Raw genomic sequence first — 144179 nt, 5'->3', positions numbered from 1 at the left:
TTGGTTGGGATTCAGGTCATAGTCTCCACACTGCATATTGCCAACTCTGGGAACATTTCTGTTTGAGTGGCTGAAATGTGGGATAGGCTGCCACCTAGTGCGCTGACTATCATAAAGAGAGAAAAAACATCCAGTCCAGCACAAGACTCTAAAAAGATTATCATTCGTAATTGTAATGTGCACTTTGGCTTGTTTTGTTGTCATTCCCTTGTATTGCATAAACATTAATGCAATGAGTCATTATTTATGTCAAGATAAATAGACTATGCATATTAACTTGCCTATTGCTATTGCATCAGGAAATCCAATTATCTACTCATTTATTACCTATACATAATGCTCTTGAGAAGGTGTTGATGAGACATAATCGTGAACTGCTGCAGTCCTTCAGGATGGAGAAGGAGTTCCAGAATTTGGACAATGACATTGAAGAAACACCATATTTCCAACTCGGAGAATTTCATTGTCCTATCTGGGACACATGACAATAAACTCTCTTGACTTGACTTGGAATGATGGGCAGCTTAAAGGTGAACCAACAAGTGGTGGCTTTTACATGAGCCTGCTCCTTGGTAGCGGAGTTCATAAGTTTGGGAGGTAACATCAGAACAGACTGAGTAATTTCAATGCATTCTGTAGACAGCACACACTGTAGCAGTGTAGAAGTAGTGGAATAAATAAGTAATTAGGTATTGATTTATTATTGTCACGTGTATTGAGATACAGTGAAGAAAAATTGGTGTGCTATCCAGGTAAATCATCCAAACATGGTTACAATCAAACTCTACATAAGTACATCAGGTAGTGCAAAAGGAGAAAGGCAGGTGAGACTATAGATGGGACATGTTAGTCGGTGCGGGCAAGTTAGGTCGAAGGGCCTGTTTCTGCACAGTATGACTTTATGTCTAGAACTCTATGAGAAAGGAAACAGCTACAGAGAAAGTGCATTTTTTAAAAAAGTGCAAGGGCTGCAACAAATTAGATTGAATGATCGGAAATACATCCTTAGCTTGTGAGAGGTCCATTCAACAGTCTGATAACAGTAGGGAAAGCGTTGCTCTTGAATTTGGTTGGAAATGCTTTCAAACCTCTGTATCTTCTGCCCAATGAGAGAGGGGAGAAGAAGGAATGACCATGTTGTGAGTACTCCATGGTGATGTTGGCTGCTTTCCTGAGGCAGCATGATGTGCAGATACAATAATGGGAGGCATGCTGGTATGTAAGTAAGTAAGTAAGTAAACTTTATTTATATAGCGCATTTTAAGCCAATTTGCATTGACCCCAAAGCGCTTCACATAATTTAAATAATAATAAGTTCCATTGCAAACCATAGAAAAAGGTTTAAAAAAAAAAAAAAAGAATAAAAAATGGACACAACATATTACAGAGTTCAACACAAACATCCCCCACTCTATGTGTGATAGACAGAGCTGTATCCACAACTCCCTGCAGTTTCATGTGTTCTTGGGCAAAGCAGTTGACAAATCTAGCTGTGATGCATCCAAATAGAATGCACTCTATGGTACATCCATCAATGGTAGCTCCCTAGATATTGATGATGGAGATCTTGGTAATGGTAATTTCAGGAGTATGTGAGCTGCCGGAGGAGGTAGATGAGGTAGGTACTATTGCGACGTTTAAGAAACATTTAGACAGGTGCATGGATAGGACAGGTTAGAGGTATATGAGATAAATGCAGGCAGGTGGGACTGGGTGTAGATGGAACATGTTGGTCGGTGTGGAGAAGTTCGGCTGAAGGGCCTGTTTCCTCACTGAATGAGTCAATGTGGATAAACTCTCTTGGTGAAGATGCAACACTTAATCGCCACGCTGACCCATGCCTGAAGTTTATCTAGGTCTTGCTGCGTACAGGCATGGGGTACTTGATATTAACCATATAACCATATAACCATATAACAATTACAGCACGGAAACAGGCCGTCTCGGCCCTACAAGTCCGTGCCAAACAATTATTTTCCCTTAGACCCACCTGCCTGCACTCATACCATAACCCTCCATTCCCTTCTCATCCATATGCCTATCCAATTTATTTTTAAATGATACCAACGAACCTGCCTCCACCACTTCCACTGGAAGCTCATTCCACACCGCTACCACTCTCTGAGTAAAGAAGTTCCCCCTCATGTTACCCTTAAACTTCTGTCCCTTAATTCTGAAGTCATGTCCTCTTGTTTGAATCTTCCCTATTCTCAAAGGGAAAAGCTTGTCCACATCAACTCTGTCTATCCCTCTCATCATTTTAAAGACCTCTATCAAGTCCCCCCTTAACCTTCTGCGCTCCAGAGAATAAAGACCTAACTTATTCAACCTTTCTCTGTAACTTAGTTGTTGAAACCCAGGCAACATTCTAGTAAATCTCCTCTGTACTCTCTCTATTTTGTTGACATCCTTCCTATAATTGGGCGACCAAAATTGTACACCATACTCCAGATTTGGGGTCACCAATGCCTTGTACAATTTTAACATTACATCCCAGCTTCTATACTCAATGCTCTGATTTATAAAGGCTAGCATACCAAAAGCTTTCTTTACCACCCTGTCTATATGAGATTCCACCTTCAAGGAACTATGCACAGTTATTCCCAGATCCCTCTGTTCAACTGCATTCTTCAATTCCCTACCATTTACCATGTACGTCCTATTTTGATTTGTCCTGCCAAGGTGTAGCACCTCACATTTATCAGCATTAAACTCCATCTGCCATCTTTCAGCCCATTCTTCCAAATGGCCTAAATCACTCTGTAGACTTTGGAAATCCTCTTCATTATCCACAACACCCCCTATCTTGGTATCATCTGCATACTTACTAATCCAATTTACCACACCTTCATCCAGATCATTGATGTACATGACACACAACAAAGGACCCAACACAGATCCCTGAGGCACCCCACTAGTCACCTGCCTCCAAACAGCCATCCACCATTACCCTCTGGCATCTCCCATTCAGCCATATTATTGTGAATAAAATTCAATATTCTGCAACCATCTTCCTTTTGGGCACTGCATGCTTCCACCCTACTAGAATATTGAATCCCATTGACTTTGATCCAGCTAGGGCACCTTCATGTCAGTTTTGGTTAAATGGATTAGTGAAATCAAGGGCACTCAGTCTCATTTCACCTCTACAATTCTGCTCTACAACTCTACAACTACCACCACCCTCTGCTTCCTATCATGAAACCAATTCTCTATCTAGCTAGCTCGCTCTCCCTAGATCCTATGCAATGTAACCAAGCAACCTACCAAGCAAAATCCCTTGAAAGTCCGCACAGACTACGATTATGGCCCTACCCCCATCAACCTTCTTCAAAAAACTCAATTAAATTTGTGGACATGGCCTCCTACGCACAAACCCATGCTGAGTATTCTTAATCAACCCGTGTCTGTCCAATATCTTATCCCTCAGAATCCGCTTTCTTAACTTTCCTACACAGATGTTAAGCTTATAGTTCCCAGGCACCACATTAGCCACGCTTCACTTATATAGCACCTCATCCATGTCTAATGATGATTCATACATCTCAGCTGGGATCCCTGCAATTTCTTCTCTAGCTTCCCATAGATATATCTGATCATGCCCAGGAGATTTATCTACCTTCATATGTCCTAATACAGTACCTCCACGACTGTTATACGAACTGCCCACAAAACATACAAAATAACTTCCCCTCGTCTTCATGTATTTCCCAAGGCTAAAAACAGGAGAAGTATTCATTGAGGACCTTACTCACATCCTGTAGCTCCACACATTGAGGACCACTTTGGTTTTTGAGGTGCCCTACTCTCTCTCTAGTTATCCTGTTCACCTTAATATTCTGAAGATAGACACAAAATGCTGGAGTAACTGCGGGACAGGTAGCATCTCTGGAGAGAGGAAATGGGTGACGTATCGGGTCGAGACCCTTCGTCAGTCTGAAGTCTTCGGTTTAAACCAGCATCTGCAGTTACTTCCTGCACCTTAATATTCTTATGTTATCTTTGGTTTTTCCTGAACCTTAACAGCCAGAGCAACCTCAAGCTCCCTTATTGTCATGCTGATTTCCTTCTTAATTATGCTCCTCAATATCCTATACTCCTCCAGGAATACACTTGATTTCAGCTGCCTATGCCCGACCTTTGCCTCCTTATTTTACCTGACCTTAGCATCAATTTCCTTCATAATTCATGGTTTCTTACTCCTTACATGCCTTGCCCTTCGCTCAAACAGGAACATACCTTGAACTCTCACTATGACCCTTTTAAAACCAACCATTCCGGATGTCCCTTCGCCCGTAAACAACCTACACCAGCCAATCTTTGCAAGGTTAATAACATCAATATTAGCATTGTCCCAATTTAGAACATTAACCTGAGGATCTGCCCTGTCCGTATTCAGAACTATTTTGAAGCTAATGGAACTTGATGGGGCCAAAGGGTCTGCTTACATTTATTATACATCTCCAACTGGTGAACTTTATCCAGTACAATGTTCTATTTTACAAGGGATCATTGGTATCTTGCTTTTAATTTAATATAGAGACAATAATATTTTTGGCATGAACTTGGATGAAGCCAGCATGCATTGGGAACATTAGACATTTGAGTGGCATGGGCCCATGCAGAACTTATTCTTATGTTGTACAGTGACTCCTGCATAATTGGACAGGCTTCATGATTGGATACGTGGCTCCCTTTTACATTTCACAGTGGCTGCAGTCAATATGATGCTTTACCCCAGACATTTTTTAAACAGCTGTCAGCAAGAATACAATATTACACAGCCTGTTCCCATATGTGGCATTCACAGTCATTGATCTGTTGAAAAGAGGAATTGTCTTATATCCTTTATTCATTATTTGATCAAGGTGAATGTTGAACACTGCAATAAACAGAATAGTAAAGTAAATAATTCAATGGATTATATAATTTCACATCAACTTAAATTAAATCAGTTCTGAAGGACTGCTGAAAACAAATTCATGGGTTAGATTGGAAATGGAATATAATTTCATGAACAGAATTTTTCCACAAAAGTATGTAAACCTTATTGTGAATAAGAATTATTTTAAATTTGCAATGGATCAAATTGATTTTAAAATTCTGGTGATATATATCTTTATCTTATCACGGTGGAAATGTTATCTTATCTCTTTAAGCTTTACATTAATGTTAAATTTCTAGACAGCATAGGAAGGTCATGTCAATAATAATTACTGCGCTTGAGAAATTTCTCCAAGACATATCCTACCACCTAAATGGCTCAGGTTGGAAATACTGTGACATCCACAAGGTAATGTGTTATTGATTTGATTCATTGGCTTGTCACATGTAAACTCAATTGTTCCCAAGGCATAGGGCACTGTTGTATTCCCTGTACACACTTTGTGCAATTGCAGAAAGGGACATAGCAGGTAAGCTTAAAAGCAGGACTGATCATAGGGGTTGGAAAACAAAGAGGCTGCATGAGGTTGGGTGCTGAATATGGGCCATCAGTGTCTGGCCATGAATTGTGTCTGGGAGAAATAATGTATCAGTGCCTGGCAGGAATCCAGATCATGACCTGGAAAGTCTGTGTCAGAACAATTGATGGGAGTCAAAATAGAATGTTGATCAGTGTAATGGAGACCTAGAATTTGCTCAGCTTGTGAATCAAATCCAACAGATAAGTGATAGGCCATCTCATCAGTAAGAAAAGTAGAGTGGCCTTGTTGGTGTTCCAACGGCTTTGCATGGAAGACCAATGAGGAATATGCTATTTACAAAGTGAAACAAACAAAATATGATTTCAGTTTCCACTGCCTAATCCAATCTACAAAGGATATTTTGCAAACAGTACTGAACTGAATTAGGATATGTACTGAACTGTGCTCTTGGTCCATTGCAAATTCATCTTTGTCTTCTTTCGGACATCCACAGCAATGCATGGCCACACAGTGTTCTCAGACAAATGCCTACTGAGTTGTCTTTGTGACATGCACAATTAATCAAAATGTTCCATTGGTTTCAACAATTAATTTAGAAGGGAGAGGGTGGAATCAAAGATCACGCCAAGGTTGCGGGTCTGGGGAGATGGGGAGACAGTGGTGCCGTCGATGGTGAGAGTGGGGTTATTGATTTTGCTGAGTGTGGCTTTGGAGCCTATGAGGAGGAATTCTGTCTTATCGCTGTTGAGTTTGAGGAAATTATGTTGCATCCAGGTTTTTATAGCTGACAAACAGGAGTTGATATGGGAGAGGGGGGGGGGGGGGGGGGGGTTATGGGGGGATTTGGTGCCGAGGTAGATCTGGGTGTCATCAGCGTAACAGTGGAAGTCCAGGTTGAAGTGGCGGAGTATCTGACCAAGGGGGAGGATTTAGATGATGAAGAGGAGGGGGCCGAGTACGGAGCCTTGGGGAATGCCTTGAGTGACTGTGGCTGTAGCAGAGGTGTGGTTGTGGAGAGAGATGAAGTGGAATCTGTTGGAAAGGTAGGAACGGAGCTAGCTGAGTGCAGAGCCTTCAATGCCGAGGTCTTTGAGTCTGGTGAGCAGGATGTTATGGTTCACTGTATCGAAGGCTGCGCTCAGGTCGAGGAGGATGAGGATGTTGAGGGAACCAGTGCCAGCAGAGGTGAGGAGGTCGTTGACGACTTTGAGGAGAGCAGTTTCTGTGCTATGGAGGGGGCGAAAGCCAGATTGGAGGGGTTCAAGTAGGTTATACGCAAGGAGGTGGGAATGAAGTTGCGACGCAACGATACGCTCCAGGGTTTTTGAAAGAAAGGGGAGGTTTGAGATTGGGCGGTAGTTAATGAGAGAGGAGGGATCAAGACCAGATTTCTTTAAGATTGGTGTAACAGCAGCAGTTTTGAAAGCGGAGGGGACAATTCCTTGGGACAATGAGGAGTTGAAGAGATTAGTGAGGTAGGGGCAGAGAACGGGGAGGCAGGACTTCAGCAGGGGAGTGGGGAGAGGGTCGAGGGAGCAGGTAGTGGGTTTGGAAGAGCTGATGAGTTTGGAGATTTCAATAGGGGTGACCAGGTCAAACTGGGAGAGGAAGCAGTGTGGAGGAGGGGTAAGGAGGTCAGTGGAGATGTTGAAAGGAGGGGCCTTGGTAGATGGTGGAGTAGATGCTGGGGAGTCGGGTACAGGGGATAAAGATTGATAGATGGTGCTGATTTTATCAGCGAGAAAGTGGAGGAATGAGTTGCAGAGAACCGGAGTAGAGGTAGGGAGAGTGTTGGCTCGAGGCTTGAGGAGGTTGCCCACTGTGGAGAAGAGGGTTCTGTGGTTTAGGCAGGGATCGGTGAATATGGAGGAGAGGTAGGCAGATTTTGCAGCAATGAGGGCATCTTTGTAGTCAGTGAGGTGGAGTTTGTAAGCTTCAAGGTGGACTGTGAGAGATGATTTATTTGTGAGTCGTTCAAGTCGGCGACCAGTCTGTTTCAGTTTACGAAGTGCAGGTGTGTACCAGGGTGAAGATGTGTTGAAAGTTACGGTTCTTGTTTTGAGGGGGGCCATAGTGTTAAGGGAGGTAGACAATGTGGAGTTGAGATAGTTTGTGAGATCATCAGGCGAGATGGGGGTTGAGTCCAGGGGGAGAGTGGTGGAGAGCAGGTCAGAGAGATGGTGGGGATCAATGGATTTTAGATTACAGAAGGTGATTTCTCGGAGGAAGCGGGGGCGAGGTGTCGGAGAAGGGATAGTGAACCGTATAAGCTTATGATCAGAGAGGGGGAAGAGGCAAGGATGGATGTCGAGTACCGGTTGATTTGTGGAGCAGACCTGGTCAAGGATGTGACCTTTGTCATGGGTGGGAAAGGTAACGTGCTGAGTGAGAGAGAAGTTGTCAAGTAAAAAGGCGAATTCAGATGCGAGCTTGCAGGTGGGGGAGTCCATGTGAATATTTAAGTCACCAAGTAGTAGCAATGTTACAAAATTTTGAGATTTTAAAAATCAAGCCTGTAATTTATCCCATCAGATAAAGCATAAAAATAACTTTAATTTAACACCTAATTCACTTTCATATCTCAAGTATTTAAAAAGTTATGGCCATTTTCATACTGGGAAATGAGCATCTTGTTCCCTATTGATTTTCTATGGACATAACAAAAAAGCTGTGATCGTGAACAGTCAAAAGCCCATAACTTTCTTAAAAATTAAGAGAACTGAATGAAATTTTCAGTTATCATAGATTGAAGCATTCTGAAACAAATATAAAATAATCTTACTTGGATGACCTGAAATTAAAGCATATAATTAGTTAGTTACCTAATTGTAGCTAATTTCAGACTTCAATTACTAGATCTAAACATCTATCCATTTCTTAATAAATGATTAACATTTTTAAATAGCCTAAATGTCCAAATAATATTCACAAATAATTCACAATAAAACATGATTTTAAAATCTCATTTACATTAATTTATAGGCCAAATGGAAGGAATTTAGTGTTTAATTGCTGTAAATAAATGCCCATTTAAATCAGCTTTCCAGTGGGTCCCTGTGGAACGCGCTGGTTTAGAACGTTCACATTGCGGTAGATTTGTGCCCCCAAATGCCGAGAAAAATACTGCGGGATATAATGGGCCCAAAATGAGCTGCTCGCAATATTAAACTTTGTATAAAGGGATCTTTAGAAGCCCTTTTTAATGTAAAAATATACAGCATACCTTCAGTTGTTTGCTTTATGAGACCCTGCGGTTGCTGGCGGTCGCGGGTTTAGAGATTGATTTTTAAACTACTATAACTATTATTCAAGGCCTTTAAACCTAATAATAGCTTTTGCGACGGGGTCTTTCAGCGATTTTTCGTTAATAATTAACTAGGCTGAACATTTTCGATTGGAACAGCTTAGAGAAAATCGCGTTTTAAACCCGCCCCCTCTAAACGGCGCCAAAATCGCGCACACCCGCAGCGACAGATTTTCAGCGACGCTTCAGGTACGCTTTGCAACATACCTACAAGTAGCAGCAGACGTGGGGAGAGGGATGAGGCAAGTGTGAGGAGTTCAGTGAAGTCAGATAGGAAGGAGGGGTTTGGTTTAGGTGGCCGGTAAATGAGGATGACTGTCATGGAGGAAAGGGCTTTGAAGGCGAGGAATTCAAATGATGCTACTGGGGGGAGGGTGAGTTCAGTGATACGAAAATTCTGGTTGAAAATAACAGCGAGGCCACCTCCATGGCGGGAGGGGCGGGGTTTGGAAATGTAATTAAATCCAGGTGGGGATGTTTGATTGAGGGAGAAGAAGACATTGGGTTGTTGCCAGGTCTCAGTGAGCAGAAGGAAGTCCAGAGTGTTGTCAAGGATTAGTCCATGGAGGGCAAGGGCTTTGTTGTTGAGCGACCTGGTGTTGAGGAGGGCAAAGTTGGCATTATGAGAGGGTGGAGGGATGGGAGCAGGCTGGAGAGATATGAGGTTGTCCCGGTTGACAGTGCGTGCGGTCAGCTGGGGTGGGGGGTGACGCGAGTGAGGGGGGGCAGAGCGTGGTAGTGAGCAGACGGATGGAATGGAATGTCCGTGGTTGAAGCAAACACGCCTGCGCCGAGAGCCTCTGTGGATGAAGCGGGGTCGACGCAGAAGTCCAAGCTGTTTAACGACCTGGATGCAGGATGGGATGTGGATGTTGCAGAAACCAGTCATCTGCAGAGTTGAGTATTTGAGCATGATGGTGAGGGTGCAGAAAGGTGTCCAGCGGTGCAGGTGCAGGTGGAGAGAGTATCCAGCGGTGAGGGAGCAGAGAGGTTGTCCAGCAGAGCGGGTGCTGCGAGGTGTCGAGCAGTGAGGGAGCAAAGAGGTTGACCAGCAGTGCAGATGCAGCGAGGTGTCCAGCATTGAGGGAGCAGATAGGTTGTCCAGCAGAGCAGGTGTAGAGGTAGTCCAGTGATAACAGGTAACACAAGTTCACCAAGCAACCAGGAAGGCAAACAATATGCTATCCTTTATTGCAAGAGGATTTGAGTATAAGAGTAAAGACACTTTAATCCAATTATATAAGATTCTATTGGGACCACATCTGGAATATTGTGCAGATATCTGGTCTCTACCTGGAGTGACATTTGCCATTGAGGCTTAGTCAAACACATGGTTTGCTTTGCTTCATAGTTTCATAGCTGGCCCCGCATTTTTTGATGGGTCACTATAGATGGGTGGCACCCTTTGGCCTTGGTGATTTGGCTGTTTATTCGGCATGACAATTATTGGGGATCTTATTTCACTATTTATCCCTCATTTGCACATGTTCATTTGATGATGATGGTGGCCGATTAGGAAAAGGGGAGATGCAACGAGACCTGGGTGTCATGGTACACCAGTCATTGAAAGTAGGAATGCAGGTGCAGCAGGCAGTGAAGAAAACAAATGGTATGTTAGCATTCATAGCAAAAGGATTTGAGTATAAGAGCACGGAGGTTCTACTGCAGTTGTACAGGGTCTTGGTGAGACCACACCTGGAGTATTGCATACAGTTTTGGTCTCCTAATCTGAGGAAGTACATAGAGGGAGTACAGAGAAGGTTCACCAGACTGATTCCTGGGATGGCAGGACTTTCATATGAAGAAAGACTGGATAGACTCGGATTGTACACGCTAGAATTTAGGAGATTGAGGGGGAATCTTATAGAAACTTACAAAATTCTTAAGGGGTTGGACAGGTTAGTTGCAGGAACATTATTCCCGATGTTGGGGAAGTCCAGAACTAGGGGTCACAGTTTAAGGATAAGAGGGAAGTCTTTTAGGGCCGAGATGAGAAAATCATTTTTTACACAGAGAGTGGTGAATCTGTGGAATTCTCTACCACAGAAGGTAGTTGAGGCCAGTTCATTGGCTATATTTAAGAGGGAGCTAGATGTGCCCCTTGTGGCTAAAGGGGTCAGGGGGTATGGAGAGAAGGCAGGGATGGGATACTGAGTTGGATGATCAGCCATGATCATATTGAATGGCGGTGCAGGCTCGAAGGGCCAAATGGCCTACTCCTGCACCTATTTTCTATGTTTCTATGTTTCTATGATTGCAAGGATCAGGGATGGGGTAACAACACAGAAAAGCAATTCATTTCTTTAACATAAATCATAAATATGATGATAGTCAGGCTGGCCTCTGGCTGAAACCACTCATGAAGCAAGAAACCTAGAGATAAACAAATGTGTTGACACCGAGCCACAAACATTATTTGTTTTCACATGCCTTCTGGGGAACGCAAAATCTTCTGACAAACTCTCTCCCAGGGCTGAAATTAATAGATATTTTTGTTAGGTAAAAATATCCAGCCAAATGGAGGAAAGGTGACAAGAGGGGAAAGATACAAATAGGACAATACACTAAAAGAATGAAGGATGATCTTCAAGAGCTTATCCGTATTTATCCATGTAATAATTGGCTAACTCCGACTTCACAATGATGGCTTGACTTCAGATGGACATAAGTTAAATGCATATTTCATAGACTCACATACAAAGATAAGAAAAGCAGATGGGGAGGATTTTCCATGTCACGTGACTCTGTGGCGATCCAAATTATACATGGATTATATTGGAATAGATTGAACCATAAACTTTGTAACCCCCTGCTGGCCAACGGATGGAGTTACAACAGAAAATGTTACTGACATTGTGACAGGACATGATCGTAATCTGACAGGCAAAGCAGAAATTCAAGACATACTGTGGAGGAGTTGGTCTTGTAGCAGCTGTTAGATAATTATGTGCGTGGCTCCAGACACTGGGCAGGTGCTAGCAATGGGATATACAATTTTAGCAAGTGAGATGGGCTGTGAAAATTAAGTACGTGCAAACCTGCCTTTTCTGTTTGTTAGCCAAATCAGGCAGCATGGTCAAATATGCAGATTTTAATTGACTATACTAGCAACCATAAAGTATAATCCTCAAATTAAGGCAAAATACTGTTGTAGCTGTTTTCTCTATATCTATTCTTTTCTAAATGTTATTAATCTGAACATCTTGAGATGCTATATAAAACTAAAATCTTGCAGTTTCTACAAAATAGATAAGACAATAGACAATAGACAATAGACAAAAGGTGCAGGAGTAGGCCATTCGGCCCTTCGAGCCAGCACCGCCATTTAATGTGATCATGGCTGATCATCCCCAATCAGTAACCCATCCCTGCCTTCTCCCCATATCCCCTGACTCCGCTATATTTAAGAGCCCTATCTAGCTCTCTTTTGAAAGTATCCAGAGAACCGGCCTCCACTGCCCTCTGAGGCAGAGAATTCCACAGACTCACAACTCTCTGTGTGAAAAAGTGTTTCCTCGTCTCCATTCTAAATGGCTTACCCCTTATTCTTAAACTGTGGCCCCTTGTTCTGGAGGGGGGTTCAAAAGGATGCAGAAACTGCACAATCTGTGGACTTCGCAGTTGCTGGTGAAACCTTAGCCTTTCTTGAAACATTGTTAGATATAATTATGCTATATCTCTGGACAGATTGTTTTTGGATATGTTTCAGATCTATTATTCACATTCCTGTGTGTGGATTGTATGTAATCCTGTGAGTGTAGTGTGCTTTTTTAAACAATAATGTACAAATTGTATTGCACAACATGATTTGGTTCTGAACATAAAATACCACATTAACTGGTCCTGAAACTGCAATTTTGCACATGTATATCTCTAGTCTTCAGAAACATGAAATGAATCATATTTCATTAGTGAGATGCTGAAAACATATCAACAAGGCATTGTGCAATTATAAAGCGAACAAAGATTTATTTATAGATAATTGTATCATTCTTTGACAATCCTGTATCAGAACAAATAAATCATTCCATGCCATTCCCCCATTACTTTATTCAGTGTCTGTATTAGTGACAGAGATTCTTGATGGGGCATGAATTTAATCTGCTGTCAGGCAGAGGCCCTATTGCACCTGCCATTCCCAGGTGGTCGCCGATGCAAGTAAAAAGCATGCCCGCGTCTGCTTCACAGGATCTTCACAGGGGGCACATTGAAGATGCAGGTCTATTATCTCCTCATCACATCAGCAGATTCAGTTTTCATGCTTTCTGATCAGCCTTATTTTTTAATGTATCTCCTTAACTCTATCGTGTAGGAAAGAACTGCAGATGCTGTTTTAAATCGTAGGTAGACACAAAATGCTGGAGTGACTCGGCGGGACAGGCAGCATCTCTGGAGAGAAGGAATGGGTGACGTTTTGGGTCGAGATCCTTCTCGATTTTATCAGTTCCTCTGAATGTCCTTACCTCAGCGCATATTCTGAAATTTAAATCAGATGTGTGCTTTGGCCTCTGAATCTATCTGAGCAGGAAGTCAGCAGTGTTAGATCTAATTTTTTATGATTATTGGGTCAGATTATAGACCTTTGATCAAACTCTTGCTGCCCAAAACCCTAACAACCACACTCGGCCTCTACCACACATTAAAGGTGTGGTTTAACTTGGATAATGTATATGTAAGTATCGATGAATTCAATCTCCACTCAACATATTATTTCAATGCCTTCTGGGAATGTTATGATTGGTGGTTAATTACATTTCAGGAAAGCTCATTATCCAATTCCCCTTTGGACTCAAAGCTCAAACCTGTCACCTTAGATCCTTCTGAGGTAAATTCTGCTTAGTAGAGTTATAATATTGTTAACTTCTTATACTGTAAGTTATCTAGACAGTTTGCAATATGACAGAGGTTTACGTATGCAATGATCTGGGGTGCCTTGAGGATCAGTTAAATTTCAGATCAAACTTTCCTCCTAATCTTTCACCTTTTAGTTCATTTTCTTTGCAATACAGGAAGTATCATCCAGTCCTAATATCCAGCATTACCTTAATTGAAAATATCAGGTTAATTTCAGATTTCAACTAATTAAGTTGATTCATTTACTTATATTTTGCAGCAAAGATATAGCCATTTACCTTATCTTCGACTTGCACTGGTGAATGCTAAACATGGGTCTCTTCCAGCATGTATTTTATTTTCACTTCCACTTATATACGTATATGTTATTTACCCCAACTACAACTTTTGGGAAATTAATTTTTTTCTTAAAGTGTGCACAAAAATCTGAAAGAGAAACAGAAAATAATGCAAATGCTCTGCAGGCCAGGCGGCATCTGCAGTAAATGAAGTAGTCAATATTTTGGGTCACAGTGGTAGCAGGTTCTAGATTCCAAATATTCTTTTGGGTATAGAAGCTTCTGCAGAATCCCTAATTGTCTTTATTACTGTTTCTTTTGTAAAGATCTCTAGATTTTATCCCTTCCACTATGGGAATTCCACTTAATGTCTCCATGATTTGAAAAGAGTTACATCAAATGTGGGATGGCGTAGTAGTGCAGCTGGTGGAGCCTTGCAATGCCAGAGATCTGGATTTGATCCTCACCTCAGGTGCTGCATTTGTTTAGTTTGCACATTCTCCCGGTAACCATGTGGGCTTCCTCCAGGCGCTCCATTTCCTCCCACATCCCAATTTGGATCCACATCCATGCCGAATATCAGTCTTCACAATAACATTCTCCTGAGAAAGGATCATATAATCATAGTCACTGTAAAGCCCATTGTATGCGTTTGTAGGTCAATTCTGCTGTAATTGTTATATGTTATATGTTAATTCACCTCTGTAAAATTGCCTTGAATGTGAAGGGAACATGGGAATGGAAAAGGGAATTAAAATCATTAGCAAACGAGCGATCCAGCCGGCCTTGGTGTTCCAGCCTTATCTCCTTATCTTTTATGTGTCTGATTTGTAATTTCCCTGAAAACATCTTGTTTTGGCGATTTTAGAATTAAAAGTATTTTTTCACTGTATATAAATGGTATGTCAACATTAGAGACACAGGAACTGCAGATGCTGGAAATTTTGAGCAAAACTCAAAGTGCTGGAGAAGCTGTCCTTTCTCTCCACAAATGCCTGACTCTTTGAGTTCCACCAGCAGTTTATATTTCAATATTACTTTAATTACATATATATACTCCAGCCTTTAGTTAACATTCTACCTAAAACATCAGTTATAGAGTCATAGAGTCTTACAGCATCGAAACAGACCCTTCAACTTATCCACACCGGCTAATATGTCCCATCTACATTAGTCCCACCTGCCTGCATTTGGCCCATATCCCTTTAAATCTGTCCTATCCATGAACCTATCAAAATGTTTCTTAAATTAAGCTATAGTACCAGCCTAAACTACCTCCTCCGGCAGCTCAAATACCCTTGAAATTACTATCGCCAAGCTCTCCATCATCAATATCCAGGAAGTCAACATTGATTAAACCCTTATTGGACCAACACCTGGCTCAGCTAACTCCTCCGGCTGCTTGGTCCATATACCCAGCACCATATGTGTGAAAAAGTTACCCCTCAGGTTCCTAATACATTTTTCCCCCCTCACCTTAAAACAAAGGTTACTAGGCTACAGAGAATTCTACAATTGATTAGATGTTCAACCAGTTTGATGGCATCACAGAGACTGAGTGCTGGAGACCCCTCTCACAAGCAGGAGTCAGAAAAGAGGAAATTCTTGCAATAGATTGCTAAATACTTTGTGTGGAGCTTTTTACTACATCAGCAAAAATCACTGTCACTTCACGGCAGACACCAATCTTAACACTGAAATTGCAGCTAATCCATCTATTAAAATGAAAGGATGTTATCATATGAATAATTTGATCATTTAGCATTCATATTGAAGCCAAACGTAAATCAGCATCAGCAGTTCCTTCCTACACATTATTGTAACTATAATTAATTGAGCATTTCATACATATTTATGTCTGAAAATGATATATATATAGTAATCTAAACAGCTACATTTAATTTTAGTTTCAAATGGATAAAAAATATTGTAAATACGTAACCTTGACATCAGTAGCATCATACGAGAGCCTTTTGTGGTTTAAATGGACATTATGTGGTTGATAAAACACCCATTTCAAAATGGTAACAAAATCAAATAGCAGGCATGGCAGCTAGTTGTAAACCATAATTATCCCTGATTTCAGCATGAAAGGCAGTGGTGGGTGAGATAGAGGAGGTGGGATTTTGATTTTACAGAATAATGCTGGCCAATAGCTTTTCTAATGTTGATACAGTTTATATAATCTTGCTGAAAAAATGTCATTGGTTTCACTGTCAGGGACCTTGCAATGTCTATGAATTTGCTTGCACTGAGTCGAGGAATGCAGTCTGATGCACCGTTACCATGCAGGTTGCTATGCTCCTGGTTACACTATGAGATCTGCTATCACAGTAGCTGTAAGCCTCATTCCTTGCACTAAATTTAAAGAAGAACAGAACTTTTCTTAAATAAGATGCTTTGGGTTCTGGAAGAACAGTTCTTTGTGTATTAATTATTGACCGGATTAGTATGTACAGGACCAATAGCTAAAGATGCTACGTGACATCTATGGCTGTCAATAATTATGTTTACTTGAAGTCTCCTGTCTTGCAGCTTTGTAAATAGACCTGTAGATGGCGATCTTCATCATTAGTTGTGCAAAATTGCAATTGCTCTAATGAGTACATCAACAGAATATAAAGCTGCGATATTTTCTCAGCAGATTTGCCATAGCATGGTATATTGCCCTTTAAACATGACAATAAAATAACAGCACTTGGAATACATTCTTATAAATGAGGTGCTTGTTCCATCAGATGGTTTGGTGAACTAATGGGTGAGGAAGGGTTTGGACCAGGATTTTCAGCTCTTTGATGGAAAAAAAGGATTTAAAAATTAAATTGCATCTAAATGTCAGATTTCCTCATTAGGATCTATATATAATTCAACATATTTTGTTTTTCTCCCTATTGATGGATTTCTTGATGAATAATTTTGTGGATTAACGACTCAAAATAATGGATAATGGACAATGGATAAGTGTTGATGGATAAATATAACCATAGAAATTAATGTAAGACATTAACTATCTTGTTATAGGGAGCAAAATGCCAACGATAGATTGTGCATCAATATGTGGTGAATAACCTGAAATAAATCCTCAAGAATATTGTTCTCTTCATACCTTATGGTTGAACTTTACCTTATGGCTTATAGTTAGAGATGAGCATATGGCAACTGTACTGATTTTTGATGTGAAACATCCAAGCACCTACATTAATCATGTGCAGTATATCATCCTTTATGTCTGTTATGACACAAAATGAGTCTGATTTTTTTTTTAGGTATATATCATTTTTCAAATGTTGCTATTTTTTCTTTTTAGAAATTCACTAGAAATGTCGAAATTAATATCATCCAATATGGAAACACTTTAGGATTTTTTTGTGAAGTGGGTGCGAGGACTCTTCTTTACTACAAGGCAGTCTTGAGATTGAAAGAATGAAATATAAATTAGAGAAAGTTTGACCAATATTAAGATTAGACTTAAACAAAAACTAATAGTAGAAGGGAAACACTTTTGGAGTTAAGTATTTCTATTAACGTAAATAAACATTCAGAAAACTTTATAGAAGCAGAATTGAGCACAAATTGGTGTGAAATAAGTGTTAGAAGTGATAATTAAAAGTTTATTCAAAGAAGAGCCTTTCAAGGGATGGGATAGGAAGCTGGGACTGGTCCAGAGTATGGGGCCAATTAAGCTGAGCCTGGTGTGAATGAAAAAGATTTGAGTTAATTCTACCATAAATGGGTGTTGCTGGTAATGCCGGTAATTATTCCCCCCCAGCTCTAATTTTCCCTGACAAGGTGATGGCAAGGTATTACTGCATTCCTTCTGGTGAATGTACCCTCACACTGCTGTTAGATGAAGTAGAAAAAACACAACTAGTATGTGGAACCAGAATAATTTTGTTTAGTTTAGTTTACAGATACAGCGCGGAAACGGGCCCTTCGGCCCACCGAGTCCGCACCGAGCAGCGATCCCCGTGCATTAACACGATCCTACAAACACTAGGGACAATTTTACATTTATACCAAACCAATTAACCTTCAAACCTGCACATCTTTGGAGTGTGGGAGGAAACCGAAGGTCTCGGAGAAAACCCACGCTGTCACGGGGAGAACGTACAAACTCCATACAGACAGCACCCTTAGTCGGGATCGAACCTGGGTCGCCAGAACTGTAACGCAGCATCTCTACCGCCGCGCCACCGTGCATTGTAACAAATTGTGAGTGATTTGGGATAGAGAATTAGTAAAAGATGGAATGCAAACATAAATGTAGTTTAAGATTAAATAGACCCATGGAGAACCTTGAATATTTGGCTATGGAAGTAACAATGGTATAGATGAAAAAACTAAATATAGATGAAATGCTGGAGTAACTCAATGGATTAGGCAGCATCTAGGAGAACATGGATAGGTAACAGGTTTGGGTCGAAACTGAATCAGTCTGAATATGTACCCTATCCATTTTTACCACATATGCTAACTGACCCACTGAGTTACTTCAGAACTTTGTGTCTATTTATTTTGTAAAGCTGCATCTGCATTTCCTTGTGTCTCCAATGGTACAGGTGAGTTTTTTTATGGTATGTGTTTAGGTCCCGATTTATTATTATTACAAGTTCAAGTTCAAGTTCACATGTATTGTCACATGCACCATTTGGTACAGTGAAATTTGAGTTACCATACAGCCATACGAATAACATGTGACAAGGTCACATTATTGTACAGTAAAAAGATTTATTTTGCATGCTATCCAAGCAGATCAGATATATTCAACATAGATACAATTAGTTCAATCTCGTGCAATAGATAGTGCAAAGGGGAAGAATACAGTTGTCAGCGTTGTAGCACATCAGTTCCTCAGATAAAGACCAATGTCTTCAAAGAGGTAGAGGTGAGTCGAACATATGCTAGCTTATAGAAGGACCATTCAGAAGCCTGATAACAGAGGAGAAGAAGCTGTTCCTGAGTCTGGCAACGTGCACTTTCAAGTTTCTGTACCTTCTGCCAGACAGCAAAAGGTGAAGAAGGAATGACTAGGGTGGCACACGTCTTTGATTATATTGACTGCTTTTCCGAGGCAGAGTGAAGAGTAGATGGAGTTAACAATAGGAAGTCTAACCTGCGTGATGGACTGGGCTACATCTACAACTCTCTGCAATATATTGTGGTCTTTGAGTCATAGTTGTCTAAACCTACCCAATCTCCTTCTTCTAGCGTATGGCGAGCACAGCCTAAAGTTGTAGGACAACTTGTTCTATTTGATCTTATTTGATTGTGCACGCCGGGTTGATTGCATTCGTCGAAACAGGGCGGACCACGTGAAGGTTGTAATCTTCCACCCCACCTATCCTATCAATGTATCTGTTCAAATGTCATTTAAATATTGTGATAGTACCTGCCTCAACTGTCCCCTCTTGCAGCTTGTTCTATATACCTACCATACTTTGTGTAAAAAAGTTGCCCTTCAGGTTCCTATTAAATCATCCACCCCTCTCCTTAAACCTGTGTCTACTGGCTCTTGATTCCCTTACTCATAATCATAATAGTCATAATCATAATCATACTTTATTAGCCAAGTATGTTTTGTAACGTACGAGGAATTTGTTTCCTAGGTAAAAGGCTGTGCATTTACCCTACCTATACCTCACATGATCTTATACACCTTTATAAGATCACCCCACATCCTCCTGTGCTCCAAGGAATAAAGCCCAGCCTGCTCAACCTCTTCCTGTAGCTCAGGCCCTCGAGTGCTGGCAGCATCCTTCTAAATCTTCACTGCACTCTTTACAGCATAACAACATCTTCCCTATAACAGGGTGACCAAAACTGAACACAATAGTCCAAATGAGGCCTCACCAATGTCTTGTATAACTGTAACATAACTACCCAACTTCTATCCTCAGTACTCTGACTGATGAAGGTCAATGTACCGAAAGCCTTCTTGATCTATGATGCCACTTTCAAGGGAGTATGTACTTGCACTCCTAGATCTCTGGTCTACAACACTCTCCAGAGCCCTGCCATTCACTTTGTAGGTCCTGCCCTGGTTTGACTTCCCAAAATGCAACACCTCGCACTTATCTGTATTTAACTGCTTTAGCCATTCCTCAGCCCAACTGCCCAACTGATCAGAAGAATACTGTGCATGGTAAAGAAAAGCTATTTTCACCGGGTAGGATTCACTGTCAGAAATGGTCATCCGTCAACTTCAATATTTCCTATCCATGTACCTATCCAAATGTCTTTTAAATGTTGTTATTGTACCTGCTTCTACCACCTCTTGTAGCAGCTTGTTCCATATATCACCAATTTCTTTATAATATCCACTCATTCACTGAAACTTCAGAGAAGTTTTAGGACTCAAAGAGCTTCACATTTAATTACCACAAGACAAAGATTATATACCACGGACCCTTCTGCATAAATGTCCTCCTCCCCCGCCTCCCCCTCCCCCCTCCCCCACTTCCTACAGACACACCTCTGAACAACAATAAAGAGGCAAGATTATACCTTTGAAAATATAGATAATTTTGCACCTCAGTGAAGGCAGGTATTGTGATGAAAACTGATTAATGTTAGCTTCCCAGAGCAGCTATTGGCAGTGATCTCTGGCTTCATGTACAGTATACCTCAGAGAAACAGACTATCCACAACAGTACCTTGACACTAAGCGGAAATACCACAAATACTATCTCTAAAAATCCCTCAAATCCTTGGCAGAATTAGTTAGCCATTCACAGCACCATCTCCCATGCCAACATCCCCTGGACCAAGGCCCGATTACATTCAGTTAGTTCTGAAAGCAGAGTATGTCATCTAATGCCAGACTTTGGAAAAAGGCATTTTAAAAAATCTTATAGAAATGTATAAAATCATGCGAGGAATAGATCAGGTAATCGTACAGAGTCTCTTGCCCAGAGTAGGAAAATGGAGGACTAGAGGACATTGGTTTAAGTTGAAGGGGGAACGTTTTAAATGGAATCCGAGGGGTAACCTTTTCACACAAACGGTGGTGGGTGCATAAACGAGTTGCCAGAGGAGGTAGTTGAGGCGGGGACTATTGTAACATTTAAGAAACAATTAGACAGGTACATGGATAGGACAGATTTAGAGGGATGTGAGCCAAACGCAGGCAGGTTGGATTAGTGTAGATGGGACATGTTGGTCCATGTGGGAAATTTGGACTGAAGGGTCTGTTTCCATAGTGTATGACTCTATGACCATGACTCGAATCTGAACTCCATCACAGAAGAGTTAAGAGATTACCTGAGGAATGATACCTTCAAAAGCACCTTGAAAGTACAAAAACATTCCTTTTGGCTTCCTGACTGAGGACAACTTAAAATAGAGAAGGAGGATCTGGAATGGCATTCATAATTCACAATCCATTCATCTGGAGTACCTAGAGTTTCAGTGTAAATGAGAGAAGGAAGAGTTGACCCACTAAATTGATCACCCCACCCATCCTTCAAGCATCACCTGCCCCGATAATAGACAAGATCAAAGGTTGCATGTTGATCTCACAGAATCCACAGAACCCGATTGAAAACAATCAATCCTTGCCCCGAGAAACAAGTTGAGAATTACAATAATGAGAGAGATCTTTGGATAAGAATGGTGGAATGATTTGAATTTATATTATATTAAAATGTTTTGCTTTTTTACAGTGCCCCAAATCCTTTTGAAGTGTAGACGCTGTTGTATTGCAGGGAAAATGTGTGTCAATTTAAACATGACAAGAGCCCGCAACTGCAATAAGATGGATGACCAGTTGCAATGATCGAATTATACTTGAAAAAAATAATGATGATTAAAAGGCGAATTTTAGCTAAGGACATTCAAGACATCTCCCTTGTTCTCCTCCGTTAGAGTGGCATTAGTTTTTATTTAATCTCCACTTCAGAGCCAAAGTCAGAGTTTAACATGTTCTCAATACAGCAGCACCACCACAACAGCATGTTATCAGTACTGGGGTGACTTATGTGTTTAAGTTCCTGTGGTGGGATATGAAATCTGAACCTTCTTACTCAGAACCACATGTTCCAGCAGCTGAATTACAGTTGACACAAGAGGTTTGCGGGCTTGACTCTAAATCCTTGCCGGGTTCTGGAGCCAAGGTAGAAATTAATTGTGGTTTTACGTATCAAACATAGAATACAGAAAGCCGTGGCGATTTTATAATTCTTGTAAAAGTTGGTTCCATTGAAGACAAAGGAGCTAGAATTTGAAATTTAGAAGCTACTAGACCAAGTGCAGACCCGTTGGGTCTGTTTCCCCAACGGCGTTTGCGGGGGGGGGGGGGGGGGGGAGAAGAGGGGAGGGAGGGGAGAGGAGGAGGAGGAAACGGGATAGATTTTGGAGGGAAAGGAGAGCGGGGTAGGGGGTGAGAGATGGGGAGAGAGATGTGGGGGAGGGGGGATGGGGAAGATGGGGAGGAGGGAGGGAGGGGGAGAGGGGTGGGGGATGAGAGGGGAAAGAGTGGGGAGGGAGAGTGGAGGGGAAAGGGGAGAGAAGTGGGAGAGTGGGGAGGGAGGAGGAGAGGGGTAGGGGGAGTGATGGAAGAGGGACAGAGAGATAGGGGAAGGGGGTGGGGGGAGAGGGAAGGGGGTGGGGTAGAGAGGGAAGGGGGGTGGGGAGAGAGGGATGGGAGAGGGAGAGGGGTGAAGAGAGGGAGAGGGGGAGGAGAGAAGGGGGAGAGAAGTGGAAGAGTGGGGAGGGAGGGAGGGGTAGAGGGGTAGCGGGAGTGGTGGAAGAAAGACGGGGGAGTGGTGGAAGAGGGACAGAGGGGTAGGGGAAGGGGTGGGGGAGAGAGGGGAAGGGAGGGGAAGTGAGAGGGGTGGGGGAGGGAGAGACGTCGGGTAAGGGGATAGAAGTGGAAGAGTGGGGAGGGAGGGGTAGGGGGAGTGGTGAAAGAGGGACAGAGGGGTAGGGGTAAGGGGGTGGTGGTAGAGAGGGAAGGGGGGTGGGGGAGAGAGGGGTGGGTGGGAGAGGGAGAGGGGTGATGAGAGGGAAACATAGAACATTGAAATTAAGTGCAGGAGTAGGCCATTCGGCCCTTCTAGCCTGCACCACCATTCAATATGATCATGGCTGATCATCCAACTCAGTATCCTGTACCTGCCTTCTCTCCATACCCCCTGATCCCTTTAGCCACAAGGGCCACATCTAACTCCCTCTTAAATATAGCCAATGAACTGACCTCAACTACCTTCTGTGGCAGAGAATCCCAGAGATTCGCCACTCTCTGTGTGAAAAATGTTTTTCTCATCTCTGTCCTAAAGGATTTCCCCCTTATCCTTAAACTGTGACCCCTTGTTCTGGTCTTCCCCAACATCCGGAACAATCTTCCTGCATCTAGCCTGTCCAACCCCTTAAGAATGTTATACGTTTCTATAAGATACCCCCTCAATCTTCTAAAATCTAGCGAGTACAAGGCGAGTCTATCCAGTCTTTATTCATATGAAAGTCCTGACATCCCAGGAATCAGTCTGGTGAACCTTCTCTGTACTCCCTCTATGGCAACAATGTATTTGAGCATTGGGCATTGTGACATCACATGATGGAACGTTCACCAGGGGTTGGGGCTCCTGCAAAGGCATATGTAAATGTATCCATTCCGATTGGACATATGTGAACATTGGGCATTGTGACATCACACAATGGAACGTTCACCATGGGCTGGGGCTGGGGCTGGGGCTGCTTTATGGGTGAGAAGCCAGTTTATTTTTGAAATATTGGGGAGGAGAGGGGGGGGGGGGGGAGGGAAGGAAGGATTTGATTAAAAACGTGTACTTAAACACGACGAAATGTAATGAGGAGCGGATACTTAGAAAGAAAAGTGAAATCTCTACCGAAATGGAAAAGATGTCGGCGATTCTTCGTCTGGTTTGGGAGTTGCAGTGAATCAAAGGAAGAAATGCAGCCGGAAGCCGTCCATGTAAATGGATCCATTCCGATTGGACATCTGCGAGCATTGGGCATTGTGATTGGACATCTGCGAGCATTGGGCATTGTGACATCATACGATGGAAACAAATCAAAAGGCAGAAAGGCAGCCGGACGGACGGCAGGCGACAGGCACAGACCTTTATATATTAACTAGGCCAAGTGCAGACCCGTTGGGTCTGTTTCCCCAACGGCGTTTGCGGGGGGGGGGGGGGCTGGCGGGGGGGGGGGGGCTGCGGCATCAAACTCACATTAACCACCCCCCAAACACACAGGTGGGGGGGGGAGAAGAGGGGAGGGAGGGGAGAGGAGGCGGAGGAAACGGGACAGATTTGGGAGGGAAAGGAGAGCGGGGTAGGGGGTGAGAGAGGGGGATGGGGAGAGAGAAGTGGGGGAGGGGGGAATGGGGAGGTAGGGGAGGAGGGAGGGAGGGGGAGAGGGGTGGGAGGAGAGGGGAAAGAGTGGGGAGGGAGAGTGGAGGGGGAAGGGGGAGAGGTGGAAGAGTGGGGAGGGAGGAGGAGAGGGGTAGGGGGAGTGATGGAAGAGGGACAGAGGGGTAGGAGGAAGGGGGCGGGTGGAGAGAGGGAAGGGGGTGTGGTAGAGAGGAAAGGGGGGTGGGGGAGAGAGGGAAGGGGGTGGGGGAGGGATGAGGAGAGGGTGAGGGGTAGAGGAGTGGAGAGGGAGGGAGGGGTAGAGGGGTTGCGGGAGTGGTGGAAGAGGGACGGGGGAGTGGTGGAAGAGGAACAGAGGGGTAGGGGAAGGGGTGGGGGAGAGATGGGAAGGGAAGGGAAGAGAGAGGGGTGGGGGAGGAAGAGGGGTGGGGTAAGGGGAGAGAAGTGGAAGAGTGGGGAGGGAGGGGTAGGGGGAGTGGTGGAAGAGGGACAGAGCGGTATGGGGGAAGGGGGCGGGGGGAGAGAGGGAAGGGGGTGGGGTAGAGAGGGAAGGGGGGTGGGGTAGAGAGGGATGGGTGGGAGAGGGAGAGGGGTGGCAAGTGGGGAACATAGAAATTAAGTGCAGGAGTTGGCCATTCGGCCCTACGAGCCTGCACCACCATTCAATATGATCATGGCTGATCATCCAACTCAGTATCCTGTACCTGCCTTCTCTCCATACCCCCTGATCCCTTTAGCCACAAGGGCCAGATCTAACTCCCTCTTAAATATAGCCAATGAACTGGCCTCAACTACCTTCTGTGCCAGTGAATTCCAGAGATTCACCACTCTCTGTGTGAAAAATGTTTTTCTCATCTCGGTCCTAAAAGATTTACCCCTTATCCTTAAACTGTGACCCCTTGTTCTGGACTTCCCCAACATCTGGAACAATCTTCCTGCATCTAGCCTGTCCAACCCCTTAAGAATTTTGTAAGTCTATAAGATACCCTCTCAATCTTCTAAAATCTAGCGAGTACAAGCTGAGTCTATCCAGTCTTTATTCATATAAAAGTCCTGACATCCCAGGAATCAGTCTGGTGAGCCTTCTCTGTACTCCCACTATGGCAAGAATGTCTTTGAGCATTGGGCATTGTGACATCACACGATGGAACGTTCACCAGGGGCTGGGGCTGCTTCTATGGGTGAGAAGCCAGTATTTTTTGAAATATTGGGGGGGTGGCTGCGGCATCACACTCACATTAACCACCTTCCAAACACACAGGTGGGGGGAGGGGGGTGAGAAGAGGGGAGGGAGGGGAGAGGAGGAGGAGGAAACGGGACAGATTTTGGAGAGAAAGGAGAGCGGGGTAGGGGGTGAGAGAGGGGGATGGGGAGAGAGATATGGGGGAGGGGGGAATGGGGAGGGAGGGGAGGAGGAAGGGAGGGGGAGAAGGGTGGGGGGAGAGAGGGGAAAGAGTGGGGAAGGGGGGAGAGAAGTGGAAGAGTGGGGAGGAAGGAGGAGAGGGGTAGGGTCTGTGTGAAAAATGTTTTTCTCATCTCGGTCCTAAAAGATTTACCCCTTATCCTTAAACTGTGACCCCTTGTTCTGGTCTTCCCCAACATCTGGAACAATCTTCCTGCATCTAGCCTGTCCAAACCCTTAACAATTTTGTAAGTTTCTATAAGATACCCCCTCAATCTTCTAAAATCTAGCGAGTACAAGCCGAGTCTATCCAGTATTTCTTCATATGGGTGAGAAGCCAGTATTTTTTGAAATATTGTGGGGGGGGGGGGGGGCTGCGGACAGAGGGATAGGGGGAAGGGGTCAGGGGGAGAGAGGGAAGTGGGTGGAGGAGAGAGGGATGGGAGAGGGAGAGGGGGTGGAGGAGAGAGGGATGGGAGAGGGAGAGGGGTGAGGAGAGGGAGGGGTGAGGAGAGAAGGGGGAGAGAAGTGGAAGAGTGCGGAGGGAGGGAGAGAGGGGTAGAGGGGTAGCGGGAGTGCTGGAAGAGGGACGGGGGAGTGGTGGAAGAGGAACACAGGGGTAAGAGGAAGGGGTGGGGGAGAGAGGGAAAGGGAAAGGGAGGGGAAGAGAGAGGGGTGGGGGAGGGAGAGAGGTGGGGTAAGGGGAGAGAAGTGGTAGAGTGGGGAGGGAGGGGTAGGGGGAGTGGTGGAAGAGGAACAGAGGGGTAGGGGAAGGGGGCGGGGGGAGAGAGGGAAGGGGGTGGGGTAGAGAGGGAAGGGGGGTGGGGGAGAGAGGGATGGGTGGAAGAGGGGGAGGGTGAGGAGAGGGAAACATAGAAACATAGAAATTAAGTGCAGGAGTAGGCCATTCGGCCCTTTGAGCCTGCACCACCATTCAATATGATCAAAGCTGATCATCCAACTCAGTATCCTGTACCTGCCTTCTCGCCATATCCCCTGATCCCTTTAGCCACAAGGGCCACATCTAACTCCCTCTTAAGTTCCGATTGGACATGTGTGAACATTGGGCATTGTGACATCACACGATGGAACGTTCACCATTGGCTGGGGCTCCTGCAAAGGCATATGTAAATGAATCCATTCCGATTGGACATCTGTGAGCATCGGGCATTGTGACATCACACGATGGAACGTTCACCAGGGGCTGGGGCTGGGGCTGGTGCTGCTTCTATGGGTGAGAAGCCAGTTTATTTTTGAAATATTGGGGGGCGGAGGGGGGAAGGATTTGATTAAAAACGTGTACTTAAACACGACGAAATGTAATGAGGAGCGGATACTTAGAAAGAAAAGTGAAATCTTTACCGAAATGGAAAAGATGTCGGCGATTCTGCGTCTGGTTTCGGAGTTGCAGTGAATCAAAGGAAGAAATGGAGCCGGCAGCCGTCCATGTAAATGGATCCATTCCGATTGGACATCTGCGAGCATTGGGCACTGTGATTGGACATCTGCGAGCATTGGGCATTGTGACATCACACGATGGGAACGAATCAAAAGGAAGAAAGGCAGCCGGATGGACGGCAGGCGACAGGCACAGAATTTTATATATTAGATAGATAGATAGATGTAGAGTTCACACACATCACTGTTTTGAAATATATAAGATCCTGAGATGTATTCACAGTGTGGATGTGGAGTGAATGTTTCTCTTACAGGAGAATCCAGAAATAAGGGTCACTAGTTAAAATTAATGGTCTCCCATTGAAGACAGTGATGAAGTGTTTTTTTCCACATAGTGTTGTTAGTCTTTGAAATTCTTTCTCAAAGTGTGGTGGTAGCTGAGTCATATTTTTAAGGCAGAGGTAAAAAGATACTTGATTAGCAAAGGACTGAAACGTTACTGTGGATTTATCTTACAACCAAGTCTATGATGAATAAAAGGTAGTGCAAACCTGAAGGATGGGGTGCCTTACCAGTGTTCCTCATTCATAGGAATGTACACATATATTATATATAATGTAATGTATGTGTACATACATGTGGAATGTATGTACACATGCATTACATTATATGTCCAAACCTTTCATTAAACATTTAGCTAGGTGACCCAGAATTAATTTCTTCCCCAAAAATGAGAACAATTTCAAAGGAGGATAAATTTTCTATTTCAGTAGTGGAAGCATACATTCAGTTTAGTTCAGTTTAGTTTAGTTTAGTTTATTGTCACGTGTACCGATTGAAAAGCTTTTGTTGCACGCTAACCAGTCAGCTGACAGACAATACATGATTACAATTGAGCCATTTACAATGTATCGAGACATAATAAGGGAATAACGTTTAGTGCAAGGTAAAGCCAGTAAAGTCTGATCAAAGATAGTCAGAGGGTCACCAATGAGGTAGATAGTAGTTCAGGACTGCTTTCTAGTTATGGTAGGATGATTCAGTTGCCTGATAAATTTTGGCTTTATATAGGGGTAATCTGAATTGCTAACATTTTGATGTTTGCATTCAATGTATCAGTAGTGAGCAGTTTAGGGACACCAGACTGTATTGCCGTGGTTTGATCAACTCAAACTTGAAATGTTGGCAAGTTTTGTAAACTCAGTTGCTTTGCTAATTTTTTTGTTTACCATCCAATCTTTAGAAATGTCATATACAGTACAATTAACAACAAAACCATGACACTTTTGGAATAATGAGGCATCTCAAAGGGAGCATATACTATCCTGATTGTTGGGTAACTTGCACACACATAATCCAGCCTGATACGGAGAATGCTATGTTGTGAAAAGGCATCTTTTGACTGTGACATCAAAGCGAGGCCCCACCTGCCTTTCAAATGTCTGTAAATAATTGCTCAGCACTATTCAGAGCACAAAAGAGCAGGAGAGTTCTTTTATTGCTCCACCAATATTCATCCCTTAACTAACATCTAAAAGCAAATTAACAGATCATCCATCTTATTGTTGTGTGTGCTCTATGTGCATAAATGGGTTGATGTATCTGGACACAGAGGCCGTCTACACTACCTCATTTGTCTACAAGGCACTATTGAAGATCCTGAAAACACGTTTATTTTTTTCCTTTCTTTCTTACCTTTGAAGTTTACTGGAAAGTTCCCAGATTTTGCTTTGGAAGATGAAAAGGCATTGACAACTTGCTGAGTGAGCAACCACACCATCACCTTCACATCCCTGTAAAGCATCCCACAGACACACATTCAACATTTGCTCATCTGTTCTTGGTAACAAACATCCTTCTCTGCTGATTCACCATAGAAAGTTATTTCCCTGATTTTAAACACATGGACATTTTGGCCCCCCCAAATAACCCAATAAGTATGATGAGAGAAAATAAAATGCAAACCAACAATTTTTAAACAAAATCTCTGAAGATGTTTTGAGAATAGTGTCCTATGGAGACAGTTGTGTCAAATCCAGAAGCATGCAAATTAAAACAGAACAGGGCTCGAGCACTTCTCCCTTTCCTGTTAAGTTTTACAGATATTCTCAGGTAATATAAGTTACACATGTTCTTAGAGTTAGTTCTAACTCTGCCATCTGGTCATTGTCTGTGTGGAGCTGATCAACTGGCTATGAACAAAACCAACCCATTTTTAATTCCATAGGTTTCAATGAAGCAGAAACTGATGAGGTTTTATAACAAGCTGAAGAACCAGACATATGTTGAAAGAATACGTCCACTGGGCTTGTATTCACTGGAATTTAGAAAGATGAGGGGGGATCTTATAGAAACATACAAAATTCTTAAATTTTGGAAAAAGTTCCCGATGTTGGGGGAGTCTAGCACCAGGGGTCACTGCTTAAGAATAAGGGGTAGACCATTTCGGACTGAGGTGAGAAAAAATGTCTTCACCCAGAGATTTGTGAATCTGTGGAATTCTCTGCCACGGAAGGCAGTGGAGGCCAATTCACTGGATGTTTTCAAGAGAAAGTTAGATTTAGCTCTTTGGTTAAAGTAATCAAGGGATATGGGGAAAAAGCAGGAACTGGGTACTGATTTTAGATGATCATCCATGATCATATTGAATGGTAGTGCTGGCTCAAAGGGCTGAATGGACTACTCCTGCACCTATTTGTCTATGTTTCTATGTTTCTCTGCTTGGCTACTGACCAGGCAGCAACTTACAATTTTTGACAGAAACAAATCCACAAAATTACAATCTTTTAGCTTGAACCACATTTAAATGTGTGTGATTACATTAGAACGGAGACGAGGAAACACTTTATCTCACAGAGAGTTGTGAGTCTGTGGAATTATCTGCCTCAGAGGGCGGTGGAGGCAGGTTCTCTGGATACTTTCAAGAGAGAGCTAGATAGGGCTCTTGAAGATAGCGGAGTCAGGGGATATGGGAGAAGGCAGGAGCGGGTTACTGATTGGGGATGATCAGCCATGATCACATTGAATGGCAGTGCTGGCTCGAAGGGCCGAATGGCCTACTCCTGCACCTATTGTCTATTGTCTATTGTCTATTGCATTACTGCCGGTTCGATCAGCTAGACTCATATACTCATATACATAGACTCATCACACTCATATACTCTCATCACACTCTCACTTGCACTCTCATATACACACTCTCACACATTCACGCACTCAGTTACTCACAAATTCACTCTCACACTCTAACACACATGCACACACACACTCACTTACTCACTCACGCATTTACACATGGCTATGAACAAAACCAACCCAATTTTAATTCCATAGGTTCTAACGAAATAGAAACTGATCAGATTTTCTTCCAAATATTCATTGATATATCTAAGGGCAGGCTAAGCCATCAGCTGGTAATTGTATTAAAAACATTTGGAAATGGGAAAATCCTGGAAATCTGAAATGGAAATAGAAAATGAGAAAAATACCTTGATGAAACAGTAACCTTATTTCAATTAAACCATTGAATTATGTCTTTGGAGCTTTTTCCAATTTTTAAACCAAACTACTGGCTAATTACAATTATAATCAGTTTGTTATTGACTAATCAATAGCAATAAAGAAAGAGGACATTTTGTAAAGAAAGTTTTATAGCCATTTAAATTTCAGGCATATGACCTGAAATTTAGTTTTTCCCTTTACCAATCTATACACTGTAAAGTAAATTAAAGTAGCCTTTATTGTCATTCAGACCGAAAGGTCTGAACGAAATTTTGTTGCCTTGCAGTCATACATGTAATAAAAAACTGTAATGGCTCGATCATGTATTGTCTTTCTGCTGATTGGATAGTACACAACAAAAAGCTTTTCACTGTACCTCCGCACACATGACAATAAACTAAACTAAGCTAAACTAAACTAAACTAAACTAAACTAAACTAAACTAAACTAAACTAAACTAAACTAAACTGTGCTTTGGTTAGTCACTAAAGATTAGTAACCTATAGACAGGAAATTTGTGTGTGAGAGTGAGTGAGCGAGCAAGCGAGTGAGTGAGTGAGTGAGTGAGTGAGTGAGTGAGTGAGTGAGTGAGTGAGTGAGTGAGTGAGTGAGTGAGTGAGCGAGCGAGCGAGCGAATGAGTGAGTGAGTGAGTGAGTGAGTGAGTGAGTGAGTGAGTGAATGAGTGAGTGAGTGAGTGAGTGAGCGAGCGAGCGAGCGAGTGAGTGAATGAGTGAGTGAGTGAGTGAGTGAGTGAGTGAGTGAGTGAGTGTGAGTGAGTGAATGAGTGGGCGAGCGAGCGAGCGAGTGAGTGAGTGAGTGAGTGAGTGAGTGAGTGAGTGAGTGAGTGAGTGAGTGAGTGAGGGAGCGAGTGAGTGAGTGGGCGAGTGAATGAATGAGTGAGTGAGTGAGTGAGTGAGTGAGTGAGTATCAATGAAGGAAGTCCCCTTGGTTGTCATGGACGTGTTGGGCCAAAAGGTTTGTTTCTATGCTATATAATTCTATGGCTCTATGACTCTAAGGAGCTTATATTTATGTGACACTTTATCAGGATTCCTGGTAATGGTTTAAAATAGTTTATGTTCAATGAAGCACAGCCACTGTACATGGCCATTACATGTTGTAGTATCAGATCAAACGGCAATGTGTTAAATTGCCAAGTGATTTACCTGTGGTGGTGCTGATTGAAGGTAGAATGTTGATCAAGAGAGCACAGGGGTGGCTCCATGTTCTTTTTTAAAATAATTCCGTGGAATATCTATATGGATTCCACAACAGTTTTCATTTCATTGTGGAAAGTTTTTTTCCAACCATATGGTTTCAAAGAATAATTATATGGAGTATGTGTTCTGATATGTTAAGGCCTAACAAACTGTGTCCCAAAGGAATCCTTTAAACAGCATTGGTACGTGTCATCTGCCTCTTCGAACCTGATGACCTGTGCATAGCCCATAATGTTTTTTAATTTAATATTGACAGCCTAAGACAAGAACATAGGCTTCAAGTGAGCATGGTGATTCATAACATTGCTGCACAATTGGCATGCTACAGGCATGCTTTGAATGGCATGTAGGGAGGTATGCAATCCAATTTCATGTATTGCGTGAGATATATATTAATGTGCCAATTGTGAATCACAATTGAAATTGCGCACAAATGAGGGCCCATTATGATGTTAAAAAATGCACCATGGAACCAAATTTCTATTCTCTGGTGCCTAATTAGCATGAAAATATATATATCCGTTCTAACGTTTTACCTGCCAGTCTTGGCACTTGTCTTCATTTAACCTATTGAACTTACAAACTTGTCAAAGTAAAGTGAGTGAAATGTACTCCATAAAAAGCCTTTAATTATATAAGTAAGAACAGAGAAGCTCATGAAACAGAAGTGGGAGTCGGTCTTTGGCGCCTTCTGCCTTCTCCTCCACTCATAAAATCATGACTGATTTTTACCTCAGCCCTACTTTCCTGTACTGACACAATGCCCTTTGATTCCCTTAGTGTCCAGAACGCTTGATCTATGTCATCAATGTGCTTGGTGGCTGGAGAATGCCAGTGTTTTTTTATCCCAGTCATGAATGGTATTTTGACCTTCAGATTTAGATGCCCCAACTTGTTGGAAACTCACCCTGCATCTACCCTGTAAGATGTTTTTTTATGTTTAAATAAATTATAAACTTTGGAGGGTATATATCTGTCACCTTAAACCACCATCTTGTGCCAACACTGTTTCAGAAATCAATTTAACAAAGTTTTGTTGCATTCCAAAGACGTACAGGTTTGTAGGTTAATTGGCTTGGTATAAGTGTAAATTGTCCCTAATGTATGTAGGATGGCGTTAATGTGCGGGGATCGCTGGTCAGTGCGGACTTGGTGGGCCGAATGGTCTGTTTCCATGCTATATCTCTAAACTAAACTAAAAAACTAAACTAAACTTACCCCATTGCAAGTATATCCTTTCTGGATTAGTGAAACCAGACCATTCCATGTTATTCCAGAAGTAACCTCTATATATTTTCATTAAAATGTCCTTGCCTTTGTATTTAAATCCTTTCGATATAAGGGCCAACAAATCACCCGACTTTCTAAATTCTTTCCAAACCTGCATGTTGACTCACACTGATTAAAATATGAGTTGACCTTGATCCCTCTGGACATTAACACCTTCCATCCTGTCACCATTTAAAAAATACTTCCCTTTTATAATTTTTTCCACTCGTGGATAATATCACAGATTTCTACATTATATTCATCAGCCATGTTCTTGACCCTTCACTCAACTTATCTAAATCTCCTTGAAACCTCAGCATTTTACTTACAACCCACACTGCTGCCCAGCTTTGTATCATCAAGTGATTGAAAATCTCCCCTTAACTTCCCTAATCTTCTTGGATAATCCTGTTCAACCATAATTTTTTCACCTCCCTCCCCATTTATACAATCATTTCCTGAAAAGGTCTCCTTCAACTTAAAACATGAATTTCCTGCTCACACAAGCATGATTTTTTCATTCCAGGACAGGGCAATATTATGTAAAAGAACATTAAATATTTATTCTCAATTTGGCCAGAATTTACCTTCAACTGAAATGCAGTCAATAAGATAAAATATCCAACTGAAAGCAGTATTGAAAATTAAAAAGAATTCAAGTGCTCAGAAATGATAATACCATTCCCTTTCTTAGGGTTTTACTGCAAGCATTTGCTGCAAGTGTAGAATGTACCTGCTAAATTGCCTGAAAGTAAAGATTTGCATTAACTAAAATTAAAAATAATTCAAAACGAATAAGACCATTACTTTATAAGCTCAATATGATTTCACAAAACTTATCATGTATCATCCCTTATCATGTGTAGGAAAGATGAAGGGTCTCAACCTATTCCTTCTCTTCAGAGATGCTGCCTGTCCCGCTGAGATGCGCCAGCATTTTGTGTCTATCCCTTATCTATACACTAAATGTTTCAATGTTAATCATGTATTGTCATCCCGCTGACTGGTTAGCATGCAACAAAAGTTTTTCACTGTACCTCAGTACACGTGACAATAAACTAAACTGAAACTGAAAAAATAAATCCTTGACAGCCACTTATTTAGCAACTTACAACAATTGATGCGCATACACAAGATTTCCTGACCTGCTGCTTCACTAACAAGTTCCCACACACCTCTGCCTCCAGCATTGATGCTTTGAGAGATCATTGAAATCTATCAGCCGTGGATCCCAGGTTTGGTTATAAAAGTTGATTTAAATAAAAAATTCAATATATACAGCAGAACATAGAACAGTACAGCACAGGAACAGGCCCTTTGTCCCACAATGCCCATGTCCAATATGATGCCAAATTAAACTAATTGCCTCTACCTGCACATGATCCTTATCCCTCCATTCTTTGCATATTCATGTGCCTATACTACAGTCTCTTAAATGCCACTCCACCACCACACCTGATGGTGCATTATTATTCCACCTATTTTCCTTAAACATTGTCCCTTAAAGTAGGCCCTCTAGTCTTTGACATTTCCATCTTGGGAAAATGTTTCCGATTGTGTACTATTTCTATGCCTCTCATAATTCTATATACTTTTACAATAATTTTATATACTTTTATAATAAAGTTCAATCAAACATAGATAAAAACATAACAAATGAAACAATTCCTCAAAATTTTTTGCGCAGCGCCAAAATGTAATTATTGTAAAATTAATTAACCGTAAAAATTCCGATGAGTTTGATTCTTTTCTCACATCAGTAAGTTCTGACATAACTTTGCAAAACTTAAATTTTCTTTTTGTTATAATTGATATTTGCTGCATCCAAGGAATTTATAAGTACTTGGCTGACGTATCTGTTTGGCATCACCAGAAGAAATGTAGGAGTCCCACTGATTTTTAATGAAACCCACTACACTAAACTGCTTTCAAAGTCAGTAAATTGAGAAAGGCTTTTGATCTCTCACGATAGAAGGATCAAGTGAAAAGACCTATTCTTCAAGTGCTGTCATTTACTTGCTCAAAGTAAACATGGAACCTGGCACATGCTGTTGTTTTTACTGCTGTATCTGGTCTATGTACAATACAAGCAGTCTAATATGGTAACTACAGTATGATCTTAATTATCTATACTCATTACCCAGACACTTGGTTACCAGCAGATATTTCTGCAGGAGTTTAAGGGAGCAATAAAGGTGGAAGTCAGGTCAAGAGACCAGTGTGGGTTTGGGACAAAGGGTCAGCAAATCAGCAGGGTTCAGTAATTTGATGAAATGTGAAAGCCATATTGTCAATAGAAATCTGATCGTAAATCAAATTTACTTTAATCCCAAACTTTAATCTTCCCGGAATGTAAAAGTATGAGGCTTTGGAAAAAAGTACATTAAAAAATTGAGGTCATCCAAAATGCTGCTCATTTTGTCCTAACTTGTGGCTAATCCCATTCATCATCTTTCTATGCTTGCTGACATTGGCTCCTGGTAGAGCAAAGCTTTATTTTTTAAATGTTTGTCTCTGTCTTTAGTTCTGTCTCTGTTTTTAAATCTCTTCCCACTGTACAACCTACTGTATTGATGGTTTTGCAAAAATGGCTTCTTGTCAATTCCCCAGTTTAATTATTCTGGTATTTGTGTATTCAACTGCCAAGGCCCTAAATTCTGGAATTCTCTCTCTTAATGTCTTTCTACCTGTGCTCTTTCAATCCAATCTACATTATTTTCATGCATTTCTTTATGTCATACTTTGTTTGCTACTGCTCTAATGAAGCACAGCGAATCATTTTATATGTAGAAGATGTGATACATAGTATAATTTTTGTTGTAATTTATAATCTGTGGTCATATTATCTACAAAACAGTAGACTATTTAAACAAAATAAAATTACTGGATTATATTACCACAGAAACTTACAAAGAGACTGCAAATGATAGAATCTTCAGTAAAAAAAAAACTGTTGGAGGAACTCAATGGGTTGGGCAGCATGGAGGGAAATGGACAGATGACATTTTGGGTTGTACCCTTCTTTTGACTGATGGAATAGAGGGGAGTAGGGGTGTATATAGAGTGGATGTGAAGAGGATGTTTCCAGTAGTGGGAGAGTCTAGGCCCAGAGGGCTCAGCCTCAGAATGAAAGGGCATACTTTCCAGGACAAGGGGTCACAGCTTAAGGATAAGGGGGAAATCCTTTAAAACCGAGATGAGAATAACTTTTTTCACACAGAGAGTGGTGAATCTCTGGAACTCTCTGCCACAGAGGGTAATCGAGGCCAGTTCATTGACTATATTTAAGAGGGAGTTAGATGTGGCCCTTGTGGCTAAGGGGATCAGAGGGTATGGAGAGAAGGCAGGTACGGGATACTGAGTTGGATGATCAGCCATGATCATATTGAATGGCGGTGCAGGCTCGAAGGGCCGAATGGCCTACTCCTGCACCTAATTTCTATGTTTCTATGTTTCTATGTTCAGAATGCAGATGGGGAGGAATTTCTTTAGTCAGAGGGTGGTAAATCTGTGGAAGTCATTGTTGCAGACAGAGGTGGACCCTAAGTCATTGGGCATTTTTAAAGCAGAGATTAATAGATCCTTGATTAGTAAAGGTATCAAAGGTTATGGAAAGAATGGGGTTGAGAGGGAAAAATAGACCAGCCATGACCAAATGACGGAGCAGACTTGATTGTCCGATCAGCCTAATTCTGCTCCTAAGTCTTATGGTTTTATAGGTGGTACAAAGAAGTGAGAAAAAAAAGTGAAGTAAAAGCTGATAAGTGATAGATGGATCTAGGTAAGATGAGTCAGGTGCGGGGAGAGAAGGGTGGAGATAGTAACCAAGGCTGGATGTGTTAAGTGGAGAAGACAGAGGGTTACAAATGGTGGAATCTGATCAGAAAGGAAGGTGGGGAGTGAAATGTAGAATCATAGGGTGGGGTGATTGTTAGATAGGAACAGAAGATGCAGAAGAAAAATGGGGAATCCAGAGAAGGGAGGATTGGATTGGATTTTGCTATTGGATTCTTGATTTTCACATCAGCAGACCACAATCAATATGACTTGCCAACACCACTTTGATAACCATCAACACAGGAGCCTCGAGGCTATCTGTTCTACTCAATACCAATGACTGTATAGCCAATCGCAATGCCATCTTTAATTCATTGACGATACTACCATTGTTTTGTTAAATGATGGATAACAAAGTGTCAGACTACAAGAGGGAGACTGATAGCCTGAATCAATGGTGCTAGAACTACAACCTTGATCTCAACGTTGGCAAGACCAAGGAACTAATTGTTGACTTCAGAGAAAGATAGCTAGGGATCCATGAAGATAGACACAAAATTCTGGAGTAACTCAGTGGGACAGGCACTGGATAGAAAGAATGGGTGACATTTCGAGTTGAGACACTTCTTCAGACTCTACCTGAAATGTCACCATTCCTTCTAACCAGAGATGCTGCCTGTCCCTCTGAGTTACTTCAGCATTTTGTGTCTATCTTCAGTGTAAACCAACATCTGCAGTTCCTTCCTACACTCTAGGGATTCACAAACCTTGCTTCATCAATAGGATGGTAGTGACGAGAGTCAACCGCTTCAAATTCCTGAATATGCAAATCTCTGAAGATCTGGCCTGGGCCAGCATATTGATGCAATCACAAAAATTACCTCTCCTTGTAAGAAGATTGAGGAGTTTCAGTACATCACCATATAGCCTATTGAACCTCTACAGGTGCATGGTAGAAAGCATACTGACTCGTTGCATCTCAGACTGGCTTGGTAACTCAGGCACCCTGGTATGAAGGAGGCTGCAGAATGTGGTAGACATTACCTGGTCCATTCCAGGTATTGACCTCACAACTATTGAAAGGAACTACAGGAGCCATGTCTCAATGGGGCAACTCATGTCATCATGGTCTCACACCATCCTTGCATACTCCCAGCTCACTATCATGGTAAAGAAGGTACAGGAATTTGAAAACCATGACCTCCAGGTTCAAGAACCCATTCTTCCCCGCAACCACCAGGCTCTTGAATACTGCGCAACGTTAACCACTACCTCAGCAACAATGATCTATTATGGACTTTGACTTGGTTGCACTATGGGTTCCAGTTTTCCACAATATGCTTATCTCATATTATTGAATTTAAATTTATTGGAGCATTTGATAGTAAGATTAAACGAGAACTTACCACTTTGAAGTTTGATCTGTATTTTATGAGGAGTTACGATGAGGGATTACGTGAAGAACCCGTCCAGCGCGCATGCGCGACATACTTCAAAGCAGCGGTGTGGAATCACAGAAACAACACAATAATTGAAATAAACATAGTAAAGACAAGGAGAACTAAGTTACCATTGATCTCTATAATTGAGGGTGGGAGCGGAGGGCACGTAATCCCTCATCGTAACTCCTCATAAAATACAGATCAAACTTCAAACTGGTAAGTTCTCGTTTAATCTTACTATTTTACTTCGGAGTCACGTGAGTGACTACGTGAAGATTTTAAAGCTCTGTGATTTCAAACCGTGTAACAGTTCATACTTGATTCGCTGCCGAAGTCATTCGAGGGAGGAAGTATGTTATCGTAATCAACCATGAATCTGTTTGTAAAACAATAATGGTGTTATTAACAATAACAAGACCAAAAAGCTCCCCCGGGCTTAAATTATATATTTTTTGCAGATTCTAATACTTTTTCTGCAAACGATACAGGTTCTGCCAGCGGCTTGTTATAAAAGTTTGGAACGTATACTCCCTAGACCACCCCGCTGTAGCCAGGATGTGGTGCATAGGCACGTCCATCCTCTTAGTCACCGATGTGGATGCTGCCCTGGTGGAGTAAGATTTATATACGTTAGTATTTACTCCAGCAACTCCCAGTACCTGCTTGAGCCACTTGAGATAGTTTGGCTCGTCACCCGACCATGAGGTTTCTTGTGGCTGACCCATAAGGCTTTTTCTCTCCCTCGAGGATTTCTTATTGTTTCGATGTAGTTCAATAAGTGGGTCATGAGACATAACCGTGGTTCAGGTGGGTATGCCCGGAATTCCATGACTGGAACTGATGTTCCTGGTCTGCTCTGTTTGACCAGCCCCTGAATGGTAAATGTGACACGGTCTGGTGTTATAACCATATTGTCCAATCGTAGTAGATGGAGGAACTGGACTCTTTGTGCTGAGACAAGGCCATCAGCATGACCGTCTTCAGGGTAGACTGTTCCAGGGTGAGGGACCTGGCTGGTGACCATCCCCTAAGGTACGTCAGGACCACACTGACATCCCATATTTGGGTGTACCTAGGTCTGGGGGATTAGAGTTGAATATGCCTCTCCTGAATTTGATCACCAGTGGGTGGTACCCTATGGCCTGTTGTCCTGGTGCCTGAGTTAAGTAGGCTGACAGAGCACTTCTGTCTGTATTGATGGCGCAGTAGCTGAGTCCCTCATTGTGGTGAAGACCTGCCAGGAACTCCAGTACAGGTTTTGTTGTAGTTGAATATGTAGTTCCTGTATTTGAACAGTATCTTCTCACTTCTTGATGTTCGGCAAGTATTTTCCCTAGTGGATATGCAATGGGATGCTATCATCGTGTCGATAGTGCTGTTTGACAATCCAGGCCCAGCAGTGGTCTTCCCAATTCTGCAACCCAGTAGTTTAATTTATCGTGGCATGGGTGGCTTATGCCTGAAACTGGGTGAGTTGATAAACCTGGGCTACTGGGAAAATCATTAGGGTTTTGATGACCATGTCGAGGACCACTGGGAACCATGACTGTGGGTTTAGTCGGGTACTATCAATACAATACAATACAATACAATTCAATTTATTGTCATTTGGACCCCTTGAGGTCCAAACGAAATGTCGTTTCTGCAGCCATACATTACAAACAAATAGACCCAAGACACAACATAATTCAGAATACCAGAAGCAGAGTCCATCTGTATTTTGCGTAGTATCCGACTGATGAGGCCGTAGTACCTGACTGATGAGGTAGAAAAGGGGACAACATAGAGATTAGATTCTCCCCCCCCACCCCTCCCCCCCCCCCAGTTCAGCGGGCATGTATCCATTGCCGCTGCCTCAAGGTCCGGTTTCATGCGACATACATCGGTATGTGGTGATTCAATTGAAATACAAGAAAATCGATATCTGGTGTTCCATATTGCTTTGTAATTTCAGCAAATACTTTGGTTTAATATGTCTGTTTACAGTATTTAGCTCACCTGGTACGTAAGTTGCTGATGGTCAAATATGTTTGACGACATACGGTTACCAATTGTTAAATAAATTGTCACATGATATCGATTTTATTCTGCCCAAGTGGTTTGGTATATGCCACCACTGTGATGTTGTTAATTTATAAACGAACATGCAAAAATGGTGCACTACTGAACAATATGCTTATACCAATAGAACGTACTCAATATTTCCAACTAGGTTTTATGCCCAGTGTCTATAGTGATGATTACTCCAGATTAGGCCATTTGCCACCATGTTCTGGGTATGGGTTATTTAGTTTAAACACTAGCACCTTAGCTCTAATGGAAAGGTTCAAGTTAAGTAGCTGGTAATGCTGCTACTACCTCCCAATTACTCTAGCCACTTGTTGAATGGTTGGTTAAGATAAGTGGGTAGAGTTAATTGAATACCAGATAGTCAATAGTTGTGGATGGTGTCAACGTAGATTTATCTGGATTGTATGAGAGCCCAGGCTAAATACGTTTTAGTAGCTAATGCTGCTGATTTAGCTATTTCCATGGATTTGTCTGTCGTTAATGTCATAGAGACATGCCATGACGATATGTTCCTTAATAGTGTCAGGGCTGGTTTGAATATCTGGAAACAGTTTTGGCTCATATTAGCCATTGTCAATAATTTATACTGCCATAGTTACCCCATCCAGGTAAATTGTGGTATCTCCGAAAATCTTTATGAATTGGTACTGAATAGTATGCATCTTTTAATTCGATGTCTACCATAAAGTATCCTAGGAAATCCATGGTTAACAATTACAAGTTTCCATAAGTGTGTATACCTGGTGAAAATACTCAAGTGGTTAAGTGTGCGACATTCACCATCTTTGGGTTTTTTGGTACCAAAGGTTCATATTAGGCTTCTTTATGACCCCTTGTATATCTTCTCCAGTTAGCTAGTCCCTCATGTTCTTTTTTAGTGGGAGGGTAGACCCCTTTGGGGTGTATGCTGAACTGGTGGTAAGTTTCTTAATTCAATTTTTATCCTTGAATACTTTTGGTATATAACTACCAAGTGTGATAGTTCTTCATGTTTCCAACCCATGTGTGATTCCCCCCCCCCCCCCTTGTTAGTACAAACCCTTCACCTTTTATGTGATGGTAGGAACCATACTTATCTGTCTTCACTGTTGTTTAGTGGTGTGCTCATTTCTTCGGTTTCTGGTTCCTTGTCTGTAGGGATGGTGTTGTTGGGGGGGGGGTGGCGCATTTTCCATGGGGCCCGCTCTGGATCCTGGCCTGAAAGGCTTACGGGGGTTGGCATGCGGGCCCCGAGCTTTCACCAGTACCATTAAGTAGACGCCTACTGGTGGACGCGTGGAGGTACTGCTGTCTGGTTTTGTGTGGTACTCATTCCTGGCCCTGCCCTCTTGATGCCGAACATCTTGGACACTTCGTCCAGTTTTTTAGGCTTGGTTTGGTAACTTTGCCAGATAGCAGGATCTGTGGTTGTGAGGTCGGCGTTCTCACGGCGTGAATTTTTTTAGGTTGAGGGCAGGTTTTATGACTTTCCTCGAGAAGTTACTGTGTTGAACAGTAGGGTCAGGTGTTTTGCCATACTACCCTGCCCCTCTGGAATGAGCATGCAAAAATGATAGCCGACGACAGGGGTATCAAATGCAATTTAAGAAATTTGGGTTTTTAAAATGCCCTGCTCAATGTACCCCCCAATAATGGTGGGCACTTTGAGTAAATGCAATTTTGGGGAGGCGTGATGAAATCCAACGCCTCATGACTACCTGTCTTGAAGAGGTTTTTTGGAAAGAACAGGTAGTAAGCTGGCCGTCAGTTGAGACTGAAAAAGCCATCTCGCCAGTGGTGTAGCCACATAGCGGCCACACCCAGCAGCTCTTCCTGATCCTGTACCTCAAGCATACTCCCGATGTTGTTCAGCCAGTGACCCTTCTTCATGACCAGCCCAGCCCTGGTCGCCATCAATCCCTCGATAAGGGAGATGGCCAGTGCTGTAGTGCACTGGAGTGGGAGTGTTATGCTCCCTTGGCGAGCTTGCCCCTGCTCCCGAGGCAAGTCTCGCTGGAGTATTTTACTCCATGACCTTACTCTAGGCTTGGAGAACAGACACTTACTTGCTCTTGGTCGGTAGTTTGAAGTGCCGGTTTCATCTTCCGTTTTTTTAAATATAGAAAATAGTGCATATCTAGACCTGCAGCCAGAGGAGGTGTGGAATCGGATACAATCATCACATTTAAGGGATATTTAGACAGGCGTATAAAAAGGCAATGCGCAAAGGATATGGAGATAGTGTAGGCAAATGGGATGAGTTTAGATGGGTAAAATGGTCAGCAAGGAGGTGAAAAGGCCTGTTTTTATGCTGTATGCATTTATGATTCTACAATTTCTTAAAATCAGCTTGTGGAAGAAAACTGATAATCAAATACATTATATATGGATGTCATGAGTTTTCAGTGTTGTTTTTCTTCAACAGTTAATTTCTGAACATTTCTGTGGGAGAGTCTAAATCCAAGGAAATGGAACAAATTCACTCGCTAAACAGAGAAAGAAAAGCATCTGGAATAAATTACTTGCAATCCCATTCTTGTACATTTTCCCAAATATGGTCATTGGTTAACCTCCCCTAGTTCTTGCTGTTTGAACATTTATCTCTCAGTTTGGATTTGGAATACACTTAATGCACTGGCTTGTCTCACAGAACAAAAAAAAATAATTTATTTCCTGTGATGGAGAGTAGTCAGCTAAAATGTTAATTAATCTTTTCTTTACACAACACATGATATGATCTGTACTTTCAGCCATTTCTGATTTTATTTTGGTTTAGTTGCTCTCATTCAGAAGGCAGAGTCTGTTGCTAATCAGTCCTGACATGCTGACCGAATATTCACTCATTTATTTTCTTGGTTCACTTTCCAATCTCTTCAAATGTCTGACTCTCAGCACTCTAGAAGTGTCTGTCCCAGTTATTTTAGCAAAAAGATCCTCACATTACCAAAGATAGTCTGAAGAAGGGTCTCGACCGGAAACGTCACCCATTCCTTCTCTCCAGAGATGCTGCCTGTCCCGCTAAGTTACTCCAGCTTTTTATGTCTATTTTCGGTTTAAACCAGCATCTGCAGTTCCTTCTCTCACATTTCCGAGTTTGGGGGCAGCGTGGCTCTTCATCCTTCATTAATGTCAATTTAATGTCAATGTCAAAGAAGGAACATTTGCCAAATGGATCCTGATGACATTTTAACTGTACCTGAAGGGGTGCAGTGAGGGCCAATGACAAATATCTGCATTTGTTTGTGTTGAGATAGATTAACTATTTTGTTTTGTTGTACGCTCTATGTTCCGAAGTTAACGGTAAGGGAGTCTGTTCCAACTTTGGTTCTTATGGAGATTATATGTTATGGGTTTGGGGTGGGTGGGAGAGGAATTAAGGTAAATGTGGTATAAGATATCCAGTGGCAAACATGGCTATCACTCACCAGCTGTAAACTGAGCACCTTGTTGTTGTTAACTCACATATAGGAACAAAATAAATTGTGTGGCCCTTTGTACCAGGTCCATGATTCAAATTGATCATAGATAATTTATAGTACAGATTCGCACGATGGTTGCAGCATTGTGGGAGACTCTTCGGTCCGAATGAGTTCATACATGTAACATGTATGGTCCATGGTGGCAGCAAAAGGGAGCAGAACAGGCTGCTATGGAATGTCAATGACACCACATCAATCACAGAGAAGGAGTTCTTCAGAGGATTCCTTGATAAGTTTGCCTCTGTTCTTAACTGTTGGCACGTGGGCTATAGATAGGATTGACAATGTTGAAGAACCCATGTGGTTATTGCTTAATGTGCAGGAAGGAACTACAGATGCTGGTTTAAACCGATGATAGACACAAAAAGCTGGAGTAACTCAGCGGGTCAGGCAGCATCTCTGGAGAAACGGAATTTCGGGTGGAGACCCTTATTCAGATTGAGAGTCTGGGGAAAGGGAAACACTGGATATGGATGGTGATGTAGAGAGATATAGAACAAATGAATGAAAGATATGCAAAAAATAATGATGATAAAGGAAACAGGCCATGGCTTGTTGAACATTACGTGCAATTTCCACCCACCATCTACTCTTTTTTCTGCAGTTTGTATATCGGGCCAATAGATCTGTGGATTATGCAGTCAACCTGGGCCTGCACTTCATCCTACAGCACCTAGACCGCCAGGGGACCAATGCGAGGATCCTGTTTGTTGATTTTAACTCTGCATCCAACACCATTGTGCCAGAGCTACTATACTCCAAACTTTCCGAGTTGACTGTGCCTGAACCCCTCTGTCAGTGGATCACCAACTTCCTGACAGACAAGAAGCAGCATGTGAGGCTGGGAAAGCACATCTCGGACCCGCAAACGCTCAGCATAGGAGCACCGCAAGGCTGAGTACTCGCTCCTCTCCTCTACTCTCTCTACACCAACGACTGCACCTCCACAGACACCTCTGTCAAGCTTCTCAAGTTTGTGGACGACACAACCCTGATTGGACTGATCCAGGATGGGGAGGAATCTGCCTACAGACAGGAAGTGACACAGCTGCTGTCCTGGTGCCATCGCAACAACCTAGAGCTCAATGCTCTTAAGACAGTGGAATTGATTGTAGACTTTACGAGAGCTCCCCCTTCCCTAACCCCACTCACCATCAACAACACCACAGTCACATCTGTGGAGTATTTTAAGTTCCTGGGAACCATCATCTCCAAGGACCTTAAGTGGGGGGCTACCATCGACTCCACAGTAAAAAAGGCACAACATAGGATGTACTTCCTACAGCAGCTGAGGAAGCACAATCTGCCACAGGCAATGATGGTCCAATTCTACACGGCCATCGTAGAATCTGTTCTCAGCTTCTCCATCATGGTCTGGTTTGGCTCAGCCACCAAGCACGACACCTGGAGGCTGCAGCGAATCGTCTGATCAGCAGAGAAGGTTATTGGCTGCAACCTTCCCTCCATTGATGAACTGTAAACTGCAAGGGCCAGGAAGCGAGCGGGCAAGATCATCTCTGACCCGTCTCACCCTGGCCACAAACTCTTTGAATCACTTCCCTCTGGAAGGCGACTCTGGATTGTTAAAGCTGCCACAGCCAGACATAAAAACAGTTTTTATCCACAAGTAGTTGCTCTACTCAACAGCCAAAAATCTGTAGCCTCCCTTTGATCTGGTATTCTGTTGGTTCACATGCTTGATCAATGGTGTTTTATCATTATTGTTTTATTATTATTAATGTTTAGTGTTTTCTGAGTCATTCGTAACTGTCACTGTATGTCATGTTGTAACTTGTAAGCGGAGCACCAAGGCAATTTCCTTGTATGTGAATACTTGTCCAATAAACTTATTTACTTACTTACTTACTGCTCAATCTCTGTCGTAGGCATCTGTGGAAAAGTTTATTTTCCCTTGAGGAATGATGGATCTCGCAATCCTGGAACATGTTGGGTTTGTAGTTAATTTAGCTCTTGAATTTCCTGGTCATTCTCATCAAACTAGTTCTGGTTCTTTGTCGTACCAAAGCCAAAGAGTCTCCTCACTCTTGGTTTAATTACGATGAACTTTCAGAGCAGACCATATAAGGGCACTGTACCGCTACTGTGGGCTGGGAATAACAATTTACTGCTCAGGGGTTCTTCAGAACTTTGACATTGAGTTCCTTGTGCCAACATTTCTATTGTTGTGGTATTTCAGGATCAAGTATATAGATGCAGAAGAGCAAATCATGCAGAGATCAGCCTAATCCCATAATGTGCTTCGACACAAAATGCTGGAGTAACTCAACAGGACAGGCAGCATCTCTGGAGAGAAGGAATGGGTGATGTTTTGAGTCAAAACCCTTGTCACGACCTGAAAAGTCACCTATTCGGAGATGCTGCCTGTCCCGCTGAGTTACTCCAGCATTTTGTATCTATCTTCGATTTAAACCAGCATCTGCAGCTCCTTCCTATTCATAATGTGCTTGTCATGTGGGTGATTCAGACATCTTAGCAGTGTCTCACACAGACCACAGGAGCCAGGGGCTGGATCGGGCTGCTGCCATAACATTTCACTTGTCTCTGAAACATAACAGGATGTTGCTCACAACAAGGCCAAGCATTTACTGAGACAGAGGACTCTTTGGTTGTTGAAGGAAAATAATGTTTGTAAATCAAGACTTCAAACCTGGCACAAAACTGGGCAGCTGTGATTCCTGCCTCATATATGCTTCTGAGGCTCGATCTGCAAAATATGAGAAAAATAGAACCAACTGCCTAGATAAAACCCTCCAAATCTACTGGCAAGTTAAGCAACAAAAGGATAGTTCCACTTTCTTGACCAATATTCCAAGAAAAAGTCGTAATTTCATTCAATCAGCTCTGCTAGGCAGGTCGTAATGCTCACTTGACTAACACCACACTACAAAAACAATAATTTTGTTCTAAGCTCCGTCATTTGAAATGATTACCAGGTGAGTAGAGAAATAAAAGATCCAATGATAACCTCAAAGTCTCCTTGAAAGGTTTCAACGTTCCCACTGACTTCTTGGAATACCAGGCCCATGATTGCTCAAAGTGGAGAAATAGCTTTCAGGATGGCAGTGTGATCATGCTTTATAATTGCACAGATGGCCAGTGTAAACAGCGGAACAACTCAATTTCCTACCTTCTCAATCATCTCTTATCTAATCTATCGCAGAGTCTTCTATCCTCACATTTGCCTCATCAGTCATCTCTGAATCCACAGAACTGGAGTGGAATGAAGTTGGATGTGGACTCTTATACATCGGCGAGACTAAACGTGGACTGGGCGATCGTTTCACTGAACACCTTCGCTCAGTCCACCTGGACCTACCTGATCTCCCGGTTGCTCAACACTTTAATTTTCCTTCCCATTCCCACACTGACCTTTCATTCCTAGGTCTCCTCCAATGTCAGAGTGAGATTATACCAAATTGGAGAAACAGCATGTCATATTTCGCTTGGGCAGCTTACAGCCCAGTGGTATGAATATTGATTTCTCTCACTTCAAATAACCCCGGCATTCACTTTCTCTCCACCCTCCCCCACCCAAGCTTCTCATTTTCACCCAACATACAGTTAACAATGGCCTGTTTCGTTCATCAGTGTTAATTTTTTGCACAGTTTTCATTCATTGTTCTTTATCTCTCTACAACATCGGCTGTATCTCTCGTTTCCCTTTCTCCTGGCTGGTCTGAAGAAGGGTCTCGACCCGAAAAGTCACCCATTCCTCTCTCCAGAGATGCTGCCTGACCCGCTGAGTTACTCCAACGTTTTGTTCCTAGATTGGTTTGCATGTTGGTCTAGGCTAGGTCTACGCATTTGGAATGGTATTGGTACACTGAAGTCCAGCATTGCATGTTCCATCAGCCACCACCTAGAACATATGTCGAAGAGTTTGTGGTTTTGATATTGACCTTATCAGCCAACAAAAACCAAACGGTTTGGAAAACGTTATCTCTGTCTCATGGAATGGCCTGACTTGAAGAAATCATGGAAACAATTTGCATGGTATCTGCTTCTCCTCCAGCTGTCCCTGTAATCTGAGGTGAATACAAACCAATTAATGAAACCTACCATCTGTATTGTGGATTGAACCAGATTACCTAAAATCAGTACAAACTCTAAAGGCAAAAACAGATCTTGTTACAGACTTCACTGTGAAGAACAGCAATTAGTGGACAGCACAAAGAGTCCACAGGGTGTTGATCAGAATATCCCTGATCTTTTGAATACGTTGTTGAATGCTTCTCCAGTTTCAAGAATGAATCTGTGAAGATATTACTTAACTTTCTCAATGTAACATAAGGATTTCAACAAACGAAGTACATTGTATACTTTTCATTGAACATTGATTCAATCCATCTTTACCATTCAGAAAAGAACTGCCGGTGGTCTAATTACCAGAACTTTCATCGTTTTTTTTAATCAACAGCTTCTTCTTGGCTGGCTTACAAAATTAAAGATAATTCTATTATTTGAAAGTAACAGCTGTGCCCTCAATGTTCTGTAGAATGCTCCTTGCTCAATGTCATTTTATACTGAGAACTGACTCTTTAGTTAGAAACATCCATTAAAGATATCTTATTTAACAAATAGATCCCCTGTTTCATATAAATCACATTGTTTCCTTTGCAGTTATTTCACAAGGTTATTCTTTATCTGTAACCAGAACATTATGAGTGGTAAAGTTTGGACAGTTAGGTAATAATTTCTAAATTTTATGATTGTACTGGTGAGACTTAAGACATTTGCAATTTCTATTAACCATGAAAAATTGTTAATAAATTCGAAGAGGGGCGAGAGCATGTGGAGCAAAATCAAATCCAAAATGGTGATGTTACTGAAATTCAAAAGCCTGGAAAGGTTTTCCATTCAACTTGACTTAAAGAAGCAACCTGGCTGCTCACTGTGGTAAATATGTAAAATATGCATATCAATATGAGCTGAAAGGTCTGAGATATAATGGGCAGAGGATGGACGGGTAGGAGAAGAGGGGTTGTGGGTGAATGGGTCTGTGAGTTGAGAAGCAGTAGGATAAGCAGTGAGGGAAATGAGGGAAGATTAGATGGCATAGTGGAATCTGTAAAATAAACAGATAGCATTTGGTTCAGCTTCAGAGTTCAGAGTTTATTGTCACGTGCACTGAGGGACAATTAACAGCTTTTGCTGCGTGCTAACCAATCAGCAGAGAGACAATACATGATTACAATCGAGCCTTCCAAAATGTACAGATACAAGATTAAGGGCAGCATAAAAGTATTATGCTAATACTAGTTGAAACAGGAAGGCAGGGTCAGAAGATGCTAAAATGTGTGTGAGTGATTGGTGGTGGTCGGAGGGGCCGTAGGCGCAGATTAGCAGCCACGCTTCCGTCAGTCTGCCCCAGGGCAGCTGTGGCTACAGAAGTAGCTCACCACCACCGAGTGTGACTGAGGAGTGTATGAATAATGCGATGTAAAGCGCCTTGAGTATTCTAGAAAGGCGCTATATAAATCCCATCCATTATTATTATTATTATTAAAAAGGTAGAAAATTCTGGAAATACTCAGCAGGTGAGGCAGCATTAATAAAGTAAGAAACAAGAGACATTACAGATCGATGAATTTTCAAAAGAATTAGAAATATTAACATTCTTAATTTTCAACATTTTTAAATTCTTATTTCTGACCCAGCATCTGTTAATTCAGGTAGAATAAATGAATGACAAATCACAGAGAGATGGGCACATGTCTTTGGGATGTATCGTGGTCTGGCATTTTTGAAAAGTAGTTACTGTCTCAATGAGCACAATTCCTTGAAACCCAGAACTACGGTGGTGTATCGGCAAGTTAAGAAGTTTGTCAAAGTTTACAACCGGATATTGATCATTTGATAAAGTAGGCAAAGGAATGATAGATGGACTTTGAGACAAGTGTGAAATGATGTATTTTGGGAAGCTAAATCAGATCAGGATGTGTGCTGTGAGTGGCAGTTTCGTTGTGAACTGTTGTTGAACAGTGACCTAGGGGTCAAGTACACAGCTCCCTAAAGGAAAAGATACAATAATTCAATAGTTTAATAGTTACTTTATTCTCATATATTCCTAGATACAGTGAAATCCTTTGTTTTGCATACAAATCACACTGTACGTAAGCACACTCATACATACGCAAAAGAGTGCAATAATTGTTGGTTTAGGTTTATTAGTGTCACATGTACTGAGATATAGTGAAAACAAATTGATTTGCATGCTATCCAAACAGATCAGATATACCACACATAGATATAATCAGTTCAAACTCAAGTACCATAGATAGAGCAAAGGGAAATATATAAAGTGCAGATTATAGTTAGAAAGAGATTTAGAAAAGTTGAGCATTTGTATTGGATGGTAGGAGATATTTCTCCTGGAAGGGCAGGTAAAGAGATGCCATGCTCCGGCGCCATCTTGGATTTTGTGTGTTTAAAAAAAAGTTGATATCTTCTGAGGCAGTACACATAGACCCACTTATTTGGTGTGAACTTGTAGCTCTCAAGTATCACATTCTTAAACATATTGAGTCTTACCTTGGCCTTAAAGGCCAGTTGTCCTGACAGCGGCACTGGATCAGTGATGTAGGGGTCAGCCTGATCTGGTGGTGCAGTTGGTACCTTCCACCGGCATTCTGCTGCTCTGTGCAGCTGCTGCAGGCCGCACCAGATCTGTGCATTCATCCAACGTCTAATCCACATATTTCCCTCAGCTGCTGGGTCTACACCACAGACTTTACCCTGCAACCTCTGCAAACCTGTCATCCATCGCCTCCTGCAGTTGCCCCTTTGCTTCTGCCCACCAATATTGCCATCGCTCATTTTTCCTAGGTGACCTTGAAACTTTTAGAATGCCTCTGTCAGCATGGTGGCACAACGGTAGAGTTGCTGCCTTACAGCACCGGGGACCCAGGTTCGAGCCTGACCACCGGAGCTGTCTGTATGGAGTATGTAACCACCTGGTTTTACTCCAGGATCTCCTGTTTCCTAGCAAGCTCCAAAGATGTACAGGTTAGGAGGTTAAATGATGGTATAAATGTAAATTGTCCCTGGTGTGTAGGATAATGCACTGTATGGGGTAATCGCTGGTTGGCATGGACAGTGTGGGCTGAAGGGCCTGTTTCCACGCTGTATCTCTAAACTAAACTAAACCAAATCAAACTAAATGTGTGTGGGAGGTGAGATCACAGCCCATTCACAGGCACCGATCTTCGCATACACCAACTACCACCACCATCTTGAATACAGATAGACAGGAAGGCGAGGAAGGCAAATGACATGCTTGCCTTCATCAAGTTCACTGAATACAGTAGTTGGGGCACTATGAAAGAGTTGCACAAAACATTGGTTAGACCACACTTGGAGTATTGTGTGCAGTGTAGGAAAGGTGCAATCAATTGAGGAAGCAGTAAAAATTCACAAGAATGTTGCCTGGACAGGAGATTTTGAGTTATAAGGAAAGACTGGATAGGTTAGGACTGTTTTCCCTGTGATGAAAGAGACTGTGGTGTGACCTGTAAATGACCCAGTCATTTACACAACATGGTACAACATAGTTTTATTAAAGATCACTTACAGTACACTTCAGCAAGTTGTTACAGCAGTGTGGCGACGATTAGATTGCCCGCACGAGCTGGGTTATGATAATATAAACCATGTAGTAGGCGGAGCTTCTACTAATAAAGCACTATAATTGGTTAGTGTGGAGTAACCAATCTACATCTTTCCTTGTAGAAATGAAATGAAGCACAACTAAATGCCGGTGGTCTATAAGCATAAACACACTAATACGTGATGGCTAAATAATACAGTACCCGAAACGCTAATAACGCATACAGGGAATTATAGATTAGTTAAAAGGCCTGTAAGGCCTCCGTCGGCGCTCACCAGGTAAGAGCTCCTTGGCAGGGCTGAGAACATCACCTAAATGGCCATTGCCCTTGTCGGTCTGAAGGCGAACAACTTGTCCACTAGAGAGAGGTTTAAGTGGTTTGCTGGACTTGTCGAAAGATTGTTTCTGTGCATTGCGTTTCAGTTGGAGTTGTTTCTGGACAACAGGAGGTGAACGGACCTGTGGCTGCAGCAGCTACTGGGGCACGGGCAGGGCAGCACGGGTTTGTCGAGACATCATGCGTTGGGCTGGAGACCCCAGTATTAGATCACGGGTGATGTTCCTGAAGTTGAGCAGGTCCAAGAATACGTCAGATTTAGCAAGGTGTGAGGGCTCCATTAATTGTTTGGTGCTACAGGCCGCCCGTTCTGCGAGTCCGTTGGACTGTGGAAATTCAGGACTGCTGGTGATATGGCGAAAATCCCATCGTTGAGCAAAGTTTTCGAAACACTGACTAATGAACTGACTGCCATTATTAGATAGGAGACGTGCAGAGGAGTCGTGCACGTAGAAGTAGCATGACAACTTTTGGATGACTGCGTCGGATGTGATGGTTTGGAATAGGTCAATTTCAAACCAGCCTGGATACGAATCAAGGAAAACCAGATAGTGTTTTCCACGCCACTCGATTATGTCGGTTTGTTCAGAATGGTGACCAGCGGCTGGTGGTCTGTTTCCATAATCACAGATTTGCCAGGCAAAAACCACGGCAAGCAATTCCTTTTCGATCTGGGCATAACATTGTACAGTTCAGTCAGGGTGCGGGAGGCATAAGCAACATGTCTGTAGTTGCCTTCGGTTGAAGTCTGTGGGCAAGCAGTGCCAAGTCCATATTGCGATGCATCACAAGTGAGTTCACCGGCAACTTCAAAGCAAAGTAGGCAAGGGTTGGAGCACTGACCAGTTGCAACTTGAAGATTTGGAAAGCTCTTTGGTACTGTGGGTACCAGGACCAGGCAGGGGGGCAGTTTTATCGCTGAGGTTGGGAATGAATTTTCCCAGGTAGTTGACCATTCCCAGGAATCTCTGTAAACTCGTAACGTCAGTGGGAACTGGCATCTCGTTGATGGCAGTGGTCTTGGAGGGGTCCGGTCTGAGACCATTACTGGTGAAAACGTGGCCGACATAGTTGACTTATGTGACACGAAATCAGCATTTTAGAGGGTTGAGCTTGAGGTGGATGTCTTTAGCACGGTCTAGTACTTTTTTTAGATTGGCATCATGTTCAGCCGTGTTGTGTCCGGCAACGAGAATAGACAATAGACAATAGACAATAGGTGCAGGAGTAGGCCATTCGGCCGTTCGAGCCAGCACCACCATTCAATGTGATCATCCCCAATCAGTACCCCATTCCTGCCTTTTTCCCATATCCCCTGACTCTGCTATCTTTAAGAGCCCTATCCAGCTCTCTCTTGAAAGCATCCAGAGAACCTGCCTCCACCGCCCTCTGAGGCAGAGAATTCCACACACACACAACTCTCTGTGAGAAAAAGTGTTTCCTCGTCTCCGTTCTAAATGGCTTACCCCTTATTCTTAAACTGTGGCCCCTGGTTGTGGACTCCCCCAACATCGGGAGCATGTTTCCTGCCTCCAGCGTGTCCAAACCCTTAACAATCTTATATGTTTCAATAGGATCCCCTCTCATCCTTCTAAACTCCAGAGTATACAAGCCAGGCTGCTCCATTCTCTCAGTATATGACAGTCCCGCCATCCCAGGAATTAACCTTGTAAACCGACGTTGCACTCCCTCAATAGCAAGAATGTCCTTCCTCAAATTAGGGGACCAAAACTGCACACAATACTCCAGGTGTGGTCTCACTAGGGCCCTGTACAACTGCAGAAGGACCTTTTGCTCCTATACTCGATTCCTCTTGTTATAAAGGCCAACATGCCATTCGCTTTCTTCACTGCCTGCTGTACCTGCATGCTTACTTTCATAGATTGATGAACAAGGATCCCCAGATCCCATTGTACTTCCCTTTTTCCCAACGACACCATTTAGATAGTAATCTGCCTTCCTGTTTTTGATACCGAAGTGGTTAACCTCACATTTATCCACATTAAACTGCATCTGCCATGCATCTGCCCACTCCCTCAACCTGTCCAAGTCACCTTGCATTCTCATAGCATCCTCCTCACATTTCACACTGCCACCCAGCTTTGTGTCACCTGCAAATTTGCTAATGTTACTTTGAATCCCTTCATAAAAATCATTGATGTATATTGTAAATAGCTGTGGTCCCAGCACCGAGCCTTGCGGTCCCCCACTAGTCACTGCCTGCCATTCTGAAAGGGACCCATAAACTCTTTGTTTCCTGTCTGTCAACCAATTTTCTATCCATGTCAGTACTCTACCGCCAATACCATGTGCCCTAATTTTGTCCACTAATCACCTATGTGGGACATAATCAAATGCTTTCTGAAAGTCCAGGTACACTACATCCACTGGCTCTCCTTTGTCCATTTTCCTAGGTGCATCCTCAAAAAATTCCAGAAGATTAGTCTAGCATGATTTCCCCTTTGTAAATCAATGCTGACTTGGACCGATCCTGTTACTGCTATCCAATTGTGCGGCTATTTCAACTTTTATAATTGACTCTGCAGCTATTTCATCTTTTATAATCGACAATTATGGCACACGGGTACCCCGCAAATGATTGTTCCATTGCGCATTGGAAAACCTCGCTAAATGAGTTAATGCCAAAGGGCATCCGCAGGAATTTGTAGCGGCCAAAGGGGGTGTCGAACGTGGTGAGATTGAATGAGTCAGGGTCCAGCGGGATCTGCCAAAATGAACATTTGGCATCCAGAACAGAGAACACAGATGCACTGCCTATCTGAGCAGCAACTTCCTCTACTGTGCGCATTGGGAAGTGTGGGCGTTTTATCGCTGTGTTTAGGTCTCTGGGGTTGATGCAGATTTGGATTTCTTCCTTGTTTTTTTTTGTTGCAACCACCATGGTGGAAACCCAATCAGACGGGTCAGTAACCATAGCAATGACACCCAGGGACACCATCCGCTGGAGCTCAATGTGTACTCTGTCGCGCATAGCATGCGGGATACGGTGTGGTGCTCGGACCACAAGTAGGACATTTGGATCAGTGGCGATGTTGTACTTGATGGGAAGCTTTCCAAGCTTGTCGTCAAATAGTTCTTTGTATTGTGAAAGTATCTGCTGAGTGGAGCCCTCAGTGGGAGAGATTTGATGGACAGCAGGCCCAAAGGTAACCAGACCTAGATCCTGGCATGCGTTAATGCCAAGCAGAGTTGCAGAATCCCCACGGACAATTAAAAACTGTGAGCTTGCGACTCCAGGCGACAATTCAATTCAGGTTCTCCAAGTGTGAGCAGTACCTCTCCCACATAGGCTCGTAAAATGGCCAAATTGTTTACAAAATGTTCGGCATTACGGATGTGTTTAAATTCAGATAAAGTCATGACATTTGCTTAAATTCAGATAAAGACATTAGCACCAGTGTCAATCTTTGCAAGCGCGATGTTGCTGTTAACGAGCAGAGAGACTTTAGGGTCAAGTTGCTTGTTAGTGGAAGCAAACAGTGAGTGGATGTCTGGACTGTTATCTTGGTACCCAGGGAGGCGAGCAGGGGATGGCGCTTCCAGCACCTGGAATTTGTTATCAGTAGGTTCATGTTTTAACAGGTGTACAGTTTGTCTTGAGAACGAATGAGCCATGCGAGAACGACAACATTTCATGAAGTCTTCTTACAGTAGTGGCAAATTTTACCATAAGCAGTACAGAATGTGCGACCTGGAATGTGGGAGCCGTCACAGTTATAGTAGCAATGTTACAAAATTTTGAGATTTTAAAAATCAAGTCTTTAATTTATCCCATCAGATAAAGCATAAAAAGGTTTAATTTGACACCTAATTCACTTTCATATCTTCAGTATTAAAAAGGTTATGGCCATTTTCATACTCGGAAATTAGCATCTTGTTCCCTATTGCTTTTTCATTGACTTAACACAAAAGCTGTGATCGAGAACATTTAAAGGCCGATAACTTTCTTAAAATTTAAGAGAACTGAAATAAATTTTCAGTTATTATAGATTGAAGCATTCTGAAACAAATATGAAACAATCTTACTTAGATTACTTGAAATTAAAGCATATAATTAGTTAGTTACCTAATTGTAGCTAATTACAAAATTCAATTACTAGATCTAAACATCTATCCATTTCTTAAGAATAGATTAACATTTTTAAATAGCCTAAGTGTCCAAATAACATTCACACAAGAATTCAGAATATAACATAATTTTTAAATCTCATTGTCATGGGTTTATAGGCCAAATGGAAGGAATTTAATGTTTAATACCTGTAAATTAATGGCCATTTAAATCAGCTTGCGAGTGGGATTTTCTGGAACGGGACCATTTAGAACGTTGAGGTTGCAGTGAATTTATACCCCCATATCTGCAGCAAAACACTGCCGGTTCTTCGGGGGGAAAAAATCACCGTTTCGCAACTTAAAATGTGAATTAAATACATCTTAAGAAACACTTTTATACATAAAAATAAACTACTTTCTTTTACCTGGTCCTCCATTAAATCCGTCCCAGTTGTCGGCATTGACGGCTTTAGAAGCTGCTTTTAAAATCATTCCAGCGATTAACTTGTCGGGTGAATTTTTTTTAAAAACACACAGAATGGCCGTAGGAATGATTCTTTAGCAAAATCTTGCACTCCAACAAATATAATTCAGGACCAGGTCGGGAAAAAAACCCGTTTTAACCCCGCCCCCCCCCCCTCAAACGTGCCAAAATCGCGCACACGGCCAGTGGCAGAATTACAGCGCCGCTGAAGGTAAGTTTTGTAACATACCTAGTTAGAGCACCTTTCGATAGATCTCAGCGGCTGCCGGGGTGGTGTGGGATGTGAACGCTGGTTACGATAGGAGGTGTCGGTAGCATTGACATTGTACGAGGATCATGGCCCAGAGACCAACGACTATGTGTGGGAAGCAGGTAGACAAAAGTGCTGGAGAAACTCAGCGGGTGCAGCAGCATCTATGGAGCAAAGGAAATAGGCAACGTTTCGGGCCGAAATCCTTCTTCAGTTAGTTCAGCAATTCTGCAAGCATGTTCAGCTCAGTCCAGGGTCAATTCAGTATTGCGAAGCAATTCGTCTCATACCTTGTAACTAGGTAGGCCTCCTACCAGTTTGTCATGGATGAGATCTTCACACAGATCTACATACAGCAGTGTGGCGACGATTAGACTGCCAGCACAAGCTAGGATATGATAATATAAATCATGAAGTAGGCAGAGCTTCTACTAATAAAGCACTACAATTGGTTAGTGTGGAGTAACCAATCTACATGACCTTCAAGAGTTATGGAGTAATACATTATGGAAACAGGTCCTATAGTCCATCTGAACCATACTGACTAAGATGCCCAACTAAGCTAGTAGTCCCATTAATGTGCATTAGGCCCATAAACCTCTGAGCATCCCAATCCACGTCCCTATCAAAATGTATTTTAAAAGCTTTTTGATTGTATCTGCCTCAACTACTTTCTTTGGCAGCTCATTCCAGATATTCCAGATATGCACCACTCTCTGGGTGAGGAAGCTGCTGCTTTAACATTTTTCCTTTCTCACCTTAAACCCATGCCCTCTGTTTCTGATTCCCCTTCTCTAGAAAAAAATAATTGTGTGCATTCACCCTATCTATGTCCCTCAAGATGTTTCCCACCTCTATAAGATCACAATTCATTCCCCTGTGCTCCAAGGAATAAAGTCCAAGCCTGTGCACAAATCTGTGCTGACTATCCCATATCTGTCCTTGTTTGTCCTATTCTTCAGAATCCCCATCCAGTCACTGATGTCAGGGTCACTTGCCTGGAGTTCCATGGCTTCTTCTTGCTGCTCTTCTTAAATAACGACACAATATTAACCATGTCCAGTCTTCTGAAACTTCACTTATGGCTAAAGCTGAACTAAATATCTCTGCAAGGGACTCCACAATTTCTTCCTCAGCTTCCCATAAGGTCTAAGGATACATTTGGCCAGTCTCTGTGGATTGATTCATCTTAATGGCTTTATGGCTTTAAGACTGTCTATGCCATCCCTTCTGTAATTCATCTCTGGTCTGAGACATCAAAACCCATCTACTATGATTCCTTAGCTTCCATGATCTATAGAAAACGCTGAAGAGAAATATTCATTAAAAAACTTACCCATCTCCTGTCGTTCCAAACTTAAGTTCTATGAGGGGCACAGAGAAATAGGCAGCCATAGTCTTTTTCCCAGGGTAGGGGGTCTGAAGGGCAGATGTTTCATACAGATGGTGGTGGGTAGATGGAATAAGCTGTCAAATGATGTAGGGGAGTCAGATAAAATAGAAAGATTAATCGAGAACTTACCGTTTGAAGTTTGATCTTTATTTTATGAGAAGTTGAAGTGAGGGACTACATGAAGAGCCCGCCCGCCCGCATGCGCATCAATCTTCAGAGCAACTGTATGAAACCACAGACCACTTGCACAAACTTAAATTATAGAAAGATTAATAGCCCTTGACTTACTGAATGATCTTTATGAGAATCAGGGTTGGGTGTGGAGGGCACGTAGCAACTTCTCATAAAATAAAGATCAAACTTCAAACGGTAAGTTCTCGTTTAATCTTTCTATTTTATATCAAAGTCATGTGTGACTATGTGAAGCCTTCGAAGCTCTGTGGTTTCATGCAGTAAACCAATCTGTGTGGGAAACACTTAAACAGATACACCATAAATGATAGAAAAGACTTGGATTATTAACAACATGATGCTAACTTACATACATGTCCCTTGCCCTTAATCGGACCACATTCCCAATTGGCTTTGAGTTAAACAATAACTCACGCAACACTGTTCAGAATTCTATCTGCAATCACCCAGGCATACTCAACCAAATGTTATAACTTCTGAAAGTGCACTATATAAGCCTCCTGCTGTTGCAAGAAGATGACCAAAGGGAATATCCATTCTATTGGCTGCTAATCAGCCAGCCGCCTTGGAAGAGTGAGACTTGAAATTATTTGAATTCACACCCACTATTAGCTGCTTATTCTCTATTCATGTTGAGATAGTATGCACCAGCAATCTCTTGAGAAAACGATTAAATAACAATTAAGAAACTATCCTCATCTCATAGGTACTAGTAAGCTCAGTGTACCTGTATACATAATAACACCCCCAATCTCTTACTGGTGGGTATGCTGTCAACTCCAAATTGTACCCAACCGTGCCCGTTTAGCTTTATGAGATCATTCCCATAACAAGCTACCCTCATGTCAGTTATGACCCAGAGACCAAGCTGGAGATTGAGTAAATATTGTGTTCTTTGTGTTGAAATCAGTTGCTAATAGCGTAATTAACTTAAAAGATACTGCTCCCATTAGGAATACAGTAGATGAATATCTGCATGATATTTTTTTCTGATACACATTACACACTACTATGAGTCTAGGCTTTAGAGTGTTCATATAAAAGACACATTGCATAACGTTAGCCAACAGTGGGTGAATAAACCAATCATTTTACTTCGGAGTCACGTGAGTGACTACGTGAAGAACCCCGCCAGGACGCATGCGTGTCATATCGCTACACGCATTGCAACGAGTCACAGCAGGGGGAACGACGTTCCCCTTAGCGGCAGAGTTTAAAAGCCGGGAACAGCAGGTAAGGAGACTCTGCGTTCTTCCCACTTACTTTACAGGTGGAGGCATGGACAGATCCACGAGAATGAAGGCTGCGAAAAAGCTGGCGGGGGAGAACCGCGGAGTTGCGGGCAGCCAGCAGCAGCAGCTGATGGCACGCCAATCTCCCGTAATGGGAACAGCTGTGCCCGACTTCGCTCCAGCACCGGCCAAATCTACACCACGGCCGGGCGGTAAAGCGAAGCAAAAAACAGACAGAGTCGTTGACTCCGATGAGTCCGACTTTGAACAGCCGCGAGCGGCCAGTGCCCGTGAGCATTGGAGCCGGTTGGAGCAGCTGCAGGATCAGGAGCAGCCGCGAGCGGCCAATGCCCGTGAGCATTGGAGCCGGTTGGAGCGGCTGCAGGATCAGGAGCAGCCGCGAGCGGCCAGTGCCCGTGAGCATTGGAGCCGGTTGGACCGGCTGCAGGATCAGGAACAGCCGCGAGCGGCCAGTGCCCGTGAGCATTGGGGCCGGTTGGAGCGGCTGGGGGAACAGGAGCAGCCGCGAGCGGCCAGTGCCCGTGAGCATTGGAGCCGGTTGGAGCGGCTGCAGGATCAGGAGCAGCCGCGAGTGGCCTGTGCCCGAGAGCATAAGAGCCAGTTGGAGCGGCTGTTGGAGGAAATACTCCAAAGTGGCAGGCTCCGGGAGATGGAAACTAGCCGCAGTGGGCAGCTAGTAAGTCCTACAGCAGTACCTCTTGTGGGGCTGCACAGTGTTTCTCCCTCATCAGAGGGGAGTACGGGGGGTCAATTCTGGGCTGACCCTGAAGAGGGGTGTGCAGAACATACCCCTAGTGTGCATGGGGTGAAAGAAAACCTGTTGGATATGGTGTCCCAGTTTATTCAACCCGACCAAACTGGCCAAAACCTGGAGCCCAAAATAACGGCAAGTATTGACTACATGTCATTCAACCAGCTACAGGGACAGGCATTATTGGACACCACAGCAAGACACTTACCACCAGGGAACTGCAAATCACTAAATGTTCCTAGTGTCAACCAGTGCATCTGGAAACATGTCGGGGCATCGATCAGAGCCAGGGACTTGAAAATACAAAAAGTTCTGAAAGTCCTAACAGCAGGAATTACGGCTTTCGCCCACATGACCCAAGATCATCAAGATGCACTGGCTTTATTTTGCAACTCCCAATACGAGTTAAACAGTATTAGGAAGAGTGCTATCCAACCGGCTTTAGACCCCCAAATCTGCAGGCCTCTGCAAACCTGGAACCTCCAAACCACCAATACTACTATTTGGAGGGGACTTATCCAAACAGATCAAAGAACTTGACAAAGAGGCTAAAACCCTGGGGCTCATAAAAGCAGCGTCCAAAAACTACTTCGGCCAGAAACAGCACTCCTACGCACCCACCAGTCGGCCAAGACAAACTGGAGAAAGCGCAAAGGCCAGGAACACCCAACATCGGTCTTTTTTAGGCCATGGCCCAGACCGGCCTTCCTGGAAAATGTGCAAACCCTCAACATCAACCCAACTACAGACCCAGACACCGGCGCCTCAACGTCCACGGAGGATGCCGAAAAAGTAACAAACCTACCACTGGTAACCATGGAGGTAGGTGGGTCTGGTTCCTTACGAATTGAAGGGAGCATGGAGGTTGGTGGGAGATTACAATACTATCTGGATGCATGAAATAAGTTAACTACTGACACTTATATTTTAAGCAGTATCCAGGGTTATACCATGGAATTTATACAAAAACATAACCCTCCAGTTCAGCATGTACCGAACCGAATGTTCGTGCTTACAGGCATAGAAAAATCAAAAGCACATGCTGAACTACAGCGGCTTTATAAAAAAGGAGTAATTGAGAAAACCCAACACGAATCACAGGAATTTGTGTCCAACATCTTTATCAAAAACAAGAAAGATGGTGGTTGCCGCATCATCATCGATTTGACTACTTTGAATACTTTCATACAATATATTCATTTCAAGATGGAAACCTTTGTTACTGCTAAGCAATTGATTTCCAAAGGTTACTACATGGCAAGCATTGATTTAATAGATACTTACTATAGAGTACCCATAAGAGGTGACCACAGATGTTATTTAAAATTCAACTGGATGTGTCAGCTATGGCAATACAGGGCACTCCCTAATGTCCTAAAATCAGCCACCAGGCTGTTCACAAAAATTTTGAAACCAGCCCTAGCGTTTCTGCGGAAACAAAAACACATGGTAATGGCATATCTAGATGACATACTTATTGTGGGCAAAACTTTGGAATTAGCTAAACAAGCGGTAACAGCCACAAAACAATTATTTGAAAAACTGGGATTTATCATCCATCCAGTTAAGTCTAAATTAACGCCTTCAACCAAAATGGATTATCTGGGGTTCACCATTAACTCAGTTCACATGTCAGTGACTTTGCCGAAAGAAAAGGTTACAGCCTTAATAGAGGCTTGCAGCAAAATCATTGACATCACTAAACCATCCATCAGACTGGTAGCAAGAATAATTGGGAAGATAGTGGCTGCGTTTCCAGCCACACAATTCGGACCTTTACATTATCGAAATTTACAGAGAGCGAAAATAAGAGGACTCAAAATTAATGGTGGTCATTTTGACAGACCAATGAAGCTACCAACAGAAGCCATAATGGAACTAAAATGGTGGGAAACATAACATTAGGCATTGTTCCAATCCAATCATTATCAGCAACCCGTCTATGATACTACAAACTGATGCCAGTGCACTTGGTTGGGGTGCTACCAATTCCATCTCCAGCTGTGGAGGGAGATGGAATGCATAGGAGGCATCATTATTACAAACACTGGGCATAAACTACCTGGAGATGTTAAGTGCATTCCATGGCCTTAAATCATATTGTTCTGGGTTATATCACCAGCATGTTAGACTACAAATTGACAACACCACCGTGGTAGCATATATCAACCATATGAGTGGAAACAAATCGACATCATGTGACAATCTGGCCAATACAATTTGGCAATGGTGTATCCAGAGAGATATTTGGATATCAGCTACCTACTTACCAGGTAAACTAAATTTAGTGGCAGACACCAGGTCACGCAAATTCAATGAAAACACTGAATGGATGTTGGATAAAAATGTATTTGCTGAAATTACAGCATGGTATGGAACACCAGATATTGATCTTTTCGCATCCAGGCTCAATCACCAGTTATCGAATTATGTTTCATGGGATCCAGACCCTGGGGCAGCGGCAACAGATGCATTTTCGCTGCATTGGGGTAAATTGTTTATTTATGCATTCCCTCCATTCTGCCTCATCAGTCGGGTATTAAGGAAAATGCATCAAGACTCTGCGTCTGGTATTTTGATAGTACCCGATTGGCCTACTCAACCATGGTTCCCGGTGATACTCGACATGGTATTAGAACCATGCATCACCATCCATCATAGACCTAATTTACTGGTTCATCCCGTAACAAGGGAAAGTCACCCATGTCATAATTATACAAACCTATTAATTTGTAGAGTTTGAAAGCACCTCTACTACACCTGGGACTGACGGACTGAACAGTGGATATGATTGCATTGGCCCACAGACAGTCCACCAAAAAACAGTACTTGGTGTACATCAAGAAATGGGAAAAGTACTGTCACAACAATAACCTCATCCACAGATCAATCAACATCCTGTCTGTTCTGGGATTCCTTGCAAGCCTCCATTACGATGAGGGGCTCAGTTATAGTGCCATCAACTGCGCCAGAAGTGCTCTGTCAACATACCTGTGGCAAGGAACAGAGCGGCATTCTGTAGGGACACACCCCCTGGTAACCAAACTCACGAGGGGCATTTTTAATGCTAATCCCCCAAGAACCAGGTACACCCAAATATGGGATGTGAGCATTGTACTGACCATGTTAAGAAACTGGTCTCCACCTACAGCTCTGTCCCTACAGAAACTGACAATGAAAACAGTCATGCTGATGGCCTTGGTCATGGCACAAAGGGTCCAGTCGCTACAGAAACTAAGGCTGGACAACATGACTATTTCATCTGGGAATTTGACTTTTCACATCCATGAATTAGTCAAACAGAACAGACAGGGGTCAGCAGGGCTAAAAATAGAATTCAGGGCCTACCCGACAGATGATCGTCTCTGTATTGTAACTCACTTACTATTATATATGGAGTATACAAAGATCATCAGAGGCAAAGAAATGGCACTTTTAATCAGCTACAAACAGCCACACAAAAAAGTGACAGTCCAGACCATCTCGAGATGGCTAAGACAGGTCCTAATAAAGGCTGGAGTAGACACTAACATTTTAAAATCTCACTCCACCAGGGTTGCAGCTACATTGGCAGCTATGAAGTTGGATGTTCCAATGGACCAAATCCTCAAGACAGCAGGATGGTCAACGGAGAGAACTTTCCAACGTTTTTATAATAAGCCAGTCATTGAACCTGGAACATTTGCAGAAACAATTTTAAGTTCTGTAATATGATTTTACCCCACAAGTAGGGGCTATAATTTGGTGTTAATAAATTTATCGTTGTTTTCAATATCGTATTGATGTCTAATGATGTTAACACTATTCTCCCCAAAATCAAGGCAGATGTGATGCATGGACTCGTTTTCCACGGCATGAAATCACAGAGCTTTAAAATCTTCACGTAGTCACTCACGTGACTCCGAAGTAAAATAGTAAGAGTAAACGAGAACTTACCAGTTTGAAGTTTGATCGTTATTTTATCAGGAGTAACGTTGAGGGAATACGTGCCCTCCGCTCCCACCCTTGATCATATACTCAACTGGTATCTCTTCTCTAATCTTACTATGTTTAGTCATTACAGTTATCTGTGATTTCACACCGCTGCTTTGAAGAATGACACACATGCGTCCTGGCGGGGTTCTTCACGTATTCCCTCAACGTTACTCCTCATAAAATAACGATCAAACTTCAAACTGGTAAGTTCTCGTTTAATCTTACTATTTATTGTCCCACTTATAGTACTAGAGAGAAGGACAAAGCAGCACGAGCAGTGCCAATTGTGCTATAATTGCTTCTCTAAGCCCAAACTGAAAGAACCATAAGCCTCTGCTACTTCTGTTTAAAAGTAGCTCACATGTGCCTTCTTCACAAACTTTCCATACAACCGTGCAGAGATAGCTGCACAAGAAATAGGCTGAACTAGCCACCACTCATGGCTTAGAGTAAGTAGGAGCTTCTTTCAGCTGCCTTTTATAATGGACACCCTGAATGAGTATGCCAAATTGACACTACAAAATTCATGTCGCCTCATCTTTAATATCGTAAGAGGCATCTACTGATAAAACCCCTGAGAGTTATCTGCTACAAAAGCATGTCGTCTATAAACTCCATGACACAATGCCCTTTTGATCTCAATGGGGCAGCATTAGCTTTAGAATCTTTGTAAGTAGCCTAGGCCTGCAGAAAACCCCTAGGTAGAGCCTAAAATTTCCACCACTGGTTTGTCATCAAAACAACAGATATATATGTGCCTCTCGTGTATACATATGGAAAAGTATGCATCAAGATCGATTGAGGCCCTAAATCCTCTGAATCAGATAAATTGCTGAAAGACAATTATCCATCTTAAATTGGTTAACTAAACACATGATCAGACTAGCTAAATCCTAGCCTGATTTGGAATGCTCCACTTTTCTTCAACCTTGAGAAAATATTAGAAGTATACCCCGCTTGTTCTTGGGCAGACTACTCATCCTTTGTGAGATGTCTCTGTTTCCACTTGGATAACCATAGTTTCCTTTATTGACCATAAGGATGGACATTTTTGGCTTCTCTTGCCGCGGAGGAATAATCAACCAGAAATTGAGCCTTATAATCGGTTGTGATTTGTAAACTGGGAAATTCTAGAGGTAATCTGTCCCCACCTGTTTGTCGAACTCCCGACTTAAATATCGACAGCAGCTTTCATGTAACTAATGTAATAACATTTGCATACTCAAACCACCTCCAGCTTAATGTTGCTTTGCTGTCCATGAGAAGACTGACGATGACTGAAGATGAGATCGAGGCAGTTTCTGAGAAAGCATTTGCTATAACATCCACCAAGAAGATCCTTGGCCTCAGACAGAAGATTAACAGTCAGCTGATCCTAGACTTTGCTCTGTCTCTTTGCATATGACCCGCTGGGGACAGTACTGAATCTGCACCGACCAGCGATCCCCGTACATTGACACAAGAATACACACACTAGAGACAATTTACACTTACATCAAGTATACAAACCCAAGCCAATTAACTTACAAACCTGTATGTCTTTGGAGTGTGGGAGGAAACCAAAGATCTCGGAGAAAATCCATGCAGTCACAGGGCGAACATACAAACTCCGTACAGACAGCACACGTAGTCGTGATCTAACCTGGGTCTCCGGTGCTGGAAGCGCTGTAAGGCAGGAACTCAACCGCTGTGCCACCATGCCGCCCACAATATGTTGCCCACCTGAATCAGTTCTCAAAATATTTGATTGATTGATTGTCACAGTGAAATGTTTTGTTTTGCATATCATACACAAACTATGCAAAGAGTCACCTCGTATAAGGGCCGACAAGTGTTGCTGGTTTATCATTACAAAATAACATATTGGGGACATAAGAAAGAGAAGGAAGTGTGCTTTCCCCCTCGGCAGTTGCTCCACCATACTATAAGCTCATGGATTGTCTTTTACCTCAGCACTGCCTTTCTGTACTAATACCATATCCCTTCATTCATCTCTTAAACCAAAATTTTATTGATCGCTTGAATATATTGAGTTACTTTGCCTGCATAGGCCTGCATGGGCAACAGCATTTCGTTCAGACCGAAAGGTCTGAATGACACTAAAGGAAATCTAATCTAATCTAATCTAATCTAATCTAGGTAAACAATTTCAAAGATTCACAGTAAACTGAATGAAGAAATGACATTCAGACAGAAGAGTTAAAATGATCTTGGAACACATTATACAAGTAGTAGAGATCGCAATAAATTCAGAGCCATCTTTACTGCCCAAATCCAAGGAGTATTCAATTTCATTCAGTGCTATTAACATGTAGTTGAGGATTGTGCATCTGCCCCCATCCCTTGATGGATGAGCCATCAGCTCAGGCAAAACAATACGCTGGATTAGTCTTCCCACAACCTAACAGGCCTTTAAAATGATGAAAGGGTACAGAGATAGGGTACAGAAAGAATGTTTTTGATGTTGTGATCAGCATATCTGGAGGCCATAATATATAGTAATCACCAATACATCCAATAGGAAACTATACTGTCAGGCTGCATCACAGCTTGGATTGGAAACAGCTCGGTCCAAAACCGCAAGAAATTGTGAAGAGTTGCAGATGTAGCCCAGTCTATTACACTGACCAAACTTCCCAACATGGACTCCATCTATACTTCACACTGTCATAGTAAAACAGCAAACATAATCAAAGACATTTTATACCCTACTCATTCCATCTTCTCCTTGCTCTCATCTGGCAAAAAGTATAGACGGATAGACACAAAAAGCTGGAATAACTCAGGCAGCATCTCTGGAGAGAAGGAATGAGCGACATTTTGCGTCGAGACTCTTCCACAGATTAGTCAGAGGAAAGGGAAATGAGAGATGTAGACAATTATGTAGAGAGATAAAGAACAATGAATGAAAGATATGCAAAAAGTAATGATGATAAAGGAAACAGGCCATTGTTAGCTGTATGTTGGGTGAAAACAATAAGCATGTGCGACTGGGTGAGGGAGGGATGGAGAGAGAGGGAAAACCGGGGTTACTTGAAGCTAGAGAAATCAATAATTATATCACTGGGCTGTAAGTTGCCCAAGCAAAATATGAGATGCTGTTCCTCCACTTTGCGTTTAGCCTCACTCTGACAATGGAGGACAGAAAGGTCAGTGTGGGAATCGGAAGGAGAATTAGAGTGTTTAGCAACCGGGAGATCAGGTGTATATGTATATAGTTCCCTGATAATTGTATCATAGAGAGCGTGTCATCAAGAAAGGTTCGGGTATATTATCCTTCATCAGTCAGGGTAATGAGTATAGAAGTTGGGCCGAAGAGCCTGTGTCTATGCTGTATGCCTCTATGACTCCATGTCTCTATAAATGTATTTGTCCAAAGATCGGCTAGTTTTGTGGTGCTTTCAGAAAAGAACTCTTCAGTCAAGGCTAAGGGAAACATAAAACTTTCTCCAACCCTGAAAAGGATAGCCCAATGGAAATAGTTAAATATTGTGGTTGTTAGCATTTTGCAACTTGAATTGGCTTGATGGGACACAGCCAAGAAGAGTGAAGTGGGCTCAAAGGCTCAATGGTTGAATTCTGTTCAATTTGTAACTTTAACTTTTTGTCATGTTATATTTGTGGCTCAGGTTCAAATTTGTGCATTTTCTCTTTTTAATTAATTCTATTTGATATCACTAACACCTACTATTGTTACTAAATTAATAAACAGTGGTAACATTTATGAATAACTTTCAATGAGCCTCACCCTCTTAAGATGAGCAAGTATGAGAGAAATATCCAGTCAGCTCACTTACACAGCTCACTTGTTAAAATTTGTACTGTAATGACATTTTTTTACTGGTGAAATATAGAATAATGTTTTATCCTCTTCATCTAGAGTGCACAGTTGCATAGCATTTGATTAATTCTATCTTTAAATGATTATAACAATCTGCTAAGTCAATCGTGCAATGAATGTACCATATAAAACCATGACTGGCCATCTGCATAACATTATGTGATCTGTAACAATGGTGACTTAACATGATGCAAGCCCAACTCTATTCAGGAAATTCCTACAGGTCATTCCATAAAATACCTTAACCTGGTTACAATTAAACAGAAAGCAAGGGATATATGATTACCAGAATCCAAGAAACACTGCTTTTCATTCAAACTCAAACTTATTGTTTTGGTTACATTCTTTAACTCAGCAGAAACCACCCAGCTTGTATCATGCTCAGGAAAGACATTACCATTCCAATAGAATGACTTAGAAATAAAATTGAGATATAATATCTCTTAACATGTTTCAAGATTGAGCCAACCTTAAAGGCACGAATTTTGTTAACTGGAAAGGGATTAAGTTTCTCCATTCCGTGATTCCTATTCTAACATTTAAACCTATTTAATGGGATACAGCAAGGAAACAGGCCCTTCAGGACACTGAGTCCACGCTGCCCATCGATCACCTCTTTTCACAAGTTCTATGTTATTCCACTTTTGCATCAACTCCCTACACACTAGGGACAATTTACGAAGGCCAATTAACCTACTAACATGCGCATCTTTAGGATGTGTAAAGAAGCGGGTGCACCCGGAGGGAACCCATGTGGTCACCAGACGAAAGTGCAAACACCACACAGGCAGTTCCCGAGGTCAGGTCAAACCTAGGTCTCTGGCGCTGTGAGGCAGCAGCTCTACCAGTTGCTCCACCATGCCGCCTATATTGAGAAATGATGAGAAAAAACATATAGAAACATTTATTGTCGTGCACCACAATAATAATTAGATAACTGGAATCAAAGGCATAAAGATTTGATCGTGCCTTGCCTTTTATTCTGGGTACCTAAGTGGCATCACACCTTGAACAATGGAAGATGGTTGGAGGTCAATCATCTTTGCCACAGGATATCTCTGCAAGAAATCCTCAAGGTGGTGTCCGAGGCTTAACCATCTTCAGTTGCTTCATCAATGATCTTCCTTTCGTCGGCCCGTTCAGCAAGCTGCAGGGGGTCACCGAAATCTGACCCAGTGAGGAGCAGGCGGATGTCATCAGGCATCTGCTCGAGGAAGGCCTGCTCGAACAGCAGGCAGGGCAGGTGGCCATCCATAAGAGCGAGCATCTCGCTCATCAGCGCGGACGGCTTACGATCGCAGAGGCCGTCCATGTGTAACAGGCGGGCCTCGCGATCGCAGCAACTGAGCCCAAAAGTGTGGAGCAGCAGCTCCTTGAGACCTTTGTACTTACCGAAAGAGGGCGGATTTTGCAGGTATGGGCGCAACCGGGCGGCAGTCTCTTGACTGAGCACCCCCACCACATAGAAGTAACGGGTGGCATCTGCGACAATGTTGCGGAGTTCGAATTAAGCCTCAATGTGGGAGAACACTTGAGGCTATACCGCCCTGGAACTCCCTCCCTCACGGCAGTGTGGGTATATCTGCAAGGTCTACAGTGATTCATGAAGGCAGCTCACTAACACATTCTCAAGGGAAATTGGCAATGGGCAATTAAATACTAGCTCAGCCTGTGAAGCCAACATTCCTTGAATGAACAAAATGTGGTTTTTCTTTGCATATTAATTACGTCAGAAATGCACTATTTGCCATGTTAGTGATGGCAACAAGCAAAGTACCCAGTGTCCATATCTGAATGAGAAATTAGCTTTATTACTTATGAAAGAGACGGTGTGATGCCTGTTTCACATCTTCATTGTAAAGTTATGTTTTGTCGGCCTTGGGCTCGTTACACTCAAATAATCATGATATTCCTTTAGATTAACCAGCACTGGTGAGGCTTCACAATCAGTGTTCTCCCCCTTACTCCAGTCAGTCTAAAGAGGACCCAACCTGAATTTCCCTCTATCCCCTCTACAGATGCTGCCGAATTACTCCAGCACTTTTTTTCACTCAAGACTCCAGCATTTCCAGTTTCTTGTGTTTGCCTGATCCTTTTTTCTGCGAGTGAACTCTCATGAGAGATTGATTTGTGGTACAATGATGGTAACATCTATAGAACCAATGAATGTATAGTCATGGATAAAACAGTTGTTACTGCAAATCCCCGAGTTCTGGTTTTGGCTTCTTAGCTGAATGAGCAAAGTGATTTTCAGCTCAGCTTGGCTTCTTCTGGGTTATTGGGAGGGCAAGTGTATAAAGTATGTGGTTTGCTGGCTACAAGGTCTTCTGAAATAGAACAGCTACTGTTTATACAGCTTTAGCACCTTTCTCGGAGTCTAATCTTGAGATATTATACAAGGTTGTCTCAACTTAAAGTGAATATGTGTTGTGGTGCCAACAACTTAATGAAGCAGAGACCTTCAGAGATATGAGGACTCCACTGCTGAGAACACAGTGCACACTCCCTAGCTGTAAACCTTGAGGAGACAATGGCAAAGGGTTGTGACCAAATTACGGATGTGGTATGAATCACCCATCCAGAATATTGTCAGCTAAACAATTAGCATTGTTTGATTCATTTACAGGCCCAAGTGTAGAGGCGGAGAGGCTTGAAGATAAAAGCCAGTGGAAGATTACATAACTGGAAATTAGAAAATAAATAAGGACATTCAAAAGGGAATTATGATGAGCAATGAAGCAAGTAATATGCATATTTGGTTGTGTTGCAACAAATTACAAAATGAAAGTTAAAAAATATACAAGTCATTGACTACAAGATCAATCTGCTTTCAAGTAGTTTTCAATAATAGAGTATTTGCAAATTGAAGAAATTGAAACATTATATAGTACTTAAAGAGGTTTATTTAAAAAAGAGATAGGTGTAGACATTGTGGAACACGCGACCATTTGGACAATGAAATCTTTTACTCAAAGAAGCCTAATCCCAGAAGCAAGTAACTATAAATAAGCAATTCAATCTTCATCAAGCATTTTATGGCCCTTTTATGTAGTAAAAATAGAGGAGAGAAATTGAATGCTAAATTCTAAATGTATATTAATAAAATGAGTTTACGGTTATAACACAAGATTTATGGATACACATATCTGCAAAATTATATACCCATTCCAACTCTCCAGAGATGCTGCCTGTCCTGCTGAATTACTCCAGCATTTTATGTCTATCTTCAGTTTAAACCAGCATCTGCAGTTCCTTCCTGCGCATATGAATTTCTGGGTCAGGTTGGCACGATGTGAAATAGGCAGGGATGGATGCTGAGATGCTGTGAAGAATTACTTCTCTCGTGCAGCTGTGTACTGTGCTTCTGATATCTGTCTGGTATTTCCTTCTTCATTCTCTTATGGTGAAGCCATGTGTTGCTCAGCATCCAGTATGCAATAAAGAAATATCAAGGTTCCTCGATGCTCCTTTTATTGAAAATTTTGATGAGCTTGGAAAAGAGCGCTTAGTAAAAGAAAGAAATATTGATTGATAGGACGCTTACAATTCAGGCTTTGAAAAATGGTAACATTTTTACTACAGCCTGATGAATAGCAGGGTTGGGGGGAGGGTAGCAAGCTGCAGCTGATACAATCATGGCTGGGCATTTCTTCTGTGGCTGTCAGCCCTTGCTATTTTCATTTTGGTATTTCAGGCAGTTGAAGGACATGTGCCCTGGACAGAGGAGTCCATATAAGAAATAAGCCAGGGAAATTCCCTTGCAACTGCTTCAACTCTATTGCCACATGTTTAGTTTAGTTTAGAGATACAGCACGGAAACAGGCCCTTCGGCCCACCGAGTCCGCACCACTCAGCGATCCCCACACAATAATACTATCCTACACACATTAGGGACAAATTGCACTTATACCAGGCGAGGGAGAGTGGGGGGGGGGGGGGGAGGGGGGCGGGGGAAAGAGGGGCAGGAGAAAGAGGGGGGGAGGAGGGGGAGGGAGGGGGGAGGAAGAGGGATGTCGGGGGAGGAAGGGAAAGGCTGGGGATTGAGAGGCGGGGGGAGAGAGGGGGGGGAGAGAAGGGAGGAGAGAGAGGAGGGGAGGAGAGAGTGGAGGGGGTGGAGAGGAGGGGTGGGAGAGAGGAGGAGGGGAGAGAGAGGAGGGGAAGAGAGAGGAGGAGGGGAGAGATGGGGGGAGGCCGGGAGGGAGGGGGAGGGGGAGAGGGAGAGGGGGGAGGGAGGAGGGGAGACGGGGGAGGGGGGGAGGAAGAGGGGGGGAGGGGTAGAAGCGAGGCCCTGGAGGGGTTGGTGAAAGAGAGAGGGGGGAGAGAGAGGCCGGGGGGGGGCGGAGGGAGATGCAGGTGGTGGGGGGGGCATGGGGAGAGGCCAGGGAGGAGGAAGGGGAGAGGCCTGGGTGGTGGAAGATAGCCCGCGGGGTGAGGGGTGAAGAGAGCCCAGGGGGGGAGTTGAAAGCGAGCCGGGGTGAAGAGAGCCCAGGGGAGAGAGAGTCCGGTGGGGAGAGGGCCCAGGGAGAGAGAGAGAGAGAGCGAAAGAGAGAGAGGGGCCTCTATTACAGGGCCCAACTTGCTCGTTCTTCAGTTGCAGCACGTGCCACAGTCTGAAAAGTGAGTGGGCCGTGAAAAGCGAGCAGGGAATGCAGGAAGGGAGTGGGGAGTGGGCAGCGATGTGCGCGTCAACCAAATTACTGCGTGTTCAGTGGCTTCAATCCAGAGCCCGGGGGGGAGGGCGGCTGGGCTGGGGGCGGGGTGGGGCGGACGGCTGTCCGAGTGTGAGTGGACTGTGAGTGGGCGGGGGCATGAGGGGCGGGCGGCAACCAAACGACTGCGAGTCGGGGGGGGGGGGGAACACTCACTCGTAACTCGCAGCACGCGGAAAACAGTACGCAGCAGACAGCGCGTGGAAAACAGTGCACAATGGGCAGCGCGAGCAGACCCATTGTGACGTCACCAGCTCGTTTACTTTCAAAGATATTTCAGATTTGTGAACATTTTCATAAATAGCTCAAGAAATAAAGCTCGAAATTTTCAGATAAGCCGACTTTTGACTTCACGGGATTAAACTCTACATCAGCCAGAATACTTTTGTATTAATTCACCATGAGGCGATGAGAGATGAATTGGACAAAGGGAAAGCTTACGATCAGGTGTGGCCATTGCTATTATGGTGATCAGCTGTAAACAAAGTCACCTTTTTAGTTTAGTTTATTATTGTCACATGTGCCGAGGTACAGTGAAAAGCTTTTGTTGCCTGCTATCCAGTCGATGAAAGGACTATACACGATTACAATCAAGCAGTCCATAACATACAGATACAGTGTAAAGTATAAAACATTTAGTGCAAGATGAAGTCTGATGATGTCTGATTAAATATAGTTTAAAAATCTCCACTGAAGTAGATGGGAGGTCAGAAACGCACTCTAGCTGGTGAGAGGACAATTCAGTTGCCTGATTACAGAGGTGAAATAAATAGATTGATAAAGGGCTCCATCGTCTATGGTGCAGGGGAAGCCATAGTTCGGCCACAAGGCTTTTCAGAAACACATATGAAAAGTCTTATTGTTGGATCAGTAATAATAGAAATGAAGGAACTGAGAGAATAGAATAGAGTTGTTACATAGACATTCAGAGTAGGATGAAACATAGTTGAGATATAGATAGTGTCAATAGGCTTGCAACAGATATTTGTCACTAGCCTATCCTTTGAGAGAGATCCAGAAAATGTGTGAAATTTTCTGCGGTCTGGAAATTATCGGACAATGTATTGAACTTTTTGTATTCTGTATGAGTGCATGAAGCTGCTCTGACATTGCTAGTGATGTATTGGAAAAGGTGTTGATGGAAGAGAGCGGAGTAGGACTGAAACAAAAACTGTCCTCACAAAAAGAGAAGCGTAGGTTCCTTTTTCCTAGACTTTGCCTCCATCAGAGTGAGGATGTGCTTGGTGAACTCACTGTGGTGGATGTTTAATTTGTGTTTATTGTATGTTTTGTTATTATTGGTTCTGTGTACGACTGCAGGCAACATAATTTCGTTCAGACTGAAAGGTCTGAATGACAATAAAGGAATCTAATTCTAATTCTAAAAAAAAAATCTAACAATGGCTGCCCCTCTACTATAGTATAGTGAGTCCTTGATCACGTCCCATCTACTTCCTACGTCTACAGCATTCCACATGGACTATTTTCTTCACAGGTTCTTCTGTCACTCACTCACCTTTTTTCAAGGCCTTCCAATGCAACCATGGGATATTCAACACCTTTCACGTCTTTGATTCCAAATATCTAGGGACCCAAACAGGTGAAGCAGTGGTCCACTTGAAACCTAGTGTGTGCATCCAGTTCGCACAATGTGGTCTCAACACTGGAGAAACCAATGCAGACTGCAGGACTGATAGGTGATAGACTTCTGACCGACATCCACTACAAACCCACTGACTCCCATGGCTATCTGGACTACACTTCTTCCCACCCAGCCTCCTGTAAGGACTCCATCCCCCACTCCCAATTCCTCCGCCTACGCCGCATCTGCTCCCGGGATGAGGCATTCCACACCAGGGCATCTGAAATGTCCTCATTCTTCAGGGAACGGGGATTCTCCTCCTCCACCATAGATGAGGCTCGCACCAGGGTCTCTTCCATACCCCGCAACACTGCTCTCTCTCCCCATCCCCGCACTTGCAACAAGGGCAGAGGCCCCCTAGTCCTCACCTTTCACCCCACCAGCCGTCACATACAACAAATAATCCTCCGCCATTTCCGCCACCTCCAACGTGACCCCACCACTCGCCACATCTTCCCATCTCCCCCAATGTCTGCCTTCCGCAAAGACCGCTCCCTCCACAACTCCCTTGTTAATTCTTCCCTTCCCTCCCGTACCACCCCCTCCCCGGGCACTTTCCGTTGCAACCGCAAGAAATGCAACACCTGTCCCTTTATCTCCCCCCTCGACTCCATTCAAGGACCCAAGCAGTCGTTCCAGGTGCGATAGAGGTTCACCTGTATCTCCTCCAACCTCATCTACTGCATCCGCTGCTCTAGATGTCAGCTGATCTACATCGGTGAGACTAAGCGGAGTTTGGGCGATCGTTTCGCCGAACACCTCCACTCGGTCCGCAAGAACCTACCTGACCTCCCGGTGGCTCAGCACTTCAACTCCCCCTCCCATTCCCAATCCGACCTCTCTGTCCTGGGTCTCCTCCATTGCCAGAGTGAGCAACACCGGAAATTGGAGGAACAGCACCTCATATTCCGCTTGGGGAGCCTGCATCCAGCGGGCATGAACATTGAATTCTCCCAATTTTGTTAGCCCTTGCTGTCTCCTCCCCTTCCTTAGCCCTCGAGCTGTCTCCTCCCATCCCCCCGCCCTCGGGCTCCTCCTCCTCCTTATTTCCTTCCTTCTCCCCGCCACCCCCTATCAGTCTGAAGAAGGGTTTCAGCCTGAAACGTTACCTATTTCCTTTGCTCCATAGATACTGCTGCACCCGCTGAGTTTCTCCAGCATTTTTGTGTACCTCAGACTGCAGGACTGTTTTGTGAAACAACTTTGCTTGTCGATGATCCCGAAGTTCCCATTCTGTTAGTCCAAAATGTTAACTATGTTTCCTTTTCCACCAATGTTACCAGACCTTCTGAGTGTTTCCAGCAAAGTTTTTTTTTTTTGCTGTATATAGAGATGGTCCAGGAAACTTAATCTTATTGAATGACAGGGCAGGTCTGAAGAGTGGAAAAGGCCTAATTTTTTGTTCATAATGTATGTATGCTCTTACGTACAATTTAGGATTTCAAATGAGTTTTCTTTAATCACCTAACTTTGGCAACTTCAGTTTGTTCATTAGGCTTTAGTAAGACAAGAGTAAAGCTTGGATGAAAACATATTTGAATGGTTACATGTATTTTGCTAAAAAGCCACCGGAGAAAAGAAAATGGAACAAAAACACTGCAGCTGCTGGAAATTTGAAATAACAAAGTAAATACTGTAAACACTCTGAGGGTTAGGTGGCAAGCCCATGGATAGAGAAACAAAGTCAGCATTTCAGGTCAATGACGCTGCAACAGATCTGAAACAAAACATCAAACATGATTTAAAGTTGTGGAGAGAGGTAGATTGTCTCTAATAAGGTGAAGTCCAAAATGGACCAAGTCTACGCACATGGAAGTGGTACTGGGATAAAGGAATACCCATGATCTTACTGAAAGATGCAGCAGGCACGAAGGACCAAGTATCCTCCTCCTGCTTCTATGTCATATGTTCTTCTATTCTTCACTTTTGATTCCAGTGCAACAATAATAAATTCATAGGAAATCTAATTTACGGAGAGATCTAGGTTGATAATGAATTAGATTAATGAACCAGGGTTTTCTGGGCCTGTTGTGAATTGGCTTTAAAATAAGTTGAATCGTAATCATGTCAGGTCGTGAACAAAATTACTGAATGAACCAGGTTAAACAGAATTGCCACAGAGAAAGAATTAAAAGGAAAAAATTATATAAAGCTGATCAGTGTGATTGTCGGATGTGACATTGGTTGTGTAAGCATGATGTTTTTGTCCAATATTTGCAGATTATCCAGCCGCTGATAGTCATAGACCTTTGTTTTCTTGAGAAACCTGAACCTTATTTGGTTTAATGAAAGACAAGTTAAATTTACTATTTCAGCCTGTTTTCTTTTCAAAATGCTTAATTCAATGCTTTGATTTAATGGGATGTGAGTAGAGTTACAGTTTCTTTATTGTTCTTTATGTTTGCCTGGTGATATCATATTAAATGATTCTGAATGTGCACTTGTGTTTAGATGCTCATAATTCACAGGGGACAGAAACGTAGTATTGTCTCTTTATTTGAAGCAAGATTTATATTCCTGCAAAATAGAACAATAGTCCAAGAGGCAAAAGTTTCTGGAATGATTGACAAAACTAGCAAATACCATTATAAACAGGTCAGGTTTTGTTTCTTCTTTCCTGAAGGTACTAATTCAGAACGTGACACGGTGACTATTTTTCAGCTACCAGCATGGTCAGTGGTGGCATTTCCCCTATGGTGCAGAAAGAAAGGAAAATCTATCACCACTCATTTTCCACTGACGTATGCAGTTTTGTGCACACATACATGCACGCACACGCACACATGCATGCAGACATGCAGGCACACACAACCTTAAAATATATTTTACAAGGAATACCCTCACATAATCTATATTTTAATATCTGATGACACTTGGGAAATAGTTATTAGTTTCCTCAGAACTAAGCATTCACACAATGCCTCTCTCTCTAGTCTGTCTATGTCAGTCGATCCAATATACTGGAGGAGTGTGACCAACTGTGAAACGCTTATTCTCCCTAAGAAGAAAGACAAAGAAATGAGAAGACATTTTCCTCATACATTGGGAAATTATAAGCTTGGAGACACTGCATTTGTTCCAGAGTGTTAACTAGATACTGATACGGTCACGCATGGTGAAACAACAACCACCCATACACAATCTTCGTTATGCTGAACAGGTAATGTTTGCTCCCTTTCAGCTTTCTAGCCTGCAGATCCACAGAAATGAAAGTAACGGGTAAGCTGATGAAGAGGTTCACAATGATAAACTTAAGGGCCTGTCCCACCTTCACGACCAAATTCACGACCTTTTTTACTTGTGGATATTTTTCATCATGCTAGAAAAACGCCCCGACCTACTTGATGCCACGAGTACCTACGACTAGCCTCACGGCCTGCTACGACCTACCTACGACCTCCTACGACCTCCTACGACCTCGTGACGACCATGCTGTGAGTATGAGTCAAGGGCAAACTCGGCAAAGGTCATGAATTAGGTCGTGAAAGTGGGACAGGCCCTCAAGGAAGAATTACAGGAGTTAAAGAGACAGGGCTGATATAATGAAAAGGTGATGAAGATGATACGGAAGACGAAGGGCAAGTGAAGGTAAATTGCACATTAAAATTCTGGCAGTGATGTCTTTTCCAATGGCTCTCTATTATAATATTCCCAACCTTATTTTACCTTCATTCATTAACTTCCATCTCCATCAGGCTCACAACATCCCTCCTCATCCCGATTCACTAGGCAACAATCGAGATGTACATGATAAGAATGCTTCACTAAATGATTCATAATGCACAAAAGGAGGTGAAAGAGCGGGGGCTGAATTAGGTGCAGACCTGCACCTTTGGATCTGAAAGTCATTGGTTTTCTTATTGTTCTAAGGCTGTCCCTTGGTTTCAAGGAATTTGTTTCCATTCAAGCAATATAGGTTCTGAGGTGGCTAATAAAAATGTTCACAGATGGGGCAGAGGTTTCTGACAGAATAGCAGGAAATCTATTTCATGAAGTAATGCAGTCCTTCCGACATTTATGCTGGGTTTCTGTGTTCCCGTCAAGCATGCATTTGAGGTTATCAGTGCTACTCCAAATATTCCTACGGGACGAATGAGGAAACAAAGAACTGCAGGTTCTGGTTTATATACAAAACATCACAAAGCCATCCCCTGTGGCCCAGCTGGACTCCCAGCTATTTCTCCCCTCCCCCCCACTGCTATTCCTCCCTCTGGCTTCACAATCTGCAACTCTTCAAAACTGCCTTATACCTTCTGCTCTTAGCTCTGATCCAACCATCTGCCTATGAAAGAAACCCCCCGCCTATGTCCACCTATTACCTTACACAACTAGATGATAGGTCTTGACCTAAAACGTCACTTATCCAATGTTCTTCAGAGATGCTGCCTGACCCATTGAGCTATTCCAGCACTTTGTGTCCTCTCTGAATCATTATTGGCCAGGCATCGTTGTGAATGTTTCACTTTTTCACAGAGACTTTGAAAATATCCTTAAAACACTTGCTCTGTTCATCTGCTGATCTCTCCCTGTGACAGAACTCGCAACAGTGGGTCTGCTTTGGGAATCAACAGAATTACCCAACAGAATTGTCCGAGCGTAATTATGACCTTAATGCTACCAGACAACAGTGATCCCTGTCTCTTGAGACCTAAGCTATCTACAGCAAGCAACAAAGGCAACCAGCTTTGTCTCCACAAAATCCCCCAAATCCACTTGAAGGATAAATGAACCAATTAAGTCAAGTTGAGTTTATTGTCATATGCCAAAAGTGTGATGAGTACAGATATAATGAGAAGCTTGCTTGCAATGCATGACAGTAATTGAGACTCTGACAACACAATAAAAAACTTAAATTATATATAAATTGCACATAAATTTAACAATACAGTGTTAAGAGAAAGACTGTGCGAAACTAAACCAAAATTTAATGTAAAAATACATAAAAAACATGTCCATGGCTTCCTGTTGGACCATAGTCAGCATAGTTATAGAATCATAAAGTCTTACAGTAGCAATGTCACAACATTTTGAGATTTTAAAAATCAAGTCTGCAATTTATCCCATCAGATGAAGCATAAAAAGAAGTTTAATTTGACACCTAATTCACTTTCATATCTTCAGTATTAAAAATGTTATCGCCATTTTCATACTCGGAAATTAACATCTTGCTTTTCCATTGACTTAACACAAAAGCTGTGATCGAGGACAGTCAAAAGCCCATAACTTTCTTAAAAATCAACTGAATGAAATGTTCAGTTATTATAGATTGAAGCATTCTGAACAAATATAAAACATCTTACTTGGATGACCTGAAATTAAAGCATATAATTAGTTAATTACCTAATTGTAATTAATTACAAAATTGACCATTGTGACGGAAATAGTAATAAACACCCAGACTGCCGTGAAAATTCAAAAATGTGATATTCTCAAGATCAGAACTTTAATATTATTGTATTATATGCTGTATGTCCGTAACAGATAGGTAAATAAATGACAATTTCTAGCAATAGACCAAGTCTTTATGGAGAAGATCAGTTGCTAGCTGATACATTGGCATATCATAATCAGTAGCATCATCATACTCCTCAGATTGTAACCAATAAGCAACTGTACACCTTGTTTTTCCTCAACTTTTCAATTTTGGCATTGTAAACTACAAGTTTTTGCTCTTCAAACCACGCATGACATGCCTTTCTGCCCACCACTTTCCCATTAAGAATGTCCTGTAGATTCAATTTCTTAAGAAAAGGCTAAACATTTTAAATAGCCTAAGTATCCAAATAACAAACTAATCCCATTCACACAAGAATTCACAATATAACTTGATTTTTATATCTCACTGTCATGAATTTATGTGCCAGATGGAAGGAATGTAATGTTTAATTCCCATAAATTAATCTAGAAACATCCACTCAATATAATTAACATTTTTATTTTTTTGCACAATCCATGGGACTAAAACTGATATTTAGTATAAAAATATTGACTATGATTAGACAATAACACAAAATATAGATGATTTAGATGCTCTTATGACATGATTGTCCAAAAAAAAGATCATTTTAATCATCTTGCAAGTGGGGTTTTCTGCAACGCGATCGATTGGAACGTTGCATTCGTGGTGAATTTGAACTCCATATCGGCAGGAAAAACACTGCCAGTTCGTATGGGGCCCAAATCACATTTTCGCAACGTAAAATTAGATTAAAGCCATCCCAAGAAGCAAGATTACATATAAAATACACGACTTACCCTTTGTTTTGTCCCGTTCATGCGATCTGTCACGTTGTAGGCATTGAGGCCGTTAGAAATCGCATTTTATTTTAATCAAACTATTAAATTCTACAGCGATTATAAAAAAAAAGCGGGAACGGAAGTCCGATCGATTTTTCTTCAGCAGCTAGCAGCCCGAGGGAATCCGCCTCAGACAGGCGGTAGAAAACTGGATTTTAATCCCATTCCACCCTCCCCCCCTCAAAGGCGCCAAAGTCGCGCACACGGACAGTGGCAGACCTGCAGAGCCACTGAAGGTAAGTTTTGTAACATCGCTACTTAGTGTGGAAACAGTCTCTTCAGCCTAACTTGCCCATTTTTGGCAATCATTTTCACTATCTACAATACCACCCACTTTAGTGTGATCTGCAAACATGACTGCAATCTGCATCCTCATGAAAATTCATTGAATATAAAGATACAATGAGCAAGCATTCAATCTCTGGGGATCTTCTGGCATTATCATCTGTGATTCTAATGTTTGCAGCATTAGCAGATGTTAATGGGAAATGTAACAAAGTTGCTGGAATCGGCTCTTAGTCCTAAGAAGATGGGGCCAATTGGTACCTGTACTACATCAATGGTGATCATTTGGTCAAGTATGGTTGTCTTCCTAGTGGGCCTCTGTGCCTTGAGACGGTTGTCACAGCCAATCCTGGAACCACCCATGTGGGCATGGATGAATGGCATTGGTTTTATTGTGGTTGGGTCGTCCTGTTGGTGAGTCTCTCTTTTCATTGCTGGCACTTATGTTATGCAGCCTTCGGAGATTTTCTTAATGGACTGCTGCTCCTTTGGGAACAGTGATTCTCCATGTTGCTATATCCTCCCAGTTGATGGGACTGATGTAGCACGTTTTGAAGTTGATCCTCCTGTAATCCTTGTAGCATTTCTTCCGACCTCTGGGGGCTCGCTGTCCAACCAGTAGATGAGAGATAGATATCGTGCATCCTGACAACATGGCCATCTGAGCTGGTATTTCGTGATAGTGGTGCTGATGGAGGCAATGCTAATCTCTTCTAGAACATTGGGGTTAGTGCACGAGTCTTCCCATTAATTCTCAAGATCTTCTGGAGGCACTTCTGCTGGTAGGATTCAAGGACTCTGCGGTGTACACTGTAAGTAGTCCAAGTCTCAGCTCCCTATGGTAGGGTGAGAAGAATAATGGTTTCGTAGATTTGGCCCTCACCTGGAGGCCATGGTCTTCGAAGACTCTACTCCTGGGCCTCGTAAAAGCCTCACTTGCACAGAAATGGCAGTGATGTATTTCCTTGACGAGGTCTGCATAGGAGAAGAGATGGCTATCAAGAAAGCGATCCACATTTTCCAGATGGCAAGTGTTGATATGCACTGTTGGCGATGATGGCAAGATGCCATGCAGTGGCTGGTGGGGGATTTCAGTGTTTTTGTTTATGTTCAGAGCAAACAACAGAGCTTGCAAGTGTTTGCAAATACATCAAGGATGGCCTCAGAGTGAGAAAAAATGGCATTGACATCTGCATGTTGAAGTGCCATGATGGAGGTGGGGGTGATTTTACTCTTGCCATGGAATCTGTTCAGGTTGAAGAGCCTGCCGTCTGTTCTGTAGGTATTTAGATGCCTGGCGGTAGGATTTAGCTGGTGAAATGGAAGATGGCTGCAATGAAGATGGCAAAGAGAGCAGGAGGTGTAAAGCACCCATGCTTGACACCAGTTTCGACCTTAAATCGTCTTGTATTATATAATATTATATAATATTCCAAACTGGTTTGTGATCACATGTTTGCAACCATTCTTACATACAATGATAGTTTATATAATATTATATAATATTATATAAACTATCATTGTATGTAAGAATGGTTGCAAACATGTGATCACAAACCAGTTTTAGCACCTTGATGTATTTCTCAGGAGAGTCTAATCTATGACAGAACCAGCCAAAGGACCTGCCTGCGCACAGAGTCGAAGGCTTTTGTGAAGTCTATAAAAGCCATATACAGCGGCTGTTATGCTCCTTGCATTTCTCTTGTAGCTGTCGGGTCATGAAAATCATGTCTGTTGTGCCTCTGGCTGGGCGGAAGCTGCAAGACAGCTGCACTACAACATTGTCACGGACTGAAGAAAAAAATACTGCTCTGTGCTTTGACTTTTAAGATCTCATAAATTCCAATGATTAGTGAAGCTCGGAGTTGGCTGGAATAGATCGGCTTGGTATCACTCAGGCTTGCACAGTGGAATATATAAGCATATGAATAAGAAACAGGTGTAGGCCACTCGCCCCCTCCAGTGTAGACTAGTAATTAATAAGATCATGGTTCATCTGACAGAAAACTCATGTTCACAATCCCATTCAGCAACAATAAAATGTTACCCCTTTGCTAAGCATAAAATTATCTTTCTCGTTTAAAAATACACAAACACGCTGCTTCAACAGCCCTTTGAAGAGGAGAGATGGAGTGTTTCACAACCTGTGAGTGAAGGAAATCATGTTATTTCTGCCTAAAATGAACAACACCTTGTTTTTATCAGTCTGAAGAAGGGTCTCGATCCGAAACGTCACCATTTCCTTCGCTCCATAGATGCTGCCTCACCATGTTGAGTTTCTCCAGCTTTTTGTCCACCTTCAATTTTTCCAGCACTACAGTTCTTTCTTAAACACCTTGTTTTCAAACAGTGAATCTTAGTTTTAGATTCTCGGTCAATTTAATTTATTGTAATGTGTACCCCCAAGGTACAGTGAAAAGCTTTTGTTGCCTACAGTCAGTGGAAAGGCAATACATGATTACAATCGAGCAACTTACAGTGTATAGATACATGAAAAAGGAAAACCATTTAGTGCAAGGTAAAGCCAGTAAATTTTGATGAAAGATAGTCCAAAGGTCACCAATGAGGGAGATAATAGTTCAGGACCGCTCTCTAGTTGTAGTAGGATGGTTCAGTTGCCTGATAACAGCTGGGACAAAACTGTCCGTGAATCTTGAGATGCGCATTTTCACACTTCTGTACTCAAGAAGAGAATCAGCCATTCTTTCCATATCCACCCTATCAGGACCTCTTGTGATCTTATATGTTTTAATGTCAAACTTTTTCACTCTTCTAGATTCCAACAAGCAATGGCTTGTTCAGCATTTCCTTAGAAGACAACCAGGCTTATCCATATGTTTGGGGGTACACAAAATTTCTGGGGAAACTCAGCGGGTGCAGCAGCATCTAACAGCAGCTAGCAGCCCGAAACGTCGCCTATTTCCTTAAAAAGTCCGCAATAACCTACCTGAACTCCCGGTGGCTCAGCACTTCAACTCCCCATCCCATTCCCAATCCGACCTCTCGGTCCTGGGTCTCCTCCATTGCCAGAGTGAGCAACAGCGGAAATTGGAGGAACAGCACCTCATATTCCGTCTGGGGACCTTGCGTCCTTATGGCATTAACATTGAATTCTCCCAATTTTGCTAGCCCTTGCTGTCTCCTCCCCTTCCTTAACCCTCTAGCTGTCTCCTCCCACCCTCCCATCCGCCCGCCCTCGGGCTCCTCCTCCTCCTCCCCTTTTCCTTCTTCTTCCCCCCCCCACCCCCCATCAGTCTGAAGAAGGGTTTCGGCCCGAAACGTCGCCTATTCCCTTGAAGAAGTTATCCATATGTTTGCCTGGTGAACTTTGTCTGAACTGAAATGTATTAGAGTTGTTCATTAAATAAAGAGACCACTGCTGCGCACATTTCTCCAGATGTAATCCAACCAGTGGCCTTTTGAGATGAATCATAACCCTCCTGCTTTTGTATTCAACTCCCCTGGTAATAAACAATAATATTCTAATAACTTTCCTAATCACTTGCCGTACCAGTATTATGGTCTAGTGTGGCATCATGCACTGGGACACCAACATCTTAAAGGTTTTCAAACTCTCACCGTTTAGTTAATATGCTTCAATTTTATTTTGCTGTAAAAATGCACTCTTTCGTATTTTCTTGCATTATATTCCTTAATTTTCCTGTATTCCTTTGCAGCCTCCTTATGCTCTTCACAACATATGTGTCATTTGCAAACAGAGCAGTACAAGCTAGACCACCGGCCTTCAACCGACACCCACTGATCAGAGTTCCCCTTCCTTTCCCCTATGGTGGGATGGAGGGATTTTGTAAGTAGAAGGAAATATTGAAAGGAATAGCATAAATAGACAATAGACAACAAACAATAGACAATAGGCGCAGGAGCAGGCCATTTGGCCCTTCGAGCCAGCACCGCCATTCAATGTGATCATGGTTGATCATCCCCAATCAGTACCCCGTTCCTGCCATCTCCCCATATCCCCTGAATCCGCTAGGTCAGGTAGTGGGGTAGTCATGAGGTGGTACACTCCTTCCACCATTTATAACAGGCTTCTGTGAGATTCAGACAAATAGACTCAAGGTTCTCAATATATCTTCTCCACTATGAGTGAATCATGGGCGAGTGGTTCCCAGGAGTCAGTGAGGCAGATGTATTTTTCGAGGAGTTTGAGAAAATCTTTACATCCTTTTCATTGTTTACTTGGTAATATCTTCCTGTGACAGTTTTGAATAGAGTGATTAGATCGTGAATCTGATGTTGGCATGTGAATGATGTAGCATGCCTGAAGGAGCTGTATTTTAGGTCTTAATCTTTAAACAACCATTTCTTTTGAGAGCCAAAGGCTGTGCTGACATGTTGAAGGTGATAATGGATTTCATCGTCAATATCTGCCTTTGCTGAAAGGTGGTTTCTGAAATATGGGAAGTGGTTCATATTTTCCAGGATTTCACCTTGAAACATTATAATCAGAGGGTGGTTTCGTACAATGGCTGGTGTAAAATCATTGATTTACATATGGCCATATGGGTTAAGTTAAGGAGCATGCCCTTTGGCACCAATTAATAAGATCATGGCTGAGCTGATGAGGTTTTACAGATGTGTAGGAAGGAACTACAGATGCTGATTTACACTGAAGATAGACACAAAATGTTGGAGTAACTCAGTGGCTCAGTCAGCATCTCTGGAGAAAAGGAAAAGGTGTAGTTTCTGGTCGAGATCCTTCTTCAGATTCGAAGGCAATCCGATGAAGTATCTCAACCCAAAACGTCACCCATTTCTCCAGAGATGCTGCCTGACCCGCTGAGTTTAGTTTATTATTGTCACGTATACCGAGGTACAGTAAAAAACGTTTTGTTGCATGTTACCAGTCAACAACAAGACTAGAATGGAGGAAGAGGGGAGGGCTAGAAGAAGAAATAAGGGGGAAGGAAGAGAGGGAGGCAAAAATGAGATGGAATGTTTGATCAAATCAAAAAAAAAAAAAAGCATTAACTAGGTAATTCAGTGATCCACAATGAGTTTAGCAGATGACGGGCTTAGACATACCGAATTCACAATACCTACTTTATCCTTGAACTCATGGACAAAGATGCTCTTCAAGCCATCAATAAGAGCAATCAGTTGCAATATAAAGAAGTCTCTACTGACTGCACATTTTGTAGATGAACACATGAAATATAGACCTTTGAATTATTTGGCTTAAAGTAACTATTCATGTTTTTCTGAGGGTTAGATAACTGTTTGATTTAGTTCTAAAACGATAGTGTACAATGGACAAATTATTCTCATTAATTAATAATTAATCTCTTGGCTAATGATTGATCAAGGTGACATGGTGACATTAGAATTAGATGAAAATGTTCCTCCAGTTGTGTCAGGTTGTTCTTGATTTAATTTTTTCTGTAAGTGTTTAATCTCACAAAAGGAAAAATTATTTCTGACTTACAAAATTGATTGATTGATTGATTATACCTTTAATAATCCTTTACAGGAAATTACAGTGCCACGACAGCTTCAAGACAGACATAACACCACACATTTCCTCAAATGGCTTCCATACTTAACAAGTTAAAATACAAGTTAAAATACAATTAATTAAAAAAGTGCAGTTATTTATACGCATTATATAACCTTATAGCAGCTGGTAAACAGGACTTCCTATGTCTCTCAGTTTTGCACATTGGTGCAATCAGCCTCTGACTGAAGATGCTGCTCTTGATCACCTTCAGGGCATGGAGTGGGTGAGTGGGGTTGGTCATTATTGAACCCAGTTTGTTCAGAGTTCTGGCCTCTGCCACCTGCTGGACCGTTCGTTGCTCAGCCCCGACCACTGAGCCGGCCTTCCTGATTAGCTTGTGATTGAAAAATAAAAAGGTGCTGGTCATTTCATGTCTGCAGACAGCCACACTCATGGATATCTAAGCACTCCAGCCTATTTCTAACTTGAACCTGATATTGCTCTTGATTCATTTAGCAAAGGCTGTGGAGTGGCAGTGAGGTTTCTACATGCCCACTCATCCACTCATTGCTGGGTTTACCTGTTATTCAAGATAGCGCCCATGCCAGGCTACTCTCTGCATGCTGGTCCCAGAAGTGGATCTGCAATCACCCATTACAATCGCTCCACCCTTTTAAACCTCTACTCCAACAGCAGTTTTTCTTATATTAACTCTGCTCCCTTTATTACATATCTCTACGTTATGGATGGCTCGATTGCAATGATATATTGTCTTTCTGCTGACTAGATAGCATGCAACAGAAGCCTTTCACTGTACCTCGGTACACGTGAAAATAGACTAAACTTAACCTATCTCTGAATGTGTACTTTTTTCTATTTGCAAGGAAAAAAAATGGTTGAGGTATAACTAAAACCTTTCACCCGATTATCATGAAGCACTTTATTGTGAATATTCTGTGGAGTATTGACAATGTGACTCATTTTAAGATTGCTGGAAATACTGGAAACACAAGAGACCACAGATGCTGGAATCATAAGCAAAACATCTAACTGCTGGAGGAATTCAATGCTTGAGACAGCATCTTTTGGAAGGGTCCACACCCTGAAGGGTCAGCCAGTCGGGTAACATCTGTTTGAAAAAAATATTTGTTAGTCTATTTTGTTCCACATATGCTACCTGACCTGTTGATAGTCATATGATGACTTACCTTGTCCAACTTACAATACAATACAATAATACTTATACAATAATACTCTCTTAGCCAAGTATGTTTTGCAACATATGAGGAATTGCATTTGCCAAATCAGTCATACAAATAAAAAGCAACAGAACACACAAAATACATTTTAACATAAACATCCACCACAGTAACTCCTCCCCATTCCTCACTGTGATGGAAGACGAAAAAATGTTCAATCTCTTCTCTTTGTTCTTCCGCCGTCGGGGGCCTTGAGTCTTCATTTGATGGGACGCTCTTGGCTCCTGTAGCCGGCGGCGTTTGGGCCCTCCGCGTCGGGCCCAATTTCTGCACTCGCGATCAAAACAGCTCAACATCCTTGATCGCAAACTTGTGTTTGGGGGTCTTTTGAGATCCCGGATAAGCCCCCAAATAGAAAATCACTCAGACTTAAGCTTCCCCCCAGTCTAGTTTCAGTAAAAACACTGAATCAATCACTTGAACAAGTAATTTTTATTTTAACAAAAGCGCAATTACAGTTCAACTACTGTACATATCCCACCATGGGTTCGATCCTCGTATCTGCCTGATCAAACCCCCTCAGCCTCGCTCAAACAGAGACTCTCCAGAAAGTCAGGCAGTCCTAAGCGCTCTCCCAGAAGATCGACGCTGGACTTCGTGGTAGTGGACTTTTATAGGTCCCGGGACCTCGAGGGGCCGAACCACATGAGGGTGGTCTCTGAACAATTCAATTACAGATATCGATTAACCCCATACATAACAGATATTTCCCTAACCCAATAATACAGTAGCTCAATACATTGTTTTCAAACCGGACTTCTCAAGGAAGCCAACTTAGAAACATTTACCCTGATCTGCCAGAAACCCAGACAAGGCTCAATACCTCATCCAATCAACACTCGGCAAAGTTGAACTCTGCAACATTATTTACAGTTATTTACAAGGTGCATGTCTGGTTTGCAGCTATCCAATCCATTCTATGCATTTTGCCCCTAATTGACAGGGTCTGCAGATGTTCATTCTTTTCTTGCAACTTGTATCTAAGCTCCAGACACACTGGCACCACTCCGCAGCTTGTCCCAGTTCTGCAGAGAGCAATTCCAAATTGACCAACTTTCCCAGCAGCCCCGAAGCTTTTATCCCATTTTAAAGTCCTAGCCTCTCCAATTTGGCCAGGATTAACATTATGACGTGAATATGACTGTAATTATATATAATGATATTACATAAAAATAATATAATTAATATAATTGTGAGTGTGTATGTTGAATGACTGCCACAGAGGTCTGGCTCATGAACCCGCCTAATTAACGGATGAGTGCAGTTCCTGTGGGTTCCCCCATTTACTGAACCCCACTGACTGCCAGTGGACAGAGTGGAGGTCATGGCCATAGTGGGACTGGGGCAGTGCCATGCTGGGGGAAGGCTAAGGCATCTTCCACTGAGAGGAAAATGTCTAACCCTAACCCTAACTCGCCCCCCTTCCAGAGCAGCCCACGGCTGGAGCTGGAGCTGCTTTGGGACCGGCTGCAGGCTCCATAGGTGTGGCCACTCAGCGCGTCCACATCTGCCAGCATGCCCTTCTGGATCATCATGGTGATGATGGTGGGGAGCAGCACTGCCCTGCATGCCGCCCGGGCCGCCTTCAGCACCCCCATAGCGCGGGCTCCATCAGTCCGCCCGCTCGTTCGCTGTAACACCGGACGTCCGACAGCCTGACCGACCACTTACAGCACCCACTGGTGGCCCGACCCCTGACCGATCCTTCACAGCGTCCACCGGCCTACCGATAGCCCGACTGATCCTTCAAAGCATCCACCGACCTACCGACAGCCCGACCGACAGACTGATCAACTGAGACTGACTGACTGACCGGCCGACCAACTGACTGACCGACTGACCGACTGACAGACTGACTGACCAACTGACCAACTGACCAACTGACTGACTGACTGACTGACTGACCGACTGACCGACTGACAACTGACTGACTGACCAACTGACAACTGACTTACCGACCGACTGACTGACTGACCAACTGACTGACCGACTAATGTCTGACTGACTGACCGACTGACCCTAATCCTAATTCTAACCCTAGCTCTACATGTTATTTATCATTTTTATTTAACAGTTCACATCATAACTTTATAAAGATAAATCAATTGTAAAACAAAATTATCTGCAAGGTTAGCATTACCCTTATTCCTTCGAAACCTTGCTATTGTTTTGATGTAATTAGGAGGCAGCAATGATCCCAGAGTGCTCACAGCCTAGCTACCATGAAACAAAATGTGTGATTGGTCAATTGGCGTCCAACGCAGTCAAACGTGCATTGATTGGACAATTACTACTCTGAAAATTGGAGGTTTTTTTCATATTTTAAAAATATGTGCAGGTTTTGTTCTTGACGAGTTTCAGGTATGATTTCTATAATATTGTTACACAATATGTTAAAAATTCAAGTAGTTACGTGATTTGGGTCACGAACTTAAAAGAAAAAGCTCCTCGGCCCACAGCCTATATCCTAGAATCAGATTTCCAAAGTGAATCATGGGATAAGGGAATTTGCAAGAAATGTGTGCTGAGGCTTAATATCAATTCCAAAGGGTGAAGAAATGCCTTCCTGGTCCTAAATAAGTTATTCCTTGTTCTGAGACTGTGACTTCCGGTCCTGAACTCCTCAATCATTGGTAGAACACTCCATGCATCTAGCTTGTAATGCACTATAAGGATTTTGTATGTTTCAATGAAATCTCCTCTGATTCTTCTAAATTCGAGGGAACATACGTCTCGTCATTCAGTCCCTCCTCGTGTAGAAAATGCATCATCCTTGGAACCAGTCCGGTGAATCTTTGCTGCATTTGCTCAATGGCAATTGCGTCCTTTCTTACAATGTAATACAAATCAACTGCAGATGCTGGTTTATACCAATGATAGACACGAATTCCTGGAGTCATTCAGAGTCAGGCAGCATCTCTGGAGAAAATTGATTAGGTGACGTTCTGGGTCAGGATCCTTCTTTTCTTATGTAAGGAGACCAAAACTGTACACAAGATTGCAGTCTCATCATTGATCTATACAATTACCGGCATACTCTTGAATTTAAATCCTCTCAAAGTAAAGGCTATGAAATAGTATTTGCCTTCCTAACCCGAAACAGCATATATTCCTTTTCTCCAGAGATGCTGCCTGACCCGCTGAATTACTTCATCAGTCTGAAGAAATGTTTTAACCCAAAACATCATCTATTCCTTTTCTTCAGAGATGCTGCCTGACCCGTTGAGTTACTCCAGCATTTTATGTCTATCATCTGTTGTGACTGATGTTGGCCTTCAGTGATTTGTGTAAAAGAACATTGTTCTTTTGTTTTGTGCACCAAAGTGTATTAGCTCATATTCATCCACATTATGTTCCATCTGGCATGTTCTCAGTTAGTACTCAGCTTGTCTACATCCCTATGAAGCCTCTTTACATCCACCTCCATACTCACAATCCTGCCTGATATAGTGTCATCAGCAAACTTACAAACGTGACATCTGGTCTCCTCAACCAAATGATCAAATCTTCAGCATTGCAAAATAATGCAATGCATTTCACAGGGACTTAGTCAAACAAAGTATGACAACAAGCCGTATAAGGAAATATCATGGCAGATGGCCAAAATTATGGGCTTTAAAAGAATGTAAGAGAGGTCAAAAGGTGGAATGGTTTAAAGAGGGAATTCCACAGCTTGGACAGAGAACGTAAAAGCACTGACATCAAAATCAAAAATGCCCCACGAGAGTTAAATTTGTAGTGCATAAGTCGGGGCTGGAGATTAAAAGAATGAGGGCCCATAAAATCTAGTGTTACGTTTTAAAACTTGGTGTGCTAAAATTCTATTTCAAATATGATAGAGGCGAATAAGTGTATGAGGGGGGTAAATAAGGTAGAGAGAAAAATATATATTTTTCCATGGCAAGGTTTTAAAAGACAAGAGGTCATCGGTCTAAGACATGAGGTAGACATTTTAGAGGAGATCTGATGGAGTTTTTTTGCAGTTTGAGTTTGAAATGTGCTGCTTGAAGAAATGGTAGAGGCAGATACACTAATGACATTTAAGAAACATCAAGAAAGAGATCTGAATCACAAGACATAAAAGATTATGGACCTAATCGTACATAGGTACAATGGACATAGGTACATTAAATAGGGTATGTACTGTAGAGGAAGGTAAGGTGTACAACATAAACATGATGGACTAAATTGGCTTTGTTCTGTACTGTTCAACCTTATGACTGACTCTCGGATTCTGACAATGATTGTAAATGCAATTAGGAGTTAGCTCAATGCTTTTAGAATTTGTAAAATAGTTCCCTTTTGCTCAGATCCAGAAGCTTCAGTGTGTACATAGTGAATTCAATTGATATGGAACATACAATAAACTTTATTCTTGCAATATTCTAGCACAAATAGGGGACTTTACATGGTGTAAGACTTGAATACAGGAGAAAGTATTATCAAATAAGTGATGATCACTTCCTCAGGCACATCAAAGTCCCGGCTGTTGCCTCTGATGACGGATTCAAATGTGAAAACATAATTTTTGTTGTGGATGATAATAAGGTAAGGTAAGGTGAATCTTTCTCTTATTTCTGGAGCAAGAGGCCTGTGGTACCAATGATCACTGCTAGGACTGCCCTCCTCTGATAGCATGATATGGCAACAACTGTTGGAGGTATGTGGTGCTTGTATCTAGAGAGCAAACCGGTGCTAAATTAGCCTCACTACATGACAGGAGGTCACATAAAGAAGTTTGTGCTTCCAGTGAATCTTTAGGCTTAATGCATTATGTGTGCACATTTATAATGTGGAATTCAAAATCTTAGCAGGTATCCATGCTTTAAACAACATGAATGTTTTTTGCAGATGCTGGAAAATCAAAGGTAGACAAAAATGCTGGAGAAACTCAGCGGGTGAGGCAGCATTTTTGGAGCGAAGGAAATAGGTAGCGTTTCGGGTCAAGTCCCTTCTTAAGGGTCTCGACCCAAACGTTGCCTATTTCCTTCGCTCCATAGATGCTGCCTCACCCGCTGCGTTTCTCCAGCATTTTTGTCTACCTCTGAATGTTTGAATATATCTCTTCTCTTGCCAGGACAAAAATTGCCAGTGGCCACCAGCAAAGAACCATCACAATGATCAATTTCTGTCCCAATGTATGTTTTTAGGCATTGAATGATTTTTAGCCCAATGACATTCTGCTGTCAGGAAAATCCAGGAACTGGACCCCTGATGTTAGTATTTGTTCTGTTTCCAGTTCAGCTGATAATCCAATTTGTTATATTCTAACATAAATTCTTCAGGATATCATCATTCATTATGTTTTGCTGCAGAAGACAACTTAATAAGATATTGCTTGGGGTAACATTTCTGTGGTACCTTGATTCAGAGAGGGCTGAATTATCACTGACACCACCACCATAACTGATCTTGGGGATCCAAGAACCAGGGGCCACAGTTTAAGAATAAGGGGTAAGCCTTTTAGAACGGAGATGAGGAAACACTTTTTCACACAGAAAGTTGTGAATGTGGAATTCTCTGCCTCAGAGAATTCTCTGGATACTTTCAAGAGAGAGCTAGATAGGGTTCTTCAAGATAGTGGAGTCAGGGGATATGGGGAGAAGGCAGGGATGAGGTACTGATTGGGGATGATCAGCCATGATCACATTGAATGGCAGTGCTGGCTTGAAGGGCCGAATGGCCTACTCCTGCACCTATTGTCTATTGTCTATTGTCTTCACAAATCAACATAACAAATCCATGTAAATTATGATGATATTCTGAGTGTACAAATGCCAGAGGACATGTTAGTGCCTATTTTGAAATGGGGTTAGAGAACAATTGAAATTCAAGTATTGATTATATTTGAAAAGTTCAGCCCAGAACTGCTATAATTAAAATTCAGACAACTTAATTAATCACTGGGGCGGATTCTACCTTGTTTAAAAAGTGAATAATTGTAAAATTCATAGCTTATCAATAAAGTGGTGAAGAATGAATTTAAATTTAAAATCCATTCAATAAAATGTTTTTTTTATACCTGTTTGTAAGGCACAATGAAATTGCCTTTCGACCAGAAGTCCAGTCTTCATCTTCAAGGGAGCCTTCACACATTAATCATTCTATGACATTTTCAGCAAGTTCTAAATGTCAAGTGTTATTGGAGAACAAGCCTCACTGCCTCAGTATTTGGTGATCTGTTTGTGTTTCAAGAACTAGGGTAGTCAGCTCTAACTAACTACTTTCATGTTGGGGTGCTGAACAGGAATACTTTCCAACACTCACAGCGTCTTATAGTATGTTGATTATTTTGATCTATATCACCTATCACCTAAACTATAATCAACTGATAAGAAGTTTTAGTTTGATTCATCTGGTTCGATTGACTTTCATGTCTCAAAAAGTACACCAGGACAATCCACATGGACAAAATGGCTGAGCAGTGTCGATAAATGGGTTTAATGAAAACCAGACTCTGAACGCCGACAATTCACTCAGATATTCCTGAAATCAATGTGTATGTTCCATTAAGATCAGCCCTTAATGGCCCAAAGCACTCCAAATCATGTGGCCATTGACCCCAAATAAATATTTTCCAAACTAAAGTCAAATGAACTTGTCTCCCACATCAATAAGCTGTGATTTTTCTTTGCTTATCATGCAGGTTGGATATTAGTATATGACAGATAGTTTTAACATCTGGGCTAAAAAAAATCAATTGCAATCATGTTTTGACAATGCTCAAGAGATTGATATATTTAGCACCTCCTTTAAATTTCTTTATATTTTTAATTGTAAGAAGAAAAAAATCCTTACTGTTAAAAAATATAACTTACAAAACCAGCAGGCGGTACCCTTGGCAGAAAGAAATACCACAAAGTAAGTGAAGTCCTGTGAGTGTTGCATATGTGCATTTTCTTGATTCAGAAGGCAGTGAACTTTTGATAATTTATGCATTCTTCTCTGATTGAGAACTGATTGAGAAACAATTTTTTCGTTTCATCTGTGTATGTAAGTACTCAGTTAAAATGACATTAAAGTAAATACTGAATACTGAATACTGAATGCTTCTGCATTAATTACTCCTTTTTAATTGGATAACTCTGGATATTAAACCAACAAGTCAACCAACAAAATTGAAAATGTTCAACTGCAATGAATGCATAAACCAACTTGTGACTTATTCTTGAGGACATGTATAAACACAAAATATAATAATCTTTAACATTTAAAAATGCTGTAAATAAATATATCATGCTTCTCTGAATCACATTTTACATTCACCAAAGTTTTTCTGTTGCAAGGTTCCAGTTAAACATTCTCTCTTAAAAGTATCCTGCTTTTAGAAAGACAAACAGAAAATGCTGAATGATGATACATAATAAGCAGAATGTACACTGGAAGAAATATTAATGTTTTACATTGCAGGAATATTATCTTTAAACAGAAATGGAAGAAAATAAGACCATTAGAAAAGCAGAATCAGGAGTGGTCAACTCTGTTTGTCAAGACTACCATTCAATATGATTGTGACTGATCTGCCCCTTGTTTTAGTTATAGTTTTAGATTTTAGAGATTCAGCTTGTAAACAGACCCAGTCACCCGTACACTAGCTCTATTGTACACTCGAGGAACAATTTACAGAAGCCAATTAACCTACACACCTGCACATCTTTCAAATGTGGGAGGAAACTCAGGCACTCAGAGAAAACCCATGCAAGCACAGGGTGAACATACAAACTGCACACAGCCGGCAAATTGAACCCAGATCTCTGGTGTTGTTAGGCAGCAAATGTATCACTGCATCACCCAATGTGTCACCCTAGAGTGTCCCACCTACAATTCTTGTTAGTTCTACATCTCTATACTTATAAAACTGTGATCTTGGATGTGGATGTGTGTGTGTGTGTGTGTGTGTATGTGTTTATGTTTGGGTGTTGTCACATCTTCGCGAGAAAACGACGCGTTGACGGTACAATTTTTACATATTCCGGTTGAGATTTTTCCTATGAAAACCAAAATCACCTTATCTGAAAATGTCAGGCTTTATTTCTCGAGTTATTACTGAAAATGTTCAAAAATCTGAAAAAACTTTGAATTTAAAAACCACTGTCTTTCGCTGAAGACGTCACAATGTGTCTGTTCCCTGCGCCCTTCTTCCATGCGCTGTAAGTGACATCACCACTCCGACCACTCCTCCCCGGTTGTTCAAAAGACTCGCTGGCTCGCTCGACTGGCTAGCTCGGCTTGCTTGCTCGGCTCTTCGGCAAGAGTCCGGTCCTCGGCTCGGCCCGGGCCTCCCCCCTCTCTCTCCCCCCGCTCTCTCTCTCCCCCTCTCTCTCTCCCCCACTCTCTCTCCCCTCTCTCTCCCCCCCTCCCTCTCGCCCCTCTCTCTCCCCCCCTCTCTCTCTCCCCTTTCTCTCTCCCCGTCTCTCCACCCTCACTCCACCCTCTCCCCCCTCTCTCCCCTCTCCCACCCCCACTCTGTCATCCCCCCTCTCTCTCCCCCACTCTCTCTCCCACCCTCTCTCTCCCCCACTCTGTCATCCCCCCTCTCTCTCCCCCACTCTCTCTCCCACCCTCTCTCTCACCCCACTCTCTCTCCCCCACTCTGTCATCCCCCAAGAGTCCGGTCCTCGGCTCGGCCCGGGCCTCCCCCCCTCTCTCTCCCACCCTTCTCTCACCCCCCTCTCTCCCCCCCACTCCCTCTACCCATTATCCCCCCTCTCCCCCCTCTTCCCCCCTCTCTCCCTCCTCTCTCTCCCCCTCTCTCCCCATCTCTCTCTCCTCCATCTCTCTCTCCCCCCCTCTCTCTCCCACCCCCCTCTCTCTCCCCCCCCTCTCCCCCTCTCTCTCCCTCTCTCTCCCCCTCTCTACACCCCCTCTCTCCCCCCTCCCCCCCTCCCCCTCTCTTTCTCCCCCCACGCTCTCTTCTCCCCCCCTCTCTCTCGCCCCCTCCCACCCTCCCCCCCCTCTCTCCCCCCCTCCCTACCCCCCTCTCTCCCCCCTCTCTCTGTCTCTGCCCCTCTCTCTCTCTGCCCCTCTCGCTGTCTGCCTCTCTGTCTCTGTCTCTACCCCCCTCTCTCTCTGTCTCTGCCTCCTCTCTCTCTGCCCTCTCTCTCTACCCCCTTCACTCTCCCTTTCTAGACACGCCTGCGAGTTGGGGGTTATGCGTGTCGAAGGGAGGGAATGGGGTAAAAGCAGCGAATGAATAATATTAATATAATATCAAGGGAGGTTGTTAGTTTGTGTGTGTGGGGGGGTGGTTTGTGTGTGTGTGATGCCACAGCACCCCCCACCCCACCCCCCGAAACCGTGCATTGAGGGGATGGGACCCAACGTGTCCCACTTGGTCTAGTAGCCCTTAAAACCCTATTCTTGCTTCCCCATTTCTAAACTCCAATGCTCCTGGGAAAGGCCCAATATGCTATTTGCCTTCTACTTTCGATTTGTGATTTATGCACTTCTTGATCCCTTTGTACTTTTCTCATCTGCATTCTTTCTCAACTTAGATATTTTAGATAATTATTTTACCAAAGTGCATGACCTCACATCCCACATTAGACTCTATTTGTCAAGGTTTTGTTCTTTCTTTTAACCAATCTATATCTAATCGCAGAGTCCTGATGCGTACGCACCGCTACTTGATTTCCTCATATGTTCCATGTCAACTTGGATAATTCACACTTTGTTCCCTCCTCCAGGAGATTAATATAAATCAGATATAATTGAGATCCAAGAATTGATCCTTGGGGCATTCGATCAGTTGCATCCTTCCAGCCTGAAAAAGACTTGTTTATTCTTACAATCTTCTATTCAGGTTCAGATTAGTTTACTGCCATGTCGGGTGCAATTCTAGTTTGCATGAAGCTGACAGAGTAAACAAGGTGTATACAGTAATGATAAGTATAACAATAAATAGTGCTCCGAGGGTAAAACAACAGAATTGTGCAAGAATTGTAGTGTAAATCCAAGCAGTGCAAAAACAATATTAACATGTAGTAATGGAATAGGTTATTGAGGCAGAGTTAACAGTGAGAGGACCACCAGGAAGAAGGTGTGAAAGAGGTGATTGTTTCAGCAGTCTGATAGCAGTGGGAAAAAGTTTTTCTTAAATCTGGACATCCAAGTTTTCAAGATCCTGTGTCTTCTCCCACAAGGTAGAGGTGAGAACGGGGAATGGCTAGGATGGCATGCACCTTGATGGTACGTCCAACCTTTCTGATAAAACACTATAAAGAGTGGCGAGCTGGAAGGAGGTGACAAATCCGTAATGGGCTGGGCTGGGCTGTGCTTACTATTCTCTGTGGTTTCAGGTGAAAATGCCATGAGCTCTTATCTAATGCACTAGGCTTTCATGTGGCACCTTGTCAAATGCCTTCTGAAAATAAAAATACACAACATCTACAGTTTACACTTCATCGACTCTACTTGTTACATCTTTGAAGAAGCCAGGGGATATGGGGAGAAGGCAGGAATGGGGTACTGTTTGTGAATTAAACCATCGGCTGAAACCAGCATCTGCAGTTCCCTTTTTGCATATAAAAGCCGTTTGATGCCTTGTTCGCATAGAGTCTTACAGCCTGGAAACGGGTCCTCCGGCCCAAGTTGCCCACATGTCCCATCTACACTAGTCCCACCTGCCTGCATTTGGCCCATATACCTCTAAACCTGTCCTATCCATGCACCTGTATAATGTTTCTTACATGTCGAGATAGTATCTGCCTCAACTACCTCCTCTGGCCATTCGTTCCAGACACCCATTATCTTTTGTGTGAAAAAGTTACCCTCAGGTTCCTGTTAAATCTTTCCCCCCAATAGTTCCTTCAGGCATCAAAAAGCTTCAAAAGAACAGCATTGATGGAGCCCGAGTAAGATTACTCCATGTCAGATGTTATTTTTCAAATATTTCACACGGAGCCTCATGTGGATTACTGATAATGGTGGCCCACCAAGATTAAATAATACATTCCTTGATTTGGATATTGAACAAGTGAGCATTAGCTTTCATTGCAAGCTGTTCTCCAACTGTTTTTGTTGTATATCAGTCTGAAAAAAAACTGTGATGCCTTTCCTTAGTATAAAGACTGAAATGCCTTTCCTTACCATAAATAATTAGCAACACTTGGCAGTATCTGTAGGATAAAACCGAATGCCTGGATATTCATCCTTTGTTGGTGGTGTTAATCATGCCATATTTTAGACAGTAGCACCTTTTTACTTCCCTAGTATTTAATTAGTCCCACAATGTATAAAATGTTAGGTTTTAGGTGAATTGGGTGTCATGGAGACTAGATAGGAAAAATTATCATCGCGGAGCGGGCCGATGCCTTGCCGGAGATCACCTGTGTTGGAGTTCTAGAGTGTTGGGCCTGCTGACTTTAACACCATGGAGCTGTGGTTTGCGGATCTTCTAACTGCAGGCACGGCGCTGACTTTAACATTGCGGAGGACTGGGATCTGTTGCCGGGGATCGCCAGTGTTGGAGCTCCGCCCAGCTCGGGCTGTGGACTTCGGAAGCTACGGACTCCGGTAGGAAGCGGCCGATTCGGAAACTCCAAGCCATCCGTAGTGGCGACTGCAGATGGTTCAAAGGCCCCGACCACAATGAGGAAGATGACTGAACTTTATTGCCTTCCTTCACAGTGGGAAACATTGATTCCGTTGTGGTGGATGTTTATGTTAAACTCTATTATGTATTGTGTTATTTGTTTGGCTGTATGGTAACTCAAATGTCACTGTACCAGTCGGTACATGTGACAATAAATGTGAACTTGAACTTGAATTTGACTTCATCAATTACCTTTCTACTATCAAGATGAGGCATACTGCTGTTGGCAAACAATTGATGAAACTCAAAGTCGGAAAGAGAGTAGAAACAAAGAACTGAAGATGCTGGTTAATGCCCAAAAGGACATCAAAGTGCTGGAGTAACTCAGCAGGTCAGGCAGCATCATTGGAGAACATGGACAGGCGGTGTTTCGGGTCGAGAAGGGGTTTCCTGGAATGCTTTGTGCATTAGAGATGGATTGGCAAGGATGTACAATTCCATTTAAACTCTCTGCAAAGGAAGCAGACAATGCTTGCATATCGAGAGACATAGAGACTAAGTAACACTTATGCCACTAAAGTGTCAGACAATGACAATTTTCATCAGGAGAGAGTCTACACCATTGACCTTGACATTCAAAGGCATTATGGTCACCTAGTCTTCCACTATATACATCCATTAATTGGAAAATGAATTCTATTTTTTTTTAAATGTATGTCTACAAGAGGAGGTCGGAGATGGGTATCTTTTCATGAATGGCTCACTTCTTGATACCCTAAATCCTTTCCACCATCTGCAAGGCATGTCAGGGACATGGTGGAAAAATTCCCATTTGCCGGGACAAGCACATTTCCACTGTCCTTCAAGAAGCTTGATATAGAATCATAGAAAGTAGGTGCGAGAGTAGACCACCAGGTCCGTCGAGATATCATCAGGGCAAAGGAATTCTCTTCAGAAGCAACCCTTCAGCCAACCTATAAATTAATACACTCAAGTTCAAGTTCAAGTGAGTTTATTGTCATGTGTCCCTGATAGGACAATGAAATTCTTGCTTTGCTTCAGCACACAGAACATAGTAGGCATTTACTACAAAACAGATCAGTGTGTCCATATACCATAATATAAATATATACACACATGTATATACATGCTCCATCACCAATGCATAGTGTGTACCATCAACCAAATGGATAGTGGACACTTACCCAGGCTACTTCAAACAGAACCTTTTGAAATAACCAAGGACAAGGCCAGCAAGCACACGTGACCATCACCTGCAGGTTGTCCTCTAAGTTACATAATTTTCATAACTGGGAAAAGTTACTAGCCCACCTTCATTGTGGGGTCAGAATCTTGGAACTCAGTACCAATAAAAATTGAATAACATTATTATTAAAATGCATTCGCCAGAAAGTCAGCAGCAGTTGGGTTGGCTTGCCATTATATTCCCAATGGGAAAACATCTTGGCTTTGCCACTGAAGCCCACATCCTGCATAATTAATAAATATAAAATGTACCATGTAGAAATTTCTAGACTCATTACTCCAACCCAAATTACAAGGCATTTCTGAATTAAACTTTTAAGGATCTTGTAGATTGATGATGCATGTGAACCAATCACACACGGGCCAGCATCACTAACTCCACCCCACTATAACACTTATACTAACACTCGTTCCCGGCACTGCCAGTCTGAGCAGCTAGGATGTACTGACAACCCATCGTCTTTAACGCTGTAAAGTTTTGGTGCTGATTAAAGATGTGTTTAAATCATTTACAGTCTTTGGTGCTTGTTTACAGATCTCTTTTGAAATTACTCATCATTGTATTTCAAAAGGTTAAAACAAAATTATTTTCCATTTTTTTATTATCTATCTTTGGACAAATCTACTCTCATCAAAATAAGGCATATTACTGTTGGCAAACAATTGATGAAACTCAAAGTCAGAATGATGGGGTGCAGATGAGATTTGTGAATTATAAAGTATTGGCTACAAGGAAAGGTTGAACAAACATGAATTGTTTTCCCTTGAACATTGGAGGTTGAGGGGAGACATTATGAAATTATGTGAGCCATGGATAGTGTAGACAGTCAGAGATAGTTTCCCAGATGGAAATGACAAATGCTCAAGACCAAATCTTTAAGGCGAGAGAAGCAAAGTTCTAAAGGTGAAGTGCAAGGAAAGTTTTTTTTTAACACAGAGAATGGTAGGGAAGTTGCCAGAAAAGATGGTGAAGTGAAATGCAATAGTGATGTTTGAGAGGCTTTTTGACACGCCTCTAATATGCAGGAATCAGGTGTAGGCAGAAGCAATTAGTTTAATTTTGTTCATGTTCAGCAAAGATACCAGGGGCCAAAGGGACTGTCCCTGTGTTGTATAGTTCTACAGTATACTTTATGTGAGTCAAAGAATCAGAGGATCATACGCCACAGAAACAAGCCCTTCAGCCCATACTGACCAAGATGCCCAGTCTACATTTATCCTACCAGTCCACCTTTGGCCCATATCCCTATTAACCTTTCCTATCTACGCACCTGTCCAAATGTTGTTATATTACCTGTCTCAATGCGGTCCATAGAATAGAGTCCTAGCTTGCCCAACATCTCCCTAATAGCTCAGGCCATCAAGTCCTGGTAACATCCTCGTTAATCTTTTCTGCACTCTTTCCAGTTTAACAACATTGTTCCTATAGCAGGGTGACAAAAACTCAACACAATACTCTAAATGCAGTCACACCAACATATTGTACAACAGGAACATAACATCCCAACTTCTATTCAATACCCTGATTGATGAAAACCAATGTTGTGAAAGCCCTCTCGAGCACCCTATCTTCCTGTGATGCCACTCTCAAGGAATTATATACCTGCCCTCCCAGAGCTCTCTGCTCAACAACACTCCCCAGGGCCCTGCCAGTCACTGTAAAGGCCCTGCACTACTTTGTCATCCCAAAGTGCAACACCTTGTACTTACTGTATCTGCATTAAACCCCTTTAACCATTCTTCAATCCAGATGCCTAACTGATCAAGACCCTGTTGTAATCTTTGATAATCAGCATTGCTATCCATGATACCGTCTGTTTTAGTGTAATCTGTGAACTAACTAATCATATCTTTTCATTCTCATTCTAACAAACAGCACTGATCTATAAATCTGACGAATGGGAGGTGCTATTTAAATAACTGCATGAATGAAGCTTTCATATTAAATTCTGAAAATTGCATTTCCCATTTAACAAAGGAAGCTAGTTCCATTCAAAGACCTCTAGGTAGAATATAGCCCAGTAGAATTTAAATAATGCTTCCTCTACTCTGTCCAACAATGTGTTGCTATAGCCTCAAGAGAGCAGCAAACAACTTTATTGGTTTTGTGAGTGAGATTGCCAACATAAACCTAAAATGCTGCTGTTGTAAAGATTTCCGGCCAACACTTGGGGGAATCCATTGTTTTGTGAGATTCATACCCAATTTCCAGATTTTTAAATCGCACTGTTGAACTTATGGTGTGTGATAGTGTCCATAGCCAACTAAATTCCAAACCCATGAAGCAGACTTTACAGCTGAGACATACTTTATTCTAGCATGTCAGAATTCAGAAGGGAACTTTGTTCAATGTTACAGTTCATGCAAAACAAAAATCACTGTATTGGGAATTATGGACAATATTCCTTTCTCACTTGGCACAAGAGTGCAAGACTGGGAGAAACAGGAAAATATTCTGAAGGATGTCATGAAGCTATAATGTCTTAACCCTGCATGGTAATTGAGCAATAATTCAGGCACTGTTTCAACCACTTATTCACAGTACTCTCTCGATGTTTTTATTGGTTTGGCATGTATATGATTGTTTGACTGTAACAAAGACTATGAAACATGATAATCAAGCTGATTCATAAATATCCAAGTGAGGTTTGTAAGTTAATTGGCTTTGGTAAAAATTGTAAATCATCTCTAGTGTGGAGGATAGAGTTAGCATTGCTGTGGGTATTGCTGGTTGGTACGGACTCAGTGGGCCGAAGGGCCTGTTTTTGCACGGTATCTCTAAACTACACTCAAGGAAGAGAATAGGTCATCCTTATACTGTTTGGCCTATGTATGATTCCAGCCCTATCAATGTGGTTGACTCCTTACCTGCAGCAGATGGATATGGAATGATACCATTGGTAAAAGTGACCCCTGCAAATTTCTGTTGTGGGGAGGGGGACAAAGTCAAGCCATTCATACAGATAAAATAGTGCAGGAGAAGCAGGAACAGGGAAAGGTTGTGAGAGATATTATGGGATAGTAAAGCTATAATATATTAACTTGCTGTCAAAGTACACTCCCCATCATGCACGGCAATACAATTTTTAACTCCCAATTATTCTACCAGTTTCCTTTACTCTATGGCCCCTAGTTACTGATGCCCCAGTTAAGGGAAATACTGTTCATCATATCGAGTTCTCGCATACATTTTTGCACTTTAATTAAATATTTGTTCCAGAAAAAATAATCAAATATTAGGCTCTATTTACTCCTAACTATAATTCTACAAACCTGACACTATCTTCATAGGTTGCTGTACCTCCAGTGCTCTAATAGCCCTCTGTTAATGTGGTGGTCAAAATTAAACACAATTATCTCACTTTGGTCTCACTATCATTTTACTACTTTCTGGTAAGATCTTCAGACATTTGCCTGCACATATATTCTTTTGTTTCCCTCTGATACTTGAGTACTAAGATGTACTAAAAACAATGTAACTGTTTGCTTTTTGATTCTCAGTTCAACACATATCGCCTCACTTCTTGATTTTTCTAGTATCCTATCTCACTTGATAACACATTTTCCCTTCACAAATATCTCCTATTATATCCTAAGTTACTTCACCCTGCTCAGTGTAATCTACTATTCTTACACTCTTATATGATTATCGTACACACTTAAGTATGATTGTGCTCATAGTAAGATTTTGTCCTGAAGTGTATGAATAAAAGGAATTTCACTGCACAATAAAGTACCATTGAACCATATTTTCAACTGAAAAAGGTTGTCCAGGAATATGAAATTGCCACCTTCACACCCAGTTTTAAGCCATGTTTCTGTAATGGCTATTTCCCCTGCTCATACTTCTGTGCCCTGATTTTTATAATATTTGCTCCCTAAACACCATGTTTTAAAGTAAAACCATTTAGTTCTACAAACTAAGTAGGTTTATGTCTCTTTCCAGTGTCCACATCCTTTCCTTTCAAACTCACGCCTCTGTCTTTCAGAATCGTTTTGTAAATGCCTGCTTTCTGCATCCACTCTGACTGTGTCCTGTCTGTTGTAAGATCCATTTTCCATCCCAACTTTATTAAACATTTCCCCATAAGGAGAGGTGGTGCAGCAGTGTAGGTGGTAGTGTCAGCACACAGCACCAGAGGCCTGGGTTTGATTCTAATCTTGGGTAATCTTGAGCTTTGTGAGTCGATGGAGCTCGTGGCCAACATTCCCTGGGTCTGTAGACCCCATGGTTGTGGCCTGGGTCCATGCCACGGAGGCATCCGGAGAGGAGCCAGCAGTGATTGTGGACAGGTTGGCGCGCAGGTACTCTGTAACTTTGTAAGCACCCTTTATGGGCGACTATTTGCATACCTTGGTTATGCAAGCAAAGAATTTCACTGTGATTTGTGTGGAGTTTGACCTGTGACGGCGTGGGGTGCAATGGGTGCATTGGTTTCCTCCCATATGCCAAAGATGTGCGGGCTTGTAGGGTAATTGGTCTCTGTAAACCGACCACAGTGTTTTGGCAGTGGATGAGAAAGTGGGATAACATAGAACTAATGTGAACGGTGATCGCTGGTCGGCATGGATTCGGTGGGCCGCAGGGCTTGTTTCCATGCTGTATTTCTAAACTAAATAAATGCGGGTCCTGGACTTGTTGAGCTACAAACCTGCTTCCACAAATCCCACATTCTTCACTACAGTTCTATTTTACTTCGGAGTCACGTGAGTGACTACGTGAAGAACCCCGCCAGGACGCATGCGTGTCATATTGCTACACGCATTGCAACGAGTCACAGCAGGGGGAAGGACGTTCCCCTTATCGGCAGAATTTGAAAGCCGGGAACAGCAGGTAAGGAGACTCTGCATTCCTTCCACTTACCTTACAGGTGGAGACATGGACCAGATCCACGAAGGCTGCGAAAAACCTGGCGGGGGAGAACCGCGGAGTTGCGGGCAGCCAGCAGCAGCAGCTAACGGCACGCCAATCTCCCGTAATGGGAACAGCTGTGCCCGACTTCGCTCCCGCACCGGCCACGGCCGGGCGGTGAAGCGAAGCAAAAAACTAACAGAGTCCGACTCTGAATAGCCGCGAGCGGCCAGTGCCCTTGAGCACTGGGGCCGGTTGGAGCGGCTTCAGGAGCAGCCGAGAGCGGCCAGTGCCCGTGCGCATTGGAGCCAGTTGGAGCGGCTGGGAGCGGGGAACAAGAGCAGCCGCGACGGCCAGTGCCCGTGAGCATTGGAGCCGGTTGGAGCGGCTGCAGGAACTGGAGCAGGAGCGACTTCAGGAGCAGCCGCGACGGCCAGTGCCCGTGAGCATTGGAGCCGGTTGGAGCGGCTGCAGGAACTGGAGCAGCCGCGAGCGGCTAGTGCCCGAGAGCATTGGAGCCAGTTGGAGCGGCTGTTGGAGCAAATACTCCAAAGTGACAGGCTCCGGGAGATGGAGACTAGTCACAGTGGGCAGCTAGTAAGTCCTACAGCAGTACCTCTTGTAGGGCTGCACAGTGTTTCTCCCTCATCAGAGGGGAGTACAGGGGGTCAATTCTGGGCTGACCCTGAAGTGGGGTGCAGAACATACTCCTAGTGCACATGGGGTGCAAGAAAACCTATTGGATATGGTGTCCCAGTTTATTCAACCCGACCAAACTGGCCAAAACCTGGAACCTAAAATAGCTGCAAGTATCGACTACTTGTCATTCAACCAGCCATAAGGACAGGCATTATTGGACACCACAGCAAGACACTTACCACCAGGGAACTGCAAAACACTGAATGTTCCCAGTGTCAACCAGTGTATTTGAAAACATGCCGGAGCCTCAATCAGAGCCAGGGACTTGAAACTACAGAAAGTTCTGAAAGTCCTAACAGCGGGAATTACGGTTTTCGCCCGCACAATAAACAAAAAAGACATGACGCAAGATCACCAGGATGCACTGGCTTTATTTTGCAACTACCAATACGAGTAAACAGCATTAGGAAGAAGTGCCATCCAACCGGCTTTAGACTCTAATTTGCAGGCCTATGCAAACCTGGAACCTCCAAACCACCAATATTACTATTTGGAGGCAACTTATCAAAACAGGTAAAAGAACTTGACGAAGAGGGTAAAACCCTGGGGCTCATTAAAGCAACGTCTAAAAACTACTTCGGCCAGAAAAAAGCACCCCTACGCACCACCAGTCGGCCAAGACAAACTGGTGAAAGCTCAAAGGCCAGGAACACTCAACATCGGTCTTTTTAGGCCATGGCCCAGACCGGCCTTCCTGGGGAATGCGCTAACCCTCAACACCGACCCAACTACAGATCCAGACACCGGCGCCTCAATGTCCACGGAGGATGCCAAAAAAGTAACAAACCTACCAATAATAACCATGGAGGTAGGTGGGTCTGGTTCCTTACGAGGTTCGTGGGAGATTACAATTCTATCTGGATGCATGGAATAAATTAACTACTGACACTTATATTTTCAGAAGTATAGGGTTATACCATAGAATTTATACAAAAACATAATCCTCCAGTTCAGCATGTACCGAACCGAATGTTCATGCTTACAGGCAAAGAAAAATCAAAAGCGCATGCTGAACTACAGTGGCCATATAAAAAAGGAGTAATGGAGGAAACCCAACATGAATCACAGGAATTCGAATCCAAAATCTTTATCATAAACAAGATGGTGGTTGCCGCATCATCATAGATTTGACTAATTTGAATACTTTCGTACTATATATTCATTACTAGATGGAAACCATTGTTACTGCTAAGCAATTGATTTCCTAGGTTACTACATGGCAAGCATCGTTTTAAAAGATGCTTACTATACAGTACCCATTAGAGGTGACCACAGATGTCATTTAACACAATGGATCATCTGGGGTTCACCCTTAACTCAGTTCACATGTCAGTGACTTTGCCGAAAGAAAAGGTTACAGCCTTAATGGAGGCTTGCAGCAAAATCATTGACATCACAAAACCATCCATCAGACTGGTAGCAAGAATAATTGGCATTATAGTGGCTGCGTTTCCAGCCACACAAATCGGACCTTTACATTATCAAAAATTACAGAGGGCTAAAATACGAGCACTCAAAAATTATGGTGGTCATTTTGACAGACCAATGAAGCTACCAACAGAGGCCATAATGGAACTAAAATGGTGGAAAGATAACATTAGGCATTGTTCCAATCCAAACATTATCAGCTACCCGTCTATGGAACTACAAACTGATGCCAGTGCACTTGGATGGGGTGCTACCAATTCCATCTCCAGCTGTGGGGGAGATGGAATGCACAGGAGGAATCATTATTACAAACACTGGGCATAATCTACCTGGGAATGTTAAGTGCATATTGTCTTAAGTCATATTGTTCTGGGTCATATCACCAGCATGTTAGACTACAAATTGACAACACCACCGTGGTAGCATATATCAACCATATGGGTGGAAACAAATCGACATTATGTGACAATCTGGCCAACACAATTTGGCAATAGTGTATCCAGAGAGAGATATTTGGATATCAGCTACCTACTTACCAGGTAAACTAAATTTAGTGGCAGACAACAGGTCACGCAAATTCAATGAAAACACTGAATGGATGTTGGATAAAAATGTATTTGTTGAAATTACAGCACGGTATGGAACACCAGATATCGACCTATTCGCATCCAGGCTCACACCAGCTATCGAATTATGTTCATGGGAACCAGAACCTGGAGCAGTGGCAACAGATGCATTTCGCTGCATTGGGGGATTGTTTATTTATGCATTCCCTCCTTTCTGCCTCATCAGTCGGGTATTTAGGAATATACAGCAAGACTCCGCGTCTGGTATTTTGATAGTACCCGATTGGCCTACTCAACCATGGGTCCCGGTGATACTCGACATGGTATTAGAACCATGCATCACCATCCATCATAGACCTAATTTACTGGTTCATCCCGCAACAAGGGGAAGTTACCCATGTCATAATTATATAAACCTATTAATTTGTAGAGTTTGAAAGCACCTCTACTACACCTGGGACTGACGGACCGAACAGTGGATATTATTTCAGCGGCCCACAAACAGTCCACCAAAAAACAGTACTTGGTGTCATCAAGAAATGGGAAGTACTGTCACAACAATAAACATCACCCACAGATCTATGAACATCCCGTCTGTTCTGGAATTCCTGGCAAGCCTCCATTACGATGAGAGGCTCAGTCATAGTGCCATCAACTGCGCCAGAAGTGCTCTGTCAACATACCTGTGGCAAGGAACAGAGCGGCATTCTGTTGGGACACACCCTGGTAACCAAACTCATGAGGGGCATTTTTAATGTTAATCCCCCAAGAACCAGGTACTCCCAAATATGGGATGTGAGCATTGTACTGACCATGTTAAGAAACTGGTCTCCAGCTACAGCTCTGTCCCTACAGAAACTGACTATGAAAACAGTCATGCTGATGGCCTTGGTCATGGCACAAAGGGTCCAGTCGCTACAGAAATTAAGGCTGGACAACATGACTATTTCATCTGGAAATTTGACTTTTCACATCAATGAATTAGTCAAACAAAACAGACAGGGGTCAGCAGGCCTAAAAACAGAATTCAGGGCCTACCCGACAGATGATCGTCTCTGTATTGTAACACACTTACTATTATATATGGAGTATACTAAGATCATCAGAGGGAAAGAAATGTCACTTTTAATCAGCTACAAACAGCCACTCAAAACAGTGACAGTCCAGACCATCTCTAGATGGCTAAAACAGGTCCTAATAAAGGCTGGAGTAGACACTAGCATTTTTAAATCTCACTCCACCAGGGCTGCAGCTACATCGGCAGCTATGAAGTTGGATGTTCCTATGGACCAAATCCTCAAGACAGCAGGATGGTCAACGGAGAAAACTTTCCAACGATTTTATAACAAACCAGTCATTGAACCTGGAACATTTGCAGAGACAATTTTAAGTTCTGTAATATAATTTACCCCATAAATAGGGGCTATAATTTGGTGTTAATAAATTTATCGTTGGGTTTTCAATATCGTATTGATATCTAATGATGTTAACACTATTCTCCCCATAATCAAGGCAGATGTGATGCATGGACTCGTTTCCACGGCATGAAATCACAGAGCTTTAAAATCTTCACGTAGTCACTCACGTGACTCCGAAGTAAAATAGTAAGATTAAACGAGAACTTACCAGTTTGAAGTTTGATCGTTATTTTATGAGGAGTAACGTTGAGGGATTACGTGCCCTCCGCTCCCACCCTTGATCATATACTCAACTGGTATCTCTTCTCTAATCTTACAATGTTTAGTCATTACAGTTATCTGTGATTTCACACCACTGCTTTGAAGAATGACACGCATGCGTCCTGGCGGGGTTCTTCACGTAGTCCCTCAACGTTCCTCCTCATAAAATAACGATCAAACTTCAAACTGGTAAGTTCTCGTTTAATCTTACTATTATGTTTAAGTTTGGGTTTATTATACATGCTTCATTTTAAGCTTCATAAGCCTCATTTTACATGCTATTCAATCAAACCAGATAATAGTCTACATAAATGCAATCAGTCAAACTCAGATACGTAGAGCAAAGGGGAAGAACATACAAAGTGCAGAATATAGTTCTCAGCATTGTATACTTCTCAGCATCTCTGAGGGAAGGTAATGGTAAAACCTTTCCCCATGATCCATCCTTTCATTTGTGCCGTCATTAGCGCTATCCTCCTATGTTGTAGTCACTGCTATACTAATGCAAGTCTATACTAACACGGTCATTACCACCTTTGAGGTCATGCAATTTAATCTATTCCATAACTCTCTGTAGCTACCCTGCAGGACTTCATCCCATCGTTCTTTTTACTTTTATCATTGCTATTGACATTGTCCATGACCTCTGGCCATTCATGCTTTGTGCTCAGAAGATCTGAGGCAGAGGGCAGAAACAGTGGCTCCCATACTGTGGGGTATGCAGTCAACATTGGAAATCAAGTTTACTAGAGGGTGAGAAAGAATGGCAATTTCTGTATCGCCTGTGGCTCTGCGTTTACAGATTTCTTTAAATTCAAGTTTATCAAGCAACTGTCGGGTGTTAAACTGGCCGAGAGCTTGCTGGGCAGGGAAACCTGCAGCAAAGCGCCATGGCTGAGTAGCAGGTAGGAAGTTAGTCAGGGAAAACCGTCTGTGTAAATGCAGGGCAGAGGTAAACGGTTCAGCTCATGGTGGTCGGGTAATATTAATATTGAGAGCCCATGATGTGATGTAGTCAGGGGCAGAAAATTAAGGCACAGTGATATTTGGGGCAAGAACTATAATAATTGACCGTACACCTTCCCTTCCTGATGGCAAGAAGGGCCACAAAGGTTCTGACATTAATATAGTCTCTTAGGCGAATTTTCAGGCGACTACCGGTGACTGTCAAGTTGCCTACAGTCGCCTAAAAAACCGGCAACTGTCAGAGTGGAACACACACACATCACTTCCTTCACCAGCCCATTATGCAGGCGGGGGACAGGAAAAGTGGGGGCAATGCTGTCTGAGTGAAATTCACACGGTGCAAAGCCAAGGTGATACAGACACACACCGGGATGAACAGGCAGGTTGGCGCTGTAATTAAGACGGCTAAAGCACAGTGTACAGTAAGTCCTTTAAAAGAGGCGGGGAGAAGGAGTGGAGACAACTTTTAAGAAGCCAGAGATACACGGCTGTGAAGCTCGGCGGACATTAACATTACCAGTCGGTTATCTTTGATTCTGAAAACTAGCGTTTACGTTTTTTTTCCCCAATGAGCCAATGAAATTCACCAGTCAGCACCGGCTACAACCTACAAGAACCTACGAGAACCTTCGACCTCCTGGCGACCCACCTACGGCTCGAAAATTCTCGCTTCTTTCCATGGCGGCGTCATTCTAGTCGCCGCTAATTTTTCAACATATTGAAAAATTCGCAGCGACCATAATGAGGCTGCGACTAGTTCCCAGAATGCGGGAACTTCTCACGACCATGAAGGTGACTCCCCGGCAACCACCCACGAACATGTGGCGACCATGTGGCGATCGCACAGTCTCCTGCAGTCGCCTAAAAAGTCACCTAAGTGGGACAGGCCCACTTTGTTTCATTATCTAGTTTTCCAAAGTCCAAGAAATATGGAAGAGGATTTGGAAGAGGATTTTGTTAAAAGCACCTTGAAGGATGCTCTGGGGCAAAAATGCAAGAGGAACTTAAAATATTCATCGTCAGTAAAATAAACAATATAAGCCCACTTAATGGGACTAGCGGCCAATGGGTCCGCTGGAGATGATGACTTGCTTACTAGATCGTAAACAAAATGGTTGCAGTTAGTGCATGTATTGGATGTGAATTTTCTAAAACCCCGAGCATTTGGAAAAGTCCCAGTGTTGTAAAACTGTAACTGGAGCAGCACAATGAAATAAATGAGGGAGATAAAACATTCAAGACTTTAGGTCAACCAGACTAACACCCGCAAGTGGGACATGAATGGGAAATGCATTAATTTATTATTAAGTCATTTAGTAACAGAATAGTTCGGAAATCATAACATAGCATTATGAAAGAAAGCTTGCGTTTGAGATTGATTGAAGTGGGGGGGAGGGGGGGGAGGGGTTGTGGAAATGGAAGCGAGAACCAAAACAGGCAAATCGGAGCCGGTAACAGATGATCTCAGGTAAGGAGATTCACTTTTAGGCTGAGATGGCGTGAGCCCAAGAGAGATACATAGCTGCGAAATGTGGAACTGCTTAATGGACTTTTAGTGAGCACTTGCTCTCGGTCCGCCAAGACCTACTGGATATCCCGGTTGCTAAGCACCTTAACTCCCCTTCCCATTCTCACACTGACCTTTCTCTCCCACACCTTCTTCATTGCCAGAGTGAGGCCACATGCAAATTGGAGGAACAGCACCTCACATTTCACCCAGTTAGCTAACAACCCGATGGTATGAATGTTGAATTCTTCAATTTCAAGTAACTCATCCCCTCGCCTTCTCTCCTCTTCCTCCACTAAAGGTCCGTTAACCAGTTCCACAGTTTGGAACTTTGTATCCCCCTTGCTATCACACAATCTCTAGCCAACAATCAGCATATCAGGTAATTTCAGTACCTAAGGTCATCTGTTACTGGCTCCGATTTGTCCTGTTTTTTTTTTCTTGCTTCCAGTTCCACAACCCCCCCTCCTCATCCCTTCCCCACATCCTTTCCCCCCTCCCCCCCCCCCCCTCCCATCACTACAATCAGTCTGAAGAAGGGTCCTGACCCGAAATGTCACCTATTAATTTTGTCCAGAGATGCTGCTTGACCCGTTGAGTTTGGACACGCTAGAGGCAGGAAACATATTCCCGATGTTCCCAATGTTGGGGGAGTCAAGAACCAGGGGCCACAGTTTAAGAATAAGGAGTAAGCCATTTAGAATGGAGACGAGGAAACACATTTTCTCACAGAGAGTGGTGAGTCTGTGGAATTCTCTGCCTCAGAGGGTGGTGGAGGCGGGTTCTCTGGATGCTTTCAAGAGAGAACTAGATAGGGCTCTTAAAAATAGCGGAGTGAGGGGATATGGGGAGAAGGCGGGAACGGGGTACTGATTGGGGATGATCAGCCATGGTCGCATTGAATGGCGGTGCTGGCTCAAAGGGCCGAATGGCCTACTCCTGCACCTATTGTCTATTGTCTATTGTATATTGAGTTTCACCTCCAGAGATGCTGTCTGTCCCACTGAGTTACTCCAGCACTTTGTGTCTATCTTAGGTGTATACCAGCATCTTCAGTTCCTTTCTACACAAGTTGATTTTAGGCATGGATGGAATCAGCATCATCTCATTGAATGGCAGACATCATCTTACTTACTCTTGATTCTATTGCTTATGTTGTAATATTCTTTTATATGCAACTGATGTTGATATTGCAACTTTTATTGGCATCAAACATTCATAAAATAGATGACAAATTTAGCATGTGTAACTTGGAGTGGAATGCAACCACTTAGTACAATCAACAATATATCTCAAACATTTGTATTTGCCACCCCATTAGCTTTTTCCACACAGAGAGTTGTGAGTCTGTGGAATTCTCTGCCTCAGAAGGCGGTGGAGGCCGGTTCTCTGGATGCTTTCAAGAGAGAGTTAGATAGAGCTCTTAAAGATAGTGGAGTCAAGGGATATGGGGAGAAAACAGGAATGGGGTACTGAATGTGGATGATCAGCCATGATCACATTGAATGGCAGTGCTGGCTCAAAGGGCCAAATGGCCTACTCCTGTACCTATTGTCTATTGTGTATCAAAAATGCTATGCTACATCTGGGTGGTTTAGGGATTGTAGGTCCAGTTTGGTATAATCTTGAACAATGGATCCATTTATATTTGAAGTTGTATTCAATCTAAACTTCTCTAAATAATAAAGTTATACAGGCAAAAGATTATTTCCTCTCAAGAGTCTAGGCCAAATTTATCCCAAAAAGGTAACCTGTAAAATACTCTACTATTCAATATCAAACTTTATAATAACATTATGTGGATTAAATAAAATTTTTCCCAACATTAAACCAATATGTTCAAAGGGACATCAAAGAAGGAACCAAAGGAAAAATACTATTTTTTTAAAACAATGGAAAGTTGAAGAGTGCAGAACACCGCTAGTGAGATATTCGTAAAGGAAACAAATCAGCAAGTTTAGGTGATCACTTAGTGGGACTGATGCATTGAGTCCGCTGTTGCCTGCTGATGCCCGTACTTCTGCACTGTTGCATAAGTACGGGTATCTGATAACTGAGATCAACAATTCAATAATCAAGGATGAGTCGGACCCTGGCCACTCCTTCTTCTCCCCTCTCCCATCAGGCCAAAGGTATAGAAGTGTGAAAATGCACACCACCAGATTTGGGGACAGTTTCTTCTTCCCAGCTGTTATTAGGCAACTGAATCATCCGAGCACAACCAGAGAGCAGTGCTGAACTGTTACCTTCCTCTTTGATGATCCTTGGTTTATCCTTGATCAGACTTGCTGGCTCTACCCTGCACTAAACGTTGTTCCCTTATCATGATCTATACACCGTAAATGGATCGATTGTAATCATGTATTGTCTTTCTGCTGACTGGTTAGCACGCAACAAAAAGGTTTTCACTGTACCTCAGTACATGTGACAATAAACTAAACTGAACTGAACTGAAATCATTTTTCAAAAGCTCAGGAGTCTTGAAACTCCTTTGCAAAAGGTAATAGGTTGCAGCATTGCTTTGAAAGGTAGTACCCTCGTCTAGGAATCAGAGGTTGTGGCTTCCACTCTGAAGGTTGAGCACATCATTTGGGCTGACACATGAGTACAGTGCTGATTGTGTGTTATGATGTCCAGAGATGCTGCCTGAGGATGGCTTAATAAAGTGAAGCTCCAGCTGCATTCTATAAAAGATCCCATCGTGTTATTCAAAAGTGAGCAGATGAAGATTGCTGACAAACAATTCTCTCTCAAAAACAGAAAACGGGCTATTTATCTCACTGTTGCAAATTGGACCTTATCATACAGGAATATATTTACTGCATTTTCCTACATTAAAGCTCAATCCAAAAGTTACTTAATGACTGTAAAGCATTTTGGGATCTCTGGGGATTGTTAAAAATGCCATCCACTTACAAATTACATTTTAGTGGTCAAAGTAAAACGAAGGATAGGTTTTATTAAAATAAAATTGGTTATAGCCTGAATCAATTGTGGGAGTTCTTGCTCTGTTTTAAGGAAGGAAAATGTGAAAAAGCAGAATTTTCCAGGCAAGCCCAGTGATAGTGTTACTGACTGCCCCATGAAATCACTTGTTAAATGAAGAATGTACCAGAGTTGTCTTAAAGGCTGAATGCTTAGCAGGTATTAACTGCAAGCAGATGGCTCAGTTATAACTAATGTTCAAGTTTCACAAGTACTAAGACAGTGCATATGTGTTCACATTTGGGAAAAGGACAATCATTAATGAAAAGATAACAAAACTTGACTGACAAATCAAACATGTGCACAGTGAGAAAACACCAGGTGGGGACTTTAAAAGTTTGCAATAATTAAATGCAGAAGGCTATGACAGTCCTGCAAAACATTAAATATTACCAGAATAAAAAATAACAGTCAGAACACATAAAATATTGTATATATTTCTATTATTTAATAATCATAAATAAATCTATTTAATAAGGTATAAATAATAGCTTATTATAGATCCCACCACTGGCTGCATCTTTTCCTCCCCACCCCTTTCCATCTTCTGCAGGAATTACTCCGTCTGTGGCTCTGTGGTCTGCTAATCCATCCCAACCCATCCCTCCCTGACCCTTGGCCCTTTCCCATGCAACTGAACGAGGCGCAACACTCGTTCTTCCGCCTACTTTCTCACAAGTATCCAGGGTCCTAAAAAGCCCTTCCAGGTAAAGCATAGATTGGCGTGCACTCACTCTAATCTTGTCTACAGCATGCGGTCCTCCTGACATGGCCTCCTCTACATTGCTGAGACCAAGACTGGATCATGCAACTAATTTGGAGAGCACCTGCACTCTGTTTGCAGTGGCATTCCCGAGTTTTCAGATGCGTGTCATTTCCATTCCCTTTCTATTCCCACACCGGCCGGTATATCTCGACTGCCAGGATGTGCTCCAATGAAAACCAGAGGAACAGCACCTCAAAGTCCGCCTGGAAAATCTACAACCCAATGATCTGAACATTGAATTTTCCAATTTTAGATAACCCTGAACTCTGATGTGTTGCTCCTTCTCCCAACTTTCATTCCAATCCTCTCCCCGATTCTCCCATTTCCATTCTCATTGCCATACTCCACTCCTCCAGCCCCCTATCACCCATTTCCATCCCTTACACACCCCGCCCCCATCTACTGGTTCCATCCACGTACTATACACATATTTCATCCACAAGCTTTCCTCCCCATCCCCATCTGCATCTGTTCTGCCATGGAATTCATCCCCATTGCCTCCTGATATCAACTACCTTACTTATCAGATTCTAGCACGGGATAGAATTTGTCATTGTGTTCCTGTTTATCACCTACCAGCATCAGTCTCCACCTTCACCCTTCCCTTACCTGAGTACATCTGCCCCCATTTGTTTAATCTTCTTTATAAGTTTGCAGATAATACCAAAATAGCGGCCTTGAGGCGCGCGCCGGTACAGTCCCTGCTTATATGTTACGCCCTTTTGTCCTTCTATGTTAAAAACTCCTCCTGCTGCATACTCAATTACAACCGAATTGAGTTGCTCACTATAAGGGCAAGATCGAACGGAGTTTTTGGATCTCCGACCCTTATACAAACCCTTCCGGTGGAATTACATGCCAGGAACACCACACCTGGGCCATACCCCGGGACCTCTCCTAGGCCTGATCGACGGCTTGTCCGACGGTGAGCAGGAGTCCTGGCTCGGTTCAGGAAGCGGCCCTACCGGCCTCCACTACCGGCACTACTTCTCTCCAACGTCCGTTCACTCTGGAATAAGATGGACGAACTCCAGCTTTTGATCCACTCAAGGAGAGAGTACAATGAATCTTCTGCAATCTGCTTCACGGAAACCTGGCTGGATCAATCTGTTCCCGACTCAGCAGTAACCCCACCCGGCTTTACCATCTACAGAGCCGATAGGTCGGCAGCGCTGTCACTCAAGTCCAAGGGAGGGGGTATCTGCTTCCTTGTCAATCAACGCTGGTGCAATAACATCACAGTACAATCACAACACTGCTCCCCTGAGATTGAATTCCTCTGTTTGATCATCAGACCATTCTACTTACCAAGAGAATTCTCATCTGTTGTGTTAATTGGCGTCTACGTTCCACCCGATGCTAATGCTAACATGGCTATGGATATTTTATCACATCACATTTCCTCCATGGAAAGCTCGCATCCGGACTCCATCATTATAGCCTTGGGCGATTTCAACCACAGCTGTCTAACAAAAGAACTCCCTAACTACACTCAGCAAGTTACATGCCCGAGCAGAGAAAACAATACATTGGATCATTGTTACACTAACATCACTGGCGCTTACCGTGCCTTTCCTCGTGCTCTACTGGGTAGATCCGATCATGTAATGCTGCTGCTCATCCCCGCATACAAACAAAAACTGAAATCCATCAAGCCCAAAACAATAACCGTTAAGTCCTGGTCAGAGGATGTCATCGAAACGTTAAGGGGATGTTTTGAACGTACTGACTGGGACCTCTTCCTCGACGTATCCGGCAACAACATCGACGTGTACACTGACGTGGTGACGTCATACGTCCGCTACTGTGAAGAACTGTGCGTCCCCTACAAAACTGTCACAATACCCAGCAATGGTAAACCCTGGTTCAACAAGCACATACAACTTCTTCGCAAAAAGAAAAATGCAGCCTACACCAACGGTAACAAGGTTCAGTATAAATCAGCAAAATATGAACTCAGGTCTGCAATTCGGAAAGCAAAATTAGCTTATTCAAACAAATTGGAACAACAACTCAAAACCCACAATTCAAGAGAAGTCTGGAAACATCTACAGAAGATGACGGACTACAAAAAACGTCCTGTTCCCATCCCAGACGAGGATCCGGATTTACCGGAAAAACTGAACATTTTTATGCACGCTTTGACAATGCCACCCCGCCATCCATGCCTCCCCCCCACCTAACTCAGCACCATTCACCATCTCTGAGGAGGTGGTTAGGGCGGCCTTCAAAAATCTTAATAAAAGAAAAGCGGCAGGGCCTAACAACCTCAGCCCCGCTGCTCTCAACCACTGTGCAGCTCAGCTGGCCCCTGTGTTCCCTCCATCTTTAACACCTCCCTCAGCCAATGTAGAGTCCCGCAGTGTTTTAAATCATCCATTATCATCCCTGTGCCCAAGTCCTCCAAGGTGAGCTGCCTGAACGATTATAGACCTGTGGCATTAACATCAGTCGCCATGAAGGCCTTTGAGCACATAGTCCTCACCCATCTCAAAACCCACACTGCCCCCATCATGGACCCTTTCCAATTTGCGTATAGGGCCAACCGGTCTGTTGAGGATGCTATCAACTTAGCTCTTCACTATTCCCTTCATCATCTGGAATCACCGAACACTTATGCACGCATCCTGTTTATAGATTTTAGCTCGGCCTTTAATACTATACACCCGATTAAACTCTACAATAAAATGTTGGACATGAGCATTCACCCAGCCATGTGCCATTGGATTCTACACTTTCTAACAAACAGACAGCAAAGAGTCAAGGTGGGTGAAAAACTCTCCAGCCCTTTGACTCTCAACATAGGAGCCCCCCAAGGGTGCGTTCTGTCACCTCAGCTCTTCTCACTTTACACCAACAACCTCACATCCCAATGCAGCTCAGTTAAAATTTTTAAATATGCAGACGACACAACAATAATTGGCCTTATCTCAGACAACAAAGAATCACAATACCATCTAACAGTCGATAGCGCAGTCAAATGGTGCGCAGACAACAACCTCCAGCTTAATACTTCAAAAACCTTAGAAATCATCATAGATTTCAGACGCAATCAAAACCACAAACCCCCGGTCCATGTCAACTCTCACCCCATAACCTCCACAAACTCATTTAAGTTTCTAGGCACCTATATCTCCAATAATCTAAAATGGCACATCAATGCAGACCACGTCATCAAGAAAGGACAACAACGCCTATATTTCCTCAGACAGCTCAAAAAGTTCAGAGTCGATAAACACCTCCTGGTCCGTTTCTATCAATCAATCATTGAAAGCATCATCACCTCCTCAATCACAGTCTGGTACGGTAACACCGATAGTCACTCACTACACAGAATACAACGCATTGTCTCCAAGGCCTCCAGGATCATCAACTCCCCCCTCCCCTCAATCCATTCCAGTTATCTCCAACGTACCTCAAAATGGGCAAAAAAGATCATCTCGGACCCCTCCCATCCAGCAAATCACCTTTTTCAGTCTCTCCCTTCGGGGAGGCGCCTCAGGTCACTTGCTACTAAAACCACCCGCTTTAAAAACAGTTTCTTCCCCTCAGCAATAAGAACTCTCAATTCCGTCCAATAATCAGACAATAATATGACTTTTGATGTATACAGTGTCTTGTCTATGGTCTTTGTTTGTTCTTTTGCACTATGTATTGTTGGTGAGATTTGTGATTTGTGATGTGGTATGGATGCACTTTATTACGGTGATCTGTGTTATTAGTGGTATGTAACAAAAGCAGTGTACCATCATGTACCGAACCCAAATACCACCAACCCTGGTTGCGTGGCAATTAAAGATTCTATTCTATTCTATTCTAAAAAAATTGGTGGTATTGCAGCTTGCGAGGAAGACTGCCAAATAATACTTTGGAATATGGATCAGCTACAGCAATGGTGGAGAAATGGCAGATGGGATTTATTCCAAGCAAGTGTGAGATCTTGTACTTTGCGAGAATACAAGGGGGATGTATATAGTTAAAGTTAGTAGGCAAGTTGATTAGGGTGGCATGGTGGCGCAGCAGTTAAGTTGCTGCCTGAGACAGGATCGATCCTGACTCTGAGTGCTGTGTGTATGGAGCTTGTACATTCTCCCAATAACCGCGTGGGTTTTCCCTGGGTGCTCCGTTTCCTACCGCACTCCAAATATGTACAGGTTTATAGGTTAATTGACTTAGGTAAAAATTGCAAATTGTCCCCAGTGTGTAGGATGATGCTAGTGTATGGGGATCGCTGGTCAGCATGGACTCAGAGGGCCGAAGAGCCTGTTTCCACGCTGTATCTCCAAACTAAACTAAACTAAACTAAACATAAAACCCGTAATAGCATTGATGTACAGATGTTCACCTAAAACCTATGTCATCTGATCTTTTATTCCCCCACTCTGGGTAAAAGACTCTGTATCTACCCTATCTATTCCCCTCATGGTCTTGTACACCTCTTTCAGAGCATCTCTCATCCTTCTATGCTCCAAGGAATACAGTCCTAGCCTTCGCAACCTTTCCCTATAGCTCAGTCCTGGCAACATCCTCGTAAATTTTCTCTGCCACTTTCTAGCTTAGCAACATCTTTCCTACAGCAGGATGACCAAAACTGAATACTGCAACTGTGGCATCACCAGTGCTTTGAGTATAAGAGTCAAGAAGTCATGTTGCAGCTTTATAGATCTTTGGTTCGGCTGCATTTGAAGTACTGTGTGCAGTTCTGTTCAACCATTACAGGAAGAATCTGGAGATTTTGGAGAAGGTACAACAGGGGTCTACTAGAAATTAGTCTGAAAAGTCTCCCGGCATGAAACATCACCTATCTATGTCCACCAAAGTTCTGCCCGACCCACTGAGTTACTCCAGCACTCTGTCTTGTTTTTAACCAGAAAGTTGCCCTGGATTAGAGGATCTTAGGTATCAGGAGAGATTGGACAAACTTGTATTGTTTTGGCTGGAGCAATGGAGGCTGAGAAAAGAACTAAAAGAAGTATAAAATTTATGAGTGGCATTGATGGGGTAGACAATCAACCTTTATCCCTCAGTGGAAACGTCAAAGTGTAGAGGGCCTAGCTTTAAGGGAAGAGCGGAAATGTTTAGAGATGTGTAAGATAAAATGTTTTACACAGAGTGGTGAATGCCTGGCATCCGCTGCCTGTGTGGTGGTGTTGGTCTTGTGTGGTGGTGTTGGTCTTGTGTGGTGGTGTTGGTATGTACAATAGTGGTATTAAGGTGGCTTTTAGATAGCGTATGGATATGAAGAGATTTCAATCAAGTGCAGGCAGAGGAAATTAGTTTAATTTGGCATCATGTGTGTCATGGACATTGTAGATTGACGGGCCTGTACTATTGCTGTACAAGAAACATAGAAACATAGAAACATAGAAAATAGGTGCAGGAGGAGGCCATTCGGCACTTTGAGCCAGCACCGCCATTCATTGCGATCATGGCTGATCGTCCCCAATCAATAACCCGTGCCTGCCTTCTCCCCATATCCCTTGACTCCACTTGCCCCTGGAGCTCTATCTAACTCTCTCTTAAATCCATCCAGTGATTTGGGCTCCACTGCCCTTTGTGGCAGGGAATTCCACAAATTCACAACTCTCTGGGTGAAAAAGGTTTTTTCTCACAGTCTTAAATGACCTCCTCTTTATTCTAAGACTGTGGCCCCTGGTTCTGGACTCGCCCAACATTGGGAACATTTTTCCAGCATCTAGCTTGTCCAGTTCTGTTATAATTTTATATGTTTCTATAAGATATCCCCTCATCCTTCTAAACTCCAGTGAATACAAGCCTACTCTTTTCAATCTTTCCTCATATGACAGTCCCGCCATCCCAGGGATCAATCTCGTGAACCTATGCTGCACTGCCTCAATCTCAAGGATGTCCTTCCTCAAATTAGGAGACTAAAACTGTACACAATACTCCAGATGTGGTCTTACCAGAGCCCTATACAACTGCAGAAGAACCTCTCTACTCCTATACTGCAATCCTCTTGTTATGCAGGCCAACATTCCATTAGCTTTCTTCACTGCCTGCTGTACCTGCACGCCAACGTTCAGTGACCAGTGTACAAGGATGCCCAGGTCTCGCTGTACCTCCCCCTTACCTAACCTAACCCAATTGAGATAATAATCTGTCCCCTTGTTTTTGCCACCAAAGTGGATAACCTCACATTTATCTATATTATACTGCATCTGCCACGCATCTGCCCACTCACTCAACCTGTCCAGGTCACTCTGCAACCTCCTAACATCCTCTTCACAGTTCACACTGCCACCCAGCTTTGTGTCATCTGCAAACCTGCTAGTGTTCCTCCTAATTCCCTCTTCCAAATCATTAATATATATGGTAAACAGTTGTGGCCCCAACACGTAGCCTTGCGGCACTCCACTCGCCACTGCCTGCCATTCTGAAAAGGACCCGTTCACTCCTACTCTTTGCTTCCTGTCTGCCAACCAATTTTCTATCCACATCAACACCCTGCCCCCAATACCATGTGCTCTAATTTTAGTCACCAGTCTCCCATGCGGGACCTTATCAAAGGCTTTCTGAAAGTCTACATACACTACATCCAATGGCTCCCCTTCATCCATTTTGCTTGTCACATCCTCAAAAAATTCCAGAAGATTAGTCAAGCATGATTTTCCTTTCATAAATCCATGCTGACTTGGACTAATCCTTTTCCTGCCATCCAAATGCCCCATTATTACCTCTTTCATGATTGACTCCAGCATCTTTCCCACCTCAGGCTAACTGGTCTGTAATTCCCCGTTTTCTCTCTCGCTCCTTTCTTGAAAAGTGGGATAACATTAGCTCTCCTCCAATCCACAGGAACTGATCCCAAATCTATTGAACATTGGAAAATGATCACCAATGCGTCCACTATTTCTTCTGCAGTTGATTAGGGCTCTGGTGAGACCACATCTGGAGTATTGTGTACAGTTTTGGTCTCCTAACTTGAGGAAGGACATCCTTGAGATTGAGGCAGTGCAGCGTAGGTTCAAGAGATTGATCCCTGGGATGGCGGGACTGTCATATGAGGAAAGATTGAAAAGACTAGGCTTGTATTCACTGGAGTTTAGAAGGATGAGGGGGATCTTATAGAAACATATAAAATTATACAAGGACTGGACAAGCTAGATGCAGGAAAAATGTTCCCAATGTTGGGCGAGTCCAGAACCAGGTACCACAGTCTTAAAATAAAGGGGAGGTCATTTAAGACTGAGGTGAGAAAAAACTGTTTCTCCCAGAGAGTTCTGAATTTATGGAATTCCCTGCCACAGAGGACAGTGCAGGCCAAGTCACTGGATGGATTTAAGAGAGAGTTAGATAGAGCTCTAGGGGCTAGTGGAGTCAGGGGATATGGGGAGAAGGCAGGCACGGGTTATTGATTGGCGATGATCACAATGAATGGTGGTGCTGGTTCGAAGGGCCGAATGGCCTCCTCATGCACCTGTTTTCTATGTTTCTATGTTTCTATGTATTTCTAGAGCCATCTCCCTGAGGACCCTGGGATGCAGTCCACCAGGCCCCGGGGATTTATCATCCTTCAGTCCCATTAGCCTACCCAATACTATTTCTCACCTAATGAATATTTCTTTCAGTTCCTCGACCTCCTTAGATCCTCTGTCCTCCAGTACTTCTGGGAGATTGTTTGTGCCTTCCAAAGTACCTGTTCAACTCTTCTGTCATTTCCTTGTTCCCCATAATAATTTCACCCATGTCTGCCTTCAAGGGACCCACATTTGACTTTGCTATTCTTTTTCCTTTAACATATCTAAAGAAGCTTTTACTGTCCTTCTTTATATTCCTGGCCAGCTTCCCTTCATACTTCATCTTTTCAGCCCGTATTGCCCATTTTGTTTCCTTCTGTTGGCCTATGAACATTTCCCAATCCTCTGGCTTCCGGGTACTCTTTGCAGTGTAATACATATTTTCTTTTAGTTGTATTCTATCCCTAACTTCTCTTGTCAGCCGCGGTTGCCTCCTGCTCCCCTTAGAATCTTTCTTCCTTTTTGGAATAAAATTATCCTGTCTTCCGGATTATGCCCAGAAATTCCTGCCATTGCTGTTCCACCGTCATTCCTGCTAGTACCCGTTTCCAGTCTACCTTGGCCAGCTCCTCTCTCATGCCTTCATAATCCCCTTTGTTCAGCTACATCACTGCCACTTCCGATTTAACCTTCTCCTTCTCAAATTACAGATTTAAAATAATCATATTATGATCACTACCTCCAAGCGGTTCCTTTACCTCGAGTTCTCTTATCAAATTTGTTTCATTGGACAACACTAAATCCAGAATTGCCTTTTCTCTGGTCGGCTCCATTACAAGCTGCTCTAAGAATCCATTTTGGAATCCCTCTACAAACTCTCTTTCTTGGGGTCCTGAGCCTACCTGATTTTCCCAGTCTACCTGCATATTGAAATCCCCCATCACCACAGTGGCATTACCTTTGTTACATGCGAGTTTTAACTCCTGCTGCAACTTACACCCTACATCCGGGCTACTATTTGGAGGTCTGTAGATAACACCAATTAGTGTCTTCTTGCCTTTGCAATTCCTCAACTCAATCCACAGTGACTACCTCGTCAGTTCCTATGTCTTCCCTCGCAAGGGACTGAATTCCATTCCTCACCAGAAGAGCTACCCCCCTCCTCTGCCCACCTGTACTGTCTGCTTCTATTCATCTCCCTTGTCTCCCAACCTCACCGCCTCCTGCTCCCCTACCTATCTCCATATGCCCATTATTCTTCACCCCTCCTCTGTCCACCGATTACCTCTAGCTTTTTTTTTGTCTCACCAGCCTCCTCCCCCTCCCCCTTTCATTTTTATACTGGCTATGTCCTCTCTCCACTCCAAGTCCTATTGCAGGTTTTTGATCCAAAATCTGAACCATTCCTTTCCTCTCCTCAAATGCTGCTCGACCTGCAGTTCTTGAAGCATTTTATTTGTTGCCCCAGATTCTAACATCTGCAGTCCCTCGTGTGTCTTCTCAACATTGATTTTGTTCAATTAACTACTTGGGAAGGTTATAATTTTATTTCTGATTGTGCTCCTTCAGTGTCTTCAGATACTTTACTAAGTAACTGGTCCTATATAAATGGAGGTTCTTATTGTTGCTAACGATATGCATTTGTGGTTTATGACTAAGTCTTTGAGTATGATTCAAAAAAACAGTTGCAAGTATGTTGGTAAAATTATGATTGGAATCTCAAGATGTTTTATTCATCATTTAAATTCCACAAGATAGCACATTCCTGTGAATATTTATATGTGGAGTGTGAATATACAGCTTGCTGCTCTGTACAAAAGGGGGCAGAGGATTCCTTCGCTTACAGGGAGAATTTATTTTTCAGATCTCAAACACTATATTCAATATTAGTTGGATGCTTATGAGAGGGCTTGTTTTGTGTTTTACATAAAACTCAAGTTGATACCTGCTGTTGACTGTATGCTTGATACAATTTATAGGAATCGTATTGATCGAAAATGTTTTCAGATTATCCATGAAAAATGTTAGTGAGAATGAGTTCCATGATTTCAACCAGTTAAGGTATGAAATTAAAAAGCATGAGGCCAATTCGAGAGAAGCTCATACTGAAAAAACCCCACAAATTCAATCAAGTCAAATGGCGAGAATTAAAAAAATTTAGAGAGGACCAGCTGCTCTTGAAATTGTTTTGAGTTATGAGGGTGTCTGTATTTGTCTGCACTCAGGGATGGGCTCTTTGGTGGATGGAGATTTCTGAACATGGAAGCTGGTGCAAGAAGCACAACTCGTGGTTTCATTTACACACCAGAATTAGGTGGATTTTAAAATTACACAGCATTATACATATTTTTGATTGATATAACAAGAATTCAGTTGAAAAGTTACTGTTACCATTTCACAGCCTGCATGAATTTCTGTGGATTATAATAAAAAATATTTTGTAGACAGATATTAAGATTTTTCTGGGCTTTCTTATATGACCCCAAGCGAATAATAAAAACAAATCTGCATTCCAACTACATAATGCCTTTTTGCCAACATGCAATTTAAAAGATGCCTGACCAATGCAAATGGAGCATTTCTAAAGTGCAGGACTGTTATACTAAAAATCTTAATCTGCCAGCATTGTAGGAAAAAAATTGTACGTTCTTTGCTCTGCTGGGTGTTACCTTCAAATTAAAGGGCGAGGTTGTCTAAAAATGTGACTCTCGACGATGAAGGGATATGCGTGAGAATGCACGTCCCTACCCCCTCCGACTCAAGAATGCTATCAGTTGCCAAGCAGTCAGCACATTTAGCAAAGACGGGAAGGAATCATGCATTGCATGTAGAAAGATGCTCAGTAAAACTGGGGGGAGCAAAAACAACAGGGTTTTCATAACCTACCTGCAACTGTTTGCTGGTTACACTGATAAATATTACTTCTAACAGTGAACATTTTGAAGGGATTTGTTTAAAACTGCATGGCTGTTCTTCTCATAAGCTGAAAGATAATATCGGAGCAATCCTGCAAGATACTAGTGTTCTGTTTCGGGTGGTCCACATATAACATAAGGATTGTACTCTGAGGTTTGCTTCCTCATTGTGTTCACATCCTGCCATCTTGAATCTATTTCAGTTTCGGCCTCTGGGGATTGCTTTTCCGCAGTCAGTATGTTCGCATTCATGGCTGCTGCAGCCAACATTGTTGCCATGGAAATTTAACGACCCACTCACTTACCTTAGCCTGGAACAAAACATGCATCATTCATAAGGCTCTCGAAGGATATTTTTTTGTAAAAATTATCTCCTGTATTTTTTGCTACACCCGTGGTAAATGCGGCTTAATTATTATATTCTTACATTTTGGCGAGGAAGGAGTATTCCCTGCAGGACAGATAATTGATGCATCATGCAGACTGAACTTTAATGACATTTTTCTTTCCCTCCCCACCCCCAACCTAACGCACCATAGCCAGTTGTATGGTTAGTTGCATGACTCATTCACTCTCTCATTCATTCACTCACTCACTCACTCGCTTACTCACTCATTCATTCACTTTCGTAGGAGTAAAATTATCAAGACAAAAAAAATATTTTTTTCTTGCATGTTTGCAACTCAGCTTGGAACAGAATTTAGACTTTCACAAATCCATACTTTACAACACAACAGTGCAATAATTCTCCTCTCTCACACTTCACAATGAAGAAATGGCATCATGCACTCTATGGTGATAAATATGTGCACCCACTTTGTGAAATAATTCTATCCATTGTTTCTCCAAACTGCACGGTATTGCAAGCATGCACAGCAGAACAACGGATCCATATCCTAGTTGTAATCCACAATTGTAACAGTCTCGAGGCCAGCCATGCTGTCACCATCACAAATTGATTTAAACATCAATTGCAGCAGCCATTATAGTTGCTGGAAGATCTCGCCAAGCTGATGAATTGTAGCTGAATGTGAAATGAGCCTCTGACTCTGTTTCCCACCATCTAATATCAAAGCCTATTGTGTCACGATAAAGCAAGGGTCATGAGTTCAGTCTGAAGTTCAACAGTGCGTCCAGCCAGAGAGAAGAGCACTATTCACACTGTTTTTTCAATTATGGATTATTTTCCAGTGGCATTTTAAACAATTTAATGTGAAGTGTTTGCTTCCCATTTAATTCCTGAATAATTGAAAAAAAAGTCTAATGTCAGTGAGATCCGTATTTCAATGTGATTCCAAATAGCAAGAATTCTCTAATCTTGGCATCCCTGTTCCATTTCTTGCAAAGCAGTGCCCATAGCTGGATAACCAACATGATCCCCTTTTATTTATCTCTTCTCAGTTTATCTCCTAAGGGATCAGTCCTGTTGCAGAACAGGATTCATTTAAGCAAAATCCACTTGTTTAATAGAACCATGTTACTATGGAAACCTGGATAGATTTTAGCCTTTGCAGGAATCAGAGCTTGCAGGTGGGATGTTTCGATTAACAGAATTCAGCACTTTCACTCTCCATGAAATGGCAAGCAATTACATTCTTCATAACACTATTTATGTTTTCTATATACAATTAGATGACCTATTAATGTATTGATATTTATATATTAATAAAGTTAAAATACTTCCCCCACTCCCGAGGAATTAGATTCTCCTGTATTGATCCACTACTGTTTAGCTCAAAGATGTTAAACAGATGCCCTCTTCATCAAAAAAACATGAAAATCTAATCTAGCTAATCATGGTCAAATCATTCTACTCTCAATCATTGGTAACATTATGAAACCTCTTGATACTAGTGCTATCAAGCAGTATTTACTCATCAATACTGTTCACCATTGCACACTTTACGTTTCACTAGGGCAACAGCTCCAGACCTCATTATAGCTTTGTTAAACCCTTGATCTGGAGTAGTAACAAGTGGCCCCTGGTAAGAAGTCAATGGGCATCAAGGGGAAAAAACTCCAGTGGTTTGAGTCATCGCTCACGCAAAGAAAGATGGTTGTGGTTGTTGGAGGTCAATTAGCCCAACCCCAGGGCATCCCCATTGCAACCCCATTGCAGGAGATCGACAGGTCAGCAGACTAGGCCCAAGCATCTTAAGTTGCTTTAAGTCAGAGTGGCTCTTTGCCGATAACCATTGTTCAAGTCCAATGCCGATGAAGCAGTCAATGCCTGTTCATGCGAGCTCTCTAAGCATATCTTTTACTTGACCTCCTGCTGTGAGCAGGTAGCCTGTTCACTCCATAGATGCAGGATACAGTGCTGGAGTAATTCAGCAGGTCAGGCAGCAGATCTGGAGGACATAGATAGGCTTAAGATTCCAGCATCTACAGTTTCTTGTGTCTCCACTTCATAGAAGCCCTAAACTTCATTGATTGTGTCAGTGGATGCCACATTATTTAACAGAATATCTTTCTACAAATGTCTGCAAAGGGACCGTATTGTCTATTTCCAAAACATACCTGTGGCGTAGCCTCCCACTGTGAGTTATGATCTGCACTCATCACAGACAGTGGTCATTATTTGCATAGTAGTCCTTGTAATTTCAAAACTGCTTGTGTGTTACATTGGACCAACGTTGAAAGGCTGGTTTGCTTGTATTAATGGCTACCATACCTTATATATTTTTTTTTAATACTCTTTGACAATAGCTGCTATCTCTAATAATGGAATACCCTTGTTTGGGTGAATGCAACTCCATAAGCTCTCATGAAGCTTGGCATTATGCAGGACAAATCAACTGGGCATTGCTGCCATTCCATCAACCACCCTATAATTTCATTCCCTTCATTACAGGAGCAGAGTGACTGCAGTGTATGGTATCTACAAAACATACTGCAGTTACTTACCAAAGCTCCTCCAACAGCACCTCCCAAACTACAAGTTCGACCACCAAGACAGACAAAGTTGCTCAGGAACACCATCGTATACAATATCTCCTCCACGGCACCTACCATCTTGACTTAGAAATTCAATACCAGCAATGTTTAGTTTAGATTAGCTCAGAGATGCAGCGTGGAAACTGGCCCTTCGGCCCACTGAGTCCGCACCAACCAGCGATCCCCTCACATTAACACTATCCTACACACACTAGGGACAATTTTACATTTATACCAAGCCAATTAACCCACAAACCTATACATTGTTGGAGTGTGGGACAAAACCGAAGATCTCGGTGAAAACCCACGTGGTCACGGGGAGAACGTACAAACTGGGTGGATTCTGTTGTTTCCTTGTCTGCTTTACAGCTGTGCATGGGTCTGCTCATTCCTTGCATTAGTTTCATACTGGAGATTAGGCAGTAAAATAAATTAAGAAAATGATTTATTCAACAAAATAACTTCCAGCGAGGGAAAGAACATTTCTTTAAGTATACCAATTATCACACAAACCACACAGCCCGAGCCCATTCAACATAATGTGATGTATAAAATACTATAATAAGATATACACCTGGAGAGCAGTTTATTAATTCCTAATGGGATTCACACGCAATATTACATTAGCAAAAATACATTATATTCCTGATTTGTGTGCCTGAGAACGTGAATAAGTAGGGAGGCAGATGTCACTGCAGCTACTGTCCTGCTCACCTCTGGTTCAGGGCACTGTTAGGATGGGCTGATGGATCAGATGTGTCATCACATCCAGACCCTTAGCTTTATACCTGCATGATGAATACAGTGTTTTCCCACTCAATTTAGTTCAGTGTAGTTTAGTTTACAAATACAGCGTGGAAACAGGCCCTTTGGCCCACTGACTCCGTGCCAACCAACCATCACCAGCACACTAGTTCTGTACAATGTACATTCTCTAGAATGTACAAACAAACTCCATACAGTCAGCACCCATAGTTAGGTTCAAACCCATATCTCTGCTCGGTAAGGACGCGCACTGTGCCACCCAATTGAATTGGGTCGCCAACCTGGATTGAAAAGCTAAATACAGGCATGTGTTTTTCTTTAATGTAAATTAATGCTTTTCAATTGATTCTTTATCTTCTGGGTTTAATTATTTTAACTGTTTTTAATGTTTCTGATTAACAGGGACCAGTGGAGCTGACAAACGTGATGGTGGCAGCTGGACTATTTATTGTCTACAATATGTGCATATCATGCTGTCGGAAGTCAGATGATGGTGGCTGGAACCAGGCAAGGTTTTCTTGTTTTTGGTTTATTAACATCAGCATCTCAAAGAACAATGGACAATTGAGGAACAGGTGTGGGGGAGCGCCGTGACGAGGGGAAGGGGGTAGGAACAAAGGGGGACCTGGCACAGATAACTTTGTCAGCGCCCTTTATGTGGTGACTATTTACATACCTTGGGCATGCAAGCAAAGAATTTCACTGCAACTTGTCACATGTGAAAATAAAGTATTCATTCATTCAAATTTAAATCTAACAAATAAAAAATAATGATGGACACTAGCAGAGGCTTGCTTCCATTTTTTGTAATCCTAAAGGATGCAGTGGAGGTTTACCAAATTGATACCTGGGTTAGGGGGCATTAGCAATATGGAGAGGTTGGTTTGTTCTCACTGAAATGTCAGAGATTGAAGGGTGATCTGATAGAAGTATATAAAATCACTATGGGGTGGCCCCCATAATGGCCGCCTCACCAGCAGTCTGTCTTGTCCCGTCTCTGTTTTTATTATAGACAATAGACAATAGGTGCAGGAGTAGGCCATTCGGCCCTTCGAGCCAGCACCGCCATTCAATGTGATCATGGCTGATCATCCCCAATCAGTACTCCGTTCCTTCCTTCTCCCCATATCCCCTGACTCCGCAATTTTTAAGAGCCCTATCTAGCTCTCTCTTGAAAGCATCCAGAGAACCTGCCTCCACAACCCTCTGAGGCAGTGAATTCCACAGACACACAACTCTCTGTGAGAAAAGGTGTTTCCTCGTCTCCGTTCTAAATGGCTTACTCCTTATTCTTAAACTGTGGCCCCTGGTTCTGGACTCCTCTAACATCGGGAACATGTTTCCTACCTCTAGCGTGTCCAAGCCCTTAACAATGTTATATGTTTCAATGAGATCCCCTCTCATTCTTCTAAACTCCAGAGTGTACAAGCCCAACTGCTCCATTCTCTCAGCAGATGACAGCCCCGCCATCCCGGGAATTAACCTTGTAAACCCACGCTGCACTCCCTCAATAGCAAGGATGTCCTTCCTCAAATTAGGGGACCAAAACTGCACACAATACTCCAGGTGTGGTCTCACTAGGGCTCTGTACAACTGCAGAAGGACCTCTTTGCTCCTATATTCGATTCCTTTTGTTATAAAGGCCAACATGCCATTCGCTTTCTTCACTGCCTGCTGTACCTGCATGCTTACTTTCATTGACTGATGTACAAGGACCCCCAGATCCCGTTGTACTTTCCCTTTTCCCAACTTGACGCCATTTAGATTGTAATCTGCCTTCCTGTTTTTGCTACTAAAGTGGATAACCTCACATTTATCCACATTAAACTTCATCTGCCATGCATCTGCCCACTCCCCCAATCTGTCTAAGTCACCCTGCATTCTCATTCTCATTGAATCTATTATTTTAAGTATGTCTTGAATGTTCGTTTTAATGTCTCTTGGGATGTTTTATGTGGGGGGTGCGGGAGGGGGGGGAATCGGGGGAAACCTTTTTCAGTCACTTACCTCGACGGAGAACCGATTTTTCTTCATGTCGCATCTCCGCCCCCCCACTTTGCGGCCTACAACGTGGAGACCGGCCCGGAGCTTCAAGCCGCGGCTGTGGCACGCACTTACCATTGTGGAGCCTGGGATCTTTTGCCGAGGATCGCCAGTGTTGGAGTTCCAACCGCATAGCCTGTGGACTTTAACACCATGAAGCAGCGGTCTCCAGTAAGAAGTGGCCGACTCGGGCTGCTCCATGCCGCGGAATGTTCCGATCCGTCCCGCTTTCGATCATCCCGGCGAGAGGGCTTGAACAGCGGACCGTCGGCAATGGCCCCGTTCAAAGGCCCTGATCACGTGTGAACAAAGGAGAAAGATGACTGAATTTTATTGCCTTCCATCACAGTGAGGAATGTTGATTCCACTGTGGTGGATGTTTATGTTAAACTTTATTTTATGTGCTGTGTGTATTTTTGCTTTTTTACTTAATATGGCTGTATGGTAACTCAAATTTTGCTGTACCTTAATTGGTACATGTGACAATTAAATTGAATCTTGAATCTTGAATCTAAAATTATGAGAGGCATAGATAGGGTAGACAATCAGAACATTTCTTCCAGGATGGAAATATCAAAATACCAGAGGGTACAATATGAAGGTGAGAGTGGCAAAGCATAAAGGAGATTTGCCAAGCATGTTTTTATTTACACAGAGGGTGGTGAGTACCTGGATTGTGTTGCCAGGGGTTGTGTTATAGGTGGCAGAAAATATAATTTAAGTGACTTTCAGATAGGCACATAGACATGTAAGGAATGGAGGGATAAGAATTATATACTGGCAGAAAAGAGTTGGTCTTGGCATCACGTTCAGCACAGACATTGTGAGCTAAACCGTCTATTCCCGTGATGTACTGTTCTATGTCAAATGTTCTAAGGTTGACCCTTGGTTAATTTAGATTAATGCATTGGTGCAGTATGAATGGCTTCATATTCTTGGAGCATTAGGGCCAGTTCTGAGGTGAGAAGGACCGATTCAAAATTGTCAGGTTGTATTCACTTGGATACCAGAGTGAACTCTCAGATTTCATTTGATATAGTAAATTCATATCTTGGTTACTGTCTCATTCAAAATACGACACTTCCTACAATGCAGCACTCACTTAATACTCCCTTAATATCGGAGCAACAGCTTTAATTTGGTACCAGAAATCTCTGAGTGCAACACAAGTGCACAAACATATGATTAAGAGACAAGAGAGTTAATACTTAATAGAAATTAATATAAGTTGAATTAACTTCTCAGAGTCAAGTCAATGTAAGCATCTGTCCATGCATACAAACCTATGCATTTCAATAAAGGAAACACTATGTTCATGACAAGGCCAGCTTTGTAAAATTTTGTTGGAAGAATTTGGCAGATCAATAAGCAAGTAATATGTTAGAATTAGATTGATTCCAATTTCATGCATTTTAAAATGATTGATTCATCATAAATCAGCATCGCTAGCAAACACATGAAATAATCTAAGTTTTGGACAGAAGCAGTTTTGTTTTTTGTTGTAATAATTGAAGAAGTCAATATTTTGGAATCAATGAGAGTAACTTTCTAAGAGGTTAGATGTTTTCAATTTGTGCTGAAACACTTTAAAGAATTGGCCTTATTGAGTTCCTCAAAAGTGGCAAGACTTGTCATGCTATATACCAATTGCTCTCAATAAAGCTTGGGCTTAAATCTAACAGTAATTATCAATTATTTAACCTTGCCTTTTCTAGAATTTATTGGTATTTATACAATCAATGATTGCCTCCCAGCTCTAGCAACGTGAGTTCAATGCTGATAACTGGTGCTGTCTGTGAGGAGTTTGCATGTTCTCACAGTGACTGTGAGCACCCAAAGGTGTGCAGATTGATAGGTAAACTAACTACTGTTAGTTGTCCCTGTTGTGTTGGAAACACAAGAAACCGCAGATCCTGGAATCTTGAGCAAAAGAAACAAAATGTTGGAGGAACTCAGTGGGTCAGGCAGGAACAAAGGAGGACCCGGCATGGGGGGACAGCCGTGAGGGAGGGAGAAGAACAATGGACAATGGAGGGCCCGTTGTGGGGGGAATCGCTGTGTGGGAGGGAGGAGAGGGGGAAGAACAAAGGGGGACCTGGCGTGGGGGGGATGGGGGGGGGGATTTGTAACTTTGTAAGCTTCCTTTATGGGCGACTATTTGCATACCTTGGGTATGTAAGCGAAGAATTTCACTGTGACTTGTCACATGTGACAATAATGTATTCATTCATTCATTCATTCATTCATTCATTCATTCATTCATTCATTCATTCATTCAGTCATTCATTCATTCATTCATTCATTCAGTCATTCATTCATTCATTCATTCGTTTATTCATTCAAGTATTCATTCAAGTATTCATTCATACATCCCTGGAGGGAATGAACAATGATTCGGGTCAGGGCCCTTATTCAGACTGAGGTTCCCCTCTCACCTTAAACCTATGTCTTCTATTTCTTGATTCCCAAAGCCGAGTAAAAAGATTCTGTGCATTTATCCTATCTATTCCCTGCATAATTTTATACACCCCACTAAGATTACCCCTCAGCCTCCTGCACACAAGGGAATAAAGTCCTAACCTGTCTAACCTCTCCCTGTAGCTCAGGCCCTCAAATCCTGGCAACATCCTCGTAAATCCTCTTTGCACCCTTTCCAGTTTAATGGCATCTTTCCAATAGCAGGGTGACCCAAACTGAACATGATGCTCCAAGGTACACAAAAATGCTGGAGAAACTCAGCGGGTGCAGCAGCATCTATGGAGCGAAGGAAATAGGCGACGCTTCGGGCCGAAACCCTTCTTCAGTCTGAAGAAGGGTTTTGGCCCGAAACGTCGCCTATTTCCTTCGCTCCATAGATGCTGCTGCACCCGCTGAGTTTCTCCAGCATTTTTGTGTACCTTCGATCTTCCAGCATCTGCAGTTCCTTCTTGAACATGATGTTCCAAGTGTGGCCTCACCAAAGTCTTATACAACTGCCCAATGTGTTTTCCGATCATGATCACTGTTTGCAGTTTACAAGTGATTTTCTCCTGAAAATTATTTTCTTGGTGCTGAAGAAAAACCATATGATTACACTTTGGGCCAATTTGTCTGTTGAAAGGATGAATAGTAAGATTAAACGAGAACTTGAAGTTTGATCTGTATTTTATGAGGAGTTACGATGAGGGATTACGTGAAGAACCCTGCCAGGACGCATGCGTGTCATTCTTCAAAGCAGCGGTGTGAAATCACAGATAACTGTAATGACTAAACATAGTAAGATTAGAGAAGAGATACCAGTTAAGTATATGATCAAGGGTGGGAGCGGAGGGCACGTAATCCCTCATCGTAACTCCTCATAAAATACAGATCAAACTTCAAACTGGTAAATTCTCGTTTAATCTTGCTATTTTACTTCGGAGTCACGTGAGTGACTACGTGAAGATTTTAAAGCTCTGTGATTTCATGCCGTGGAAACGAGTCCATGCATCAAGTCTGCCTTGACTGTAGGAGGAATAGTGTTAACATAATTTGGACATGAATTCAACATTGAAATCATAAAATTTATTAACACAAAATTATAACCCTTTTATGGGTTTGAATTAATTTACAGAACTTAAAAAATGTACTGCAAACGTTCCAGGTTTCATTACTGGTTTATTGTAAAATGATTGTAATGTTCTTTCCCCTGACCATCCTGCTGCTTCGAGGACTTGGTCCATGGGCACATCCAATTGTATTGCTGCCGATGTAGCTGCAGCCCTGGTGGAATGAGATTGAAAAATGTTAGTATCCACCCCAGCCTGTGTAACTACCTGTTTCAGCCATCTCGAGATGGTCTGGACCATCACTCTTTTGTGTGGTTGCTTGTGGCTGACCAGAAGTCCCTTCTCATTGCCTCTTAGGATTTTTGTTTTCTCTATGTATAATGACAGGTGTCTAACTATACAGAGACGGTCATCTGTAGGGTATGACCTAAATTGTATATTGAGGTGTGCTGATCCCTGTCTGTTCTGCTTTACTAGCTCGTAGATGTGGAACGTAATATTGTCAGGTGAGGAAGTCATGTTGTCCAGTCTAAGTTTATGCAGTGACTGGTACCCTCTGTGCCGTGACCAATGCCATTAGCATGACTGTTTTTAAAGTCAGTCTGTGTAGGGACAGAGCTGATGCTGGAGACCTGTTTCTGAGCATCTTCAGCACAATGCTTACATCCCAAATTTGGGAGTACCTGGTTTTTGGGGGATTAGTATTAAAAATTCCCCTCATGAGCTTAGTTACCAGTGGGTGAGTCCCTACAGAGTAACGCTCTGTCCCTTGCCATAGGTAAGTCGACAGGGCACTTCTGGCGCTGTTGATGGCACTGTAACTGAGCCCCTCATCATAGTGGAGGCCTGCCAGATATTCCAGAACAGACGGGATGTTCATGTTTCTGTTGGTGATGTTGTTTTTATGGCAGTACATTTCCCACTTCCTGATATAGACCAGATATTGTTTTTTAATCGATTGTCTTTGGGCCGCCGAGATCATGTTCGCTGTTCGGTCCGTTAGTCCCAGTTGTAGTAGTGGTGTTTTTAAACTCTACAAATTAATAAGTTCAAATATTTATGGCATGGGTGGCTATCCCCTGTTACGGGATGTAGCAATACGTCTGGTCTATGTGGGATGGTAATACATGGTTCTAATACCATGTTTTGTACCACTGGGAACCATGGTTGAGTAGGCCAATTGGGTACTACCAAAATACCAGACGCAGAGTCATGTTGTATTTTCCTTAATACCCGACTGATGAGGCAGAAAGGAGGGAATGCGTAAATAAACAATTTCCCCCAATGCAGCGAAAATGCATCTGTCGCTGCTGCCCCAGGGTCTGGTTCCCATGAAACATAGTTTGGTATCTGGTGGTTTAGTCTGGATGCGAATAGATCAATATCTGGTGTTCCATATTTTGCTGTAATATCAGCAAATACTTTTTTGTTCAACATCCATTCGGTGTTTTCATTAAATTTGCGTGACCTGGTGTCTGCCACTAAATTTAGACTTCCTGGTAGGTAAGTGGCTGATTTCCAAATATCTCTCAGGATGCACCATTGCCAAATTGAATTAGCCAGATTGTCACATGATATCGATTTGTTTCCACCCATGTGGTTAATGTATGCTACCACGGTGGTATTGTCTATTTGTAGTCTAACATGCTGGTGATATGACCCAGTACAATATGACTTTAGGCCATGGAATGCACTCAACATTTCCAAGTAGTTTATGCCCAGTGTGAGTAAGAAAGATGCCTCCTGTGCAGTCCATCTACCTCCACAGCTGGTGATGGTCTTGGTGGCTCCCCACCCAAGTGCACTGGCATTGGTTTGTAGTACCATGGAAGGGTTACTGACAACGATTGGGTTGGAACAAAGCCAGATGTTATCTATCCACCATATTAGTTCAGTTTTGGCTTGGATTGGTAGTTTCATAGGTCTGTCAAAGTGACCTGCATTAATTTTGAGCGCTTGTATTTTTGCTCTCTGTAAGTTTTGGTAATGTAGAGGTCCAAATTGTGTGGCTGGGAAAGCAGCCACCATTTTACCAATTACTTTTGCTACCAATCTGATGGATGTTTTTCTGATGTCAATGAGGTTATTGCAAGCCTTTATTAAATCTCTAGCCTTTCCCTTAGGTAGTGTCACCATCATGTGAACTGAGTCAATGGTGAACCCCAAATAGTCCAAAGAAGTGGAAGGCGTTAGTTTACATTTAACTGGATGGATGATAAATCCCAGTTTTTCAAATAACTGTTTTGTGGCTGTTACAGTTTGTATGGCCAATTCCAAAGTTTTGCCCACAATGAGTATGTCATCTAAATATGCCATAACCATGTGTTACTTACATGGTTATGGCATAGAAATGCTAGGACTGGTTTTAAATTTTTTGTGACCCCCTGGGGGCTGATGATAGACCATTTGGCAGTGCTTTATACTGCCAGTGTTGTCCCATCCAGTTGAATTTTAAGTAACATCTGTGGTCACCTCGTATAGGCACAGTATAGTAAGCATCTTTTAAATCGATGCTGGCCATGAAGTAACCTTTGGAAATTAATTGTTTAGCAGTAACAAAGGTTTCCATTTTAAAATGAATATATTGTACAAATGTATTCAATTTTGTCAGATCGATGATGATGCGACAACCACCATCTTTTTTGATTTTGGTAAATATATTGGAGACAAATTCTAATGGTTCGTGTTGAGTTTTCTCAATTACACCTTTTATGTAAAGCCGCTCCAGTTCAGCTTGTGCCTCTGATTTTTCTTTATCAGAGAGCACGAACACTCGGTTCAGTATATGTTGAACTGGAGGGCTGTACTTGTGTATAAACTCTATTGTATATCCCTGGATACTGTTTAAGATGTAAGTATTGGTTGTTAACATGCTCCATGCATTCAAAAACCAGTGTAGTCTCCCCCCAACCTCCATGCTCTCCATATTTTTTAGGGAACCAGACCCACCTACCTCCATTGTTACCAGTGGCAGGTTTACTTTTTTTTGTAGTTTCTTCACTGTTGTTGTTGCGCTGGTGTCTGGATTTTCGGTTTGGCTGGCGTTGGAGGTCCCTGCATCTTCCAAGAAGGCCGGCCTGGGCCATGGCCTAAAAAAGACTCATGTTTAGAATACCGTGCCTTCGAGCTTTCACCATTTCTGCTGGTGGGTGCGTAGGGGTGCTGTCTTTGGCTGTAGTGGGTTTTTGTTGGTGTTCCATTTATTAATCCCAAGGTTTTGGCTTCCTCATCGAGCTCTTTTACCTGCTTTGATAGGTTGCCTCCGAACAAGAGTATGGGTGGTTTCGTGGTCCCAGGTTTGCACAGTCCCGCGAATTTTGAGTTCAGTGTGGGTTGAATGGCACTTTTCCTGATGTTATTTATTTCATGCTGGGTATTGCAGAATAGTGCCAGTGCATCTTGTTGGTCCTGGGACATGTCTCTGTCGTCCACTGTACGGGCAAATGCTGTTATCCCTGCAGTCAGTAATTTCAGTACTTTTTGCAATTTTACGTCCATACTCCTGACTCCTGTTCCAATGTGTTTCCATATACAGTTGTTAACTATTGGAATGTTCAGAGATATGCAATTGCCCGGTGCCAGGTGTCTTCCTGTGGTGTCCAGTACATCCTGCTCTTGTAACTGGTTTAGAGACATGTAGTCTATACTGGCAGCAAGCTTTGGCTCAAGATTTTGTCCAGTCTGGTCTGGCTGTATAAAATTGGCCACCATGTCCAGTAGGTTCTCTTTTTCCCGCACCCCATGCACACTTGTCTTTTCTTCTGCGGACTCCTCTTCCAGGTCAGCCCAGAACTGACCCGCAGTGCTCCCCTCCGATGAGGTAGAAGCACTGTGCAGCCCTTGAAAAGGTACTGCTGTGGGTTTATCATAGGGCCCACAGTGACCCGACTCCATCTCCTGGAGTCTGTCACGTTGGAGCAAATGCTCCATACACCGCTCCATTCGGCTCCAGCGCTCTCGGTCGCTGGCCGCCCGCGGTGGTTCAAAGTCGGACTCCTCTGAGTCCACGACCTTGTTTGTTTCGTGTCTAGCCTTGCCGCCCGGCCGCGTGGATTTGGCCGGTGCGGAGGCGACATCGGGCACAGCTGATCCCACTATGGGTGATCCAAGTGTCGTCGGCTGCTGTTGCTGGCTGCCCGCTGCTCCGCGGTCCTCCCTCCCCAGCTTTGTCGCAGCCCTTCTCTTCTTTGTTTTATCCATGTTCCTACCTGTAGTTGGAAATGGAAACAAAAAAGACCGCAGAGTAAACGCTTACCTGCAATTAGCGGCTTTTAAACTGCCGCCGCGGGGGAACGTCTTTCAACCGCGTCTGACGTTTCGCAATGCGTGTAGCGATATGACACGCATGCGTCCTGGCGGGGTTCTTCACGTAGTCACTCACGTGACTCCGAAGTAAAATAGCTTCTGTTTCCACAGAATAACATATTGGAAAATGTCATGTTTTTTGTCATGCGGGAATTACTTCAGCCTTTAGAGCTGCAGTGAAAGTCGCTTTTGTCTGTTCTGGTGAGGGTAACATGCTTCTTAACTTTTGACTATTGTGCAATTGTTAACATTTTTCCAGCAGTTTAGATGTTTCACGTGTTTCACATACTTTAGTGTCACAAGAACGTTTCCTTTTATTAATACAACTAATTCATCTTGGCAAATAAGGACATTTGTAAAAGAAATGTAGTAAAGATTTGAAAGGTTAAATTTTGTACAATGTGGGCTTTCTAATTATGGACTGTACTCCTTGATTCTCATTTAACATCAAAGCAATGTGAAGTAGTTGGAAAATGATCTAATTTGCTGCTCAAATAGCGAATTAAACATGAATTTCCTGGTTTGGACATCAAGTAAACATTGATAATTTCTGTTCTGACTGAAGTTAATCAAAACGTTCCAAGCAGTTTACACCAATCTGTAACAATTAATGTAAAACATAAACCATGTTGCACCATCAATTGGCACCTCTTGCATTTTTTAGTTAAAAAATCCCCATGGAAAATAAAGAGCATTTCTGCATCAATCAATAATTTGATGATTCAGAGTTGTAATGTGTGATTCAATACATTGTAAAATCTTCAAATTCTCTGGAAGGAAAAGTGAATCAATGTTATTGTCTTTTCCTAGACTCATGCCCTCTGCATTTGTTAATATTGGCCAAAATAGAGATATATAAAATGGAGGATCATTGCATCTGCAAAACCTGTTTGGCCAATTTCTGTGCAAAGCCGAAAGCTGCAAATTGGTTGCAGCTAGTCTAGGCCCTAGATTAAACTATCAGATAAGGTGAGATCCAGATGTCCTCTCTATTGTTAAAATGTATGAGTACTTTGTAGGGAAACCCAGAGGTGTTGCGAATGCATTAGCATGATTGGCTGGCTGCAGAAGGAATGTAAATACTGTTAATAATGTTACAAGGTGCTTGTGTTACTGTTTGATGATTGGCTGAAGTGTGAAGCCTTGTTTGAATTGTTTATACTCCCCAGGAGAATGTTGCATTATTTGATTGATTAACATCCTTCCAGAAGCTTCTGTAGAAACATTGTAATGGGGTGCTTTGTAATTGGGTTGGGGGACTGTCAATAACACCTTAATGTAATCAATATCTGTGATTGGTACCACCCCCATGTAGATCTGCCCCACCGGGTTCGATGGCCTATAAAACGTAACCCCCAAGAGGTTCGTTGTCGATCTTCTGGAGGAGCGCTTGGGACTGCGTAACCTTTTGGAAGTATCTGCTTGCATGAGGCCGAAGGGCTTAGACAAGCAGAGACAAGGATTGATTCCACAGTGTGGCTAGGTATCGTATAGGGAATTTGTTATTGTTTCATAAAATAAACGAGTCAGTGGTCCAGTGCTTGACTCGGTGTTTTACTGAACTAGACTATGGGGGTTACGTCTAGGAGCAGAATTACACATTGAGGCCTCAATTACATTGAAGCCGCTGCACTAGGTAGCACACATCATTCATATGCCTAATACCCAGGGGTTACAGTCCATTCTGAGCGTCAGTCCATCGTCCGAGATTATCAGGCGGACAGGGAAGACTAAAGGATGATCTGACCTGACCTGTGCACTCAAAGTGAAGAAAGGATGATATTGGGAAATTCACACCCTGTGCAATCAGTCAAACAATTGCATCACCATAACACTACTATTCTCCTGCCCCTTTGATCCCCCCCCATGTGGAAGTGTTGACGGACCCCACGTTAGCCTCATCAGTTGCCTCAGAACCACAATATTGGAATGAACCCACACAAATCATCTGGCCCAGATGGATTCCCTGGCCAAAACCTCATAAGTGGAAGTGGCGGCGCTGTGAAACGGCTGCGGCTCGCCTGCAGTCTGTCTGTTTTTACTTTTTTGTGTTGTTTTTTTTGTCTTGTTCAGTTAAACGTTTGGTTGTTAGGTTGTGTTATGTTGCGGGGGGGGGGGGGGGGGGGGTGAAACAGGGCTTTCTGTCTCTCCCTTCGGGGGAATGTGACTTTCTTGTCGTATCCCCCTTCTCTTCCCCCGTCTGAGCTGAGGCCTAATTGCGGAGCTGGCGGCCTCCAACCTACGACCGACCTCGAGGATCCGGAGTAGAGCCAGCCAGGACTTACCAACGTGAGGCTGGCTGTCTTCGAGCTGCGGTGGCGTTCGGGCAGCGGCACGACTCGGCGCTCCCGTGAGGGTGGACAGCGCGGGGCTGAGACACTCCTGTGAGGGCGGCCCGGCTCCCGTGTGGGCGTCCCGGCTCCCGGCTGGAAGGTGCTCCCGTGTGGGCGGCCCGGCTCCCGGCTGGAAGGTGCTCCCGTGTGGGCGGCCCAGCTCCCGGCTGGTAGGTGCTCCCGTGGGGGCGGCCCGGTGCGGGGCTGAAACGCTCCCGTGAAGGCGGCCCGGCTCGGGGCTGGAATGGCGCTCCCGTGGGGGCGGCCCGGTGTGGGGCGGAGATGGTGCTCCGGTGGCTAAGGCGGCGTTCTGGCGGCGGTGACCTGAATCTGGGGCACGGCCGCGGGCCAGTGGATGACATCGTCAGGAGCTCGCAGGTCACAGGTTGATGCCTGTTTTCAGGAGCTCCTGTGGTAACAACTGCGTCCGCTGGACTGGAGGGCGGCAGCTTCGACCACCCCCGGGCCGCGGAGCTTGAACCGCGGGACTGACTTACCATCGCCCGGTGGGGTATTGCCTCAGCGCAGAGGGAGAAGAGGAGGGAAGAGATAGCAACCCTAAGACTTTTGCCTCCATCACAGTGAGGAAGTGCTTGGTGAACTCACTGTGGTGGATGTTAATTTGTGTTTATTGTGTGTTGTTTATTATTACATGTATGGCTGCAGGCAACGACATTTCGTTCAGACCGAAAGGTCTGAATGACAAATAAAGGATTCAATCAATAACCTGAATAGTTATGCTAGCATAGTTAGCAGTTAGCAGAAGTATTCACAGACCTCTTTAACTTTTCGCTACTCAGATTTGATGTTCCCATCTGCTTTAAGAAGAGCACTGTTATTTTTGTGTCACAGCAAGTAATGATGGCATGACTACCATCCAGTGACTGACATGCACCATCATGGAGTGCTTTGAGTAGGAATTATACCAAATTTTGAGATGTTAAAAATCAAGCCTGTAATTTATCCCATCAGTTTAAGCATAAAAAGAACTTAAATTTGACGCCTAATTTACTTTCATATCATCAGTATAAACAAAGTTATGGCCATTTGCAAATTGGAAATTAGCATCTTGTGCCCTATTGCTTTTCCATTGACTTAACACAAAAGCTGTGATCGAGGACAGTCAAAAGCCCATAACTTTTTTTTAAATTAAGAGAACTGAATGACAATTTCTAGCAATAGGCCAAGCCTTTATGAAGAAGATCAGTTGCTAGCTGGTACATTGGCATATCATAATCAGTAGCATCATCATACTCCAGATTGCAACCAATAAGCAACTCTGTACATCTTGTTTTTCCTCAACTTTTCAGTTTTGGCATTATAAACTTCAGGTTTTTGCTCTTCAAACCACGCATGACATGCCTTTCTGCCCACTACTTTCCCATTAAGAATGTCCTGTAGATCATCACATTTGGAGTAGTCCAAATTTGGATAATCTCTGCGAATGCTGTCTAAATCAGTTTCTTTTGCTGGGCATTTGGATTGACAATTTTGCATTTCTTCTTCGGAGACATCTGTTTAAAATGTAAAGGAAAAAAAAACACTGCACAGCATTAACAGAAACAAGTTATTATTTGGAGTTTTAGAAAAAAGGTAGAAATGATAAAGTTAAACGCTAAAACAAATAGTAAATACCCAACAATAAAATCATATTCATCAGTTTCATCAAATCAATTAAACTCATCAAATCAATTAAATTCATCTAATTTCAATTACTAGATCTAAACATCTATCCATTTATTAAGAAAAGACTAAAAATTTTAAATAGCCTAAGTATCCAAATAACAAACTAATCCCTTTCACACATAAATTCACAATATAACATGATTTTTAAATCTCACTGTCATGAACTTATATGCAAAAAATGGAATGAATTTAATGTTTAATTCCCATAAATTAACCTAGAATCATCCACTCTCAATATATTAAAAAATATTATTTTTTGCACTATAAATGTGACTAAAACTATTGTGGATATTTAGTATAAAAGTATTGATTATGGTTAAACAATAACCCAAATATAGATGATTTTGATGCTCTTATGACATGATTGTCCAAAAAAAAAGAACATTTT

Source organism: Amblyraja radiata, chromosome 5, assembly GCF_010909765.2.
Source record: "Amblyraja radiata isolate CabotCenter1 chromosome 5, sAmbRad1.1.pri, whole genome shotgun sequence".
Taxonomy (NCBI): domain Eukaryota; kingdom Metazoa; phylum Chordata; class Chondrichthyes; order Rajiformes; family Rajidae; genus Amblyraja; species Amblyraja radiata.
This window is presented reverse-complemented; position numbering follows the sequence as displayed.